Source organism: Trichosurus vulpecula, chromosome 5 (assembly GCF_011100635.1).
Source record: "Trichosurus vulpecula isolate mTriVul1 chromosome 5, mTriVul1.pri, whole genome shotgun sequence".
NCBI classification, from domain to species: domain Eukaryota; kingdom Metazoa; phylum Chordata; class Mammalia; order Diprotodontia; family Phalangeridae; genus Trichosurus; species Trichosurus vulpecula.
The window spans coordinates 2,022,989-2,144,884 of NC_050577.1; the positions used below are offsets into that span (position 1 = coordinate 2,022,989).

The following is a 121,896-nucleotide window of genomic DNA, read 5'->3' on the forward strand; positions in this document are numbered from 1 at the left end:
GCAGGAACAAGCTGACCTCTGCAGAATTTTCCTTGCATAAACAGGACCATCTTGTACCATCAGAACTATCACATACCAATTACTGATTCCCACAGTTACCGTATGCAATCCAGATGTCAAGCCATAGATATCAACTCCCAAGGTTATCTTGTTACGACATAGGCTTACAGACCCCTTAGAAGCCACCTCCCACCAAGCCAGCAGTGAATGACACCTGTGCCCAAGGTACAGAAACTGTTTGTTCCTTCCCACCTAACCCATCTAATTAGCATACTGCCACACAATTCACAGTGTCTTTTATATATAAGCTTTAGCATCTCTGCCACCTTTATTAGCATTATAATAAACTTTTGCCACCTGATTGGAAGACTGCTTGAGTCTGTGAATTCTTTCTAGACAACTCTGCCCTGTATCCCAGTATTTTTGGTCCCTACACCCCTAAACCACATCAGCACCCAGGGGTTTTGAAAGGAAGAGAAGTGGAGAAGAGTAAGATCCTGGAGAACAGCCCTTCTTCTCACTTCGGAAGAGGTGGAGGGGAGGGCCTCTGCTGTGGGGGGCGGGGTGACGCTCGAGGCTCTTCTGAAGCCTTGTCTGCACACCCAATTCTCACAGTCCCTTCCTTTGAATGAACAAATGAAAACAAGAATTTATCATGCATTTATTGTATGCAAAGCACCAGGGTACAAGCAGAAAAGTCAGAGGCTCCTTGCTTTCAAGGAGCTCCCTTCTAATGGAGAGGCCATGCGGATAGAAGGTTTCAGCTGGGAGTCAGACCGAGGGTCAGCCAATGAAGTCTTCTCGGTGTCTGACACTGAGCCATCTGACAACTCGGTCAAGGACTCCAGTGGCTGGAACTTCCCCTCCTGGGTCTTTGGTAGCGGTGGCTGCAGCCCCTGCAGGAGCCATGAGCCCCAGGCTCCATCCCCACGGTGGCAGCTTCCCAGGAGGATTCTGAGGACCCTGGGCTGGAAGCCTGGCCCTTCCCAAGGCTCAGGTCTCTATTAGGCTCCCAGAGCAGATGGGAGTCATGGTGCGGCTGGGGGGCTAACCTGCCTGGCACATGCTGCCTCTGGCCTCTCCCTCAGGGCCCCCTGCTGCTCCGGGTAGGCTGGCTCACCTGCCCAGTGAGCATCTTATAGAAAGAGTCTCTCAGGGAGCATGAGGTAATGGTTCCAAGAGGTGTCTCTTTTTAACTCCACATTGATTTGTAGGGTTATTGGTCAATTCTGTCCTGTTCAACTCTTCCTGACCTTGTGGACCTTAGCAGTCAGGCCCTGTCTGAGGGGTTACTTCTGGGGAATTCCATCCCATTTACTGCACCCCCAAACACACAGGGTGTGTGTGTGTGTGTGTGTGTGTGTGTGCGCGCACCTCCCCCTTACAGCAGTCCCTCCACTGGATTTTGGACTTGGGAGGGGATGCTCCTGCTTCTTCCTCCTCAGTCTTCCCCTCCTCTTTTCCTCCCTGTCAATAACATTGGGGATCCTTGAAGAACATCCCCACAATCAAGGGGAGGAAGAGCCGGAGGGCAGAGCTGCCTTCTTGTGGAAGTAAGCCACTTGTTCTTACTGCTTACATGTTATTTTACAAGGACCAGGGCCTGAGGCTGGGATTTCAGGGGTTCACTAGGGAAGTCCTCCATGCAGAAGCTCCCTCCAGCCTGCCACTTAGCCCTTCTCTGTAACTCGGTCTTTGAGGAAAGCCAGTGGCTAAGCAACCTCGCTAAGGTCACGGGATCAAAATGGATCCGAGGTGGGACCTGAGCCTCATCTCTCGGTCTTGGAAGTAGCCTCCAGCCATGATGTGTGATACCTGAGTAGCCAGCTATTGCTAGAAAAACCCTGCCCCCAGCCACTAACTGCAAACCCCAGTCTGCATAAGAGTGTCCTGGGCCCCTAAGACATTTCCAAGGAATGTAAGCTAATTACCAGGATGGAAGCCTTGGCCCTAGACATTATCTTGAATTATATGACTTTTGCCTTATCTTGAGCCTTCCTAGCTTCAAGAGTTATGGCAAAAGTTGGAGACAGAGATCCTGGGTTGTAATTCCAATTGACACTTTGTCAACTATCTGATATGTTGTATTTACAATCTATTCAGGAGGTTCCTCTAATGTATCATGGTCATAAAAAGTGAAATAACACAGGCTTGCTGAGTCTGCAAAGTAACATATGTAAACTTTAAGAGATAATTAAGCACTGAATCCTGTATGGTCTATATAAACTACCCTCTCGGTTTAAACGTGGTCATTTGCTTTGGGAATTTTCCCCGGATGACCGCCGGCTAATAAACTTCTCCATTCAAAACTTATACTCTGTGGCGTGTCTCACTCGCTTCTGGTATAACAGATGCAACTCTGCCTCTTGGATTTTAGAAAGCAGAATTTAAAATCTCCCTTGTCTCTGAGCTGATGGTTCAGGAGATAATCACATTGAAGTATACAATCTAACTATCCCAGCTCTGAGCCCCTCTTGGGACAGTCAGAACAAGAAGTCCTGCCCCTGTTCACGCCGATTCCCCATCCTTTGGCAGAAGTCAGCTGCTTTGCCCTCACTTAGTGAACCCCAATTCCCCAATCTCCCTCTAGTCCTTCAGAGAAGGGATCTAGGTTCTATTTTGCCTTCTGAAAGGACAGAGAGCTTTCTTCCCTTTGCCCATTCGGATCAGTTGCAGGATTGTAAAACCCTTCCTTGTCCCTGTCCTCCCAAAGAAAACCTGCAGAAGTGGACAGCATGAAGCACTTTCACTTTCTAGGATAGCAAGACACTTCTTTATTCACTACCAACCAGGCCTCTCATGGATCCAGAAATCAGTCCCCACCTGGCCTCTGAAAATGAAGCAGAAGTCTTTTTCCCCTTCCGGGAATGTTTTCTGCTTTTGCCAGGTCATTAGGGAAAACAACTGGACCAGAGAGAAAAACTGTAATTCTCCTTCTGGCCTTAAGTGAGTGGCAGGTCCCCAGTGATGAGGGCAAGCTCATGGAGGGAAAACCAACCTTCTGATGCTAAGGCTTCTTCACTACCCTGCTAGGCATCAGCCTCAACCCCAGCCCCAGCCCCTGCCCTGAGTCCCAGTGAGTAATTAGGGTTTGGGGGATAAGGGCTGCCCAGTCTCTGTCCTCCTGGACCCCTCCTCCGCTGACTCATCCGCCCACTTTCCAAACAGCCTGAAAGTCTTGCCAAACTCTGCCCACCAGAAGCCTTCCTAATTGTTTGGTTTGTTTCTCAAAGATCATTTCCCCAGCTCACCTTGGGCAAGGGCACTTCCTTCTGATGGGTGTCCTCAATGGGAGACCAGGAATAATCACCAGGGAAAGCATTTCCTACAATCCCACTGCATTTTGGAAGTGAGAACCAGGAAAGATGGCTCAATACCTTCTAGGGTCTTTTCCCTTTCCCCTCCTCATTCACCTCCATCCCCAGGCATGACTGTGTAACCAGAGCGAGGGAAAGGAGGAGCCCTGAAGCCCCATAATAAAGCAGACATTTCATCTCCAGTGTTAACAGGTGTAGCACTCTTTCCAGGCACACTCCTCCCTCTCTCTGTTTCTGACCTTTATTTGGGAACTGCTCATGAATCAGTTTATAGGAAGCACCTGGCAAAGATGCTAAGGGGCTGGAAGATGGCACCAAACCCACCAGGAGGGAGAAGGAAAGGCATCAGAATGTAGCAGGTAGAGAGATGGTGAGAGAGCCCCTGATCTTAGGAGTCCTAGCTCAGTAAACTCCATCTAATGGTTGAAAGAGTGGGCAGGTGGGTCAGGGGTGACCGTGGAAGGTGGGAGAGGAGCCACAGGCCCCAAGAAGGGCAAATGGTTCCTTGGTTTTCCAAAATGGAGAAGCTGGGGGCATATGAACTCAAGGAACAGGAGCCAGGCTGGGATTGCTTGCCAATTTCCAGAGCTGACCATTAAAGGGATGAGTAGTGACCAAAACCTAGAAAGGGAAGGCTAATGACAAGCCAGCCTGGCCCCCTCAGGTCCAGCTGCTGGCAGAGGAAGGTACAACCAGGCCAGTTTGCATCCATTTCAGCTAGGCATCTACCAATGTCTCGTGCTCTCCCTGTGGCACAGGGAACTAGCAGCCTTGAGGCCTCATGAGGCCTTCTAGGTCCTCGGGTGTGGCTTTTTGACTGAGTCCAAGTTTTGCAGAACAAATCCTTTTAGGAAGGGGATTTGTTCTGTGAAGTTTAGATTGAGTCCAAGGGCCACATGTAACCTTGAGGCCTCAGGTTCCCCACCCTTGGGGCTGTCCTATGGTTGGGAGAGCTCAGAATCGTCCAAATGGTCAAACTGGAGAGTGGTCCATCACACTTACAGGCCAAGAGCCCCAGAGATCTGGGTTTAGCCCCAAACTATTAAACATTTTTACTACAGCTTAGATGAAGGCAGACTTGGACCTGATCACCTTGCACATGACCCAGAGCAAATGCCTAGTGGGCAAAGGCAGGATTCCTGAGCCAAATTCAGTCCCTCCTTACCTATTTTTGTACCACATTTTTAGATACAACAAAACTATGTTTAAAAAATGTAAAGACCACTATTAGTTAGCCAGTCTTACCAAAACAGGTTGTGGGCTGCCAGGTCATGATTTTCTGAAGCCTGGCCTAGACTGTTGGTCCAGACTAGATAAGGTGAAACTTAATGGGACAAATGTAAACTATGGCTCAAAATATTAACCTCACAAATACAACACGGAAGTGGTGCCGTGAAAGGGACTACTGGTAAACAAAACAAAACACCTGGTCCCCCAAGACTGATGGTATCCTCCATTTGGGACCGCTAGGTGGCACAGTGGATAGAGTGAGTCCTGGGCCTCAAGTCAGAAAGACCCACCTTCCTGAGTTCAAATCTGGCCTCAGACGCTTACTCACTACCTGTGTGACCTTGGGCAAGTCACTTCTCCCTGTTTGCCTCAGTTTCCTCACCTGTCAAACAAGCTGAGGAAGGAAATGGCCAACTACTCCAGTATCTCTGCCCAAAAAACTCTGAATGGGGTCAGAAAGAACTGACATGACTGAAAATGAACGAAAAAGAAACCTGCGTTTGGCAGAGAGAGAAGCAACAGCAAAACTAGAAAGCAGAGTCCCAAGAGGTGGCTGTCCACGTTCTAGCCAAACTGCCCTAGCAGCTCTTCCCTGGATTTGGGATTCCCTCTCCGGTCTCCTCGCCTTTGCCACCAGGTAGGGAATCCCAACACTTACTAGTGGGCTGGCCCTAGGCAAGTGGCTTCGCCTGTCTGCCTCAGTGTCCTCAACTATGAAATGGGAAGAGGAATAATTATAGCACCTCCTTCCCAGGTTTGTTGTGTTTGGCACACAGTAGGCACTAAACGATTGCTTATTTCCTTCCTTCCTTCCAGGACTGCCTGGGGTGGAAGCCAAGGGTGGGGCAGGGAGGCACCCTGCAGAGACTAGATGGTTGCTGTCCCAGGATGCTGTAGGCAGAGTTCTGGATCAGGGATGTATTGGCCTAGATGCCTCTGGAATTCTGTAAAATCAAGGCTCCTCTGGTTGATAAACACAGGGAATCATCAGAGCTCCAGCCATCCTACATCCCCTAGGGCTCTTCATGGAGCCTGTCTACAGCCCCCGAATCTTGGCCTTATGCTGTCCTGGGGGTGGGCTGCGGGAGAAGACAGCTTCCTTGTCTGTGGCTGTTGAGCGGGCAGGTGTCCCAGGGAGGGGACCAAGGCCTTCATCGGAGCTGGACCACCAAGCTACTCCAGCACAGCCCCATGGCACTGCACGGCACAGCATGGCAGGCCTCTGGGACTGGGGCAGGCGGAGTTTCAGCCCCCAAGTTGGGGAACCGCACCATGAACAGTGACTCTCCTGCCGGAGTGGGTGTTTGGCTCTAGTTTGAGCAATTCCTGTCGGACCAAAAGCACGGGATGAATTTGGGTTTCTCACTGTAATTGCTAGAGCCACAGCGACCAATTAATTCAGGAAATTAAAATGGAACACATTGTAACTACGTAGCCTAGGAGATGGCAGATGCGAACACCTCCTGGTCCACCCCGCTTGCCCCGTAGGGCCGCTCTAATGCATGGGCAAAGCTTCACGGAAGTCAGAAAAATCGGGTGTCGCGTGACCCCAAAGGACACATCCTAGCCCTATGGCCGGCGGTCACGGGATTCGCATCTGAAGCCCAGATATTTCAGCCAGGTGGCGCACTGGATAGTGCTGGGACGAAGTCGGGAGGACTCCTCTTCTTGGGTTCAAATCCAGCCTCAGAGGATTACTCCAGTCTCGTCTGTACAATGAGGGGATGGCCAAGCCCCCCAGCATCTCTGCCAAGAAAGCCCCAAGGGTGGCGCCGCATCCAGCAGGTCCTGCGCCCTGGGTCAGCTGTCACCTTCTGCCCCTTCGGCTGAGCTCGGGCCACCTCCCTCGGGGTGCCCTCCTCCTCAGCACCCCCGCAAAGGTGAAGGTCAGCACCCTGTCCGCCTCCCCCCCCATGGGAGGTCCCGGGGTCTGGGCTCTGTGTGTGTGCTCGGGGAACAGCGCCCCATTCCGGTGGGTGCTTAACAAGTGCCCATGGAGTTAGCAGGGTGAGACGGCTTCCGCTTGGGCGCCACGCTTCTAGCCCGGGGCACCCCAAGCTTGGAGAGGCAAGCCCCCCACGGCAACGCCGGGGTCTCCAGGGAGGCCCTCTTCGGGGGACGCCAAGAATCTCCTTGCTGCGGCCGAGGCGCTGCTTTCTGCCCCACGGGAGGAGAGTGCCCCCCAAGGGTCGGAGCCGCTCAACTGCTTCCCGGGGACGTAGCCGGGCGGCCCGGGCACATCCGAGGCGGCCCTCAACGCCGCTCCGGCGCAGGCGCACACGCGGCCCCGGCCGGGCAGGAGCCCGGGAGCCCCTCCCCCTCCCGCCGCGGACCACCTCCCCCCATCCCCCCATCCCATCCCCCCCCCCCCCCCCGCCTCCGGCCGCGGAGCCCAGCCGCAGCCTCTCCCCGAACACGTGACGTTTGCCCCCAGCCCCAACCTGCAGGGGCGGGGCGAGCGCGGCTAGCGGCCCGCCGGCCCCGCCCCCGAGGCGAAGCAGCCAATCGTGGTGCTCTGCGTCACTCCGGTCCCGCCCCCCCCGCCCGGTCCACGGCGCCCGCGCTAGCCCCGAGAAGCCCGAACACCGGCCGTGGCGGCTGCGCCCTAGGCGGGGGGGGGGGGGTGGAGGGGGAAGGGGAGAGGCGGGGCCCGGGGCCGGCCTGAGCCTCGGCCCGGCGGGCTCGGAGACGTCTGGCAGGCCGCGGGCGGCTCAGGCTAGCGGCGCTGCCTGGCGTCGGGCCGGAGAGCAGCCGTTCCGGAGGAGGGCGACGACGGGAGCCGCTGCCGGAGTCAGGTACGGGGGCTGCCGCCAGGCCGTCCGTCCCGGGCCGCGAGTTGAGAGGCTGCAGGTGCCTCCAGCTACCAGACCCTCAGCCCCCGCCCCGCCCCTGCGCGTGCCTGACAGACTGACGGGGGTATGGGGAGGGGCTGGGACTCGAACTCGGCTCTGGGCACGACTCGGGATCCCGGAGCTCCTGGAGCGCGCGACTTTGAAAGGGGGAGGGGCCCTTCGCTTTACAGAGGGGGAAACTGAGGACCCTGCTCCACGACGCCCTGTTGTGGCTGAGCGGGGCAGGGAGAGGAAGCCCGGGGCCTCGGGCCCCCTACCTGGGGGACCCCCCTCCTCCTCTCCTGTCCGGGCTGGGGCAGGGGCTGGGCTGGCGGGGGGTGGTTGCCTGGAGCCGGGATCCCCCCCTTCTCCCCCGACTGACCAGTGACCCCGACCTGAAGCCCCGCCCTGCCCGGCCCCGCCCCCTGCTGGTGCCCATCAGGAAGCGGGGGCGGAGCCCCTCTCCCCATCTCCCTCCCTCCCCCCTCCGCCCCTCCCCCCCTCAGCCGCCTGATAAGCCTGGCACTTGGGCCGGCCCCGCGGAGGAGGAGGTTGGGGTGGAGGAGGCCGCGCGTCTCTCGGGCCGGCCCCTGCTCCGGGAAGCTCAGCAGAGCGTGGCCACACTGTGAGTAAGCCTGTGGCCTCTGGGAGCGAAGGGCCGGCCCGGGGACGACCTGACTGCCCCCTCCCCCGGTCATTTAGAAAGAAAGGAAAAGTGGCTGGTTTCTCGTTGTTGGGGGGACTCCCCATGAACGAGTCAAGGCTCCTAAGCGGCTCCCTCTAAGGGGGGGGGGGGCTGTAACTGGGGGAAAGGGTGGAGCAGGGTGCGGGGGGGGGGGGCAGATTGGCTGGGGGGGGTCACAAGCCCCTGCGAAGGGGCTGCCTGTGATGGGAGTTCAGGGGGCTCAGCGGGGGAGCCCAGAAGCTTCTGCCAGGCTGGACCTGGGACCGCCATCCTGCCCGGCCTCGGTTTCCCCATCTGTTACAGGAGGGGGCTGGGCTCACTCCCTAGATGCAGAGCTCGGGGCGGCGTCTCCCGGTGCTACGGGCCCTGCCCTGGCCGACCAAGCCCTCGCTGCCCCCCTGGCTCCGATGGAAACGAGGCTCCCCGAGGAGGAGCGCTGGATCTGGCCGAGGCAGGATCCGTACCCACGGCCCAGGGTCCCATGGGGCTCAGCGCTCGGGTAGTCCTCTGGCCCCAGGCAGAGCCCCCTAATCCAGCCCTCCCGGGGCAGTGCGCCTCCCGCCTCCCTTTGCTTTGGGGGCCCCTCTGGTCCTCCTGCTCTGCCCAGGGGACCTTGTCCCCAGCCCTGCTTCCTGTTGGCTCCCCCACGGCCTGTGATCCAACCCCCTTCTCCACCCATTTTACAGATAAGGAGCCTGGGAACAGTGACAGGCGGGGAGGGCTCTTTGCTTGCTGAGCCCAAGGGCCATGCACTTGGCTAGCTCTAGCCCAGGAAGCCCCGGCCTGGAGAGCCCAGCCCCTCGTGGATCCGGACTACCGGCCTTGATGAGATCCCACGGAGGAGTCAGCTTTGTCCAGCGTGGGGGGGGGGGGGCTCTCGCTGCCGGGGGGGGGGGGGGGGGTTCCAGGGTGGGGGAGGGGACTATCCTGGAGAGCTTGTGGATCTTAATGAGAGGGTCTGAGCCTCCACTGGGCCAGCAGGGCCGCCGAGAGCCCCAGGACACGAGCTGCTCGGGAGAGTTCTCCCCACCTTAAAGACATAAAGGATTTTGACTCGAAGCTGACATTTTACCACGTGGGCATCTGTGACAAGTGGGTTGTGTGGGTCTGCGGCCCCTAACGGGGTCATTCATCTTGACCTACAGGCCTCAAAGGTGGGCCGGTCCTTCCTTTGGGCTCTCGGATGGCGAGGTCCTCGGCCTTTGTCCACTCGGGCCATACCGGCCAGGTCACCGGGGCCGGTTGTGAACTTCGGTCTGGGGCCACTCTGGGGCCGTGTTTGCTGCTGCCTCCCACAGGGGCTTGGGCATTTTGGGGGAGTGCCTCCACCACTCTTCTAAAAGATGGGGTGTTGAAAGTATTAGTGTCCTCAATCCCAGCTGATCCTCCCAGCCCCAGGGAAGGGCCCATCCCCCCACCCCACCAAGGACAGAGTGAGACCCCTGTGTTGGTGTGGGGACCCTGGCTCTAGAGGGAAAGGCCCTGGGTTCAGATTCTGCCTGCACCTGGGCGAGTCTCCAAGGCAAGTGTCTTTGAATGCCCTCCAGGTCACACGGGGAATTAGCCTGGACTGAAGCCAAGAGGATTCCTGCCCTTGTGGGATTTAACCAGCTTTGCCAGGAGGGTGGGGAGGAGAGTGAATGATGATGACTTTCATAACCATTGTGAGGTGATGGGAATTTATACGGAAATCGGGTTGGGCCCCAGTGCCTGGTGGGAGACCAGGCTGAAGGAAGTGGGGCAGGCGGGACCCTCGAGGGCAGGGGCAGACCAGCTTGGAGCTTTGAGTACAAAGGAATGAGCATTTATTGAGCTCCTACAGCATGCCTGGCACTGTGCTAATGCAGTACAAATAGTCCTCATGACGGCCCTGTGAGGTGGGTGCTGTTACTGCCCTCATGTTACAGTGGAGGAAACTGAGGCAGAGAGAGATTCAGTGACATGCCCTGAGTTTAAGACCCAGCTGCTGAGTGCCTAGGGCTAGATTTGAACTCACCCCATCCCCACCCCTATCTCTCCCCCTCATCACCCCCACCCCCGCCCTGCGAGAATGGCCACAAGGAGAAGCAGAGAACCAGTTTTGTTCCACACTCTACAGGGCAGGGCGGGGGGGGGGGGGGGGGGTGGGGGTGGGGGGGTGGGCGGGGGGGGGGGGTGGACTGGGGCCCAGAGCTGGTGACGCCTCCTCCCTAGGCTTGTGCCTCTCAGGCTACACAGGCTGGATTTCAGAAGATCATTCCGTCCAGCCCAGCTGGGCCAGGTTCGGGGGTGTTCTGTCCAGTAAACATCCATGTAACATCCTCCTCCTGTGACAGCCGCCGTGGCCTCTGCCATTTAATGTGAACCCAGACCGCAGCCCATGAGAGGGAGGGTCAGTGGGGGGAGGTGGCTGGGGCTGGGGGGAGGGCTGTGCTTGTCCACAATCCGGTGTTGGAAGGTGTGCTCTTGGGCAGCCAGGGGGGCTACCCTAGCCTTGAGCTCTCTGTCATCTGAGGCCGCCATGACCTGTCCAGCCACTGCTTCCCTCATCTCATCCTCATGAAGTTCATTTGGTCTGCCAGCCCATGGTCATCTTGGACGGAATTTTCCTTCCTCAGTTTACCCCACATTATACTTGTTGGTTGGACAGCCAGATGTGGGCAGAGCAGTGGCTTCTGGTTAAGTCCGCTGCCAGATGACTAGCAGAACCTCTGGAGCTGCCCAGGTGAAAGGGAGACTCAGGAGACACTGTCCAGCTGAGCCACTGCTAGGCTTCCAGCCAAGGAAGAGACCACAGTTTCTAAGTAGACCCAGCATGGGCCCAGTGGGCTGCAGATGTCAGAGCAGAACCTGTGCTTTCACTACAGGGGCCAGTGCCTGAAGCGACCCCAGTTTTGTCAGAAAGGCAGCTGGAAAGACAAACATGAACTGATGCAAAGTGAAATAAGCAGAACCAGAAGACCATTGCACACAGTGACAGCCGCATTGTACAGTGAAGTACTAGGATGACTTCGTGCTTCTCAGCAATACAGTAATCCAGGACAGTCCCAAAAGACTCCTGAAGAAGTGTGCCCTCTCCCTTCAGAGGAAGAACTGATACAACATGCTGTTCTCCACCTCCCTCTCTCCCTCCCTTCCTCCTTCCCTCTCTCCATCCCTCCCTCCTTCCTTCTCTCTTTCCCTCCCTTCCTCCCTCCCTCCCTCCCTCCCTTCCTCCTTCCCTTCCTCCTTCCCCCTTCCCTCTCTCCATCCCTCCCTCCCTCCTTCCCTTCCTCCTTCCCTCTCTCCATCCCTCCCTCCCTCCCTCCCTTCCTCCCTTCCTCCCTTCCTCCTTCCCTTCCCTCCTCCCTTCCCTCCCTCTCTCCCTCCCTTCCTTCCTCCCTCCTTCCCTCTCTCCCTTCCTCCTTCTCTCTCTCCATCTCTCCCTCCTTCCCTCCCCCCTCCCTTCCTCTCTCCCTCCCTTCCTTCCTTCCTCCCTCCCTCCCTCTCTCCCTTCCTCCTTCTCTCTCTCCATCTCTCCCTCCTTCCCTCTCTCTCCCTCCCTCTCTTCCTCCTTCCCTCCCTCCCTCCCTTCCTCTCTTCCTCTTTCCCTCTCTCCCTCCCTCTCTTCCTCCCTCCCTCTCTTCCTTCCTCCTTCCCTCCCTCTCTCCCTCCCTCCCTCTCACCTTGACAATGAGTGTCTTTGACTCGGCCTCTTTCCTCTTGAATCCTGCCAGTGTCTACGTCACCACTGACCAGCTTTGGGAGTGGGGGCGGGGGGGCAGCGTACAGTCAGCAGCTTTGTTGAGATAATCTCCAGTGTGTCTTCACCTGTAAACCTCAAGTAGAGAAGTGAACAGAGGAAAGGCCAGAGAAATTCCAGAAAACTATTTCTGGGGACTGTTTTTCCTCTACATTTTTTGGGGGGCGGGGGGTTGTTTGGCATGGGAGGAGGCACACATTTTTCCTAAGTTGGTAAATATCTGCAAAATGACCTCATCGTTTTCCAAAAAACCCAACCAAACCCAAACCTGTCCCTGGACTTTGGGCAACCCCTCAGCGTTGGGGGAGGGGCCTCTAGCCCCTAGTAGGGGGGGCACCCAAACCCCTCCCTGTTGTACTCTTCTAGAGACTTCTTCCCTGGAAGTCCGGGCCTCTGCCCACCAGTGGCTCCGTCACAGACACGGGAAGAATGAGCGTTCGTCAGATCGGTCCTGAAAATCCAAGTGGTCCCGATGACCAGCATTCACTCCTCTGTTGCATGGGGCTTAGTGACATCGTCCAGAAAGGCAATGGCCCTCCCTTCTGACCAGTCACCAGTGTGCGAATCAATGCCAGGCCCTGAGTTTGCCCGGAGTCGACCCCAGCCGGCCAGTGCAGGGTTTGCTTCCCTCCTGGGACAGTTGTATGGTGCATGGCTCGCCCTTCCGGAGGCCCCTTCCCCCATCTTTGATGCAGCTCAGACGTTGGCTGCCGTGTTTCTCCTCTCCGGCCAATCCTTGTCAGGTTCTCCAGGATTGCACCCATCTTTGCCTCTGTTCAGTTCCTTTGGAAGCGGCTGTACCCATTCAGAAGCCCACCTTGGGCTCGGTCTGTTCCTGCCAAGGCTTGCCACCCTGCATGAGACTCTCCAGCTCACCGGGCTCATTGTTCATACTTTGTGAATGTGAGACTGGCTTTTCTACCTTGTCCTCGTCTGCGCGCCTGGGTCATCCCCCATGAGAAGGATCCGTTCTGCCTTTGTATCTCAATGGCTACTGCCCTTCTGGGCACCCAGGAGGTGCTTAATAAATGCACATCAGCAGTTTGCTTCTGGCTAGCTCATGCCAGACACTCTCTTCTCTGAGTTAGTGACCTAGCAGTGCGGCTGCTCTCTGCAGGACCTGGCTCCAGGGGTGGTTGGATGGCCAGCAATGGTGGCAGGCCTCAGGCTCCCTGCTGGGTGTCATTTAGCAGACAGGCTAGGAAAGGTTGTGGGCATCTGGTCCTGCTCATGCAGATTCCCCGGTGCATGACTAAGATGGGGAACCCACGTGCACCCTCCTCCTCAGCCCTGGGGGTCCAGGGAGCCACATGCACCATCTTCCTCAGCCCCGGGGGCCCAGGGAGCCACGTGCACCCTCCTCCTTGGCCCCAGGAGCCCAGTCTGATGCCCTGTTGGACTGGCCATGGCCGCCTCCTCCCTGGGCAGCGGCAGGGGTGGGCACAACACACTGATATTTGGATGTTTGAGCACCTCTCTCTGTCCTCCATGCAGGTGATGAGCCCACTGTCCCTGCAGAAGGGAGCCCCCAGGAGATGGCCACCAAATCGCTGCCCAGCCTGCTCACTTTCCTGTGTGGCTCCGCGGTGGGCTTCTTCCTGTGCTATCAGCTCCTGCACATCCTCCTGGAGAAGCCGGCCGAAATCCAGCCTCACATTCTCCATAATGATCCGCATGCCAGGCACTCAGAGGACGTTGGCCATGGGCACCTCGAAGGCCAGATGGACTTCGGTGCAGACATCAGCCAGCACAGAGGTGAGGGGGCAGACATCGGGGGCATGGCTAGACGTGTTTCCGGCCCCTCCTTTGCCTGTCTTCGTGTCCTGGGGAAGAGATGGCCAGGCTCAGAGGCCAGAGGGGCGTCAGCTTTGTAGAGCAGGGCCAGAGGGGATGGGGTGGCATGGCCTGGCCCCTTCCCAAGGCCTCTCAGTGGCAGTGGGGTCCACTTGTTAACCAGGTAATTAATTGCCTTTGGGGACCTTGGGTCTCCTGACCCTCTGAGACACACAGAGGCCTGGGAGCAGCTTTGTGCCTTAGCCAGTCTTTTCATCATCTTCTTGGGCCCCAGTTCCTGCTCCTGATGCCTCTGCCCCCATCATGCCCACTCAGGGCCCTTTGTTCTCTGGGCATCACCCAGGGCTCTGGGGTGTCTATTGAGGCTTGGCCCTGGGAGGGCCTGCAGCTTCCCTAGGGGCCTGACCCTGCTCCCTTCCCCGAGCTTCAGGGATGTGATGGTCCCCTCCTCAGCTGTCTGGTGCCCATATGCACCTGATATCACACGTGGCAACGTGGGAAGGCTGCTCAGGTGATAGTGGGCACGTCTCACCCAGGGAGCTGGGCCCTCTGTGGGCCGTGGTCAGGTGGTTCAGGCCAGGGTGGAGGCAGCGGCTTCGTTCCGTGACCGCATGCCCTGACCTCCACCATCTCTGCTCCCCAGATGAGGATAAGCGCATGGCCGAGGAGCTCTACCGCAAGGTCAGGGTTCTCTGCTGGGTCATGACGGGGCCTCAGAACCTCGAGAAGAAGGCTAGGCACGTCAAGGCCACGTGGGGCCAGCGCTGTAACAAGATCCTGTTCATGAGCTCAGAAGAGAACAAGGACTTCCCCACCGTGGGGCTGGACACGCGCGAGGGCCGCGACCAGCTCTACTGGAAGACCATCAAGGCCTTCCAGTATGTGTACGAACACTACCCAGATGACGCCGACTGGTTCATGAAGGCCGATGACGACACCTACGTCGTCCTGGACAACCTGCGCTGGCTGCTGTCCCGGCACGACCCTGCCAAGCCCATCTACTTTGGGCGACGCTTCAAGCCCTACGTGAAGCAGGGCTACATGAGCGGGGGCGCTGGTTACGTGCTCAGCAAGGAGGCCCTCAGGAGGTTTGTGGAGGCCTTCAGGACCAACAGGTGCTCACATAGCTCCTCCGTGGAGGACCTGGCACTCGGCAAGTGCATGGAGACCATTGGCGTGGAGGCCGGAGACTCGCGGGACCCCAGTGGCAAGGAGACCTTCCACCCCTTTGTCCCCGAGCACCACCTCATCAGGGGCTACCTGCCCAAGACCTTCTGGTACTGGAACTATAACTACTACCCTCCTGTCGAGGTAAGGAGCTGGCTGGGAAGCTGAGCGAGGGGACTGGTGCGGGCCAACTCCGTGGCCAGCCTTTGGGGCATCGCACGAGTCTGTCAAGGTCACCCTGGTGCGCGGATTTGGGGGGTCTTGGGTCTGAGCCTCAGAGGGGCCTCGTCTCACAGCAGAGGCAAAAAGAGGGCCCAAGGTTACCCAGGGAATCACTTCTCAGAGTCAGTGGCTCCAGAGCTACTACCCTTTCCTTTCTACTTTATCTGTTTGAAATGTTTGTGATAAATGTGGGTCCCTTCCTAGAAGTGGGTCAGTCTCATTAGGCCTTTTCTGGGCTTCCCCCAGGGCCACACACTCACACACTCCCGTATGTACACAGATGTACACACACACGATCACATGTGCACACGCGTGACTCCTAGACACACACCCACATACTCATGTATACAGACACACCTGTTCATGCACACTCGTGCACATACACACCTGATTGCCTCACACACGCTCATCCATGTGTACATACTCACATCTACACTTATGCACGCGCACACATATGCTCACATGTGCACACGCATGACTCCTAGACACACTTACACCCACATACTCATGTATACAGACACACCTGTTCACGCACACTCGTGCACATACACACCTGATTGCCTCACACACGCTCATCCATGTGTACATACTCACGTCTACACTTATGCACGCGCACACATATGCTCACATGTGCACACGCATGACTCCTAGACACACACCCACATACTCATGTATACAGACACACCTATTCACACACACTCGTGCACATACACACCTGATTGCCTCCTCCATTCATCCCCTTCCCCGTTCTTACACGCATGCGCACATGCACACACACACACACTCCCATATGTACACAGATGTACACACACACTCTCACATGTGCACATGCACGACTCCTAGACACACACCCACATACTCATGTATACAGACACACCTGTTCATGCACACTCGTGCACATACACACCTGATTGCCTCCTCCGTTCATCCCCTTCCCCACTCTTACACGCACACACACACACTCACACACATACTCACACACTCCCGTATGTACACAGATGTATACACACACGCTCATCCATGTGTACATACTCACATCTACACAGACACGTGTACATGCGCACACATACGCTCACATGTGCACACGCATGACTCCTAGACACACTTACACCCACATATTCATGTATACAGACACACCTGTTCATGCACACTCGTGCACATACACACCTGATTGCCTCCTCTGTTCATCCCCTTCCGCACACGCACACACACCACACACACACACATACACACATACACACACATACACTCTCATACATTTCTCCTGGCTCTCCCTCCCCCTCCCACCTGAGGGGTCACAGTTTGGACACCCTTCCCCAGATGCGGGCACTCTTGGTTCTTCCCAAAGGCAAGCAGATCCCTGGGTTCTAATCCTGACTCTGCTCCTTCCTCCCCGACCCTCACTCTCCTCCTTGGTAAAGTGAAGGGATTGGACTCAGTCTCCCAGGCCCTTCCCCTGGACTGTGGAGGGTCCAGGCACCCCCTGAGGGGACCCTGGTTTGCTGGAGCCTGGATAAACCTGGCAGTCACGGGGCTTGGCAAGACTGCCATCGGCTCTTCGTGGCCCTGAGAGAGGCGGGCAGTGCCTGCCGAAGACTGTTTGTCTAATACCTTGTGTAAATGTCAGCTGGTGTTTGGTTTGGCCTCCCTGGGACCTGCCCCACAGGCAGCTGCTCCCAAGTCTCCAGGGCAGGGACCCTCATTCAGGGCTGCCACAGACCCCAGTGGGGACTAGGCCAGCCCCAGGCCTAAGACAGAGGCTCATTTCTAACAAAAGGTGCCATGTGCCCACACCAGGGCCCATGCCACTGGTGCCAGCTGCTTCAGTGCCCCTCAGGTCAGGACCCTGGGCAGTCATGGGGTCACCCCTGGTGTTAGAGGGATCCCCTCTGTTGTAGAGGTGGCAGCCTTGTGCCCTGGAGTTGTATGCCAGGAGGTGCTTAGGCAGGGCCTGGAGGCAGCCCCAGAATCTGGGTTTGAATCCTGGCCTTCTACATACTCACTGGTGGACATTGGGCAGGTGCTGCTTCCCCACTCAGGCTCCAGGTTCTTTGTCAGACAAAACCTAGGCCTTGATGTTCTAATGCCATTCACCTCAGAAAACTGCCCGTGCCTCCTCTAAGGCCTCGAACTGGACCCGGGGATACAAAGCCGGAACCTGGGTGGCTGCTGCCCTTGGTGGGGAATTCCCCAGAGAAGTGGAGGGGAAAAGGTTCTTGAGGAGTCCTGAAGGTCAGGGTGCTGAGAGGGCGTATACCACGCAAGGGGGCTGGAGATGACGGTAGAGTTTGGGAAACAAGCTGGTGGTCCAGGGAAAGCTCCCTCCCTACTCTAAAGCCTGGGATACAGAACTAGTAGGTCTGTGGAAACAGAGTGGAGGAATCCCCAGTGAGAAACCCAAATGCCTGGGATTGTAAGGAGAAGGTTCGACATGCCCAGTGACTCCCCAAGGGAGATGGGGAGCTGAGAGGGCCTCTGGGTGGAGGGTCCAGGTCTTTGGGAAGGGGTACTGCCTCCTAACACTGCGTGGAGCTGAAGGCCCAGCAGAGGCTGGGGATTGGCATCAGCTCTGAGCCTGGCAGGCTGGGGCAAGGAGGGCCAAGAGGAGTGCTTTCAGACAGCAAGGTTTACCTGGGGGTCTCCCAGGAAATCTGGGGGCCAAGAGGGGAAGCAGAGGGTGCGCTCGCTGTAGCTACTGGCAGGCATCCTGCAGTGGCAGGAGAGACTTTATTTTGGGTGGGGCAAGGGCCTCAATAATTTGTCTAATTTAATATATTTTATTTTCCCCCCAGTTACATGTTAAAACAATTTTTAAACTTTTTTTTTTAAGTTTTGAATTTCAAATTCTCTCCCTCCCTGAGACGGAAAACCTTGGTAAATCTTGTACATCTGGATCGTACACATGCAGTAGCATGAAATGTCTCCCTGTTGGCGATTTTGTACAAGAAGGTCGGGAGAGACTTTAGACATCTCTCATTTACCCCAGAGAAAACAGGCCAGAGACGTTAGATGGAGCAGAGTCAGGACTGACACCCAGGTCCCCAGACTGCGTGCCCAGAGCTCTAGGAGGAAGCTGTGGGCACGTTAGTGACAAGCTGTCATGCCCCAAACGTGGGACTCTGGGAGTCTGCTGTGCCCTGGGAGAGGACCCTTTGGGGCACGGCCTTTGGGATTGTGGTGCTTGGTTAGTGAATATTGCCTGGGACCTGGGCCTTTGTCAGGATGTGCAGGTGACTTGGCTTAGCACCTCCCTCCCCAGCTTGTGCTCAGGCTCAAAGGTGGGAACCTCAGGCCTTTGAAGAACATGCATGGGTTATGGAAGCGTCAGGGGTTGCAGAAATCCTTTTTGTATGAACCAAGATGCTTGACAGTCCAAACTGTTTGGCATTTGCAGGATCCTTGATATTTTGGGTCCAGGGTCCATCATTAGGACACCCAAGGAGGCCCCCAAACTCCACAGGGGAGCTGCCATTCTTGGGCCCTCTCGGTCATCTCTTTTTTTTGTAATTTGAATCTGACTTTATTTTTGTTAAAAGTATTTTTAGCATATGTTTTATTTTCCCCCAATTACATGTTATTTTTAAGCTTTGAATTCCAAATCCCATCCTTCCCTCCCCTCCTCACTCCCTGGGATGGTAAGCAATCAGCTGTGGGTTATACAAGCATGCTGGTGTAAAACATACAAGAAGTGAGGCAGAGCTCTGCCCCCTCTCTTGTCGGCTCTGTGGGACCTGGGTGGAGGTGGAAGCAGACCCAGCTGCTGAGTGGGGCTGACAGATCCGTAGGGTGGCAGCAGTTCCTCTTTGGCTTCCAGCACCTTCTACCCCAAGGATAGAGACTGGAGCTGGCGTCCCTGCTGCTAGAGAGCCAGGGCAGCAGGGGGGTCAGCAGGCCGCTTGTTGGTTGCATCTGTGAGCTGGTCTCTGCAGTCTCTGGCTGCGGTCAGTGGGGCCCAGCCGCTCCTGGATAACCTGGAGCCTCATATGGAGTCAGCCAGCAAGCGTGTCCCTAAAGGGCTGGACAGGCTGGAAAAGAAGCTGCCGATTCTTCCACAGCCAAGGGAGACTGAGGAACTCATCTTCCAAAGTGCCTGGGGCCAAGGCTGTTATGACCCCACAGTGACCAGGGCTGTGGAGAGGAGCCAAGGAGCCGGCCAGTGCAGGAAACGTGACCAGCAGTGTCTGCACAGCTACGGGCTCCAAAGTAGAACAGACGGTCCTCAGTGGCATGGATGCAGTGTTAGGAAAATCTGAAGAATGGGCTGACATCTATCTGCCCGTGACCAATGAAGAGCTAGCTAAGACTGCCATTTCCCTAGAAGGACTTGACACAGCCTCTGTCCAGCAGCAGAAGGAGCAACAGGAGCCTGGGCTCCCTGTCCTCCACACTCCTGCTGCAGGTCTGCCAGCACTCCTTGGGTAAACTGAGGCAGACCAAGCAGACTACCCAAGAGGTCCTCCTACAGCTCTCAGGCCATCAGCTTGATTGAAAAAAAGGAAAGCTGCATGGTGTTCAGAAGGTACTTGATGGCCAAGATCAGCTTCGCCAAATGTGGCTAAGCTGGACCCAGAAAGAACTTCAGGACTCTGGCGATGCTGCCAGTGCTGCTGCTACACCTGAGCAGGCTGAGTCTCATACCCTTGCCACATCCCAGGACATCCCCCAGCAGCCTCCCCACAGGGGGAAGAGCTTCGGGCCACCTTTCAGGAGCCCTGTCCTGCCAGGACCTCCAGTAGCCTCCTGACCCAGAGTAAAGAGCGGGTCAGCAGGGCCCAAGAGTCCCTGGATGAGATGATTGAATGCGTCATTCACAGCACACCCCTCACGTGGCTTGTGGGACCCTTTTTCCCATCTGACCAGACCTCTAGTGAGTCAGAGAAAACTCCAGAGAAGATGGACCCCAGCCATGGTCCAGGCAGGGGTTGATAGGATCTTAGCCCCGTTCCTGAGATTCTTTATCAGAAAGCTAGACTTGTCTCTAGAACCTAGCTCTGGGCAAGTGGGGTCATAAGACTTCCTGATCATTCTCTCAGCTTAAAGAAGCTAGCTGGCCAGAGTACCTGCAGCTCCCCCCAGTCTTGGTTCTAGTTAATAGGTATTAGGGGAAATGGCCCTTCCCCTCACATCCCCAGGGGCAGGATTTAAATAGGAAGTAGGAACGTCATCTCTAGACATGATCCAGGAGTAACCAGGGTGTGTGTGAACTCAAATCATAATCTGTGCTTGTCTTTCCACAAACACTTGCCTACTCATTGGAGAAATTATACTTTGCTGGTTGAACCAGGAGACGTAGGGGCTGGTAGACTAGCAATAACCCTTCCATAGTAGTAGGGGGCGAGTTCCCTGGGTTTTGGTGGGGAGGAAATGGAGGACATAACATTCTTCTTTCTCTGCCAGCCTTTCCAACCAACGCTGTAGAGAAACTGGTTTGTACTGACCTCTGTTGCATCAAATAAATTTTACCTGCATTAAAAAGCAAAAGAAAGTGGAAAAGCAGCCTGCTTCAGTCTGTATTCAGACAGCATCAGTTCTTTGTGTGGAGGAGGACATCGTGCTTCATTGTGAGGCCTTTGGGATTGTCTTGGATCCTTGCATTGCTGAGAAGAGCTCAGTCTGTCAGAGCTGGCCATCGCCCACCGTGGCTGATGCCGTGCACAACGTTCTAGTTCTGCTCACTTCACTCAGCGTCAGTTCATACAAGTCTTTCCAGGTTTTTCTGAACTCGTGCTGCTCGTCATTTCTTATGGCACAATAGTACGCTGTTGCCGTCATATACCACAGCTCATTCAGACGTTCCCCAATGGATGGGCATCCCCTCGATTTCCAGTTCTTGGCCACCATAAAAAGAGCTGCTATAAATATTTTTGTGCATGTGGGTCCTTTTCCCTTTTCTATGATCTGTTTGGGATACAGCCCTAGCAGTGGTATTGCTGGGTATGCAGTCTTATAGCCCTTTGGGCATAGTTCCAAATTGCTCTCCAGAATGGTTTGATCAGTTCACAACTCCACCAACAATGCATTAGGGTGCCAGTTTCCAGTCTCCTTTTTGATAGCCCTTCATGCAGGTGTGTGAAACAACTCCTTTCTCCTGAACGTTCCACCTCGTTTCTTTTCTCCTGCTCCAGGGCCCAGGTTGCTGTTCAGACCTTGCTGTTTCCTTCCACTATGTCGACTCTACCACTATGTATCAGCTGGAGTACCTCGTGCATCACCTGCGTCCCTACGGTTATTCCTACAGATATCAGCCAGTCTTTCCTGAGGCGCCAGCCAAGCAAACAAGCGAGGCCAACAAAAAACAAGACCCACAAGAGAAATTAGGAAACCGGTAGAGAGGGAACCCTCCTGAGTCGAAGGAGGCAAGATAGGGCCCACGCCCCAGCAGCAGCGCAGGCAGGAGAGCTCTTTGGACACTGGGAGCCTGCCAAGGAATCCATTTTAAATGGATGTGCCACCTTCTGTAGGAAGCAGGGACAGCAGCTGTGGAATGTGCCAGACTGCTGGTACAGGGATGGATGTATGGATGAATGGATGGATAGGTGGGTGGATGGATGGATGGGTGGATGGATGGATGGATGGGTGGATGGGTGGATGGATAGATGGGTGGGTGGGTGGATAGGTGGATGGATGGATGGATGAATGGATGAGTGGCTGCTCAGATGGAGATGTAAAGGATTTGTATTTCCCAAACTAAACACCCCCATTTGTTGGCAGCTGGGAGACAGCCTGAGTAAAAGAGTTTGCTTTTGCCTCAGACCCCTCCATCCTCCGTATGTCTGTCATGGAGGGAGGTTGGCACCCAGGCTCCCTGTGTGCTCCTGGAAGCAGCGGGTCTGGGGTGGGGAGGGGGCTTCTTCTATTCCAATCCAACCTGCCTTAAAGAGGAGAGCCCTTCTGAGGACGCAGGAGCTTGCTGCTGCTGCTTCTCTGGCCCCATCAGGCTTTGAGCTTGTCTCTGCTCCATGAATGAGAAAAGTGCGGGACCCTGCAGACCGTGGCAGCTCTTCCTAGCACAGACCTCACCATGGCTGGCTCCGGAGGAAGGTGACCCGGATGCCTTGTCCAGGATCCAACCGAAGACACCTCCCTTCCACCAGCCTGGTGTGGTGCAGGTGCTCCATCCATACCACTCTTGTCCACTGTCCATCCCCAGCCTGGCCTGTCTGAAAGCCTCACAGACCTGGCTTTGCCCTGATTCTGCCTGCCTTCTCCCACACGCCCTTGGTCTTCTGTGAATGCCCCTTTTCCCAGTGTTTCCAGAAGAGGACCTTGAGTAAAACATCGCACCAGGCGATTGTCAGTCAGATGGGCTGCTCTCCTCATGTCCTGAGGGGACCCTCCCAGTGGTCTGTCAAGAGCATGGCCAGCCACCATCTAGGGAGGGACCCCAGGATCTCCCAAGTCCCATCTGGCTTCCAGAATCATCTTTTCACTGGCAGGGGTTGGAGGAAGAGGGGCTCAATAAAGGAGGGGCCACCTGACTCTGGGCCCTGTGCCTCCCTGGAGTGGGCTTTTGGGCCAAGGTTTTTAAGTGACTCCGACCACTAAGACTCCGGGGCAGGGCCAGCCCTGATGCTTCTTCCCCTGGAGAGCCAGGAGGCACCTGGGCCTAGCTTCCCTGCCCCCATGGTGTGTTTAGGTTCTTTTATGGGGGGTGGGGGCTCTGCCCAGACTGGGAGTGCCCTGTGGCCCCCACCTTCTAGGTGACTGGTCCCCTGAGCAGAGCCAAGCACTTTTAGGGCTCCTCTCTACAGAACCGCTCAGCACTTGGGAATGATTGTCAGTGGAAATGGATGGAGAGAGATTGGGGAGGAGGGGGTAGAAGGCTGACACCTCCCATCCCAGGGAGGCAGGGTGCAGAGGCCTCCTCCTGTGGCCAGTGACATCCAGAGAGCAGAGTATCATGGGAGGCCAGCTCCCCAAAGGCAAACCCAGGCAGTGTTTTTGTTCCTCTGTCCAGTATGGATCGCTAGGATGAAGGTCACCCTTGCTCAAACCCTCAGCCAAGTCTCCCATGAAAGGTTCCTGTGATCTGTGCAGACACATTCCGGGTTAAAGCAACAGGCTGTAACCTGAGATACTTAAATGAGCATGAGAATCCTTCCCCCAGCCTCCTGCCAGCTTGTGGGGGCATTCCACAACTTTGTAAAGCCCCTACTGGGTGCAAGGCATTGCCCTCCGTGCTAGGGGAGGCTTCTTGAGATCCCATCAGCCTCCAGCCCAGCTGAGGGCTACATTCATGACCTGCCGGGACATTTCCCAGCTCTGACTTTAGGGCCAGCAGATGGTGGAATTAGTGACTTCCTCTGAAGGAGGAGGGCAGGCAGTGCCCAGGAAATGGCAGGGGGCTAGCAGAGTCCAGGAGTTTCCTCACAGGCCCGCAGAAGCAGGTGTTTCTCTTTCCACCACTGGGTCCCCAGGATCCCTATTCTGCCTCATTCTCCTGAGGGTGCCTTTGGGCTCGGAGCGATGTCCTAGCCCTTCCTGGCCCATGCCTGAAAGTCCAGATGCTCACTAATGTCTGCTCCCTATGTCTGGCTTTGGGCAGCTGTTGATTGGGGGTAGTCACTGTGTCTGCCTCCGGAATAGCATCCAAGGGTTTCAGGGGCTCCCAGAGCAACCATCCAGGGACAGGAGGGGCTGGAGCACAAGGGCTTCCTGTGGCCTAAAGACTGGACTCTGGAGGCTGTGTTACTTGGGCTGGGGGGCAGGTAACAGCCTTATTCCTCCCTCCCTGGAGCAGTCAGAGAAAGCCTTCCTGTCTGCCCTCTGTCTCGTCTCCAGGCTTCGTCAGGAAGGGGTTTGGAGACCCGACACCACGGTATCCAGCGTGCCAGGGGCTTAGCTTCTGGAATGAGAGGGGAGGATATCCCAAGCAGGGGAGGAAGCTGCCCTTCGTACTTTCCCTCCTGGCCTGGCCTGGAATGGATGGAGAGGGGCAATGCTCTTTGTAAACCCGTGTTCCTGAAGTGCCTTTTGGATGGTTGTGGTTCTTTTAAATCCATGAATTTAAACCAAGAATTGCACAAAAATAAACATGAATGGCCATCTCCTAACTGTCGTTTTCCCTGATTGAGGTGTGTGTGTGCGCATGTGTGTCTGTGTGTGTGGTGGGTGATGTTGAGTGTCCATCAGCCAGTAAGAGGAGAAATGGGGCCCAGTGAAGCTGCATCCCTCTGTACAGAGAGGAACAGCAGGTAAGTGACTTTGCCTATGGTCATACAGGTAGGAAACTACCCAGATGCAAACTCAGGTCCCCAGTGATGCCCCTCTTCCACCTGGGGCGACCCTGCTGGAGGTCTTGTACATGGACATCCTGGGTGGTGGAACTCAAGCTCCCGTCCCTTGGGTGTGGCCGCCCCACTTTACCAGCACCCTAACTATACACCACTTGGAGGACTGAACCCAAGTTGGGATTCTGTCTCAGGGGCACCGTCCACACAGGCTGTTCTGTGGTTCAGCAGCAGCAGATTTAGTAATGTCCTCACTGTCCTGGGCACCACCTTTGGGTCAGGGCTCAGACTGCTTGGACTCCCTCCCTTCAAGCATCCCAGTGGCTCTACTCTCCAGATGTGATTTCTACAGGCGGATCCTAGGAATCAAAGGCAGATAGTGGGCACGAAGCCTGTCACTACCCCATGCTACCTGAGGGTCAGGCTCTCTGGACCTCAGTTTCTTCATCTATAAAGCCATGAGAGGGTCCCTATGTGAGTAGCCAGTGGGCACCACAGTACACAGAACACAGCCAGAGAGTTCAAATCCAGCCTCAAACACTTCACTGTGACCCTTGGCAAGTCTTTCAACCACTGCTTGCCTCAGTTTCCTCATTTGTAAAAATGGGAATCATAACGGCATCTACTCCAGCAGGGTCATGAGGCTCCAATGAGATCTTAGCGAACTTTAACATGCTGTACCGTCCCTTCCAGCTCTTGGGCTGTGGTGGACATTTCATTATAGTGTGGTCCACACCTTACAACAAGCCCCTAAACCACCCTCCTTATGTTGATGACGCTGTGGCTTCTGGCCCTGCCCCTGCAGCACGGGCTTACAGATTGTTCTCCTCCTAGTGGATGGCTTGGTCTTCACCCAGACTACAGGATGTTCTTCAGAACAATGGCTTTCTCTTCCCTGCCCTTGCGAAGTTGAGGATTGAGGCATTTAGCCAGATGGGATTTTGTCTTCCATTTGGCCTTGGGCTCCAGGTTGTTGAGATCCAGGTTGTTTCCTGCCTTGTGAATTTGTGCACCATCTCTCCAGACTCATCAGCAAAGAGCAATCTGAAGATCTGGAGACCTTCAGAGACTAGACATCATTAACTTCTCATGATCAGTTCAAATCTGTAAAATGTGTCTGACGTAGGTAAGCAGCCTGACGGATCAGGAAGGGCAGGGCAGAAAACTGATTATTTCTAAGGGCAGACAAATGTTGCACCCTGCCATCCCTACTTGTGAGCAAGCACAGATGTCCTCTGTCTGCCATCAGGAGGACGAGTCTAGTTGGTTTCAGGCCATAGACCCAGGGATGTGCTGAAGGAGCAAGATATGCCCCCAGGCCTGTCTTCCCTGATGCTCTCAGGCATATGGGTGGTTCTCTGAACTCTGAGTGTGTCCTGAGGGATGTTGCTCTTCCCCTGCCAAGCCACGAGCCAAGAGCTCATGGCCTCCTAGGTGAGCCTGCACCCAGGACAGGCCAGAGGCAGTCACCAGCCCCAGTGCAAGACATTCTATCTTTACCCGATTCCAAATCAACTCAGGGACCTTGACTGTCAGGTGGGAAGACACCAGCTGAGTCTGGTTCTCCCCAGGCTCCAGTGCCGGCTACCCTCACCTAAGGAGCATGGAGCAGACTGTGGATGTGACCAGAAGGGACCAGCAGCTTCAGGTTCTGCAGCAGACCAAGACAAGGCCGGTGCTGCTTCCCAGCTCACTGACCCCAGATCTCCCCTTTTGAAGAGGATTTCATCCATTTGTGAAATATTCCAAAGAAGAACGCTGGTTCAGGAACTAGGGGACCTGGGTTCAAATCCTGCCACTGTCACTACCCATGCCTGGGCCTCAGTTTCTTCATCTGTAATACAAGAGAATGGTTCTGATTTTAGTTGACTTCTTCAGTCATGTCTGACTCTTTGTGACTCTATTTGGGATTTCTTTGGCAAAGACAGTGGAATGGTTTGCCATTTCCTTCTCCAGCTCATTTTACAAATGAGGAAACTGAAGCAGACGGGGTTAAGTGACTTGCCTAGGGTCACGTAGCTAGTAAGTGTCTGAGGCCAGATTTGAACTCAGGAAGAGGAGTCTTCTGACTCCAGACCCAGCGCTGTGTGCACTACGGTGCCCCCTAGCTGCCCCATTCATACCCTGCTGTACCAGTAAAAGCCTACTGACCATTCCTGAGTCGGGGACCACTCCATCCAGGAAGCTGTCCCAGTAGGAAAAGACATCTTTTCAGGAGTATTTGGACAGTCAAAAGGCATGAACCTGGGCTGGGTTGCTTTGGGAGATGGATAGAGATGACACTCTCTCTGGGAGGTGGCTGACCACTGATGGAAGAGTGTGTTCTCTACTGACCTAACAATCCCTAGGGCACAGCTCAGGAAAGTGGGCCTCCAGTCATATGTCAGGAGCCTCTGATGCTCTAAAAATGGAGTCAAGTGACAGTGGCCTTCTGGTGGCCTCATGGTTCCTTGTGTGTACAGTGGGGAGTTGGCAGGAGAGCAGAGAGGTGACCTAAGAAGCTCTGGTGCTTCTGGCCCCCAGAAGGAGTGTGTTTCTAAGAAAACAGGTATTCCTGACCTTTGGGCCCTGTCCTCCCAGAGTGTCATTGATGGATGGGACCTCATCAGGGCAAGGTAGCCTGGAAGGCTGCCACCCTTTTCAAAAACCTAGACCCGCCCTAGTCTCTGAGCTTTCTATTTTAAATCTTGACCATGCATGATTGCATGTGTATACACACAAAGACACACACGCAAATCCAGAGCACACACCCAAGGCCCAAGACAGCTACCTTCTTGTAATTCTCCCTTGCTGGCTTCTGGTTGCCAGTCAATTTGAGATACCAAGGGAATGTTTCATGTAAAAATGGGCATGATAAAGGTAAAAAATGGTAGGGACTTAAAAGAAGCAGAAGAGATTAAGAAAAGGTGGCAAGAACACACAAAAGAACCATACAAGAAAGATCACAGATACATCACCAATAACCATGATGATGCAGCTGTTGATCTAGAGCCAGACATCCTGGAGAGTGGAGTCAAGTGAACCTTAGGAAGCATCATTAACCACAAGGCTGGTGGAACTGATGGAATTCCAGCTGAGCTCCTTAAAACCCAAGAGATGATGCTGCTGAAATGCTGACCTCAATAGGCTGGCATATTTGGCAAACTCAACAGTAGCCACTGGATTGGAAAAGATCCATTTATGTCCCAGTCCTAAAGAAGGGCAGTGCCAAGGAATGGTCAGATTACTGAACAGTCTCGTTCATCTCATGCCAGCAAGGTTCTGCATACGATTCTGCAAGCTAGCCTCCAGCAGTGTGTGAACTGAGAATCACCAGAGGAGCAGGCTGGTTTTCAGAGGGGCAGAGGAACTAGAGACCAAATTGCTAGCATTTGTTGGAGTGTAGAGAAAGCAAGGTAGTTTCAGAAAAGAATGTCTACTTCTGTTTCATGGACTACACTTAAAGTCTTTGACTGTGTGGATCACAACAAAAATGTGGCAAGTCCTCAAAGACATGGGAGTACCAGATGATTTTATTTGTCTTCTGAAGAACCTGTGTTTAGGTCAAGAAGCAACAGTTAGAACCAAACATGGAGCAACTGATTGGTTTAAGATCAGAAAAAGAGTATGACAAGGCACCTTATTCATTTAACATCACATGAAATGCCAAGCTGGAGGAATCCAAGGTCAGAAGTAGGGTTGCTGTGAGAAGTATCAGCCGTCTCAGATATGTAGATGATACCACTTTGATGGCAGGAATGAAGAAGCCTCTTGAGGATGAAAGAGGAGAGTGTAAAAGCTGGCTTGAAGCTTTACATCAAAAGAAAAAAACAACAAAAAAAAAAAACTAAGATCTTGGCATCTGGCCCCATCACTTCCTGGCAAATAGAGGGAGAAGAAATGGAAGCAGTGTCAGATTTTATATTCTGGGGCCCAAAGATCACTGCAGCTGGTGGCTGCAGCCATGAAATTACAAAATGCTTGTTCCTTGGAAGGAAAGCTGTAGCAAACCTGGACAGCAGACTAAAGAGCAGAGACATCACCTTGCAGACCAAGGTCTGCACAGTCAAATCTATCATTTTTCCACTATCGGTGTATGGCTGTGAGAGTTAGACTATAAGGAAAGCTGAACACCTCAGAATCCATGCTTTTGAATGGTGCTGGTGATTTTTGAGAGTCTCTTGGACAGCAGAGAGATCAAATTAGTCAATACTTAAATTAATTCAGACCATTCACTGGAAAATCAAATACTGGAGCCAAAGTTTAAATACTTTGTGCACACAAAGAGAAGATGGGACTCATTGAAAAGACTCTGATGTTGGGAAAGATTGAAGGCAAAAGGAGAAGGGGAGGGCAGAGGATGAGATGGAGAGATAATGTCTCAGAAGCAATGAACAACAACATTTCAATCAGAGCAGTATCCATGGGAGGAATTCCTGGTTACCACCTCCCTCTGAGCTGCTCCCTGGTTCTTCCTATTCAACCAGGTGGAGTCCTGCCCCACCCATCACCCCTTCCTCACATTTTGGAGTCAGACTTCAGAAATATCTTTGGAGACCAGTCTGGGAATGAGGAAGCCCAACTGTAATTGTGAGAGGGAAATCTTGAATCATGTAAATATGGAATCCCCAGTGTTTTCACAAGTTTACTGGAAGGACAGTGAGGAACTTCTGGGTCAAGGGGTAGCTGAAGCATGTCCCCTAAAAAGAGAAGACTTGTTGCTGCCTTGACCTCCCTCTCTATCCATCCTCCTGTCCTTTCTTGAACTTTGTGCCAGATGAGACAAGGGAGAGTGGAAGGGAGGATGAGAAGCTGGGAAGAGAAGGTGAAGGAAGGAGGGAAGAGGAAGAGGGGAGCAAAGGGACCTTTGAAATCACAGGAATAGTCACTAGTTCAGGTGACTGTCCATCAAGTTAGACTGGGCCTAAGTCCTAACTCTGGACCATTAGCAGGGGTCCTGGGGTCCACTAGGACCAGTCATTCACCTGATGCTGTAAAGTAAGTAACCAGGTCCCTGCTTCCAACCTCTATTCTAAGGACTCACATTCCTTTTTTTATTATTATTAAATCTTTTTAAAATTATTAATTAATTTTTAGTTTTCAACATTAACTTCCACAAAATTTTGAGTTCCAGATTTTCTCCCCATCTTTCCCCTCTCCCCACCCCAAGACAGTGTAGATTCTGATTACCCTTTCCCCCAATCTGCCCTCCCTTCTATCGCCTCCCCCCCTTCTCTTATCCCTTTCCCGCCTATTTTCCTGTAAGGCAAGATAGATTTCTATACCCCATTGCCTGTATATCCTATTTGTCAATTGGATATAAAAACATTTTTAACATTTGTTTCTAAAACTTTTGAGTTCCACATTCTCTCCCTCTCCACCCACCCTCATTGAGAAGGGAAGCAATTCAATTTAGGTTATACATGTGTAGTTATGCAAAACACTTCCATAACAGTCATGTTGGAAAAGACTATATTTCCCTCCATCCTATCCCACCACCACCCCCCATTTATTCTCTTCTCTCCTTTGACCCTGTCCCTCCTTAAAAGCATTTGCTTCTTATTCCCTTCTCCCATCCGCCCTCCCTTCTATCATCCCCCCCTCTTATCCCCATCCCCCCTACTTTCCTGTAGGGTTAGATTGATTTTCATACCCAATTGAGTATGTATGTTATTCCCTCTTTAAGCCAAATCCAATGAGAGTAAGGTTTACTCATTCCCTCTCACCTTCCCCCTCTTCCCCTCCATTGTAAAAGCTTTTTATTGCCTCTTTTATGTGAGATAATTTATGGGGACTCACATTTCTACAACATTTCACATGCATGGCCACAGTAGATCCTCATAATAACACCTAGCAAGGTTGGTGCAGTGGATAGAGCCCTGGGCCTGGAGTCAGGAAGACCTGAGTTCAAATCTCAGATCAGTTACTTAATAACTCTGTGACCATGGGTGAGTCACTTCACTTGTTTTCCTCAGTTTCCTCATCTTATCATTGTTTTATAACAACCCTGTGAGGTAGGGAGTACAAAGGAGACCAATTTTATTGAAATACAGTTATCAAAATATGAAGAAGAAAAAAGCCAAGTTCATGGGCCCCAGGTTAAGAGCCTCTGCTCCAGGCAAATTCATGCCTTCAGAGTATAATGCCCAACTCTTGCCCTCCAGCTCTGGCTTTGCTACAAACCCACCCCACTCCCTTCCCCTCCCCCTCCCCCAGATCTTTCCAACTCTTCCCTCAAGTAAGTGTATCTGCCTCTGCAGTTTAAGCTGTGGGTGAAAGTCTTGGCAGGCGGGTGGGGCATCAGGTTTAAGTGATCACAAGACTAAAAAGCTCAGGCGTAGAGGAAGTGGGGGTCTCGACATGTCGGTGGCAGCACTAGGAGCCCCCCACGAGGCTGGGGTTACAGTCCCTAGGGTGGGCATGGGGAGGGGAGACAGTCAAAACTGGATCGAGAAAGGCTGGGCACCGATACAGGGTCATGGGAAGGAGGCCCTGGTGCCGCCTGAGATGAGTCGCTCTGGAGAGTTGCCTTGATGAAGGGCTTCTGTGTGCTCTTGATGGCTTTTTCTCCCCCCCCCCCCCTGCATTCCCTATGGAGTTTCTTCCAGGGAGCCACATCTTGGACTTCTCTCCAGTCTGACTCAACATCGCTGGAACTAGCTCTCCTTAGAATCCCTGGGCTCTCTTCTCTGCTGCCAAGGGTCATGCTCCTTAGAAACACTTCTTTACCGCCTCTCTCGGCCTGACTGCAGATGTATCTCTGCTCTCCACTGGATATACAAAATTCCCTAGCTTTGGGGACCCGGCAGGTGAAAATCCCCTGGCCTGGGTGGCTGGAGAGAGGGGGAAAAGAAGAACTGAGAGACAGTGTGGTAGCCAGAAGACCCGGGTTCGAGTCTGTGGCTCTTCCCGGCTGTGTTACTCTGGGCAAATCCTTTAATCACTGAGGTCTCTGGGCAGTTGGCCGACAGTAAAATCCCAGCCCCAGTCGGCTCCTCTCTCAACTTTCTTTGATTAACGAGGGAAGGGGAGAGGGGGAGGTAAGGGGACCAACTTATCCAACACCGGCCTCGCGCCCCAACCCCCAGCCGACAAACAAAGGAATCGATTTGAAGGAGGACTTGGGGATGCAGCTCCCTGGGCTCCAGTCTCTACGGCGCTCTTTTTTTTAAGGGTCTTTCAACTTGGCTTTGATTTTCCTTTATGAGCCAGGCTCCGATGCCCCGAGCTCTAGACCCAGGCCTGCTCCCGGCTAGCAGTGTGATCCCGAGTAAGACCCCAGTGTGAGCCTCCTCTAGCCTCCGCCCTTCTCCCCGGGCCAGGCTGCAGCGAGAGCAAGACCAGACAGCGACGATCCGCAGGCCTGGACACTATATAAACAACGTAATTGCTGAGGTGGCTGTGAATCAGTGCGCGGGGCCTCGGAAGGGAGTTCTGCGTCGGGTCTTTTTGTTTACGGATTCTTCTTAAGCCCCGGACGCTCTCCTCTCCCTCCTTTGCCGCAGGGCGATTGGCAGCCAGGTGCTTTAAAAGGCCCGGTTCCTCCCAGTAAGTGGGTAAAGGAAGCTTCCCACACTCTGGGTGGTATCCTCTAGTACCCGGCACACACCTATCTATTAGCACAGCCCTAGTACCCCAGGCATCTATCAGGGGATTTACGTGGAGTGACAGCCTGCTGAGCTGGGGCCGGGCGGCTATCTGCCTTGGGAATGTAACAGCTGTAATCAGTGTTGCCGAGTCCTGTTTGTGACCCCATCGGGGCTTTCCTTGACAGATGCTGCAGTGCTTTGCCATTCGCTTGTCCCGCTCATGTGACAGATGAGGAAACTGAGGCAGACAGAGTTAAGCGACTTGCCCAGGTCACACAGCTAGTGTCTTAGTCTAGATTTGAACTCAGGAACATCAGTCTTCCTGACTCCAGGCCTGGCGCTGTGCCACCTAGCTGCCTTTATAATCAGTGACTTGGGTGTGAACAGAAAGGGAGGGAGGGAAGGCCAGGCTTCCTGCTCCTGCTTCACCCCAGGAAAGGTCTCAGCTGACAGCCACTGGCTTCATTAGTTACCTCAGAGCCCTTGGAGGGAGCCCAGCAGGGACATTATAAGAGCCCCTGCCCCTGAGGAGAGAGTCTGGCTTGGTCTGCCACCCCCTCCACCATCCCCCAGGTGTCTGCTCTTCTCTGTCCTTTCTGGCATCCTGGGACAAGCTGGAGTCGCCTGGAGAATGTGCTTGTTTGTCCAGCCTCCCAGACTGACTTTGTGCATTGCTTACCTCTAGGTGTGTCTGCCATAGGCTTGGGATGCTCAGGAGCTGAGAAGGGGAAATTCAACCTATGGAGGAGGGTTCCTATCATTGCCCAAGTCCCCAGGATAACAAAGGAGAGCCTGTGATTACAATTCCCTGAGTGTGACCTACAGGGGGGTCAGGAGGGGGCTGGAGCCCAAGGATCTGAGGTCTGAGGGCTGGGAGTGGGGCTGACCAGGCTCAGAGGCCATTTTAGGGGTGAGTGCTCTAGAACAACCAACGGTTAATCCCCTTCTCTGTCCAGCCCTGTGCCAAGGCCTGGAGTCAAAAGCAAATCTGTGCCTGCCATCAGGAAGCTTCCATTCTATGTCAGAGACAACAATGGATATACATGTGTATGTATGTACACATGCAGGTACCAAACACATCCCAAATGCACACCTGTACAGGCTGCCTGTGTGACCCTGGACAAGCTGGACCAGCTTCCGCCCACCCCCAGTCCTTTCCAGAGCAGATCCATGATCTCTGTCTCTCTGGTCTCACTGGACCTGCCTCTACAGCTAGAACCACCAGAGCCCCACCTTCCTTAAGCTTCCTCATGGTAAGAACCTCCCCAAGTGGAATGGATGGGTGGCCTCTTCAGGGTGAGCTCTCCCTCCCTGGAGGGCTTCAAGGAGAGGCTGGATGACCCCTTTGGGGAGGTTGGAGGAGGCCCTCCCAGATCTCAAATTCTGTGACTCAGTGTGAGTAGAGAAGGCTTAGGCCTGATTTCAAATATTTAAAAGTCTGTCATGAGGAAGAAAGGGTAGATTTGTTCTGCATGGCCCGAATGGCCATCAGCGAGCAATGAGAGAAGGAAGATAGATATCAGCAGAACTTAGGTCTGATATGAGCCAATGAGCTGTTGGGAAGCCCAAGCCCAAGGGCTTCAGGCAGAGGCCAGAGGATGACCCCTGGGAGGAGAAGGGATCCTTGTGCAGGGTTGGCCTAGACAGTCAATGGTCAATAAACATTAATGAAGTACCTACTATGTGCCAGGAGCAGGGAGGGTGAGGCAGCTGGGGATACAAATAAGAAAAAAGTAAGACAGTTCTTGCCCTCAAGGAGCTTACCAGCTAGTGAGGGAAGACAGTGCACAAAAGGAGGGTGAAAAGGGGGAGGGGGAGGGGAGGGCCGGCATGTTTGTGGCCTGTAAACCAGGGTGCATGCTCTGTTTCAAGCCCAGTTAAAAGAAGGCTTTGGCCCCGGGGCAGGCAGTGACCAAGCTCCCTTCCTTGTTAAAAAAACTGGGGCCTGGGATTGTGGGGCTCCCCTGGGGTTCCATCCCAGACACTCCCCAGTGTGGGGAGCCTTCTCAATTATCCTGTGCCTGTATTCATTGAACAAACTTCCACCACCAGGGACTCCCACTGCCAACAGAATTCAGGCCACCCAGGTGACAGGTGTGTTCACAAACTCCCAGGGACCATTGGAATTTTAATACAATGTGTGTGTGAGAGCTAAGCTTGCTTCCCTCCAGCTCTGGCCACTTCTTTCCTATTTGGAAATTTAAACTGGAAAAGACCTTGGCAGTGGTCTTGACCTCCCAGTACCCCTCAGTTAACAACTTTCTTTTGTGGGGTGGGAGGCAATCGGGGTCAAGTGACTTTCCCAAGGCCACACAACACAGCTAGTAAGTGTCTGAGGCTGGATTTGAACTCAGATCCTCTTGACTCCAGGGCTGGTGCTCTACCTGGGACTGTCCAGCCCCCTGGGGTCCACAGAGAGGAAGGACCTTGCCCAGGGTCCCAGGGGCAGAATTGGGCTCCAACTCAGATCTGGTCTCCAAGTTCAGGGCTCCGTCCATGCCCTACTGCAGTGGATTCAAAATCCATCCTTGAAACAAGCTTCGTTCTCAACTTTGTCATCTGAAGGGAAAGCCAGGCTTCAAGCCATGATGACAGCGCTCCTCCTGCCCCCTTTCTAGATCTGAGGGGAGCCTGGATGGAGGTGCCCTCGGGAGCCCAGTGAGGCTCCCAGAGCCAGGGAGGAGGGCAGGCCAGGAGCGCCTCTAGCACCAAGGCCCTCTGGGCCAGTTGTCCCTGACACACCATTCCCAGAGTCCATGAGCATCCTCAGTGTAGAGCGTCCTGCTCACCAGCCCCAGGGCTTCTCTGAACGGCTGCTAACAGATCCTCAGGGTGACTGGCCATGCACAGCTGCCCTCCCCCATACTTGTGGGCCTGCTGTCCTGCAGGCAGCCAATCACTTCATTCCGTCTTCTCAGCTAGGGCTCCTCTAATGCCTGCCCTCAGTCCTGGCTCCCGCTCTCCGTGAAGATGAAGGGATTTTTCTGCCTAGGGCCACAAACCCAGCCCCCCCACGGCCCTGCTCCCCATTAATTTTATAAGCAAATTCTAATGACATTTATAGAGGGAGGGCCGTGGCCTCAGGGGCCTGCTGCAGGGCTCTAATTATTCCTCCCAATTATCCTGGTTAGATATTAACTTGGCCCATTCCCACTTTCCAGTGACTCAGTTTCCTGACACGTAAAAAGGTTCCCCGGGTAAGGTCAGTCACATGAGTCTGACAGCCACTCCCTGCAGGTATCTGGCTTCGTGAGGAGGTAGCTGGGAGTCAATGGTCTCTCTCCTGGAATAATGGGTCTGGGGGAGGGGAGGGGCAGAATTAGGGCTGAACCAGGCAGCTCTTAGCTGGGTCCTGATCTGTGTATGTGACATGTGCCCTCATCCAAGAGACTTCCCATAAGGAGAGCATACATCTGTATTAGGACCCAGGGACCTCACCACACAAGCCCCTCCCTTCTCACACCGTGGCCCTGAGGGGCTAGGGCTGCTTCCTTGTGCCCTCAGATGCTTTGTAGGTGGCAGAGTTCTGGCAGACCCCCCCACTGCCCCCCAAAGCTGAAGGCAGCACAGATCTGGTGCAGGGTTAAAAGCAGCTACACCTGCTCCAGGATGGGCAGGGCCCTCCAGGTGTGGGCAAGCCATTCCTGCAGAAAAGGATGGCCAAGGCCAAGCAAGTATATGTGGGGGAAGTGGGGGGAGGTGCCCTTTTCATGCTGTGGGAAGCTCCACGTGCGTGTGTATGTGTATATATGTGTGCATACATTATTAATGTGTGTGTGTATGTTGTAGGAATGATGAATGTATGTACGAATTATGTGCATATGGATGTGTGTATGTGCAAGTGTATGTATGAATGAATACACGTGTGTGAATGTGTGTACAGACATGTATGCATTGTGTGTGCACATATGTGTGAATATGTTTATATGAATGTATGTATGACCAAATGCATGTGTGTACATGTGTGAATATATATAGATGACTATGCATGTATGAAAGTATGCATGTATGGATGCATGTGTGTGCAAGTGTGTGTGTATGTGTGTTTGTGTGCACACGCATGCGGTCCTCCTTAGGGGTCACATCTCCGTCATTTCCAGATATTCTCTGGCCACTCCCCCTCACCCCACCCCCAGCCAGGACACTGCAGCAGTGATTCCTAAACAGCTGGGGGTCTGGGGCTTTAGAGGGCCCTTGGTTCCTGGGATCCTGGGCCTCTGTGCTGCTGATCTATCAGGAGGTGCAGCAGACAGTGCTGGCTTTGGCGCCCCAGGTTCTGGGTTTGAATTCTGACTCAGGCGGCTGGGCCGGTCCCTTCCCTGTTCTGGGCCTCAGTTGCCCTGTCTGTAGAATGAGGGGCTGTGTTTTAATGGCCTCCAGCTCTGAACCTCTCTTCAAGGCATCCTAGTCCCCAAATGTGCATCAGCAGAATAGGAGCAGGAGTTTCTCTCCCATCTGGGGAGGGGAAGGAAGTCAGAACTTGCCATGCGTGTCCGTGAGGACAGCTCAGCTTGTCTTTCAGCATGGGCACGCATGAGCAGCGATGCATACAGGGCTGTGTACATCTGGGCATCCACTTCCCAGGCATTGCTAAGGCAGGCCCAGACATCAGGATTTGGGGGGTGAGGACCAAGGTTTGGAGCTCCCATAGAGCCCAGGAAGCATCAAGGCCATCATAGGTGAGTATGGAAGGAAACTCTCCAGGCACCAGCCCCGGAGCTGGACAAAAACAACCAGCTAACAAGCATTTGTTAAACACTTGCTGTGTGCTGGTATCCTGGGATTCTCCACTCCACAATGTGATCCTCAAGGGGTATGGAGCCCGAAAGTCTATGATTGGGATTCTAAGACCTTTCTCTCTTTGGTCACTGTGGTGGGGATGGGGTGGGGAGAAGGGCTGATGTGGGGTGGAGGGTGTGACCTGAACAGCCAGGCCTGAGGAGGGGACTCTCCAGAGGGTCCCAGGAGAGAGAGGCAGCAGGAAGCATTGGCCATCCAAACAGGCAGAAGCAGCCCTGCCCAGGCAGGGGTACAGACCCAGCAGCTGACTTCCCTGTTTGCACAGGGTGGTCCTGCCTACACAGATGAGCAATTGTTAGTGAGATGGTAAAATGTATTTAATGTAGATATACAGTGATCCTCAGTGAGTCATTCTTTGCTGATCTGGAAGGCCCTTCCTCAAGGATCTGATAGGGCCTGAGAGAGGCCTATAGAATCATGGACCAAGAGCTGCAAAGGTCCATGGCAGCCCTCTGGTCCAGCCTCCTCATGTCTGAAATGCTGCCTGACAGCCAGGACCACAATGCCAAATGCTAGCCCGGTCCAGCGCCTCAAAACTCAGTCCTAGGCCCCCAGACTCCCAGGCTATACTCATGTTCATTCACATCCCATCAGCCACAGCCATTCAGGAGGAGCCCTACCGAATGCAGGCTGGATCTGAAGGTCCAGAGGGCTTCCACCATCTCGTCCTGGGGCATGTTCCCAGGGCATGTTGGGGGGTGGTGTGCTCTGGGGGATGGGGCTCTGCCTTAGGTGGAGGGAGAGGGGCCAGTGGAAAGGGCCTGGACCAGGAGGCTGGGACAGGGATTCTGATCCCAGCCACCTGTGCACCGCTGGCTGAATCGCTGCTGCTTTGGGCCTCAGTTTCCTCACATGTAAAGAGGCTGGAGCAGATGATCCCTAAGGTTCCTTCCCCAAATCCCTCTTGGATTTTGAGCTGGAAGGGAAATTCCTGCTCTTATCCTACTGAACTCCTTCCTGAGATTGTCTTGATTTTTTTGCTTTGGGTTCCTGTCATGGTGATGATGAGACCTGGGCACGGGGCCACGAGGAGCTCTTGACTGGTGTCTGCTGCCTTGGGAGAGTGCTTTAGGGTATAGGGTGAGAGAGCTCAAAGCTCAAAGCAAGGCTATCACAGGATCAGGGGCCAGGCTGCTCCAAAGGGGTCTGGCTCAGCCCCTAGGACCCCACTTTCCTGGCTGTTTCACCTCCTAAGCTCAGGTAGCTGGCACGGCTTTCCTACCAGCTTGGCAGACACACACGTGCACACACACACACGTGCACAGGTACACACACATATGCACACGCACACACACATATGCACACGCACGAGCACGCACACGTGCACACACACACGCACACACATGCACACACGTGCACATGCGAGCACACACACACACACACATGCACATACACGCACACACAGTGTCTGGGCCCGGCAGGTATAAGTCTCCTAAAAGTCATCCTGGGAGGCTTTTCTTCAAACCAGAACCTCCCGGCCTCTCACCTGGCCTAGCAGGGGTCTCTCATCTGCCAGTCCCTCACACGACAGCCTCCTGTTGGCTCCTGCCCAGGGCATCTCTGTCCCAAAGGCAGCCCCGATGACCCCACAAGACCCCACTATTTCAACACTCATTTCTGCTCTGTGCCTGAGCATTTCTCTCAGGAAGACAAAAGAGAAATCCATTCATCTCTACTCTAGCTGCACAGCCACGATTAGAATAGTTCATATTGACCCGCCTTAATACAGCCAGCACCAGATTTTTAGTGGGTAGAGAGAGTGTTGTCTTTCTGTTGATGTAGGGCTAATGAATGCTTATAATTAAGGACAATTAACAGAATAATCACTTCAAAGGTGCAGATGGGACAGGGCATGTCATGTAAAGGTTAAGCCAAAGAAGTTCATTGAGTCAACAACTCGGGGGCACTCAGAGGAGAAAGGAGATGGGAGCTGGAGCAGTGGTCCAGGATGGCTTCCCCTTTGGGACAAGGACTCAAAGTGGAGCATTGAGTGTGGGGGTGGGAAGAGAGCTTGGGAATCCCCAGGACTCAGCGCCTGGATAGACGTGGCTGGAGGGAGCTATAAGAGTTAAGGGTGGCACTGAAGTCGTGAACCTGGGTGATGAGGAGGGTGGGAAGTTTGGAGGAGCTAGGGGTGAGGGTGGGAAGGAAGGGTGGTGACAAGAGAGTGTTTGTGACTTTGTGACTTAGGAGTCCCAGGACCTGGGTTCAGTTCTCTCCTCTGACACTACCTGTGAGACACTGGGTAATTACCAACCTCTCTGGGCTTCAGTTTCTCCCCCGTAGGGTCAGAGGACTGCACTAGGTGGCTTCTAGTCAAGCAAAGTCAGCGCACATTTATTTTAGGGCTTAATCTGTGCCAGGCACTGTGGGAATACCTGAGCTGCCTATGAGACATCCGGGGGAGCTGTCCAGCAGTCTGTGGCCAGAGACTGGGGAGAGGTGAGGTCTGGACATCACTCCTGTAGATGTCATCAGACCATGGAGCTCTGGGGCTGGACACCTTCATTCTGCCCCCTGTACCTAGGTCCAACCCAGGAGTTTGAGCAGGGGTGGATGACTGTGGTTCCAACCTATATTCACTGCAGGTGTCTCTAGAAATAGGAAGTAACCAACTACTGATGGCATCACCAGAGCCTCTCCTTTCTCCTGGGAATGGCCTTGGAAGCCAGGGTCCAAGCTGGCACGTACAGGCAATGGGCTTTGAGCGCACGCTTTGTCCTGCTGTGCCCAGGGGAAGAGTGCCTGATGCCTAGAAGAGAAGATAATGAGGAGAAAATGGAGCTGTCTTCAAGGGCTTGAAGGGCTTCCATATGGAGGAGGGACTAGCTTTGTTCTGCCAGGCTCTCTGAGGGCAGAGCCAGGAGGGATGAAGAAAATCTGTAGGGAGATATTTCCACGGGCTCTCAGAGATTCCTAATGATGGTGAGTTTCTCATCACTGGGGTTCTCTGAGCAGAGAGAGGATAGGTCATTGCCAGACTTCCCGGAGCCCCCTCCCAATCTCAGACACTGTGGCATGACCTCATGCCCCAGCCCATCTCCCTTCTCCATGTCCCCCCATAGCTCCTAGCTGGAGATGTGTCCAAGTTGCTAAGGATGGGGAGTGATTACTAGGAGTGACTCACACCTGAGGCTGGTCCAGAAGGAGCAGATGAACTATGCTAAAGACCCACAGGCACATTCTTCTAGAATGATCTTGGGATGGTTGAGGTCAAGCTTGAACTCCAGGCAGTCTTGATAGCTTCCTCCAGGGAGGGGAAGGGCTGCTTTCTGGACACAGACATGCATGGCGCACACCAGCTAAACACTGGGCAACTTTGGGAACCTCACTCAAAACTTTGAGGCCTGTTTCCTCCTTTGTGAGAATGAGGAAGTGGGGTGTGGTCATCCCGAAGGTCCTGGGTGTCTCAGGTAAATCCACCATGTGGGACATGTGGAGGGATGGCAGGGACTGTGCTGATAGTGGCCTCTCAATCATTACCAGAAAAAAAAACACTTTGGCCAGCAGACTCGGGGTGCTAGTGGCAGCTTCAGGGGCAAAGGTCAATAGAAGGAATAGATGGTGGCCAGTTTGGTACCATGGGGAGTGGCTCTCATACTCTGGCAGACCCTGCCTCTGACCCCCCAATAATCCCTGGGCCAGAAGAGGGTGCCTAAACTTCTCCATAGACATTGGCTTTGCTTCCACCAACTGTGGGATAAGCCTGGCCATAGGCTCTGTCCTGGGGAAGTAATTCATTCATGGAGGGCAGAGCTGCTAGAAGGCAGGCCAGGCCAGGCCAATGTGCATCTCCAGGGGCATCAGGTAGGTGAAGATTGGCACCCTGGAGGGACAGAGGGTGCTAGAAGTGCAAATGTCCAGCTCTGGCAGAGCATGCTGACAAACCACCACAGACTCTCTTCAGACTCTGGTGGTTTGGGTGGGAGGGGGCAGGCCTGGTGACCTCTGCCCAGCACAGGAGGAGCCAGGGAGGACCTGCCTGCTGCCCCTGGGCCATGGGCCCCTCCCCCAAGCTGTCATCAAGCCACCTTATGGGAGAAATCACCAGGTGTTTCCAAAGAAGGAAAAAGCCTGCCAGGGCTGAGGGAGCCTTGGTGCCCAGTTCAGCATTACACTCTGGGATTTGGGATTACTGTCCTCCTCATATTGTTAAGGCCTTGAGGGTACACCGGTGGACACTGGAGGATGAACAGACCAGCCCCAGGGAGAGAGGCAGGGGCACTCCCTACTTGACCTTTTCTGGTCTCACCAGGACTTGTCAGATAGCCAATGATGAATAGGGGCTCCTTGGCGGATGGCCAGCTTTTCAGGAGGGGGTCCACTAAACAGATCCCCCCTCCTGGGGTCTTCTCCCATCCTCCCTTATAGGCAGTCCAGAGCCTTCCTCTCACCTGCAGAGGCACCTCAGCCATAGCCACAGCTGAAGGGTGAGCTCTGCCCAGGCCACATCCCAGCTGGGCAGAGGACCGTGCCACCCAATGAGGGCCCAGGACACAAGCAGGAGGCCCATCCACTATCTCCCAAAACAACCTCATTGGATGGTGTTGCTGTCTTATCCCCATCAGGCACACAGGGAACAGGGCCTGAGGAAAGGGCCTTCTGGGGCCTCTGCCTGCTTGGCAAGATTCCAACCTACAGTCCACCACGGTACTCTCCCCTCCTCTTAGGGCCCACCAAAAACATTGCCAACTGTAGGATCTTAGAGAAATCACTTTGACTCACACTTTCCTTCTTTGTCAGAGTTGGAAGAGACCTCACGGTCCATCTAGGACACAAATCCCCCTGCACCCTGTGAGTGGCAATCTGGTCTTGTGGATGGATGAGAGCCTCGAGGAAGGGGGGAGTTCACCCTGTCTGGAGGCAGCCCACTCTACCACTCTACCTGTGCTCGCTGGGAAGCCCTTCCTGCTGTCCAGCCTCAGGGGGCCTCCTCATGCTTCTGGCTCTACCCTCTGGGGCCAAGAAAAACCCACCAGATAGCCCTCTGGACCCTCGAACACAGCTCTCACACCCCTTGTCCTCCCACTCATGCAGCCCAAGCTCTTTCCTCAGAGCCTCGGATGCCAAAGACTCAATTCCCTTCCTCTTGTGATTATCTACTCACCACCCACCTCACCAGAGACAGACAGCACCAAATGTGTGAAGGTGAATGTCCCTCGTCAGGGGATGGAGGCTTGGAGGCCCGAGTGAAGGCCTCAGGCTCTTTTCTGAAGGGCTAAGCTTGTCCTCTGTTACTCTTGCTGCCCTTCCCTGCCCTGCTAGCCCTGGTGGGCTAGGTGCCAGTGGTGACCAGCCATCCATCCATCCTCAGGCAGCACACTTAGCAGTGGGTCCCCCTCAGCCTCCTGTCTCTCGGGTCGCCATCTCCCTGCAGTGAGGGACCCCTGTGGAAATGTCAGGAGTAGGGAAGGGATGTCCAGAATGGGGACCAGAACCTGGATACCCTGATGTGGGGATCAGCTCCCAGGAAGATGACATCTGGATCCCTGCCTCTTGGCTTCATGCCCTTATCCCTTTTCTGAGGCCACAGTAGGGAATGGGAGATACCCTATCTTCCCTTACTGTCAGGGAAGCAGAGGGACAGAAATACTCAGTGCTAAGAGACACCAGTTTTCTGGGATGCCCAGCTACCCCAAAGCCAGCTGCCATGGCCCCCTGTGCAGCCTGGCCCTGTGGAGAGCAGAAGCCAGTGCTGACCCTGAGCTCCCGCCCAGGCTCAGGTGGGACCTTTCCAAGGCTCCTGAGCAAGATCATAGGTTTTCAGCCAGGAAGAAACATCTCATTGTATTGGTGAGCAATGGAGGCCCCTGGGCTTAAGTGACTGCAAGCTGACCACGGTTGAGCAGTTAGTGTGGAAGGCTTCGATCCCAGGCCTTCCTAGCTCCTGATCGGCTTTGTCTCTGTCTACTGTACCATGAGCCAAAGCCCAGCACTTCCTGGGGGTCTGTGAGATTGGCAGCAGCCAGCCAGGAGACCATCCCTGGTAGTTTTATTTATTCCTAGTTCACAGATTGGAAGGTGAGGTGGAGAGAGATGAGGTGAGTCATCCAGAGGCCTCGGCCAGCTTCAGCTGGCCCCCCAGGACCGGATCTCCTGGTACCGTGCCTCTCACAGCCTCCTCAGCTGAAGAGGCCACACACGCACACTCCCTTCCCCTCCAATCCCCTTCCTGCTGGGCCAGTGGGGTGGGGCACATGGGGCAGCTGCACAAGAGGCACCCTCCTGGGCCTTCCCCAAGTGTGGGCATAGGCCAGGGTGGGCCGATTGCTAGGCAAACAGGCAGCCAGCCTTCCTTGGCTGCAGACCAGGAGCCAGCCCCTTGGACTGGGTCTTAGCCAGGCCAGGACCCTCCCTGCCACCCCCCCCCCCACACACACACACACGGTGCTTGCTCAGCCCTTGAGGGATGAGCCCGGCCAGAGACCATAGAACCCCAGGCCCAGAAGCAGCTGGCCAGGCCTCAAGGCCCTTTCTCTCAGCCTCAGTTTCCTCTCCTGGAAAGTGGAGCAAATGACACCTATATCTCTGGAGGCTGCTCTCTAGAGCTGCCCTTCCAGCTGTCTGTGGGCGTGATGAGGCCCTTCTTGGGGCCCTGGCCCTCCCCACCTTGATGCCTCCACTGTCCCCACAAGAACCCTTCGAGGCAGGGATTATGAGGCCCATTTCACAGAGCAGAAACTGAGGCCCAGAGACGGTCGACAATTCGTCCAAGGTCACACAGCTACTAGGTGTCAGAGGCAGAGTTTAAACCAGGCATTCTGATGCCAAGACCTCTTCTGTGCCCATTACACCATACTGCCCCAAATGGTATGATTCCCAATGGGCATGAGAGCCAGAAGGGGCAGGGGAAGGGGTGCCAGGAAGGGAGACCGAGGAGGCCACCTTCTCTCTGGCTCTCTCCTCTTGGGGCCTTGGATACCATGGACAGCACGGGACAGTTGGCAGCTTGACCTGGGACAGGGAAAGTCATCGGACCTGTGTTTGGATGAGCCTGCGTTGGCAGCCACACACCACGGCAGCCATGCAGCCACGTGCCATGGCACCCTCATGGCAGCTGAGCCTGCCCCTTGGGTGAGCCCGGGTTCAGAGAAAAGAGTGGGCAGCACCACTCACTTGGCTACCTTCAGATGGCTCTCTGAGGTTTGTAAAGCACTTTACAAATATGACTTAATGTGGGCCTCCCAATGACCCTAAGGGTTACTACTACTCCGACTTTATAGGTGAGGAAGCTGAGGCTGGAAGGGACCATGGGCAGGTCTTCCTAGCTTTCCTGTTTACCATACCCCTGGGCTGGGACATCAGCCATGAAAGCTTAGCGGGCTGTGCTCAGGAGAGTCCCCTCCTGACTGTCCTAGTGTCACGTGGGTCCTGCAGGGGCATCGAGCAACTGAGCCATCTCCTGTCCTCAGCTTCCCCACTCTCAGGGCGTGGCCTCGTCCCTCACACAAGGGTTGGGCCAGGCCGGCCCAAGGACTCCAGACCCAAAGGCAGTCAGTTCTGGCTTGTGTCCCTGCTCCTACCCTCACCCTCACCCCTGGCCCTTCTCTCCAGCCTCCTTCCAGGTGAGCTCCTCTGACAGCCATCATTCTTGCCTCTCAGCCCCACCCACCTCTTCCTCCCTGGACCTTCATGACTTAGAGTTAGGGTCTGACCAGCCCTAATCTCTGCTGGGGGCTCCTCCCATTTGGTCATCTCTGTGCTGAGACTCCATCCTTAGAGGCCCAAGCTCTTGGATAGAACAGAGGCCCTGAGGGCAGAGGGACCCCAACTCAACTCCCATGGTTGACATTGACTGCTGAACAGCCCCCATCTGGTCACGACCCTCCATGAGCCTCAGTGATCTTATCTGTAAAGTTGGACTACCAGGACCCAAGGGACCAGCCTCACTCCAGAGGCGGCCAACAGGGTCCCTTCCAGTTCTGGGATTTCATGAATCGAGGTCATGTAGCTAAAGCACCATGGACATGATAGGGTGGAAGTCATGGCCCTCCCAGATGTGGGTGGAGCTCCCAAGTGGTGTGTGCCAGCAGCCCCCAGCCCAGGTTCCCTTCTCCCCCCTGCTCCCAGCTGAGCTGCTTGTGGGAACAACTGACCCATGAGAACCAGGCTGGCTCAGTGAGGGCTAGCCCCACCAGGTCTCCCCGTGGGGATCCAAAGGCTGCACATGCTCTGCCTGAGGTCTCAAGGGGCTGCTGATGACAGGGGCTGGTGTGGAGGAGGCTCTTGGTGGCCAAGGCAGAAGCTGCTCCCTTCCTCCTTCTCTCCCTCACCTCTCCCCACCCCCTGTCCTCTTCCCTTGGCCATCTCCCTCACTCTTCTCCCCAGTGGCCAGCTCAGGCCATCCCCCAACCCTGCATCCTCCTTTCTGGTCTCCTCCCACTCCCTAGGCACCTCTCTCTACCCTTGCTCACCCCACTTCCTCCCCCTTCATCTCACTGCATCAAGGCCCAGCCTCATTCTGGGTTGGTGCTAACCCCTACTCCAGCCCACCTGACTGACTCATCTGAGACCTCACCTGGACCTCCTCCCTGCCTTCCTCATACAGCAGCCTGGACACGAGGACTCTCTCTGGGACAATGGCAGAGCCCTAGAGGGGAGAGGTGGCCCCCAGGGGCAAAGCCATACTGGCAGGGCCCCAAACTCTGCCTTTCAACTCCAGCCTCAGAGACCCAGGCTCTGTCTGCTCCTGTCCCAATACTCAGCAGCTCCCTAAGCCTTCTTCTCACCTAGATTTTCCATCTATCAGCTGGGGATTAGGGAATCCCACAAGAAGCCAGATGATTCAGAGCCTGGCCTATTTGCAGTGAGGAATTAACCTTTGCAAGTCCTAATTACCATCCCGTGGCATCTTTCAGCAGAGGGATGTGGGCGCCTGCTCGCCCAGCTTCCCTACCAGGGAGTTCTCGGGAGGCAGCAGGTGCGTGCCCAAAGCTCCCTGAGGTCCTCTGAGCCAGCCACAATAGGCCGCCTGGAGGAGGGTAAGTGCTTCCCATGATTCCCATTAGAGCTGTCTCCAACCCTCAGCTCTGGTCTTTGCCTACAAGCTTGGCCACCGAGTGGATGTGCCAGGTGATTGGTGACTGAAGGGAAGTCCCATGGACAAAGTGCTAGGTGACAAAGGAGAGAGTGGTGGTAGACCTGCTTCAGACAGGATTTGTGTGACCCTGGGCTGGTCACTTAACCTCTGTTGGCCTCGATCCATCTGCCTTCACAGAGAAGGGCTGCAGATATACTGAGCTATCAGGAAGAAGAATCAGGTGTGGGATGACTTCTTACGTGACAGCCAAGGTCACAGGATGCCAGCCACAGTCACTTATATGGGAGGGCCAAGGAAGCCAGGCTGGGAGAATCAGCTTCTGCCCCAACATCCTCAGGTTGGCCAAGCCCAGCTCCTTGGCATGACCTCCTCTCACTAACAGCATCTAATGAACCCCGTGGCTGATGCCAGGCACAGAGGGCATGGCCTGAGTCGTCAGTCAGCAAAGAGCTCAGGCCTGCTTGTGGGGCATGATGCAGCCTGCCAGCAGTAGGGAGAGGCTGCAGAGTTTAGCACTGCTGGGAGTCCAGAAGACCCCCCAAGGCCCATCTTCCCTCTGACACCTCCTGGCTGGGGGACTTCACCTGGTTTTGCTCACCTGAGCTCCCGTCCTCCAAGAGCTGTTAGGCCCAAGTCCGCAAGATTGGAGACCAGAGCTGTCCTTCAGAGCCCCCAGAAGTAACCAGGCCGAAGATTCAGCAGCCTCTTCTGCACCTTTGAGGTGTCACCTCACAGAAGAGGAACAAAGTCCTCATCTGAGCATCCCTCTGTACCTCTCTGAAGAGGAAAGGAAAGCCATAGGCCACGTGAGATATCTCAGACTCTCCAGAGATCAGCTTCTAAGCCTCGGATGTGCTTTTGTGCTCGGCCTCTTGAGATGGAGTGAGGCCCCTTCCCAGGGGGCCTTTTGCCCATCCTGCACAGAGTCAGAGGCCAGGCCTCAGACAGGGTCTCTGCCACCCTGCTGGGGCTACATGGTCCCGGGTCACTGATGGCCTTAGAGGTGCCTGGGAGGTTGGGTCGATATGCTGGGTAATGACAGCTCAGGCTGTGTCTGGGAGCCGTGTCAGGGATCAATGGGCAAACAGGCCCATGTGTGGAAAGGGCCCAAAGCAGGGCTTTTGCCACACCAGCTCTGTGGCCCTGCTGGCCAGCACAGCAGGGGGGCAGGGGACATGGCTCAAGGAGGTTTGTCTACCAGTACCTCAGACTCCACTGGAAAAGCCTCAGGAGCAGAACATGATCCCTCTGCATCCTCTGCCGGGAGGGATGTGAGTGCCCTCCTCACCACACCCCCTGGCAGCGATGCAACTAGGGATTAGGCCCAGCTGGTGGGCAGAGAGATGGCGGCCACCATGAGCAGAAGTGAAAAAATACAGGAAAAACAGGTTTAGTAGGAAGACGTAGTGAGTCCGCTTCTGACCGCATGGAGATTAGGGTAACGATGAGCCATTCAGAGGAAAGATCCTGCCAGGTGCTGAGAGTGTGGGCCTGGAGCTCAAGAGAGGAAGACCAGGAGTCACCTGCAGCTGAATGAGGTGGCCGAAGGAGACAGGGACAGAGACAGAAGAGGAGAGGGCTGAGGGTGGAGACACACTGCGGGGTCAGAGAGAGCTCTCACAAGCAGAAGCCCAGGCAGGAGGTTGTGCTTTGTGGAGACTCCACTGTGTGCAGGAGAGGGAGGGAGGGCCAGACCAGGAGAGAGAACACAGGCTGTCCCCTGCGGCCCCAGAACCCTGGCCTCTGGCCCTTTCTGCCCACGGAGGACCCTGCCCGTCTGCCTTGTTCTAGTTAAAGGATGTTTTCCTCAAATTTCAGTGGCTCCAATCAGACCAAAAGTGCTGGCTAAATTAAGTTGATGACTAAGTATTCAGCAGGGTGGAGCACACCCAGCCCCTGGAGTCAAATTAATTCATGAAACTAAAATGAACCCAGTTATAATTATATGTCCTATTGAAATGATAACAGTTCTGCATATAGTCGAAGTCATCAGGGGCTAGGATAAGACACAGTGTGGCACGGCGGCCAGGGAGATGGCATTTTTATCTTCAGAGTTTTCATTTTTGTTATTTATTTTCAATTATTTTTTAGACTTCCAAATTCTCTCCCTCCAGCCTCTCTCCCACTCACTGAGAAGGCAAGCAGTGTAGTATCAATTACACACGTGAAGTCATGCAAAGCATTTCCACATTTGCGATTCCGCAAAAACAAACAAAAAAGCAAGAAAAACACAAGGCAGTGAACAAAGCTGCTTCCGTCTGCACTCAGAGTTCATCTGCTCTCTCTCTGTGGGTAGAGGGCATTTGTGGGGCCCTCAGAATTGTCTGATCATCGTATTCATTAGAGCACCACAATTGATCATCCTTACAGCATTGCTGTTACTATGTACAATGCTCTCCTGGTTCTGCTCACTTCACTTTGCATCAATTCATATAAATCTACCCAGGTTTTTCTGAAATCATCCTGCTCTTCATTTCTTATAGCACAATAGTATTCCATTACATTTATATACAACAGCTTGTTCAGCCATTCCCCCCACTGATGGACATCCCCCCAATTTCCAATTCTTCACCACAACAAAAAGACCTGCTATAAATATTTTTGTACAAATAAGTCATTTTCTCTTTTCTTTGATCTCTTTGGGATACAGACCTAGCAGTGGTGTTGCCAGGTCAAAGGAGTATGTAGTTTCATAGTCTTTTGGGCGTAGTTCCGAATCGTTCCCCAGAATGGTTGGACTTGTTCACAACTCCACCAACAATGCAGTGTCCCTATTTTTCCACATCTCCTCCAGCATTTGTCATTTTTCTTTTCTGTCACATTAAACAATTTCATAGGCACAAGGGGGTACCTCATAGTTGTTTTAATTTGTATTTCTCTAATCAATAATGATTTAGAACATTTTTTATGTAATCTTTGATAGCATCGATTTCTTCTTCTGAAAACTGCTGATTCATACCTTTGACCATTTATCAACTGGGGAATGGCTCTTGTTTTGATATGTTTGACTCAGTTCTCCATATGTTTTAGAAATAAGCTTTTATCAGAGAAAATTGCTATAAAAATTTCCCCCATTTTCCTGCTTTCCTTCTAATTTTGACTGCATTAATTTTGTTTGTGCAAAAACTTTTTAATTGGGGCAGAGCCAAGGTGGTGGTTGGAAAGCAGGGACTAGCATGAGCTCCCCTCCAAGTCCCTCCCAATAGCCAATTTCCCCACAGGAAAGAAGGAGGAAGAAGGTAAAAAAAGGGGGGATGATAGAAGGGAGGGCAGATGGGGGTGGAGGTAATCAAAAACAAACACTTTCGAAAAGGGACAGGGAGAAAAGGGAGAAAATTCAATAAAGGAGGATAGGTTGGGAAGGAGCAAAATATAGTTAGTATTTCACAACATGAATAATGTACAAGGGTTATACATATTGATACACATGTGACCTATGATGACTTGCTTGACTTCTTAGGGAAGGTGTGTGGGAAGGGAAGAGGAGAGAAAATTTGGAACTCAAAGTTTTAAAAAATAGATGTTCAAAAACAAAAACAAAAAAGTTTTTGCATGCAACTAGAAAATAAGATACACAGGCAATGGGGCGTAGAAATTTATCTTGCCCTACAAGAAAGGAAGGGAAGAGGGGATGGGAGGGGAGTGGGGTGACAGAAGGGAGGGCTGACTGGGGAACAGGGCAACCAGAATACATGCCATCTTGGAGTGGGGGGGAGGGTAGAAATGGGGAGAGAATTTGTAATTCAAACTCTTGTGAAAATCAATGCTGAAAACTAAATATATTAAATAAAAAAATGAAAAAAAACTTTTTAATTTCATGTAGTCAAAATTATGTGTATTTCACATAATTCTCTCTATCTCTTGTTTGGTAATAAACTCTTCTTTTATTCATAGATCTAACAGGTAAATTTTTCCATGCTCCTCCAATTTGCTTATGATATCACTTTTCATGTCCAAATTATATATCCATTTTGACCTTATCTTGATATATAGTGTGAGATGTTCTATGCCTGGTTTCTGCCAAACTGCTTTCTAATTGTCAAATGGTGAGTTCTTGCTCTAAAGGGTTGGATCTTGGGGTTTATCAAACACGATAATACTATGATCATTTACTGCTGTGTATTGAGTACCTAATCTATTCTACCACTCTATTTTTCGGCCAGTATCAAGTTGTTTTGATGATTTCTGCTTTGTAACATGGTTTGAAATCTGGTACTACTAGGCTGCCTTCCTTTACATTTTTCCCCACTGATTTCCTTGCCATTCTCGAGCTTTTGTTCCTCCAGATGAATTTTGTTTTATTTTTTCTAGCTCTATAAGGTAATCCTTTGGTAGTGTGATTGGCACGGCACTGAAAAAGTAAACTAATTTAGGTAGAATTGTCATTTTTATTATATTAGTTTAGCTTACCCATATGTGCTCATATAATCCCTGACTTTGTTTGGGCAAATAGACTCTCCAATATCAAACATGGTCTGCAGTTATTTTAAACGGAATTTCTTTTTCTATCACTTCCTGCTGGGTTTTGTTGGTAGTAGGTGAAAATGCTGATGACTTGGGTGGGTTTATTCTAGATCTTGCAACTTTGCTAAGGTTGTTAAGGTTGTTCATTGTTTCAACTGTAATCCCTTTTGGAGCAGTTTTCCAATCCCCTTACCACCTCTGGGCAGAGTGCTTCAGAACTTCCAGCTTCTGTCATCTCTGACACTTCCAAGCCCCATCGAGAGTGTGGCTACTGTGTGTGCTCCAGGCCAGCACCACCTCAGTGTCCTAGACCTTTCCTAAACTGTTTTAGGCTGGAAGGATCAGATGTGAAGGGCTATTTTAAAGTGGTTTGGAGAGAAGTGGGGAGAGCTGAGCTGTAAAGCTTCCTCTATCCTGCCCCACCATCTTGGGCATAGTCAGGAAAGTGTGGCTTCAGTTACCCAGTGGTGCTGGGTAAGTCACACAACTCTCTAAGACTGTAACTAGGGTGGAGTGATCTGGGCTTTGTTCCAGGGCAATTGCCTTTGGAAGGGTTTTCCTCTTTTTCTGGGAACCCACTGCCTCTCCCCAAGTTCTCAATATACCTTGGTTTGGGAAATGTAACTTCCATCTGGCAATCTTCCCCCACTGTGCCCCTCTCTGAAAACCACCCCACTTCCTCCTCTACCCCAGGGTCACGAGATCAAGGAGGCATCGATTATGTTGTCAGACATGGAGCCAGAACCTTTTGCCAGGTATCACTGTGCCTAGTCTCCTGTCCTTTCTATGAAGGCCAGCCACGGGAGGTGGTGGTACTGGAGCAGGGAACCTTGGGCCTTCTCTCCCTGGGGTGCTTTCTCCCCTAGCCCAGCCACATCCTGCCCATGCTTCTTCTCCCAGAGGCATCTTCCTTGTCGTCTGCTTGGAGGGCTCCCCTTACCCCATCTTCCCTCCCCAGCCATCCCTGCTAATCCAAGCCCCTTTGCTAATCCAAGCTAGGCCTCCTCGGCATAAGTGAGCCAGACCCAGAAAAGGCCTAATAGAGTGAAGCCTTGGGCCTGGGATGGGTGAAGTGACCTCCAGGCTCACTCAGATGAGATCTAACTGCTCTGAATGGCTTCAGGTGAAGATTTTGAGGTGGGGTGGGGAAGGCAGGACAGGGAGGACCCAATGGCCAAGGTATATAAAGGTTGGGGCAGCTGGGTGGTGAAGTAGATAGAGCACTGGCCCTGGAGTCAGGAGGACCTGAGTTCCAACATGACCTCGGACGCAACACTTACTAGCTGTGTGACTCTGGACAAGTCACTTAAGGCCCATTGTCTCACAAAAATAACAAAACAAACAAGGTGTATGAAAGGCAGGAGACTTCACCTGGGATAGAGTCATTCTAAATTGTTAGAAATAGACCTGACACTGAAGTTTGGGGATCAAGGGCAATTTATTATTATTGAGGAATCCGAAGGAATCGGTCAATGTTCCTGGCCAGGAGAGGGAGGGGGGAATACAGGAGGGAGAGCAGTTTTATTCTGTTAGACTGACATAGATCGATGCACCACCAGCTCAGTATCTCCCTTCAGAGAACGGATTGGTCCCCTCCCTTCTGGCTTACAGTCTTCCCTATATACCCCCACATGCAGCTCCTTGGCATGTTCCTCCTCCCCCCAACACGCGTCCCATGTTCAAAAATGGCAGAAAACTCTTCCCTGTGGGTGTGTAAGGTAATATTTAATTAGCTAATTAAGCATGCTTGGTAGCCATTTGACCCAGTTTTCTCTTCAACCCTGACCATTATCCGGCGGTTTAGGCCAGTGTTGCCTATATCCAGAGTCTGTGGTTTTCAGAAAGCCACTAGCTATTCTCTCATTGACCGGCTCCATCTACCTTAGCTAATTTTTATTTACTTCTTTGTTCAAGCTGATGCTTCATTAATTATTCTGTGGAAACCCAACTTTCCCTAACTTTTTTGTTTGTTTGTTTTTGGAGGGGGGAAGGCAGGGCAATTGGGGTTAAGTGACCTGACCAAGATCACAGAGCTAGTACATGTGTCAAGTGTCCGAGGCTGGATTTGAACTCAAGTCCTCCTGACTCCAGGGCCCGTGCTCCATTTACTGCACTACCTAGATGACCCTTTCCCTAACTTTTGCTAATCTCTCACACAAAGATCTGCTATGGAATGAGGAGGAGTTTGGGGAGGGGAGAGCCATTGGGAGGGGGAGCTGCATTGGTGAGGGAGGGTCTTAACCCTAACCCTAAATGCCTCTCGACTCCCTTCCCTCCTCCCCTCCCTCACCGTCCTCTCCTCGCCCCCCAGTATCTATTTCCATCTATCTCCTCCTCTCTTTCTCTCATAACGCCTATCTTCCTGCAGCACACTGCTCTCCCATCTACACGAAGACTGCCCCATCACTGCCCTCCACTCATCCCTTTTAGGGTTTGTTCCCAACCTCTTGGAATGACCAGCATTAAGACCTGAGTTCTAATGTGACTTTAGACACTTTCGAGCTATGTAATCTTGGGCACATCACTTAACCTCTATTTGCCTGAGGACAGAGGAGATAAGGTTTCTAAAGCACTTAGTGGGTGCCTGGGCTGACAGGATGGCTGCTCTCTCCACCATCGTTACCGTCACTCCCCTGTCCCTTCCCCGGGTAGTGTAAGCCCACGAGGGCAGGGATTGTTCTGTCTGGGCTTTTCCCGGAACAATTCCTGGGCCCTCAGGTCTACTGCTATGGGCCCAGGCCAGGGCTTTCCAAAGGCTACCTGCCTCCCCGGTGATTTTCCAGTCTCCTAACGCGATCCTCATTAAAGGTGGACTAGTGAGGCTTTTGGTTTTTAAATTAGTAAGTCCTGGATATAATTTCCCATTTTTCTCTCCTGCCAATTGCGAGCCTCCCCAGCAGGTGGGAACGGCCATCGAGTTCCTCAAATGCATTCCTGAAAAGGTGGTCAGATTTTGAGGGAAGCGCACTATTTCTCCATTAAGCTGGTTGATTCTCACTTACTTTTTTTTTTAGAAACTGCCAAGAGATTTACTTTCCCTGAATAATGACTTGTTCTGTGACTGCTAAGGACCGTGATTGTCCAAGCTGCCACTCACCGTCCAGGTCATTGGAGCGTGCAGCCATCTGCTGGACCTTAGTTCACATCCCGAGGAGCGCATGATGTTCTCGGCCCCCAGGCCACGAGAGACTGATTTTTCTCTAGGAAAAGAGAGCTCGGGTCGCATGACAGAGGCCCTTGTTTCAGGCACCATGGTGAGTGTTGGCCAAAAGGGTCTTGGGAATCCCCATCCAAGAACCAGTGGAGCAGACCTCAGCAAGCCCTGGAGGCCAGCTGTCCCTCCCCTGCTCGGCTCAGCTTTTTCTTCCTCCCTAGAGACGTGGACCCTTCTTTGTGGACACAGAAGCACAAAGCCTGGCACCGTGCTGAGATGTGCCAGGCAGCTTGGCTGGAGGCTGCCCAGCCAATCATGGATAGGGGAGATGGCGCAGATCTGGGCTGCCACGCAGGCGGCCTCGGGAAGGGAGTGCGTAGTGACCTGAGCAGCTGCTGCTTCTTACAGGGTCAGCCCAGAAGTGGTGCTGAGCCGCTGCTCATCCGTCTGCTCGGCTGGCTCCAGCCTTTGGGCCCACTACTAGCTACCCAGCTTTAGAAAGACCTGGTAGCCATTTGGGTAGCCTGTCCGGTGATAGTCATGGGGAAGCCAGCTGCAGTTACATTTGCAATCACCAATAACCCTCCCCAGGCCCCATCACTGCCAAGACCAGACTGCAGAGCTGAAGAGAACACAGGGGTCGCAGGTCTCAGAGAATGAGGGTAGTGTAGTGGGAAAAGCACAGGAACAGAGATTTGGAGGCCTTGCTCTGCAGCCAGCTTGGCCACTGGCAGCTGGGGGGCCTTGGCCCAACAGTGGTCCTGGCTAAAAGAATCAATGGCTTAGGCTGGGCCCGACACAAAAGCCTCCTGCTGCCAGGAGGAAGCATGATCTGGCCAGCTTCAGGCTCTGGCCCCACCGCCCCTTTCTGGGTCCCCCTGCTTCTGCCATGACTTTGCTGTGCCATGCTCCCCCCAGACAACCCTCCCCGTGGTAGCATCACCGACGTTATAATGATTAGTCGTCAGCATTCATACAATGTTACTTCATTTGATCCTCACAAAAACCTGGGGAGGTCAGTGATCCTACAGATGTAGAAGTAAAGCTGAGAGATGGGCGGTGACCTGCCCCAAGTCACACAGCCTGGACTGTCTGGGGCAGCACTGGAACTCAGGTCTTCTCAAATCCATGTCCTACATTCTAGGTGCTGTGGCGCCACCTCGATGCCAAGGTAGGGGCAGGGGATGGATGGCCATTAATGACGTCCGGGTCTTCTGCTTCTTTGTTTTCCCTCTGAGTTGTGCACAAGGGGCTGCAATCGCCACCAGTGAAATGAGCATCCCCAGTGAGGACATTCCCAATCCATCAAGGGCTCACGATGTGGATTTGTATTAAATACAAACTGCTGACATTTGAGGGGTGACTGCTTTCTGTGCGTTGCTCCCCTTTCTGGGCCTGGTTTCCTGACCTATAAAATGAGAGTGTCTGGACAAGGGCTGCTCCAAGATCCCTTCCTGAGCTGGCTCCTGTGAGTCTGTGGATTTCTGTCTCTTTCCCCCCAAAAGGCTGTACAGTGGTCTGTGCTGAGCTCCCCTCCCTCCATGGTGACAACTAACCAGACTGCTCCAGAGAAGGAGCTCTGAGCCCCCTGCTCCAAGGTCTGGTAACCAACACCCTGCCTACATGGCTGGATCTGTGAGCTCCCTAGTGTGCGCGGACCCTCTGACACCCAAGGCAGATTGCAGCCCGTCCCTCCAGGCCCTCTCAGCCTGGGAGGCTCTTGTCCAGGCCCCACCGATGATCTTTCATGGAGGAGCCACCCCACAGCCTGGTTACATTCTATGGGCACCCATGCTATGCTTGAGTATTCCAACTGCTCTCCCCTTCGCTGAATTCGGCTCAATTTCCTGAGCACTACTGAATGGTCTGTGCTGTGCTAGACAATGGGGATACTATGACAAAGAGGGAGAAGAGTCCACAGGCACTGGCATTAGTCATGGCCAACAAATACGTATTTAATGTTCACACACCTTCAGGAGCATTGCCGGTGGGAATCCACCACCCTGGTTACTGATCTTGCTCTGATTAAATTGGAACTTGTTGGTCTGAGGACTGCTCCCCCCACCCCGAATATCTGGCCTCATTCTTAGGGCAGGGTGTGTCTGTTCCAGGAGCTGGCAGCACGCAGTGCCCGTCCCTGCTTCCTCTAGAGCCGGGGTCCCCGGTTCAAATACTCAAGTGAAGCCTCCCTTGAATTCAGAGAGACTGAAAATCAGGGTGGGAGAGATGGCGGGAATATTGGGGCGGTGTTCGCTGACAGCGTTCAGCACCAGTCTGGCAGCACAGAACTAGCCTCCCGCCCTCCCTCGCTCCCTCCCCACCCCACCCCACCTCCATCTTAACGCCAAAGAGAGAGAACCAAGTGCGTCTTTTGGCCTCCCTTTGTCAGCCTTCTCAACCCAATGGTCTGATTCAGAGTATGCTGGTCTTTCAGAGTTATGCCTCATTTTATTTCCTATAACTTCCAACAACATCCCCACAGTGGGTCCATGAGTCTCTAAAGGTAGGAAGGTGGGAGAGGGAGGGGAGAAACCAATGTCCCCCACCCTGCATCCCCTTCAGAAAGCTTTGCAGGGACAGAAAGCATCAGTCAGCACCCCCACCCCACCAGGTGCACTCTGGAGGACACGCTCGCACGTGCACACACACGCACACAGACACACACACACACACACACACACACACACACACTTTGGTTTCTTTCCTGCTAAGATAAGACAGCATCTGTCCCAAGAGAGTCTTTTTTTTGACCAAGGGGAACTTTCTCAATACCAAGCCGTTGACCCCATAGTCATCTGTGGCCCCCTGCTCCTCTGCTTGGCCACATTCTGACTATTACCAATCCCTGCTCTCCAATTGGGGAGAGATTCCAGGCTGGAGTGAGAGGTGGGAAGGGGAGGAGGAGGGACCAGACCCAGCTCCTGGGACTCTGGATTTGCGAAGTTAGACAGAAGCTCGAATAGCTTGTAGCCACATGTCAAGAGAGACACACATCGGCTCAGCAGGAGGGTGACATCAGGGGAAGCAAGCAGGCAGACGTGCAGGAAGGAGGAACGTAGCATCCTCTGGTGTGTGGGGATGACCCGTCTCCCATGCATCCTCACCAGGAGCCTCCTCACACTCCTGAGAAGTCTTCTCTGGCCGAGTGCTGGAAAGAAGGAAGGGGACAAATGCTTGCCAAATGCCCACTAGGTGCCAGGCCCCGGGCTAAGCACTCTTAATGTGTCTTATCTCATTTGATCTCACAACAAATCATCCCCATTTTGCATTTGAGGAAACTGAGGAAGGAAGAAGTTAAGTGATGTGCTGAGGGTCTGTGTTGGTAACCAAAAATGGGCTCCTTAGCACTTAGTCAACAAGTGCCCTTGACTAGTTTGGCTTTTTCCCCTGAACTGAATGCTGTTTGTATGTTGGGTTGGAGTAAGCTTGTCGGCCCCTTCACCTTGCTTCCCTTGCTTAAGCTGATGGAAAGAACCTGTGCTTTCCTGGGCAACCCCTTCACCTTGCTTAAGCAGATTGAAAGAACCTGTGCTTTCCCCGGCGTACCTTACACCCCCGCAGAAGCCGGATGGTTAAAAACAGCTTCCGTTGGAGCCAGAGGCTGCTACAGCTACAGCCGCAGCCGAAGCTGAAGCAGGAGCTGCCGGTAGCAGAGCTGACCTACGGGAGGAAGCTGAACAAGGACTTGAGGCCAGTGGGTGATCTTTTTTACCATAGAGGGGGAAGCATGATTTTGCTTTATACCATCATGCTTCTCTGTGGCCTCCTGGTTACTCTTGTGAGGTGTACTTATTGGGCCTGGAAGCTTTTGATCAATATATCAAAATGGGGATGCTGGTTCATGGGTTGGTTACTGTGGAGCCTAAATATATGCTTTGATTCTTCTGCCTCTTATCTTGAGAATTTCTTATATCCAGCGGTTCCGAACCTTTCAGACATATATATGATCCTCTTTGAGATTATAAACTCTGCCCTCCTAATACAGGGTCACACAAGCTACTAAGAGGGTGGGGCCCAATCTGAACAAACCAAACAGAGCTTTGGAGGACTGGGTGCCCAAACGGAGATATCACAGTGGAAGTTCAGCTATCAATGTCTAGGGGAGCAGGAGGAGGGGAGGGCCCACTTCCACGCTCTTCCTTCCTCTTCCAGAATGCCCATGTGGCCCCAGTGGCACTTTGGGCATCCAATTCCAATGTAACATGGGCTTCTTTCTGCCTCACACCCAGAGGGCTCCAGTAATTGGGCACCCTGGGGTGGGGTGGGGTCCAGAGAAAAAAGAGTCAGGGACGGGCAGGGCCCAGAATCCTCTTGACCAAGACAAGACCATCCTAGTTGTGAGTGGGCCAAGAGCTCCAGGCTCCCTGCTGGGGTTGTCTGTTTCTAGGCTGGGGCAGGGTGGCAGAGACCCAGGGACACTCACCGTTCATCCTTGGACGCAGGCTTTGCGACATTCCTGTTCACTGTTGAACCGGTTGCTGGTGCCACCGCAGCCACTGTACCAGAAGCGGGCACATGCATCCACCTCCTTATCATAGTACCACCGGACGACATACTCCCCACAGTCTCCCGGTCTCAGGGCCTCCAGGCACTGGGGATCTAGGGGGCCCCGAAATGCAGCAAGTTAGCTGTGAGTTTCCTCTATAGACCAGGAGACGGAGGTAGGCCATTGTCCATTTTCTCAGGAAGACTACGGGAGGAAGCAGCTTGGCTCTTAGTAGGGGGTTTAAAAGGTTGAATGCAGAGATGGGGTACTTGGTGAGCATAAGCTAAGCCGCAAGTGGGTCACTCAGTCCCTTCATTAGCTCAGCAAGGGTTTTGAGGGCTTCTTGTACACTGAGCACAGAGTGAGTGCGTGGGGTGTGCCCACACAGGAAGGCTTGGAGCGTGACCAAGGTTCCAGTCTGGTCCCAGTGTTTGTTTGCTAGCTGCGTGACCCTGGGTAAGTCACCCCACTTCTCTGTGGCTCAGCTCCCACCTCCATAAATAGTGCTGATTAATTACAATATTGGCAGACTCTGCCTCACAGGGGGTAAATAAGGAACCCCCTTACATCACCATAGAGATGGAGAAAATGCTGATTTGCTCTTCCTAAGGACCAAGGCATTGTCTTGGAATTGGGGTCCCGTGAGTTATTCAGAAACGAAGGGACAAGAAAACAAGCATCTATTAAGTGTGTCAGGCACTGTGCTACGTACTTTACAAAATGACCTCACTGCACCCACAACATCCCTGGGAGGGGGCGTTATCATTGCTCCTGTTTAGAACTGAAATGGAGTCAGACAGAGATTAAGTGACAGGGCCTGGGTCATAAAGTCATTAAGTATCTGAGGCCAGATTGAACTTAGGTCTTCTTAGTTCCAAGCCCAGTGCTCTGTCCTCTGTGTCATCTAGCTGGGGTCAGAGTTAAGAATCTGGTAGGGTTAGGGGTAGAATAGGATCCAACAGAGGCAGCTTTCTGCAATTGAATACAAAGGGTAAGATGTCTGGGAAATCACCTTTGGGCCCATTCCAGTAGAGCCCAGGATGACAGGCCCCTCATCCCGCTCTCGCCTGGCTTTGATTTCTTCTGCTGAATCTCTATACTTGGGAGGCCTTTTCCTTTCACATAAATGGGAGTCAATATTATGAGTCAATATTCTTTAGAGGGAAATCTATCAAACACAGCATTCTTAATGTGTTAGGGTCTGGTGATGCGTTCAAGCAACTGTGGGCCATTAGCAGTTTTGGGGAGGCTGCTATCGTCCCACTACAATTTATTTATGGGTTAGAATTAAGGGTTCACTTTTGTAGTGCAGGGATTTGTCACCCATTAGTTAGTGAGGAAGAGCAAGCTTCTGGTGTCTGAATCTGGCTGTGTCATTATAACTTTCTAGGTATTCAGTAGTCAATAAATATTTGCAACTTGCAGTGACAAGTCGCACAGTTTCTGGGGCTGTTTCCTGCCCATCAGCACCTGGGCTCTCACTTTCTGTCACTTCTGCCTTGTCTCAGATCACCAGGCCCACATGGCTGCAGATGAAGCCATGTGACTCAGACATGATTTTCTCGGACATTTCTTTGCTCATACATTGTAATCTTGGGTCCTGTGGACATCTCCCAGGCAGGGCCTTTTGATTCCACTCCTGGATCTAAGCTGTTTCGTGGGCTCCATGTACTTACAGTGTTACTCCATCTAGTTACAGTGGATGAATGCAGTGATGTCTGTCTCCCCGTGGCCTCTGCTATTTTCCTGTGAAGTGTGTCTATTCCAGGAGTTTTTCTGTAGTTTTTACCTTCTCCATCCTCTGCCCTGACAACATCTACCAACTTTCTTCTTCCTCTTTGACAAATGTATTCATCTTTCCATAGCTGTCCTGGGCCGATGGGACTTTGTAGGCTCTTATTTGGAAATGCCTAATTCCATTCTAATATTCCGAGAGCACATTAGGAAGATTATTATTAACAAGTTTAAGCCATCTGTCTGAGGCTTGGGTTTGGCAACAGGGATAGTGGGATCCAAGTCCAGCTACCCCAGGGATCACTCCAACCTCTGTCTGCAAAGCCAGGAGGCAGAGAAGTCCTCCTCATGCTTCATCAGTCCCTGCTTTGGGAGGAGGAGAATCAGGACAAGAAATGCCCCGTATCGGTAGGGAATGTTTGCTACGGTGGACCAGGGAGAAAGTCTAGGGGGCAACTCCCCGCTGAGGGAGACAGGAATGAACCTGGTTCAGGGATGGATCCTAATAGTGGCTTTGACAATGTGTTGGTGAAGCACCTTCCCAAGTGATGGGGCAGGAGGATCTGCCAGTCCCCCATTCTCTGGGAGCCCATGTTCTGTGTCATCCCACGGATAGGAAGGTAAAGCAGCGTCCCGGGGTCCAAGAGCCAGCCACGAACAGAGCTGGCCCCCATAGCTGTTCCTCTGATGACCCCAGGATCACCTTCTCCATGGTTCTAACTCCCCCCCACTTGGAGGCCAAGGCAATCTTGTTAACAATGAGAGCTGTCCCAAGGGGATGGATGGGCTGCTTGAGGACACATGGGGGGGGTCCTTCCTGGGGTTTTCAAAGAGGGGCTGGATGTCCCTTTGTTGGGGATGATGTTCACATACGGGCTAGACGAGGGGGCCTCAGAGAGATTTTCTGGTGTTCTGGGAACCAGTTCCCAGGTCTCCTAACCTCTTGGCCCCAACCCAAGCTCCAGCCCATGAGATTTAGAAACCAGATGACAGCTGCCTGCTCATCCCACCCAAGAGAGGAGAGATGAATGCTCTACTCCTCCTCCCAATCCCACGCGGGATGAGGGAGTTTAGAAGGTTAGCAGGAATGTTGGCACTATTAATTATTTTATATGTGAGAAAAGGGAGGATCCCGCGATCAGCCGCCCCCCTCACCTCGGCGTGCAGTCTCAACAGTGGGCACGACAAAAATGGGCTGAAGGGTACGAGTGTCCTCATCCTGTGTGCCGCCGCCAGCCATGGGGCCGATGGACTGTCTGTGATCCACAGGCATGTTCCTTGTCGTGGTCGCGGTGGAGACTCCACTCCTGAGGGACGGGAAAGGTCCGGGCCCTTTGTCCTGGGCTCCTGGAGGACTGAGCTATAGGAAAACTGAGTCAGTCCCAGATGCTCCTCACTTCATGGGAGTGAGCTTTCACCATCCTAGAATGCCTCTGTCCTCAGCACCTCCCCCTGACCCCATTGATCAGTGACCACTTACAAGCATCTACTCTGGGCCAGCGCCCCACTATGACAGCTGTCAGGACAAAGATGGCATAAGAGAGACCCCTCTTAAGGAGTCCCACCCAAAGACCCTGAGGTGCCAGCTCTCCAAGCCCCACCTCCCAGGGAGACAGGGTTACAAGGATACAAGATGGAAAGAAAGGAGAGGGTGATTTTTACCCAGGAGTCACCTTTACTCAGCACCCCCTCCCCACACCCCATTCTCAAAGAGTCGTTATGGCTTGTCAATCCTACTCCCACAATAGTCTTCATGTCACTTGACCACCAGCCCCAGTTCCAGATCTGGCCTCCACAGATCTCCTCCAGAGGAGGGGGCCTCCATCCCACTACCGCCAACGTGAATTGCCACCCGGCAGGTAGGCAGGCAGACACAAGAGCCCCAGCAAAAGTGGGGCCCCCTAGACCACCAGCCCTGCTCACAGCCTGGCCCCCCAGTCTCAGTCTAGGGACATGATCCATCCCTACCACTGCTAACACCAACAGGGCAGGTAAGCATCCCAGCTGAGGCAGAGCGCACCCTGAAGAAGAGGCAGGAGAACCTGGCCAACCGGGGCCCAGGATTTTTTGACCTTTGCATTGGGTAGAATGTAAACTTCCTGAGGGCCAGGGCTGTCTCATGCTTTGTCTTCCTTTAGGCAGCACCTAGCATGGGTCCTGGTACATAGTTGGTGCTTAATAAATGCTTGCGATCATTTGACATCTCAAGGTCTGCCAGGATGACCTCAGGAGAGCTAATTTTTCAGGCACAGACAGAGTCAGTCAGGACACTAACTAGCTTTTATGAAGCTCTTGCTGTGTACTCGGCACTATGCTATGCCTTAGGAATACAAAGAAAAGCAAATCCACAGACCCTGCCCTTGAGGAGTGCCCATTTTCCTGGAGGAGACACAGACAGTAGGTAACTTTGGAAGGAAGTGGGGAGGAAGCTGCCAGACTCAGAAGAAGGTGAGATGAGGAAACCACATCACCTGTGATCTCCATAGACCTAGCAGCAGCGCTGCCCACTCATTTCTCCCAGAGGTGGAAACTGAGGCCAGGAAGTTAAGTGACTTGCCCAAGGTCACACAGGGAAGAAACAGCAAAGCTGAGATCTGGCACTCCATTAGACTGAAAGGCTGGTTCCTTACTTTCCACTTGGGAAGGGGCTGACTTACCGACTCAGCGCTCTCCAGCTCCACCTCAGCAGTGGGGGCATCCACAGTCCCCTGTAGCTTAGTCCCAAAACCAGGATGGAGAACCGGTGCGCCAAGAATTTGGTCGAGGTAAGAGTTAAAGTCCTCACAGATTTTTTGGAACAGTTTATTCTCCAGGGCTGCCAAGAGAAACAGGAGGGGACTTGAGACAGGAGGCTGCCATCTTCCTCCTCAGCCTTCCGGGCCACGCGTCTCAGATGAGTGAAGGGGGAGGGAGGCGTGCCTCCCTCTCTGGAAGTCCCCTCAGTGACCCCTCCAGTCAAGAAGTCTCCTTCCCAAGCAGGAGACTCCCTTGGTCCAGAAGGGTTTGAGGGATGCCTGCTCTGGTGGCCGAGGACTCTAGCTGGCCACACCCCATGCCTCCCGCGTCCTGGATGTTGACAACCCCCACGTCCCTGGCCTCTGCTTGGGATGAGATCTTGAGGGTGCTTTTCCTTAGGGACATGAGATATTCTGTTCAGTATATTTCAGTATAGCAGGTTTCCTTTGGAACAAAGTGTAGTTTATTCTATGCATTTTAAAAATGGGATTTTATTTATAGCGGCTCTTTTCTGGGGGCAAAGAGTTAGAAATTGAGGGGATCCCCGTCACTAGGGGAATGGCTGACCAAGTTGTGGTATGATTATGATGATGGATCACATTGATGGATCATATATGGATTATTACGATGGACCACCATAATTACTATTATGATGGAACACTATTGTGCCATAAGAAATGACGGGCAGGATGCTTTCAGAAAAACCCAGGAAGACTTGCATGGGCTGATGCAAAGTGGAATGGATTGTGTATAAAGTCACAGCCGTACTGTGAGATGATCAGTTGTGAATGACTTAGCTATTCTCAGCAATACAATGATCCGAGACAACTCTGAAGGACTTAGCATGAACAATGCTACCCATCCCCAAACAAAGAACTGATGGGGTCTGAAAACACATTGAAGCAGACTTTCTTTTTTACTTTATTTGTTTTCTTGAGGTGGTTTCTTTTGGTCTATGTTTTCTTTCACAACATGACTATTATGGAAATGTTTTGCATGACTACACATGTATAACCTATATTGAATTGCTTGCCTTCTCAATGGGGATGGGGAGGGAGGAAGGCAGAGAATTTGAAACTCAAAGTTTTAAAAATGAATGTTAAAAATGGTTTTTATATGTAACTGGGGAAAAATAAAATACCAAACAGAAAGGGGAAAAAAGGGATTTTGAGAAAGGGTCGTCCATAGGCATCACCAGACTGCCCAAGGGACCCATGACATAGAAAAGATGAGGAACCCCTGCATTGTTTAAGGTGGGACAAACCAATGACCGCTGGGCCCAGGAGGAGATGACCATGAGGGGGTGTTGATGTGTGTGTGGTGGGGGTGAGGGGCTAGAGGGAAAAGGGAAGGTTCAGGCCGCAGACCATTGCTGAGAGAAGACAGCACCAAAGAGCATCACAGTGTGAGCCCCACTAGTGGGACGAGGAATAGGGCTGAAAACAGCCTCACCTGCATGGATTCCTGAATAAAACACATGATGTTACGAGGTGGCCCCCTACCCAGCTGGGGCTCAGTGGATGGAGTGCCAGCCCCAGCGTCAGGAAGGCCTGAATTCAAATCCAGTCTCAGATACTTCCTTGCTGTGTGACCCAGGACAAGTCACTTCACCCTGTTTGCCTCCATTTTCTCAGCTGTAAAATGGAGCTATAACAGTACCAACATCCCAGGGTTGTTGTGAGGACCAGATTCTGAGGTTGGAGAAGGCCTTCAATGCCCAGAGAGGTCACAACCCCAGCTGGGAGGCCCCAGAATTCCAAAGAACTTTCTTTGTGGGCTCCACCCCAGCTCTGGCCTCAAGGAGCATCCATTCTCCCAGGACCTGCCCAGGCCAGTGGCCAAAGTCTATGGCTGTGGGTCCTTCTTGGTTCCCTCCTCTTAGAGTATGGGGGGTGCTGGTGACGTCTGCCTCATAAAGACGAGAGCTGGCCCAAAGGCAGCTCACCTGACCTCACCTGTCCTCACCTTGCAGGCTGACATCCAGGTGAGAGCCTCCGGTCTAATCCTAGGATGAGCAAGTAGCTAGGAAGTGTGGCTTCTGTCTCCCAGAGAAGACAGCTCAGCCCATCATCTGTGGGCGTGGTCGACTCAGGGGGCAGGAGGGCACACTTTGTTTGACATGAATGGCTGGTGGGGGTGGGGGAGCCAGCCTCAGATCTTTGTCCCTGTGGCTTCCTCAGAGATCACTGTGGATTTGTGGTCTTTTGTGTCCTGAGGCTCTTCCTCACTTCCACCCTCACTCCCAGGTGTGCTGTGGTGGAAGTCAGGAGACCTGACTCGAGGGGAACAAGGGGGACGCTGGCTGTGTGACCTTGGCTGAGTCCATGCCCCTCGGTGCTGCCTCGGAAGGGTCCCCCCCAGCTCTGACACTCTGTGACTCTCACTGGGTTTGTTTACTGTCTCTGGAGTGCAGAGCCCAGGACAGTCCTTGCTCTTTGGAAGCACTGCCAACTCCCTGCCGGGCACACATGGTCGGCCTGCTCCAGGAAGGCACTGGCATCATATTTCCCCTACTGGCTCAACAGGCCCCGGGGGTGAGCGAGGAGGGGCCTTGTCAGTGCTCCCCGGGGCTGGCAACGACCCAAGATAAGCTGATTTGAGGCACCTCTGATGTGCCCACACTGATGACAGGTTGGCGCAGGGCTCAGCCCTGAGTACAGGCAGCACCAGGAGCTGCAGAGTTTAATTACACCCCTGAGCTAGATGGCCAAAGATAAGGAAAGGCTTCAGGCCTGGAAGCCTCGGGTGTGGACCTCCCGCAGGAGGTGGGGAGGGCCGGGGTTCTGCTTGGCACCAGGGGCCAGGGCTAGGAGCTCTGGGGGAAGGTATAAGGTCTTTTTAAGGCAAAGTGGAATCGGCTGCCTTTGAAGGTAATGAGTTCTCCATCTCTGGGAGTCTTTAGAAAATGATTACACGGCAAGTACTTATTCAGTGCCTACTGTATACCAGGCTCTGTGCTGGGTACTGGGGATGTAAAGGCAAGAATTAAGCAGTGCCTGCCCCTAAGGAGCTTCCATTCCTCTCCCTCCTGGCTTTCCTAACTCCCTCCCAGGGAGGGAGCCCCTTGGGGATCCGTGGGAATGCCTCCCTGGGACAGTGGAGAGAAGAAGAGTGCAGGCTTACCTGGGAGTGTCAGGAAATCGTCGATCTGGTAAACGTGCTCACTGTCAGGGTCTGTGGCAATTAGGTCCATCTCGAGGCGGAAGACCTCAAAGTTGGGGTCGCTCTCCTTCACCACGCCGATCACAAAGACCTCCACGCCGGAGGCATTGGCCTTCTTCACCACCTGCTCCAGGTTCATCTCGTCACGGGTGTCAGCCTGCCCATCGGTGATGACCAAGGCCACCTTCCTCACAGAAGGCCTGGCGGACTGGAACATGGCGTTGGCCGCGTGCAGCGCAGAGGCCGTGTAGGTGCCTTCCCCCAGGTACTGCATGGCGTCCACCGCGCTCCAGAGGCGGTCCTTGCCCGAGAAGTGTTTGAGGTCGGCCACCACCTCCACCTTGTGGCTGTAGTTGATGAGGCCCATGCGGGCGCTGGTGTGCTCCACCGCCACACGGTCAACGAGTTTCTTGACAAAGTCTCTGATGAGTTGGAAGTTCTCTGGCCCCACGCTCTCGGAGCTGTCAATCACGAACACCAGTTCCAGGGGACTCTCCTTACACTTAGCCCCACAACCTGCAAGACCAGGATACTACAGGTGAGGCTCCTGGGCGACTAGGAGAGAGAGCCCTCAGGATACCCAGCCCTGGGATCCCGGAGCCCCTCTCTGGCTGGCTGAGCCTCCAGCCCTCAACTGGACTGGGCGCTACCCGATGGTGCAGAGCCCTGGAAGCCCAGAGCTCCTCTCTGGGGGGCTGAGTCTCCAACCTTGAACTGTACACTGCCCAATGGCGCAGCCTAGAGTTCCCCCAGCCTGCGGTGCCTCCTGCCCTGAGACTGTGAAAGAAGGCAGTTGAAGAGTGAAGGTGGGGGACCAGAACAAAGGATGTGGAGCAAGCCTGAGGCTGCTCCCCCAATACACAGGGGTGTGGTACCCAGGTGGGTCTGCAGGGGCTCATTCCCACAGCCTCTATCACTGACCTGTGGCGGGAGTCCCAAGTTCTGGGCCCAGCCCTGAGGCAGTCTTCTGCCACACTGAGGTTAATAACAGTAAGGGCCCATTTGTAAGATGCTGCAGCTCTCGCCTCCTCTGGTCCTCACAACAATCTGGGAGGGAGGCCTTGTTATCGTCCCCATTATACAGAGAAGGCAAGCAGACGGGGCTTAAGTGACTGGCTCAAGGTCACACAGCTAGTAACTATCTGAGGCTGGATTTGAACTCGGGTCTTCCTGAATCCAGGCCCGGCATGCTTTTTCACCAACAGCTGCTTATGTGAATATTCCTTCCCCAGTTCAAATCTTACCACATATTTCAATAATCAGTTTGATAATTTCTTCTCTCTGGAAGGGAAAAAAAGAGAAAAACTTCATTTGTTCAAAATGCAGCCACAGCTCTGCCAGGAGCTATTAGTTACCACCAATACAGGCCTGAGTGCCCTGCGCACACGTGTGTGTTGTGGGTCACCCCTGCTGTGCGTGCACATACATCGTGTGCATTCACTCCGCTGTATACGTGTGTAAATGTGTGTTGTGTGTGCATGCCCACTGTGTTTCATGTGCATGTACACTGGTCCCCTGGCAATCGCACCACATCGTGAACGTCATAGCCCTGCCTGCCAGTCCCGAGTGCTGTTCTCATGCCCTTCGTCTGACAGCCCATTGTCTTTGTGGACCTCACCACCCTCCCCAAGCTTCCACGGCTCCCAGGACGCTGTGCTGGGGATGGGGGACCTGGCAAGGGACGCTTGAGCTGTTCTCTGGCCTAGGCTCTGTCTGCCCGAGCTGCCCCCCCCCCCACCCCTGCTTAGTCACACCTGGGAATGTCTTAGCTGTCTATTGACCCCCAGGGGCTCCTGGGAAGGTGGGGAGAACAGTCCCCCACCTTGTTCCAGCCAGAGCACTAGGTCCTAGTCACTCCTGGAACCAGGAGGCTGCTCTGCAGGGATAATAGGGTCACGCCTCCTTAGAAAGGGGGACATGCTGGAGACAAACCATAGCTGCTGCAGTAGAGGGGGCAGCCAGGCAGGGATGGGGCACTGGGGAATTGGGAGTCCACTTTGGTCTTTACCATTTCACCTAATGATAATTGCTAATCAGGAGTTTCTAGGTGGCTAGAGGCCGCCACCTCTCAGCACCCTGTCACCTGCAGTACCTGGAGGCAAAGCCCAGTCTCTCCCTCCTAGTTACAGTTTGAGCTGCCCTCCACGGCACTTTGCAGAGGCTTCTTTCCCACATTTACACCAAACTCCCACGGCCTCCAGAGCATCGTTAGGACCCATAGGCCAGTGCCTTTCAAAGTTCATTTGTGTTAAGGGGGCTCAGGGTGGTGCTGCGTAACAGCGAGCCCACGGGCTTGGTAAAGGCAAGGTAGCCACCCTATTGTGGGAATGACCGCATATACTCACACTGAGTCCAGCATCCCCTTTGGGTCCTGGCAGCCCCTGGAGAGCAGGAAGAGAGTGACCATGAGCACACACTGTCTGCACTTTACTTAGGAAACAGGACCAAGAGGCCGCCCAAACTAGCTTGCCTGTCTTCCAGGGGCTCCGGGCTCGCCGATCTCTCCCTTGTCTCCTTTCTTCCCCACGTCCCCTTGGCTGCCGGGCTCACCCTGATCAACACAGCAGAGACCCAGCATTCAGAGCAGGACAGGGACCTGCTAATGCTGGTCACAGCAACTCTAAAGCTGGAGTCCCAGCCAGCAGCCTCTGGGGCCAAGGTCCTCCTTCATCTCCGCAAGGCAACACCACAGTGGGACAGCTTATTTCCCCTTCTCAGGTGTTCACATCGGCTGTCAGGAAGAATCCTAGACATGGGAACTGGGGCACCCCTGGATTAGATAGTGTCTGAGATGCCCCGGCCCTGTGGGCAGGAGAGCCGATCTCATGGTCTGAGGAAGCTCCTGCCTCCAGCCCAGACAGGGATGTGGGCCTCTGTCTGTCTGTTTGTCTCTCCCCCTCTCTGTATCTGTCTCTGTCTCTCCCTGCCCCCCATCTCTCTCTGTCTCTGTCTCCTTCCCTCCTCCAGCTCCCCTCTTTCCCACGTTCTGACACTGAAGGGCAGACAGGAGTTTAGAAGGAGCTTTGACAGGCAGGCATCTCCAATTCAGGCCTGGGAGTTTTTCTAAAATGTAAAGAAGAAAGATCAAGAAAAGAAATCACGGATCCAGTGACTGACACTCACCTTTTGGCCAGGCAGGCCATGGCCCACGGTGCCCTTCTGTCCCTGAGGGCCTTGGGGGCCCTGCTCCCCCTGCGATGATACAGGAAGAATGAGTTTTCTCACTATTCTCTGAAGAGGTGGGCAGGTCCTCCTGGGCATCTCGGCAGATCCCCATGTGTAATTCAGTAGATCCCCCCATGATCCAGCAGATCCCCTATGTGACCTAACAGATCCCCACTCCATGCCCCAGCAGATCCCCATGGTAGATCCCCCTCTGTGCCTCAGCAGATCCCCTGCGCATCACCACAGACCTCCATGTGTCTAACAGACTCACCTGTGCCCATCCCTCCCTAAGGCTCAGGAGACTCGCTCCTACCCCTCACTGTCTCCCCTAGGGCCCATCCCTCCAAACCTGGGCTCACCAGTGCCTCCTTCTCATCTCATCTCCCCCCAGGAGATAATCCTGCCCCCGCTGTACATTTCCTGCCTTCCCTGCTCCCACTTCCTCAGGCTTCCCCACAGCTGATGGGGGCGGGGGGTAAGATTTTGAGAATGAGGATGATGATGGTGCTTTCCACATGGTCTCTCATTGATTCTTTTTCATAAGAACATGGACAAGTCTCTGGACTTGTGGAGTCTCCCTGACTGAAGCTGTTTGCCACTGTCTGCACCCTCTTTGTTTCCATACCAGGCCCCCCAAGCAACATCCTGGCCTCTTAGCTCAGGGAGGGAAGCCCCTCCCAGGTTGTCCCTAGCTCCTGGACCCCCTGGGCCTCAGTTCCCTCATCTGTAAGATGGGGGGCCTGGGCAGATCCAGAGCTGGAAAGGACCTCGGAGGCCACGGAGGCCAAGCCCTCATTTTTACCAATGAAGAAGCTGAGGCAGCTCACCCAGAGTCACAAAGTGAGCAGGTGTCTAAGGCAGGATCTGGCTCCTGCGTTCCCATCTCCCAGCCTAGTGCACTAACCACTGTACGGCACTGCCTCTGTCTCTAAGAGCCTTCGAGCCCATTACAGTGAGAGGAGGGGAGTCACCAGGCAAGGACCTGCCAACCCCAAGAAATGGCAGGCAGTTATGGCTCAAGGAGCCAGGTCGGAGCAGGTTTCTCTCTTCCAGTGGGAGTGCACCGGGCTCGGGACACACATGGAGGAAGAGCTTTCCATCTACACGGATGGCCAGACATCTAGACAGCCAGAGCTGGGAGCCGAGCCGCCGTTTTGGAAGCCAGTCTGGTGGGATCAAGGGGCTCAAGTGGGAAGACAGGGGAGAAGGGCAGGGGAGGATCCGGCTGAGGGAAAGCCTAGCACCAGCCAAGGAGTCTAGACTTTGCCCTGGGGGCAGTGGGGAGGGTGAGGCGGAGACCAGTGAAGGTTTCTGAGCAGCAGTGACCGAGGGAGCTTCATCTGGCAGAGGTGCCAGAAACGCGGAATGAGGTGGCCAGGAGGCCAGGAAGGAACCCAACCAAGCAGGCCCAGGGAGGGGTGAGAACCAGCGTCGTGGCCGCTCGAAGCTCCTCTAGGAGGTCACTGATCGTGGACAAAGAAGGAGGCTGGGAGGCTGTGGGACCAGAAAGCTAAGCTTGGAAGGAGAACTCTGCACCACACTGCACTGCCAGCCGTGCTCGGCCTTCCGCAGGCTGCCCCCCAGGGAGCTGACCACATGGCTCCAATGACTGAGGCCGGGAGCAGGTGGGACCTGGGGGGACCACAGACAGAGGAGAGCAGAAGATGGACCCTCTGGGGATACCCTCAGCAGAGGGTTGGGAGGTGGAAGAGGCAGAGAAGACAGCAAAGGAGAACACGGATGGTCTGAGCATCATGGGATTTGGGGGGTGGGCCTGTGGATCCAATCCTGAGAGGCAAGGGAGAGGACCGACCCCTGAGAAGGCCCCAGGGGGGAGGGCCGACCTCTGAGAAGGCCCCGGGTGGGAGGCAGGGGGGAGGGCTGACCTCTGAGAAGGCCCCAGGTGGGAGGTGGGGGGAGGGCCGACCTCTGAGAAGGCCCCAGGGGGGAGGGCCGACCTCCGAGAAGGCCCCAGGGGGGAGGGCCGACCTCCAAGAAGGCCCCCGGGGGGGGGGCCGACCTCCGAGAAGGCCCCGGGTGGGAGGCGGGGGGAGGGAGCTAAGGAGCCCATGAAATAGCCATCGGGAGTGCTCAGCACATGCCTGGCACACAGTCAGTGCTGTATAAATGTTAGCAAGGATGAGGGTGTGGAGGGGAGAAGGATGACGTCAGCCCCAGAGGCTGAGGAAGAACCAAGACTGCAGAGTCACGGGGTCCAGGGAAGGGTTGATGAGCGTCAGAGAGAGCTCAACATCAGGACCGCGGGCGGGCTTGTGGAGAAAGTAGGGGGGTCACTGAAGGAGCGACGTCCTAGGGAGGAGAAAGCTAGAACCGTCAATAAGTCAGTCAGTCAACAAGCATTTATAGATCACCACCTGGATACCTCGCACTGTGCCAAGTAAGGTCTGAGAGCAAAGAAAGACCCAAACTCTGAACCAGCGCCTACAGGCAACAGACAAGTCCTGGAGCCGCACATGACCACAGCCGTGTTTCCCACTTGGTCAGAGCATGGTCCTCTGTCTGGCTCTCCACCCCTCTGTCTCTTCTTCTATCTCTGTCTCTCTGTCTCTCCACCTGTCTGTCTGTCTCTGTCTCTCCATTTGTCTGTCTATCTCGCTGTCTCTCTGTCTCTCTGTCTTTCCCTCTGTCTCTCTGTCTGGCTCACACATAGTAGGTAAAGTCTCTCTTTCCCTGGGCTTATCCCTTCCACAGCCAGATAAATTTTAACTCTCCAAGAACCAGGGTGTTTGTGCACCTTTGTCCTGTGAGACCTTCACTGCGTCTTGTTCATGGTGGTTTCTCCATCAAAATTTGCTCAATTGACTTAGACAAGAAGTCAGGTCACTCAGCTTTGGTGGGGTGGGGGTGGGGGGACACATCCCCCCCTCATTTAAATGTTTCCAGGCTAAGTATTTGATCATTAGAACATGAATAACTGTCTTAAGACCCTCCCCATAAAATGGGAGCCACTGTCAAGAGCTGTCACCTCTGCCAGGGTTCTATAGGCCTCAGTAACTGAAAAGGCCCCAGATACTGAGATCAGCCGGCAGGGGCTGGGGTTGGGGTATTCAACTAGGCCATTTGAGGCTCTGATTCCAAGGCAGGCTTCCTTAGCATGAGCTCAGGGGGCCAGGACACATGGGGCTGCAACCTGGAACCTCTCACAACCTTTGGGTTGGGTCCTCCACTAAGCAGCTTGTGTCCCACCTAAAATGGTGTTTCCTTTCCAAGCCAGGATCCCCAGTCCTGCTGAGGGCCCTGCAGCCTCCATCCTCATCTCCTTGGGCCCTGGGAAAGTGCCCAGGCAGGAGGCATGCCCAGCTCACTCACCTTTACGCCTTGTGTGCCATAGCCTGGAGGGCCTGGAGGCCCAGGCAGACCTTTCTGCCCAAGGGCACCCTGTTAAAAAGAAAGGGTAAGAGATCAAGAAACATGTTGGCCTCTGACCCCTATCCCTCCCAACACCATTCTTGGCTCTGATGAGGACAAGCCGAGGAACACTGAGAAGGAGGCAAGACCCCGCCCTCAGCCTCCCTTTGCAGCACTTCTCACCCTGTGAGACTGTGCTGGACATCAGGACCCTCACATTCTCCCCTTCCCCTAAAAGGGGCTGCTCTCAGGAGAGGCTTATTCTCACTAATAAGCGACTGATGAAGCCTAACTGGGCAGGAGAGGGGATTTCTATTTTAACAGGAGATTCACCCTCCCTCCATATCCCGCCCCCCCAAACACTCCCATGCTAGAGAACGATCGGGTGAGGGGGCTGGGGATGTTTAGCCTGGAAAAGGGAAGGCTGAGGCAGAGGCCTGGTGGTTGGCTTCGAGTCCTTGAAGACCTGACACAGGAGGAGCAGGGAGGGGGCTATGGATGGGCAGAGGGACAGGCTTGGCTCGGATATCAGAGAGAATGCAGCAGCATCACAGCATCTCTGAGGGAGAAGGGGCCTTCAAGGCCTCCCCAGGCCCTTGAGGCCTTCCTGCATGGGACAAACATCCAGCATCTCCTGGGATAGGGAGCTCACCCCTACTATCTGAGGCAGCTGTGTCCCTGGGGGCAGCTCTCACTGTGCACCGAGCTCCCCTTTGTCTGGATTTTCTCACCAGAGGGTGTGTTCTTGACATATGCGGCTACTTGGCTATTCACACACACACAGGTGTGCACACAAGCACACACTCACACCCTCACACCTTTCCTTGTTCTGCTTCTTCAGAATAAGAACCCCACTCCCACCCCTCAGCCGTTTGGCTTTGGGGGAGGGGGAGGGAAGGAGAGGAGTCTTTGCAGTTGTCCCCAGCACTGCTGCCACCGGCTCAGGGACAGTTTCTTATGACAAGATGGATATAGCCTGATCCTGTCCAGCATAGGTTTGGTGGATAAAGAGCCGAGGAAAGGGAAGAAAAGAGAGCTCCCCTCCCCCATGTCTCCATTCCCCTTCCTCCCCTGCTTTCTTAACCTCTTCTGTGTCTGTGTTTCTCTCTCTGTCTCTGTCTCTCTGTCTCTCTCTGCTTCTCTTTCTCCCATCTTTCTCTGTGTGTGTGTGTCTCTCTTTCTCTGTCTCTCTTTGTCTCTGTCTCTCTCTGTCTCTCTCATCTCTTTCTCTGTCCCCGTTTCTCTGTGTGTTTGTCTCTCTGTCCCTCTCTCTGTCTCTCTGTCTCTGTCTCTCCCTGTCTCTGTCTCTCTTGGTCTCCGTTTCTTTCTCTATATCTCTGTCTCTCCCCTCGCTCTCCATCTGTCTGTCTGTACCTTCCCCCCATCCTTGTTTGGTGGGGGGGAGGAGGGACTGCAGGACTGACCACCTCTGGGGTCAGTGTGATAGGCTAACTGCACTGGTCTTTGCCAAGAGCCATCTGGGCTGACCATCTCTGGCTGCTCCCCAGTGGAGACCAAAGCAGGGCATCTCTGGCAGCCCAAGAGGCCCCTTCCTCCTCCTGCTTCCTCCAGGGGACCTCAGCAGTTGCCTTAGAAACCAAATCCAGCCAATGAAGGCGTCATTTTGACAGCATCTTCCCCACTACAACAATTTGCTTAAAGGGGCCTGGACTCCCTGAGGTCTCTGTATCAATTTACTAAAGCTCCTAGGGGGAGGGGGCTGTCAGGGGGAGAATCTTCAAGACCACTTTCTCCAAGAATCAACAAACAAAGACCCAAGGCGGGAGTAAAGTGCCCTGGGGCAAGTCCAAACTACTCTTCTTTCCCGCCAGACTGATTTCCAGACAGCGCCCAGATCTCCCAAACACTGACCTTTGGTCCCTGGCTTCCTATGCCCCTAGGTCCGGAGGGTCCAGGAGGGCCTCTCACACCAGGTTCTCCCTGAAAAGACACCGAGTACAGAGAGATTGTTAAATTATATTTGTGTATCTCCTGACAAAGCCACCAAGTTTCTATCACAGCACTTACTTCAGGCATTTTTAAGCCCTCGGGCTGAGGCTTCCTCCAGCTTCGAGGCCTGGCCCAGGCCGGTTGTCTGAGCCCTGACAGTTTGGGTTGTTTGTCCATTACACATGTCTGTCTCCATGCCCAATCCAACCAGCCTGACGCCTGCCCACTTAGCAGTCACCCCCAATACAGTTACAGAGCGTCCTCATCACTTTTACACCATCCAAACAAAGCAGGGCCTGAGCTAGCCCAAGTTAAACAGCTTTGTTCTTCTTGTTGGTACAGGCTCATGCACTTTTGGATCCCATCTTGTACATCCTCTGCATGCGCTTCCTCAGCCTCCTGGATGTGATCCTCCCCGTGCACACAAGGACTCCCCTGCAGTACCAGGTGGACGGCTGCCCTGGGGACCAGAAGCGGGCAGAAAAGAAGGGGAATGCAGACAACCATTGGTTGCTGGACTCGGGGCTCCAAAAGAAGTCTCCTGCCCTTTATCAGGGAATGCTGCAGGCTGGACCATGGGCAAGAGGGAGTAGGAATGACAGGTAGGTGGAGGCCAGCTGCTTCCTCACACACCCGCCCCTCCAATCCTAGCTGGAAATGAGGGCTGGGCTGGAGTGTCAAGTGGACCTTTTTCTTGGGCTCTAACCTTCTCTAAATGCCTCCCCCCTTGACCAGCCCCATCATGTTTGACAGACTCCCGAGCCTGTTCACAAAGCTCCGCGGCATGACAAGGTTATGGAGCCACCATCGTCCAATGGAATACTAGTTCGAGGCAACAATGAAGTCACTGGGACTCCAATCTTGTCCCCAGCACATCAGACAGGTGAGACTGGACATTGGCTAAGCAGGAACCACAAGTGGAGAGCTACAAGGCACCTGGCTCACTTCACAGAGGAGGAACCTGAAACCCAGAGAGGTGGATGGGTTTGTCCAAGATCGTACAGATAGTCAGCAGCAGATGCAAGACTGGAACCCACGGCCTTGGACTCCAAAGGCGGGACTCCTTCTACCGCACCAGAGTCCCAAGCTTGTCCCCTACTAGCTCAGCCAAGGCAACGTGCATTGATCAGGTTCCTCCTGTGTCAAACATTGGGCTACATGTGAGTGCTCAAAGGAAGGCAAAAGCGAGTCCCTGCTCTCAGGAAGCTTCGAGTCTAGCGGGGGAGGCAATGCATCAACAAGCTGCCGGTGAGACAGACCCCCCACCAGAGATCTTCTCAGAGGGAAGGCGCCAGGATTAGGGGACTCAGAGAAGCTGGGAGGGGGACAGGAGGCGGGAGGGCCAGAGAGAACATCCAGCATCAGCAGAGATCAGCAGGCAGGCAGTCATTTCTTCTCAAGCTGTTTTCCCGGTCAGTTGTGTTTTATATGAGATCCCTTCCATTCTCTTCATTTTTTTTCCAATCTTTTGATTTTGATTAGGGCAGCCAGTGTCACAGCAAAGAGAGTGCCATCTCTGGATTCAGGAAGACCTGAGTTCAAATCTGGCCTCAGACACTCACTAGATTTGGGACCCTGGGCAAGTCACCAACTTGTGTTTGCCTTGGTTTCCTCACCGGTAAAGTGGAGATGATAGTTCCTCCTCCTTCCCTGGGTTGTTGTGAGGATCCAAAGTGATAATAATTGTGAAGTGTTTTGGCACTGCGCCTGCCACCGGGCACGTGCTGTGTAAATGTCGTTCTTATTACTATCTTGCTGGTTTCCCTATTTCTTGTGGTCTGATGTAGCCGTTATCTGTTGGGTCTGCTGGTAAGGTTTGGAGCCTCTTCCAAGCTCCCAGTTCTTTGGCCAAGTCTTATCTCCAGAGCTCTCGTTTCTTTTCTGATTCTTTCCTACGTTGTTCTCATTTCATCTGTAACATTATTTTGACTCTTTAAAAATCTGCTACTTCATTTCTTCCAGGAATTTAAATTCATCTTGCCAGTTAACTATGTTTTTCTTTGAGACTTCGCTGGTCAGCATCTTCGAGGTATTCTCTTCTTCGAGGTTTCTGCCTTGGGCATCCCTGACACCATAAAACATCTTCATTTATCAGACTGGGCCTTTTACTAGGGGCAGGTTCTGCACACTTCTGATGGGATTATCACAGCCTTGGCTTATCTTTCAGGAATCATTTCCTATGCTCTTCAGGGGTCTGAAGGCTGGTGTGGGCAAGGTGACTGCAAACTTTCAGCACATCCTCGGTGATCTAACCAAGGACAGTCTGATTATTGCCCTCCTGGACTTTTCAGGCCTCAGGTCCTAATTGGGGTCTAGGCAACAACTATGCAGAATTGTCCCTGGGTTCAGCTTCAGCAGACAGTTCCTGGCCCACCCTGTCTTCAAGCTGGAAGGATCTATAGGTCTAGAGGGTCAGAGCTGCCTGCTCACCCCTGGTCTACATCCAGGAACTGAGTCTAGGGACTGGTCATAGAGTCAGAGAAACAATATCTCCACCACTGGCCTACCCTGGTTCTGAGCAGAGCCTGAATCCTGGAGCCCAGCCCTGGGGCCAGAATGTCAGCATCAGAGCCCTGTTCTGTAGCTGGAGGCTGAATCCTGGATCCTCTCTTGGGGTCACAGTGGCACCACCACGGCCCTGTTCTGAGCCAGCCCCACTAAGAGAATGTAGGTCCCTGAAGGCAGGGACTGTCTCATTTTTGTATTTTTATTTCCAGTGGTGTCTGGTGAGTGGTTTTTTGGCTTGAATTGACTTGAATCAGCAGTAAGATCCAATCACAGGCAATATCCAGAGACTGGAGAGGCCTCCATCCTGCCAGGCAGGCTCCCTTTTGGATTCTTTGGATGGGCTGCACCCTGCCCCAGTGGATGGAGATCCCATCCGCTGCATTTGATGCATCCTAGCCCAGGAAGATCACCTCTCTCTCCTGGATAGACAGATGGGCACAGGACATCACTCTTGTCTACTGACTTTTGAAATCCACATGGAATTCCTACCATATTTCTTGGGTGAATCAGGCCTCTGTTTTCCCACTTCTGCTGGTTTGCGCACATATGTAAGCTATTATAGACAGCCCCAAGAACAGAGGAGTCCATTCATGAGCTGGAGAATGTTCAGAATAATGGTGCTCAAAGTCATGTCCCACTGGCTTGCATTCCAATGGATGACTGTGGGCCACATTGTTAAATAAATAAACCACACATCTCTACCCTGTTCAAATGTTTGAGCCTGCTCGGTTTTCTCTTCATTCTCTTTCCTTTGGAATTTCTTTGGACATCAGGAATTTTTACTTTGGTTTATAATTTTAGCTAAAACTTTAACTTTTTTGAAGTGTAAAAGAGTAAATGGAAAGGGAGAACCCAACCAGAGGTCTGAGGGACCTCCACCAAGCAGGCATGGCGAGAAGGCAATTAGTGGCCCAGTATTTACTCTAATTGTCCATGCCTAGGGTCTAGGCCCACGTCTGTGTCTGTGTCTGTTCCTGTGTCTGTATCTGTGTCTCGTGAGTTATTCCAGCCATATCTTTCGAAACCTCAAATAGAGACATCTGGGTTAACAAAAGCTGATCTTTTTCAAGGCCTTGTTAAAAGAGTGCGTCCTTTTCTTGAAGCCAAGACCGTCCTGAAGAATCTGGGATGCGGGCCTGCTTCCCCCATTAGGTGCTACATCCATCGACTCTGCTAACTTGCTTTTCTTTGTTATGAGAGGGTTCATTCGCTGGAAAAGGGCATATTGGGAATGATTGGTGTTTAAAAGTAAGAGATCGATAAAAGATATTGAAAAGTTCTTTGCTGAAATGAAAGGTTGGCATCTTTCAGGCTCAGTTTCTCCAACTGTAAAGTTGAAGGAATTGAATAGATAATGTCACAGGTCCTTTTCAGGTCCAATCTTTGATGACAAACACTCAAAGACAGTTTGGATCCCTAGGAGTGCTATTCAGCTGTCCTGTGCTCTGAACGAGTTCAATCCTTGGTGTGTTTTGTTTTGTTTTTTTTGAGAGGGTGACATCACAGTATTGTGACATCTGGATTAGCACCCAGAGAATGCAGAGGAGAAGAATCTCCCAGAGGAAAAGAAGCCTCCTTCCAAAGAGTCATCTGGGTCATAGATAATTAGGAGCATGCCAGCAGCTGCTCATCCTCCGAGGTAATGACTTCCCCTATCAGAGCACTTATGGGGACGAGCTGTGCACCATGGCAGCTTAGACAAGTAAATAAAGTGGGAGGGAGGAAGGAACCAGACATGTCACAATTGGGGCCTGAAGTTGCTGCAGGGCAAGCTTGGGAGCTGCGCTGCCAGGAGAGTCTATAGGAGGATGAGGGAGCCGTTCTTTGTGATGGCCATACTTGTCATTGCTTCAGAAGGTCACCTTGGGGAGGCAGAGTGGATCTTTCCAGGGACACAAATAAAATCATAATCAGAAAGATCAATGTAAAAATAGTACTGATGATAGTAGAGAGAGACAGACAGGCAGATGGATAGACAGACACAGAGAAACAGAGACAGATGGACAGAGCACAGATGTCTTCCCCCGTAGCCTGCCTGCCCAGGCCCGTCTCTCTGCTCCAGTTCCTTGAGGGATGAATGTTGGACCAGTTTGCTCCTTGCGATTGGCCCTTGAACCAGTTCAAGAATAACCTGACTAGTCTAGTCCAGGAAAAGAAAGACCAGCAGTTGTTGCCACCTCAGATCACCCCACTGGCATTGCCCTGCTCGGTCGGGGCAATGTTAGGGTAGTGAAAGGCTATGACATGAAGAAGAGGGGTGAATGCTGGCTGTTCCCTCCCTCCTTCCCTCCCCCACTGGCTCTGGAAAGGGAATCTCCCCTCTCTCCCGACAAAGACAAGTCCCACACAGAGAAGCCTTGGCTGGTGGCAAGGCAGGAAGAAACAGAAAGGGGGGGGGGGCGCTTATTTAAGGAAACATTTTCTCAATTTTCTTGTACAAATGTGAGTGAAGGTTAATGCAAGGGATGGGTGAGAGAAGGCTAGGCTTCAGATGTGGAACTAGTCACTCCGTAATCCTAGGGTAGGCAGCCAGGTGGCTCAGTGGCTAGAGCGCTGAGCCTAGAGACAGGAGATCTGAGTTCAAATTCCGCCTCAGACACTTACTAGCTTTTCTACCCTGGGTAACTTCACTTCTGTTTGCCTTCATCCTCTGGAGCAGGAAATGGCGAGCTGTTCCAGTATCTTTGCCAAGAAAACCTCATACAGGGTCCTGAAGAGTCGGACACAGCTGAATGACTGAACACCAAGCTTGTGATGTGACTGCCTCAGGGCTCAGCTTTAAAATACATTCAATCTGCTGCCAAGGGGCCACCAGAGCCTTTGCTGGAAGCAGTGATAGCCTTAATAATCCTCTCCATGAAAACATCGCCTGATCACATCCAGTCCTGACTCTGCAGCTCTCCCCAGCACACACCTCAGCCTCAGACATCCCCTGCCGAGAGCCACAAATGCGGCGAATGGACAGGCAGTCTCCCAGGCAGGTGAGGAAAGGCTAAGTTGAGTGAAGGGAAACAGAAAGGTTGGCATCCCGCGAGGAGGCCATGGGACGGTCACGTAACCAGGGTAAGGCGTAGCGGAGGCAGAGACCATGCACCACACGGGTACCTGAACCATCTAGAACCTGAGGCCCAGCCCATGGTGCAGAGCCTCTGGGGGGGCAACTGGGGAACCGGGACAAGTAGCCCACAGGATTCCAGAGAGGTGCCCTGCGGCCACAAGGGCAGATGTCCATGGACGCCGGGAAGCCCTGGGAATGTTATCCACCTTCCAGCCACAAAGCAAGAGACTTTGTTAGGATCCTCTGCTTGGCTGGGCTGCTGCTTCCCTCACCTTTGCTCCAGTGTCTCCGATGCCCCGTAAGCCCATGGGTCCGGGGGGTCCTGGGAGTCCTCGAGGTCCCTGACCATGAAACGAGGACAAAAAGAGTGAGGTCCCCTCCCAAACTGCACTGCATGAAGCCAGAGGCGGGTTCTCCTGCTGGTGGCTGGGTCAGCAACATCTCCTGGTTCCTGTGTGCAGCCACAGCAGGGAGATCCACCCCACACACCCTTTCCTATGGAGTCCTGCCTCACCTCAATGTACCAAGCATGCATTCAGCACCTGTCATGTGCCTGGCATTGTGCTTAGGACTGGGGACATGGAGGCAGGACCAGACTGTCCTCAGAGCCAGGTGGAGGGATGCACAGAGCCCACCTGGAGAGCCCAGAGGAAGGGCCAGGGGTCCCTAGAAGCCCGAGGAATTCCAAGGCGTGGTCTGTTGCAACCTCTCAGTCAAATACAAGAAATGATGACCCAGCGGACACAAGGTCTGTCCTGGTGGTTCTGGGCAGACCAGAGTAAGGACATCAGCAACACTTGTTGATTCATTGATATGCCCTCAGCGGGTTGATAAGAGGTGGCCTGGAGGGTTTCCACTGAGAGCTACTAGGCCGTGTCTTCTCTTTGGATGCTATAATGTCACCTCAAATGAGGTTAATAAGTTGACAATATTTTCCCTTTTTCCTTAGGAAAATATTTCTTATCATCTTCTCCATTGTAATTTTTTTAGAAAGTTGGCCACAAGCAATAAAGGGCAATCCCCAGATAGATTTAATTTGGAGGATTTACAGAGAGACATGGGCAAGAATCTCATGGCATGAGTTGTAGAGGGGCTAGGATGAAGGCAGAGCTCCCTCCAGCAGGGCTAGGAAGGAGGCAAGGCTCCCCCCAAGGGGGCTAGGATGGAGGCAGAGCTCCCTGCAGGGGCTCAAGGAGTCATCTAAGGATTTAGATCCCTTTGGGCCCAGCCCACTCAGAAAGGCACATCCTCTAGTTACAGTGTCCTGCCCCCTTAGTTCTTCCATGTGCCCACTTTGCCCTTAAGCATAAGACCCTGCAGACCTCAAGCCTCCAAGAATCCACTTCACTTTCCATTAATCCTTCAGCCAGAGGCCCTCCTCACCTCTCAGAATGGAATGAAAAGGAGCATGCACACTTACAGCTGCTCCAGGATAGCCATCGCCTTTGGGGCCTGGAGCCCCCTCGGGGCCTTGAGGACCTTGGGCACCCTGGGGAGAACCGAGAGCAAACACCCAGTTAGTGATACCATAATCAACAGGACTTTGGGACAACCCTGAGCTCCAGATAGTCTTGTCAGATTCTACCCCAGAGAATAATGGGCAGGAAATGCTCCCAAGGCTTAGTTAATGGGCCTCCTGGAGATGACCCCAGGCCACAAATGTGCTCCTTTGGAGTAAATGAGGCAGGAGCCGAAATGGACATGAGCCAGGACAAAAACACCACCCAGAGAGTGGGGGAGAGTAAAGGGAGCTGGCCACCAGGACTCCCAGCTTTTACTGTCCAAGCCTAGCCTGGTCTGGAACGTAGAGATGAGAAATTCTGAGCTGCTGAAGATCTTAGAAATTCTGAAGTCTAGGAACTTCCAAGCAAGAGAAAAGGATGAGGAAAAACCCAGAGCTTCTGAGGCACAGGTGACCAAGGGTCCCTTCCAGAATCGGCCGTGGTCCGTGTAGCCCCTATCTGCAGCACAGACCGACCCTAGCCAGGCTCAAACAGATGGGCTGACACAAAACTGTGATGCACGGTGTGATGCTCGGGCAGAAAAGTCTCTGGCAAAGGGGCCGGAGCCAGTGCTGCAGTCAGGCTTGCCCAGAGCCTGTGGCTCGGAGACAGGGGCCAGCAGGGGCCGGGGATCCTTCCCCCCACGTCTTAGCAGCTGGCCCCTTTGCATTAGACGTGCGCAAAGGCAGAAGACAGGGACCATTGCTGGAACATGGGAGCCGGGGGGAAGGGAAGGCAAAGAGAAGCCCATCTGACCACTTCCTGTTCTCCTTGTATGACCCTGGACCCTTCGCTCGCCCTCTCTCAGCTTCAGTATCCCCACGTATAAAATGAGACCAACCAATAATAGTCCCTACTCATGGAGGGGGCTCAGTGCTAGACCAGTGGGCTTGGAGTCAGGAAGCCCCCTCCTCTCGAGTTCAAAACCAGCCTCAGAAATGCGTCAGCTGTGTGGCCCTGGATAAGTCACTTCACCCTGTGTGCCTCAGTTTCCTTATCTGTAAAATGAGCTGGAGAAGAAAATGGCAAACCCCTACCCCCCCTCCCCGTATCTCTGCCAAGAAAACCCCCAATGGGGTCATGGAGAGGCAGACACGACTGAACAACAACCTCACGGGGCTGTGGAGGACCTAATTAAATAACATTTGCCAAGTGTTTTGCAAACCTGAGAGTGCTATAGGAAAGTTAATTATCATGCTTAAGCTCCGCTAAAGGCGCCAAGGATGAGGAATTCCACTTTCTGTTTCAGCCTGGGGAGCAGCGGCAGCGGTTGCGGCAGTGCCAGGAGTAGTAGGAAGAGCGCGGCTGCAGAGCTTCACAACGATTGTCCCCTTTTGTTCTCACAGCTCGGGGAGGCACGTGCTGTGCTGATGAGGCAGAGGTAAAGGGCCTTATCCGGGGTCACAGAGCGAGCATCTGGGGTAGGTCTTCCTAACTGCTCTCTCCACTGTTCCCCCCAGCACAGCACAGGAGTGAGGATGGATGAGCCCTTGTGTCTAGAACCAGGAGTTGGAGGGAGGAGGAGGCAACGGGGCTGAACGGTACCTTGGGGCCTCGGATGGAAAATCCGGGTTCTCCTTTGAAGCCTGGCCTCCCGATCTCTCCTCTGTCTCCCTGCACACACAAACATACCCCGTTATTCACTACCCAGGTGTCCGGTCATCAGGGAACACAGCAGGGTCACATCCTCTGAGGCCGCGAGCCTGGGCAGGGCTGAGGGGCTGCCATAGCCTAGGAAGGCCAGGTGCAAAGCGAGGGGCATCTATCCATGGGCTTAGGAAAGACTGAATGGGGCTACGGAGCAAGGCCTGAGCCGGGGACCAGGAGGCCTGCGCTCCAGGCCCAGACTTAATGGGCCATATGACCGAAGCAAGCACAAGCCCTTTCTGGGCCTGTTTCTCACTCTAGAGATGGGGCTGCCGATGCTTCCGCTCCTGCCCCCCAGGCCTGATGAACTGCCAGAGGACCGGGACCCCTTCCTCCCACATCTGTCTTTTTGGGCTCATAAAGAGCCGTGGATGGAGCTTACAGCATTACTCCCTGCCCCAGGCATTAGGGAGAAAAATCACCCATCTGCACAGTCTTAGAAATGGCCATAGTGAGTGCCCAATCCCCTGCAGGATCCCCAGTAGGGAGAACCTCAAGACCCAGAGTGAGAGAGAGGCCATGATGCAGGCGCACTCCCCAACGCCTCTGGGTCTCCTCAGGCCAGCTGGAGCCTGCAGCTGGGGCCAGCCCTTGGCCAGCCTCTTCCTCCCAAAGAGCTCAGACCCCCTTTCACCTCAAACAACCAGGAGAACGTCTGTACCTTTGGCCCAGGAGGTCCTTGAATCGATGCCCCAGGCATGCCGAAGGGCCCCATGACACCAGGCTCACCCTGCAAGGGAGAAAACCAAAAGATGACGTTCCTTAACAACGATCTGGAAAAACTGAGGGCCTAGTCCTGGGGAACCTGCAGCCTGGAGGCCACATTCAGTCTTCTAGGTCCTTGGGTGCAGCCTTTTGGCTGAGTCCAAGTTTTACAGAACAAATCCTTTTATGAAGGGGTTTTGTTCTGTGAAGTTTGGATTCAGTCAAAGGGCCACACTTGAGAACCTAGGGGGCCCCACCCCTGGTCTACATCTAGAAAGGACCTTGGAGGCCATCAAGGCTGGCCCTCCTGATTCACTGTGCTGGAAAAAAGGAGGACATAAGACTCAGTCTGTGCCTCGTCATGCTAAAGTGGCTGACTGACCACCAGGGACACCTGGAGAGTTCAGCCGAGGAAACCCACAGGAAGCGAATTGCAGCTGTCAGATGTGGGCTGCTTCTGCTCTTCCAGGGCCAGAGGCCAGGCAGGGCCTGTCTGGTGGAGCCAGGTGACCCTGGATAAGTCATTTCAACATTCCGAGCCTGTTCCTTCTTCTGTAAAAGAGGGTTGGACTAAATCAGCACTAAGGTGCTCTGGCATTCAGCGGCACTCAGATTAGAAAAGGTTGGTCACAGAATACACACTGGCTATATGTGCCCACGGGTGGGGGCATAACACCATTCTGCCTCCAGCTGAGGAGCTTCTTGGCACCATAAGGTCTAATCTCATCTGGAAGACCAGGGACAGATCCCAAACTGGCTCAGCCCAAGGGACCCCTCCCAACAGACCCTAAAGATTCTACTGCAGGTCACTGAGGGGCCAGAGTCAGCCTCGATAAAGCTCTGGCCCACCACAGGCATGTGTTCTTTGGCTTAGGCTGCCTCCCCACCTTCCTGCTGCTGCTCAGTGTTTTCAGAGAATGCCAGCTCAGTCTTGTTCCCCAAGGAGTGACTCCCTGGAGGCCCCTGACTGGTCAAAGCCTGTCCTTCTATGGCCTGGGCCAGCCCTTCTTGACAGGTAACAGCTCTATCTCCCTGACTGTTTAGGCTGCCAGAGAAGGTCTGAAAACAGCTCTGCCCTGAGCATCAATCCCATCTGCCCACCCTGAAGCATGGCCCAGCAGTGGGAAGGAGGCAGGTGCCCAACATCTGGGGGCACCCAAGCCACCTTACAGGTGTGAACTTGGCAAAGGTAACAGATGACTTGCCCACTTAACCATGAGGCAGAGGGCAGCTCCCTTTGTCAGATGAGATAATTCTAGCCGAATTGTCAGGTGGTGAAGTCAGAGACATCTGGGCTGATGCCATAGAGTAAATGGAGCTTCGGAAACTTCAGTTTTTCAAACGTGGTTTGGGCTGGGCCATGGGAGTAGCCGAGCCTATGGTCATTCTCTGTCCTGGCATATCATCGGCTCTGGAGGCTTGGAAAACTCTGAGATATATAGAATGTTGGGGGCTTTGTCTCTGGGCACCGACGTGGTGGGGGCAGGCTGCCCCAAGGGCAAGGGCAACCTGTACCCACTAATCTCTGCGGCTGGCCGGTGGAATCTGCCCCAGGCATCTGCATTAGCTCTGGCTTTGGAACAGGTCATCAGAAAGACTGGTCACTCATGCCCCCACACCCACTTGCGTGATTCTGCTTTTAAAATCCAGATCCTTCTTGGGGCTCATTTGTACAGCTGGAGAGGCAGGTGGGTAGAGGCTGGCGGCTCAAGGATCCCTAAGCTTAGACAGGTCCGCTGGGCCTGATTTTCGGCAGGGTTTGGAGTCTGGCTTCCATGCTTGTCAAACAAATCTGGAGAGATTTCACGCTAGACACTTCAGCCACTCCAGCCAAGGCAGCCGACCATTCCATCTCCCTCCTCTCGGTCTGTTACAGACCATCCTTCCTGATGCTCCCCTCTCCCTGTGATCTCTGCCTCCTGGAATCCCGTCCCTCACCCTCCAGCTCCAGGCTCAGCTCAGGCTCTGCGGCAGCCAGAGACCTCCCCTGCTCCCCCAGTCCAGACAATAGTTTGTATTTAATTCTGTTTTCCCCAGTGAAGGGAGGATGGCCAGCATCTCTGTGGTCTTTGTACCCTTCGGTGCCCAATGAGGAGCCCGCACGCTCTTCCCGAGGGCACCAGTGACGGACTGCAGATAGAGTCTCCTCTTGTGCCCAGTCCATCAGCCGGGTTGGAGACTCGGAGCGCGAGATCGGGAGACGCATCCCGGCCTCGGCCCTTGGAGCGCTGTGTGACGGGGGCGAGCTGCTCCGCCTTCCAGCCTCAGTTTGTTCGTCTGTCCAATGGGGAGAGCCAAGCCGGCGCCATCTCCCTCGCGGGGAGTCAAGAGGTCGGGATGCCTCTTGCGCCCCGGCTCTAAAGGAGCCTGAGCCCCGCCTGAAGCTCCCGACACGTACCTTCGGACCCTCGGGACCCGCCACGCCCTTCTGCCCCGCGTTGCCCTTGCTCCCCTTCTTCCCCTCGTCACCCTGAAAATACAAGGATGAAAAGTGTGAATGGCCACTGACCAGGGACACCCGCGGAGAAGTGGCCTCTGCTCCGAGCCTCTCCCCCTCCAATCACCCTCCAGTAAGTTGTCAAAGCGACCTTGCGACCAGGGCAGCGAGGCGGGGCTATGCACTGAGCGCTGGGCTTAGAGGCAACTTAAGACCCGAGTTCAAATGCAGCCCCAGACACTTACTAGCTAGGTTACCCTGGCTAAGTCACTTCACCCCGTTTGCCTCAGTTTCTCATATATAAAATGAGCTGGAGAAGGAAATGGCAAGCCACTCCAGGATCTTTGCCAAGAAAACCCCAAATGGGTCCACGGAGAGTCGGACAGGACTGAAATGACTCTACAACAACGACCAGGTGACCTCCCTAATCCGTCCATTCCAATGAGTCCTCATCCCCAGAATCACACGCACAGTCCTCTGGCATTCAAAGCCCTTCACCACCTCCCTACCTCCTACTTTTTCAGTCTTTTTACCCCTTATAAGAGAAAGATAGAAAGAGAATAGAGAAAGGTAAAGAGAGATAGAGAGATAAGAAGAGAGATGGTAATATAGATAGATGGATGGATGAATGGATGGATGGATAAATAGATGGATAGATAGGTAGATGAATGGATTCATGGATAGATGGAGGGACAAATATATGGATAGATGGATAGATAGGTGGATGGATGGTTGGATAGATGGATGGATGGATGGAAGGATGGATAGATAGATACATGGATGGATGATATATAGACAATTGATAAAGGTATATAGATTGGTAGACAGTACAGACACAACCAAGATCTGCGGAGATCCTCTGTCCTGACTTATTGGAGATATGTAGATATCTCAGACAGGAGCTGCTGATGGGTAATGAATGGGGCCCAGACCTGAGCAGGGTCAGGAGAGGGAGCTGGATTGCTCTGGGGCCTCAGGCAGTACTTTCAACAATCCCTAGTTGTTCCCTAAGTCCAAGGCCCATATTCTTTACACCGCTACTCTCCAGGGATGCTCAGTGCTGGGCAGCCTCTGAAGGACTGAGGGGCATGTGAGCTCCAGACCAGCTGAAGAGTGATGGCCAGTGGGCATGGAAAGGTGTGGCCTGTTATCTATGGAGACTCACGCATGAAGTGGGGTAAAAGCTGTAAATGGGCAAGATGTCACCAGGAAAGGTCACCCAGCAATGTCATGAGGTTAAGACCATCCTGGAAGACCTCCAGCACTTTGGGAGGATTCCTGAGACGACATGGACAAAGGCCAGGGAAGGCAGGTCCAGGGGTAAGGGCGATCTGCACCATTGAAGGGAAGGGACAAAGAAGGGGTGATTGTGGCTCTTTCTGACTCCTCCCTCCACAGCACTCACTGTAGCCAGCAAGAGGACCACTCAAATTAACCCTGAGCAGCACACATCCCATGGATACCTTTGGGCCAGGCTGTCCTTTGCCAGGGGCTCCTTCTGGGCCTCTTGCCCCTGGAAGTCCAGCTTCCCCCTAGAGGTGAAGACATTGGTGTTAGTGGCTGACTCTGCTGACCAGGGGCCCCATCACCATCACCTGCTGATGGGTGGCCTAGGCCAACCCTTCACCCCAGGACTGAGCAGAATTTGGGAAAATTCACAAATCTGGTCAAAGTGAAGTAACCAATGGCCAAGGACCAGGCAGGGTCAGAAGATCCCAAACAGCAGAGGAAGCTGTGCTGTGACCAAGGAAATGAGGACATTGGGAAATACTTTAAGAAATCCTGAACTTACTCAGTAATGGCTTTCTTTACCAATTTCCAGTGATGGGCTGAGTGCTGGTCAGTTCTTCCTTCTGCCTGTTACCCCTCCTCCTTCCCCTCACTACATTTCTCCTCTTTTCTTTTCTTCTTTCTTTCCTTCCTTCCTCCCTCTCTCCCTACCTTCCTTCCTCCCTCTCCCTCCCTTCCTCCTTTCCTTCCTTCCTCCCTCCCTTCTTTCCTTTCTTTTTTCCTTCTCTCCCTTCCTTCCTCTTTCTCTCCCTACCTTCCTCCTTTCCTTCCTCCCTCCCCTCCTCCCTCCCCTCCTTCCTTCCTCCCTCCCTCCCTTCCTCCCTCTCTCCCTACCTTCCTCCTTTCCTTCCTCCCTCTCTCCCTCCCTCCCCTCCTCCCTCCCCTCCTTCCTTCCTTCCTTCCTTCCTTCCTTCCTTCCTTCCTTCCTTCCTTCCTTCCTTCCTTCCTTCCTTCCTCCTCCTCCCCCCATGCTACTTGGAGTCAGAAGACCTAAATCAGTTCATGTCCCAGCTTTGCCACTTACACATGTGTGACATTAAACAAGATATTTAACCTCTTTGGGGCTCAGCCCCCTCATTTGCCAAGTAAGTAGCTAGATTAAAGCCCTGTGAGGTCCCCACCAACTGTGAATCTCTGGCCTCATGGGACCACCTCCCCCACAGATCATGCAAACTGGACCCTGCAGAAAGTACAAAAGCTCTCGCCCTCCCTGGTGTGAGCCCTCATCTCATGGCCAGAGGTATCCGTGTCCTTCGTTAGATGCTCTTGGCTCTTGGCTCCATCTTGTTTCTGACGTCACAGTGCCCGCTCTTTAGAAAGTTGGGGGTGCACTCCCCCACCCTCACCTTGACCCTCCTGGCTCTCTCAGCGGGGCTCAGGTCTTGGGGCCACAGTGGGCCCCAAGGGCCTTCTTTTTGGGCCAAGGTGTTTGCCTTTGGCCAGCTGATTGAGAATCCCTGCTAGGGTCTGGAGGGCGCCGGGGCTCCAGAGCTGCTTCCCATGAACTGAGGAAAAGAGAATGTTACCTTCTTGCCCCCAGCTCCATCTTCTCCTGGGGATCCTGGCTGCCCTGGCAGCCCCACAGACCCTGGCTCTCCCTAGTGGGCAAGGAAAGAGTTGCACCTTTAGCTCCTGATGGCCAGAGAGGAGACCCACTCAGCCTAGGAGCCCCGGCACAGTGCACCTGGGCTTCCCTCCTCCCTTAAAACCAGCTCCGCCCCCCGCCCCTGCCCAGCCAAGGTCTTCAATCAAAATCTGGCTGCCCGCTTGGAACTTGGGAGAAGGAATTATTTAGGCACAAGGTGGACGAGAAGATCTCTGGGGTCCCTGCCAATTCCCTGGTTCTAGATTTTGTGACCTTTAATAAGTCTCTTGATCCCCTCATCCTCATCTGTAAAATGGGCAGGAGGGGGGAATGGATTGGGGGGGTGACTATGGCCCTTCTGGTTCTCAATGTCTTCCTCATTAATAGGCAATGGAATGAAGCAGGTGGGTGGGGCAGTGGGCAGAGGGCTGGGGTTGGAATCAATTTAAATCCTGCCCTAAACACTTCTTAGCTCTGTGAACCTGGGCATCAAGAGCCTGGGAAAGTCCCTCAATCCCTTCTGGGTTCAGTTTCCTCATTTGTAAAGTGGAGAGAAGTTTAACATCTCCTTCCTAGGACCTTTGGGAAGATCAGATGAACTTCCGTGGAAAGTGCTTTCCAAATCTGAAAGTACTACAGAAATGTACACTGGTATTGTGAGGCCTGTGACTCAAGTCACTAGCCCCAGTGATGTGAGGGTCACTTCTCCTTGGTAGAGTTCAGTGCCCTGTGTCTGGGGGAGGGGAGGGGGTGTCCCCAGACCTTCAGGCTCTAGGGATGCACCAAGAATGGATGGTTTAGTGGGTTCATGGTCTGGCTCTGATGCTTCTTAGCTGTGGGACCGTGGGCACACAGCTCACTTTCTCTAAGATGGGCCCCAGAATCTTTGCCCCGCCTCCCTCATGGGGTGTTGGGAAGGTCAGAGGAGACCAACTGAGCCCACTTTCACTTCTTAATCAGAGGCCCATGATCCCATCTTCCCTTTGGCCTGGGCTCAGTGCCATCCCTTCTACAAAGCTGAATCCAAACCAGGCATCTTGCCATGAGATCGGCCCCTGTTTGCCCATCAGGTACTGCTCCCTCCCTGCCATTAAAAGGGGGCAGGATAGTTTAATGGAGAGAGCACTGGGATTCTGAGGCAGAAGACCCAGGCTCAGATCTCCTCTGCTATCGATGAGCTGTGTGACCTTAGGAAAGTCCCTTTCCCTACTCCAGGCCTCAGTTTGCTTTTCTGCAAAATGGGGGTTCTGGATAAGAAGGTCTCTAAGGTCCTTCCATCCTAAATCCTTTGAAAATGGTAATTTTCTCCTACTGTACTTGGGCCTGAATCTACTTAAGTCTTGTAATGCCTAAGTACAAGTAAGCCTGTCAGTACCAGCCTTTGGGTGACAAATAAGGCCATCTCCAGGGCCCCTGTGCCTAGGATGCCTTTGGACACATTCCAGATCTCAGGAAGGAAGCTGGCAGTGAGGCCATCAAGGAGTAGCAGGGACCTCTGACACTGAAGCTCTGGGGCAGACCCTGGGATATGCAAATGCTGGAGGAGATGCTCAAATGCAAGTACTGGGATAGCCACTCTGACACGGAAGTCCTGGGATAGACCCTTCAAACTTGATGAGGTTAGGTGCTCTGACACTAGCCCCAGAGTCCTGGGAGAGCCCTTTGGACACTGAAGTTCAAGGATAGGCCTTGGATTCTGAAGCCTTGGGATAGACCCCTGGATATGCAAATGCTGGAGTTGATGCTTGAACACAAGTACTGGGATAGGCCCTCTGACATGGAAGTCCTGGGATAGACCCTTCAAACTTGATGAGGTTACGTGCTCTGACACTGGCCCTAAAGTCCTGGGAGAGCCCTTTGGACACTGAAGTTCAAGGATAGGCCTTGGATACTGAAGCCCTGGGGAAAAGGACAAGGCACAAAGGCGGCTTCTTCCCAGAGACATGACCAGAGCTGAGCTAGGGGACAGACCACATCCCCATATCAGATCGTATTTACTTTGAACACATAGGTAAATAGCATGGACTCCACTAGCAACATAACTACACATGGCCCTCAGAAGGGCCATGGCACCCATAGACATGAATCGACCCCACTCCAACCCCACCAAGCATACCAGTGACCACTTTGGAAGCAGGGAAGTCTGCTACACACTCACCTTTGGACCTGGGACTCCAGTTCCTACTGGTCCCCGAAGCCCAGTGGGTCCAGGCTGGCCCACTTCTCCCTGGGAAGGAAAGATCAGATATGTACTGAGTGCTGGGGGGAAAAATCAGGGATCCCTGGGAGCTCCAGTGCTCTTAGCCTTATCTTTGTGCACCTTCCATAAATCTCTGAAGGCCTTCATACCTGTCATACAAATTCCTGGATCTGATCTCCTGAGGAAAGAGAAGGGCACTCACATGTTTTAAACAAAAGGATGGTTGTGATTCCCCAGCACACAGAAGAAGAAAAGCCCTTGTGTTTCTTTGCCAGTAACCCTGGCAACAGATACTGGAGGGCACTCACAGACGCCTTTCTGACCGGCTCCTTGTCAGAGTTACTGACCTCAGCCTGAGCTCTAAGAGGGCTCGGTCAGGAGGATCCCAGAGCAGGAGACAAGGAATCTTCAAGGATCCAATAAAGGCAAAGCTTCTGTGGCCTGGGATCACAAATGCCAGCCTTTGGGGAGACTCCACAAGCATTGTGTGTCTGGTTGGGAGAAGCTGCTGCTTTTAAATGGTTATTTCCTGCCTTCCCAGTTGAGTTCTCATGGGCACTGGCAACTGACCCATGCTACTGACTTTAATTAAAATCTTCTTTTGTTTAGGACCTTACCTTGGGACCAGGGGAGCCCTGGCCTGGGGGTCCTTGGGGACCGGGAGGGCCGCTTGGACCTTGGATTCCCTTTCAAAGAAAAAGGAAAAGTGTTTAGGTTAAGAAGAAATTAATGGGCTGGTTTCCCCTCCTGTGGGATGAGTGAAGGTTCCAGAGTGAACAAATGATCTCACTGACTTGGCTTCATGCTTCTCCTGAGGGGCCTGGGACAGTGCAGCACCTGTGAGCAGTAAAAGTCTGCTGCACTCTAAACAGGATGTGAGGCCAGCCAGACCTTTAAGGATGGTGGAAGTTGGGGGCTTGTGCATCTCTTTTCAGTCTGAAAGATTTTCTGCACAGAATCCAAAAGGGAACAAAAATACCTAGGGCAGAGACAGAAAGATGTCAAGTGGGGCTGGCAATGTGCAGGCTCCTCGAGCCAATTCAATAAACAGGATTGGTGCTCCATGATGGGAGTTGCCTCTGAGGTCATTGGCTGCCATGAACTTAAGGGGTCTGCACCCTCTCCATAGTCTGTCTCCCTGATCTAGCAGACCTCTTTAGCCTTTCCTGGACTCCTCTTCATTCCCCTTATTCTGGAGGCAGCCCAGTGCACTGCAGTGAGGTATTCAGTGCCTAGACACAGCTCCTCCTCCCGGGTGCTCATTGGCAATGATTGCCTTAGGACTGAAGCAGCTGGGAGCGGCAAGGATTTTCCCACAAGCCAGAGGAGAGATCCAGAGGGCAGATTTGCCGGGCAGGAGATGGCAGCAGCCTGGGGAACAGAGATTTCCTGCTGCATCACATGACAGAAGCAGCGATGAACAGGGCACAGCTCGAGATGGGGACTCATGGCCCACATTCCTGAACCCCAGCCCCACGTCTGTGTGAGCCGAAGGAGGGAGGGAGGATATTCGACCATGCAATTCCAGAATCTAGCCTCCAGACGGGTCCTTCAGTGGAAGGGGATTTCTCGAGTGTTCTCTACTGAACTTGAAAGGAAAGATCGCATGTACCTGATCACCCTGAGTCCCGAGTCCAGGGGCACCCCTTGGCCCTTGAGGTCCCACAGGTCCCAAATCCCCCTGTGGGGAAAGGAAGACGATCTGTGTGTCAGAATAAGGTAGCCATGATTGTGCCGGTGCACACTTCTAGAATGTACACTCACCACCCTGAGAGGGAAGTGTTCCCACCCCCCTCCTGACTCCCAACATTACACATGAGGTGACAGATATGAAGGGATTTACCCGAGGATACACAGCTAGAAAAGCCCTGAGCCGCCATTAGAACCCACATCTTCTGACTCGGAGATATCACGACATGGGGGAAGAATGGTGCCCGAGTGTGAGCCCAAAGACCCCGGGTCAGGGCCCAGCTCTTCTCCCTGCTACGGGGGCCAGAGAATAGCAATGCCGGGACTTATTTTTACTTCTACTTATTGATCTCTCGGGTAATGGGCACATCATTAGTCTCCCCAAACCAAAACCACAATAATGCCGGCCCTTCTGGGAAGGAAGAGCCGATGGACAAAATGATACAAATGTGCACACACGAAGATAAGACACCGTATTCCTTTCTCACCATCCCCCGTTCCCCATTTAACAGAGGGCGGCGGCCGTCGTTCGATGACTTGGAGCCTGCCTGTGAATTGTCGGGTGCTAGGATTCGGCAGCTACTTCCGGCGCCGTAAAGTCGGGATGTTGGTTTGGGGTTTGGGGTTGTGTTAGGGTGGGGGTGTTGGGGGAGGAACGATTTGTTTACACCCTACACAGCTCAGGCTGATTTTCTTCTTCACTTTGCATCGCCATTTGGTCCTGAGCTGCCAACGGTTTGTCCGACCGCCCCCAGCTCCTCCCTGGTCCCAATCACCCCTCGAGGGAGATCAGACACCAAGCCAGCTCAGCCAAGAGCAGCTGCCCTGGTGGGGGGAGGGGTTCCTCCCCAGCTAGAGTCCGTGACTCTCTCCTGGCCTCAAAGGGGTGTTCTGGATGGTTCAAGTTATTGGGAGTCTGAGGACCTGGTGAGTGGGGCATCGCTGGAGCCAACGTGGGTGTTCATGACAACTGGAAATCATTCTGGGCACCAACATTTCCAACCCATGACCCCCGCCTACAGCAACTCGACCCATTCCTCACTTGACTGAGTGGCTGGTTTGTGGATTTCCAATAATGTGACACCATCAATTCACTCATTCATTTGTTCACTCATTCATTCATTCACTCATTCATTTGTTCATTCATTCATTCAGAGCAGCTTTGTCTGACCTGCAATCTGAGTAGCCACATACCTTGTCCCCTTTGATTGATAGACCCTGGAGTCCTTGGGGGCCAATGGGCCCATCAGAACCCTTTTCACCCTGGAAATAACACAGTGGTGTATCAGTGAACTCAGGTTAGGATTCAGGAAACAGTTATGCATCATGCCAAGTGAATGAGGGATTGAGGCGTCAGGCTGACCCCTGAGATGAAGCCATCACGCACCTCCCACCCAGCACAGGTCCATCTGTGCTCCCTGAGAAACTGCCATTTGTGAAGGCTGACCTGGGAATTCTCTCATTGTCCCAGAGTGACCAACTGGGAACCAAGCAAGACCTGGACCCAAAGCCCAGGTGCTCTTCCTCTGGTACCTGGGCTGAGCCCTGTATTGAGGCCTTGCATGTGGTTTTGTGTCTGAATGTATGTGTGCGTGTGTGTGTCTATGTGTCTATGTTTATGTCTATGTATGTGTCTATGTGTGTCTGTGTCTATGGATGTGTGTGTCTATGTTTATGTGTATGTATGTGCATGCATATGTGTGTCTATGTGTGTCTGTGTCTATGGATGTGTGTGCATGTCTATGTGTCTATGTTTATGTCTATGTATGTGTCTATGTGTGTCTGTGTCTATGGATGTGTGTATGTACACATATGTGTGTGTGACTACTCCACTCTTTTTGCCAGTGAGGTCTTGTGAGTCTGCAGCCCCATCTGTGACCAGCTCGGGGTTCTGCACCTTGCAGATACCTGAAGACTGATATATATGTCTACTCAAGGTCACAGAGCTCAGCACCCCTGATACTCTGCCCTCCCATCTCCAGTATTTGCAGGGGCTCCAGACATGACAATGTCCTCCCCAAACTGTGACCCCCAGAACTAAGCAGAGGGCATCTGATCAGAGCTGGGACCAGAGAACCCTCCCCTCCCTTGTCCTGGGCTCAGGGCACCCAGGGCAGCCTCTGAACGCCTTAAATAATGTGGCTGCTAAGTTAGCACAGCAAGCTTGTGTCCCCACATCTTCTCCAGCCACATCTCCATCAGCAAAAATGAGCTCCTGAAGGACAAGGACTGTTGGGGGCAGAAAGGGGATGTTGTCCTCTGTAAGTGACCCCTTCTCAGCCAACCTTCTGCCTTCTTCACTCCCTCCAGCTTCTTGTGGGGTCCTCCCAGGGCAGTCACTCTATCATAAGGTTAAGTCCTCTCAGTGGGGTACATGGGGCTATCCACCTGGCCCGTGGTGACTCCAGAGTCCAGCATCTCTGTTGTCCTAGCCAGGGTAGCCTGACTTGTCCCAAAAGCAGACCTCTGTTAGTCAGAGATGTCCCTGGAGCAGAATTGAGCCCATCCCCTTGTTGGCAGGGAGAGGCCCCTTACAGCCACTGCCTTCAGGATGATGAGATACTCCAGAAGTATTTCTGACTTGGAGCAGAGGAAGCCAGGAAGCCTCCCTGAGCCTGGCCTGCATACAAATGGTGCCCAGCTGGGGCCAACTGTTCTGACCACTCAGCTAACATTGGTGAGATGGGCACATACCCACTGTATGTCTGAAATGTTTTCATTTCTTACTCAAGTCTGTCAAACACTCAGTTTGGGTGTTACCTTGGGGCCCGGAAGTCCTTCTCCAGGTATTCCTCTCTCTCCTGGGGCTCCTTCAGGACCCCGGGGACCCTGATTACAGAGGGAGGAGGAGAAGAAGAGAGGGAGGAAGGAGCGAGAGAGAGAGAGAGAGAGAGAGAGAGAGAGAGAGAGAGGGAGAGAGATGAGCACAGCTCTGGTATTCACCAGAGAGGCTTGTGCTCTTTGGGGTCCCCTGCATTTGGGGTCTGGCTGTATACCATCTGTCGAAATAGTAAATGCAGCAACAAAGACAGCCTGCCATTCATCACCCTCTGTGGCCAGACTCCCTGGGATGCCAGTTCTAGTCCTAGGGGCCTCCATGGAGGCGGGTGCTGAGGACCTCAGGATGTCTCCACCAGGAGGCATGGCCAAAAGTGCCTGCAAAAAGGCTGAAGTAACTGGGATTGCTTGGCCTGGAGAGCACTCAGATAACAAGGAGGACCTTGGACCATGGCTTTGGAGATCATCAGACCCTTTAAAGTCCCCTTCCTGCTCAATGTAAAGACCTTTGCTATCATTTGTTTCAGAAATGGGCATCTGGTCACCTAACTTGAACTGCCCAGAGCAGGTGAACCAGAGGTGGGTGAGAAAGCAAGGGTGTCGGAGCCTCCCAAGGAGCTGCAAAGCTGAGAGAGACCCCATGGCTCCTAGGGACCAGATCCCAGCCCCAGTCCCCACCACAAGCAAGCTGCCGAGGAGAGAGACTACGGGAAAGCCAAGGTCATCTGGGCCTTCGGGATACCCTTGTCCATCTGTTTGCTTTCCAGGCACCTTGTTTGGGGTCCTTTCTTTTCTTCTAAGATAACAGCAAGCCAATAGACTCAGCTGTTCATGCTCTGTCCCGGGGCAGGGTGACCATCCCCTTCCACAAGGAGGAGACCAAGAATGCCAGAGTAACTGAGCCACATGTCCAAGGACGCGCAGTGTTGGGGACAGTGAGGTGAGGGCATTAGGTAAGGAGCAGGGTCTTGTCTCAGACACTCCCCATCCTGATGCAGCAGCTGAAGCTCTGAAAGATCGTCTGGCACATGCCAGGAAGAGCCTGGCATCTGTTCGGGCCAGCAGCTCAGCCCCCACCTGTATGCCCGTGATTCCCCCTGCTCTGGCTCCCACCTCCTCACAGCCCCTCTCTCATTGTCCAAGTTCCATTCCTCTCCTGCCTCTGCCAGGGGAACCCTGAGAGGGTTGAGACTCATCCTTTTCCTTCAGTCATTCCCCTAAGTCATGGGCACAGCTTACAGTACTTACAGTTTGTCCTGGCTCACCAATCCCAATGGGTCCTGGAGCCCCAGGCCGGCCCTCTCGCCCTCTTTCTCCCTAACAGAAAGGGAGGACATTGAGTCACTGCTGCCATTCCTGACTGTTAAAAACCCCAAAGTATCTTCAGAGATCACAAAGAAAGGCATCCTGGGGGATGCAGGATGTCAGGACACGGCAGGCGCTGGGCCAGGTGAGCAGAGGGACCATGATGTTAAAGCCATCGATCTGAAACCTTTCAAAACCAGGTCTCCCAGCAGAGGGCCAGCTTCAGCCAATTCTGCTCCAGCCCCGGCTGGGCCCCTCCATGCCCTCTGCATAAGTGGATTAGACCAGGGCTCCAGTCCTTCTGGGTGCCCTCTCTGTCTGATAAAAACATCAAGCTCTGGGTGCGAGGGGCAAAATGGGCATATTGGTATATGGGTGACCAGCTCAGGAGCAAACAGACCCCCCTCCATCTTTTCCCACCCAGCTAATGGGAAGGTTGGGAGCGCCATGTGCCCAGGTCACGGGCACCCATGTCCCTCCCACTGGATTTCTGGAGTAATTGCAACCCAAACCACTGGGAGAGATTGAGAAGGGCTTCAGCTCATCTCACACACTCCCAAATTGTTGGAGCAGGCCTTCCCTGCCCACCCCAGACAGTGCCCCAGGGCTGTGGCCTGGCTGAAGTTCCCACCAGGGCTCCGAGGTGGTAAGAATCCTTACCTTTAGCCCTTGCTGCCCAATGCCAGGGGGACCAGGAGGACCATAAGGACCAGCAGGGCCTGGCTCACCCTAGAAGAAAGTGTTACATTAGGTTCATTACTTTGATTATTATCACATCATGACAGTTTCCCAGGATTCTTCGGCTGAGGGGGCATGTTCATCCGAGGGCTCCATGTTCTCACTACAACCACCGCAAAGATGGACATGGATTGGCAACAGGAGACTCCCCTGGGAGCTGCAGACTCGTGTCCAGTCCTGGGGGGATTGGGTTCTGATAAAAATGTGAAGGTCCTAGGTTGACACACCCCTTCCATCAGTTGTGGGTCATGGGATTGAAATTCAATTTTAAAAATATTTATTTAGTATCTGCTGCGTGCAAGCCATTAAGGTTGGAAACCACTGGCACATTTTCATTTAGTGGTCAACAGCAATGCTTCTGGGGCAGTCCCTATCCAAGATGTGAGCCCCGGCCTTGTCCAGTCCTTTTACACTGACCAACGGAAGAAATATTGGGAGAGACCATGTAATCTGGAAAGAGGAAGGTGTCTGTATATGCTCATCAATACCCCAGACCAACAAAGGGTAGAAGCCGGCCCTCTGCTGGGGTCATGCTGCCCGGTGCTCCCACCTCCTGGGCAGGCCCTGGGACAGAGCTCAGAAGCCCTACCTTGGTCAGCGGTCAATATATTGTTATACTTTATAATAAGTTATAATAATTTAATACTATAAGCTTGGGATTCATTAAACCCCCTTACCCCTTACTAAATTCCATCCTTTCTCCGTCAAACCCCCAAACCAGAGGATATACACTTAGCTGAGCACCACACGGACTCACAGGGACACGATAGGTGTATCTATTATTATAGAGCTGTAGTATAAAGACATTCCAATGCTAAATACTACAATGCCATAAAGTCATGACGTTTACATAACAATATTGTCCCCTTCAGTATTCCAACTTTTTCACATTCTGTACTATCCCAGTATTGTAAAAAGTCATCTTCCACATTCACAAATTAAAGGGCTTTCTACTTCCACAAACAATAAACTACCCTCTATTTCAAGCGACATAATATATAACCCAACGACCCCTATAACCTAGAAAACTCCCCTGTTAATGTAGCTTAACCCAAGGCAGAGCACTGAAAATACTTAGACGGACTTTAACAAGTCCCATAAACACAAAGTTTGGTCCTGGTCTTACGGTTAATTATAATTAAACCTACACATGCAAGTTTCCGCTGCCCAGTGAGAATGCCCTCAAAATTATTCATAAATCAACAGGAGCAGGCATCAGGCACACCACAGGTAGCCCATCATGCCTTGCTGTGGGATACAGCAGCGACTAACATCAAACCACGAACAAAAGTTTGACTGAATTATAATTATCTGGGTTGGTAAATTTCGTGCCAGCCACCGCGGTCATACAATTAACCCAAATTAACAGAAAACCGGCGTAAAGTGTGTTTAAGCACTAACAACCAATAAAGCTAATATTTAACTAAACTGTAATACGCTCTAGTTAACATTAAAATACACAGCTAGAGTGGCTTTATCTACGCTGAAGACACTATAGCTAAGAAACAAACTGGGATTAGAGACCCCACTATGCTTAGCCCTAAACCAAGATAATCCGATAACAATATTATTCGCCAGAGAACTACTAGCCAGCGCTTAAAACTCAAAGGACTTGGCGGTGCCCTAAACCCACCTAGAGGAGCCTGTTCTATAATCGATAAACCCCGATAAACCTCACCCATTCTTGCCAATACAGCCTATATACCGCCATCGTCAGCCTACCCCATAGGGAAAAAAAGTAAGCAAGATCATAAATCATAAAAACGTTAGGTCAAGGTGTAGCATATGAATGGGAAAGAAATGGGCTACATTTTCTAAATTAGAATATAACGAACTACCTTATGAAACCTAAGATACTGAAGGAGGATTTAGTAGTAAATTAAGAATAGAGAGCTTAATTGAAATAGGCAATAGGACGCGCACACACCGCCCGTCACCCTCCTCAATTAAAACCCAAAACATAAATAATAAAACTCAAACAAAAAGAGGAGAAAAGTCGTAACATGGTAAGTGTACTGGAAGGTGCACTTGGAGTATCAAAATGTAGCTTATAATAAAGCATTTAGCTTACACCTAAAAGATTTCAGTTAATACTGACCATTTTGAGCCAATCATAGCCCTAACACCCATCAAAAAAATTATCTCAACAAACAAAAAAAAACATTTAACCTATCACAGTATAGGAGATAGAACAGATAAACAGGCGCAATAACATTAGTACCGTAAGGGAAAAATGAAAGACCAATTAAAAGCACCAAAAAGCAAAGATTTAACCTTTTACCTTTTGCATAATGATTTAGCCAGTCAAACCGGACAAAAAGAGTTACGCCCGCCTCCCCGAAATCAAGTGAGCTACTATAAAACAGTACACCAGAACCAACTCGTCTATGTAGCAAAATAGTGAGAAGATTTTATAGTAGAGGTGAAAAGCCAACCGAACTTGAAGATAGCTGGTTGTCCAAAACATGAATTTTAGTTCAACTTTAAATTTAATCAAAGTTCTAAAAATCATAACAAATTTAAAATCTAGTCAAAAGAGGGACAACTCTTTAGATGATGTAAACAAATTTCCTTAGAGGATAATGCTCATTACAAAAACATTGTGGGCCTAAAAGCAGCCACCAATTAAGAAAAAGTTAAAGCTCAAATGTACTAACATCTTAATACCAATAATTTTACCAAATTCCCTAACTTTACATTAGACGATTTTACAACTTCGTAGAAGACATAATGCTAAAATCAGTAACAAGAAACAATTCTCCTTGCACAAGCCTATATTAGTAACGGAGCAACCACTAACAATTAACAAGCCAGTAAAGATAATCATTAACCAGGGAAATTATTAACCCATTGTTAACCCGACACAGGAGGAGCGCATTAAAGGAAAGATTAAAAAGGATAAAGGAACTCGGCAAACAAAAACCCCACCTGTTTACCAAAAACATCACCTCCAGCAATCTGAGTATTAGAGGCAGTGCCTGCCCGGTGAGTTTAACTTTAACAGCCTTGGTGTCCTGACCAGCTCACTCCGCACAGGCATAGCCGGGGGGCAGGGGGAGGAGCCTCCACCAGGACCCAGGGCACAGTCCCACCCCCACTACCAGGTAGTCTCTCTTCCCAGGTGCCCCCCCTTCCTGATCACTTTGGGCAGACTACAGAAGCTGCCCAAGTCCATGTCCACACTCCTGAGGGCTCTGGGGCAGCTGCAGCTCCCCAGCTGGCCAGAGGCCCCCCTGGCTGTCCCTTCACCTCTCTGCAGAACAGAAATCCATTGCCTGGCCTCCCTCTCCCATGCTGGGTGAGACAGGGGACAGAGAGGCAGCTTCTGGGATGGACACACCTGAGTCTTCCTCCCCTCCCACACCTTCAAGGGGCCAAGGTCCTGGAAGCTGAGGGACATGGCTGAATTCGAGCAGACTCTGCTGAGATCTAAGCCTGGGGCCTGGGGTCCATTGTGAGGCTTGGCTTTGTGCTCCTGGGTGCTGGCTGCCAGGGCAGGCTGGACAGTGTCCCAGTCAGGTCTTAGCCTTTTGATTCTCCCTGGGACCCAGGAAAGGTGAAAGGACCAGTTGGTATGAAGCAGGCCCTTGTGCCACGGTCTCTGATCACACAATGAAATGAAGGCAAGCAGCCCCACTGGTGCCAGACCAGGCAGGGCAAGGCTCTGCAGAGCGATTTGGCCACATGCAGTAGTTTAGCTTGAGTCAGGGCAGCTCTATTCTCCAGAAACAACATCCTGAACCTCCCGAAACTTTCTTAAACTTGAGAGAGAGCACTCCTGGACAGCACCCTGGGACAAGCTAAACTTGCTTCTCTCTGAGAAGAGGGAGCATCCATTCCTTCCTGCCGCTAACAGCTTTATGCCTGCCATGCTTGCACAGACCTCACTGCTTCTGCAAAGAACAGAATGACCATTTGTCCAGCACATTGGAAAGCAGGAGGGCCACTGCCCCATCACTTGCATTTGGTGGGGAGTGTATGGGATGTAACATGTGAATTGAGTGCCCTAAAATGCTGCTTGAATCATTCCATAATCCAAGGACTTAAGGAGTAGAGCCCTCAAGAGGTCCATGAAGTCCTGGGACGTGGAGAGGAGGAGGGGATGCTGATTTCTCATTAGAACCTTACAGAATGGGAATAAGAAACTAGGAACATTTTTTTCTTTTTTGGCCAAATGTCTCTTTCTGAGCAGCCCTGGGAAATCCGTAGGCCTTTAGAGGGGATGGGCAGATGAAGGGAAGGATGCCTAATAAAGGGTCATTATGAAGTACTTGGCATTTTGGGCACCACACGCTCTATGTGCATATGAACGTTACAGTTTGAAAACTAGGCCTGCCCCAAAGAAGTTAAATTTCTGGCCTGGACGCTGTTTAGAAGGAATTTTAATGGTCAAAGAAGGAAATTGTCGCTGCTGGAGGGCTGTGAAGCACAGCCTGCTGACGGTCTACTGGGAGAGTTGGGGCTCAGTCCAGTCATTCTGGAAAACAACCGGGAATGATGGATCCCTGATCTGCTCACCCCAATGATCCCTCCATCGGGTGTGTGCCCCAAGGAGGTCACAGGCAAAAGAAAGGTCCCATGTGTGACCTGTATCTGAAGGAGGACTTTTGGTGGCAGCTTGAAACCTCAAATAAAGTAGACACCCTTTACTTGGGAAATGGCTGAATGCCACAGGAGTATAATGGAATATTATTGTCCTGTTAGAAATTCTGAATATGAGGATCAGAAAAACATACACACAAAAAAACCCCAAAGTGATTCATACAGAGAAGCAGAACCAGGAGAACAATACAGACAGGGACAGAAATCATGAAATCAGGAACAACCCTGACAGAAAGGGTCAGGATTCAGGTGAGATGTGTCCATCAACACCGGCCCCAGAGCACCTACGACCAAACAGTCTTCCCTCCTCTCAGGAAAGAGGTGGGGACCCATGGACGTGGAATGGGGCATACACTGTCAGATGAGAACACGGTGTCCACTGGTTTTGCCTAGCTGATTTTCCATGTTATAAGGGAGTAATCAGTGTGTGTTAGGGGCAGAAACAACTGGAACTTTGAAAATGGCATAAAGGAAATCGGTAGAGAATCTTCATTTCCAGACACAGAAGCACTTCACACACACATCGCCCAGGAACCGTGACTGATCCTCACCCCAGGCCCCACCCTTGTCAGATCTCCTTGGAGACTCAAAGCAGGTGTGGAGAGAAGGATGGCCACATGGGGAGGGGAGGTAGACCCAGGGAGAGGAGGGCCAGGACAGTGGTACAGACCAGCCTGACATAGACCAGCCTGGCACAGAGCAAGTGTCTAATCAGTGCTGGTGCACTGGCTCTTCTTAGCACATGGTCCCTTCCACTTGGCTAAGAACCATGCAAACCCCTGTGTTTCCTCCATGAGAGGCTGCCCTTCACACACATAGTCTCTTTACCCAGGGCATCTCTCCAAAGATTGACTTTTCAGGTTTCCTGACCTGGGGCAACATTTTTAATCGTAGAATAGCTTTGGAATGTTTTCTTTTCTTTCTGATTGTAGCTACTGCCTGGACAGTTCCCCCAGGGCTGGTGGCTCAGGGTAGTGGGGATGATGCTGGCCTCTGACAAGAAGCCCTTGCCTGAATTTGGCTCTGATCTTCAATCCAGACCATGAGCTCTTCTTTGCACCCCATGACTCAGAGTGGGAGCATGAAGCTGCGTGCACACACATGCCCTGGGCATCTGGGATGGACACTCTGTTCCCTGGCCATCCTTTACTGCCCAAAGTGATTCCAGGTGCAGACTGTACTTGGCCAAGGCTTCTCGGGTGTTTTCTTAACTTTCCAGGAGCTGAGTCGAGTTATGGGGCTGAGTCCAAGGTCCTCCGACAGAGGGGGAGGGGAAGACTTAGATCTGGGCTAGGGAGGAGGGGGATGCGCTTAGAATAAAGATGGGAGGGAAACAGAAGAAGCAAAGTAACATGTGGAAGAGCATCTTCAGAAAGGCCCAGCAGCCCACTTGTGCGCCACAGTCATGGTTTGGACATTGCTCTGAGCGTCTTACCTGGGTTGGGGGGCTCTCCTGCACCCACCTGACCCAACTCTTCATGCACACACTCAGGCACAATGGTGGCCCAGCCCCAACTCACACAAAGAGAGCCTTGAGGAAAGCGAGGCGAGCTGAACTTGGAGCAGAAAATGGCATCTGTGGAGTTCTCTTTACAACAAGAAGAGGTGCCAATGTTTCTGAAGAGCTGTGAGGGACAGTAGGGTAGAGTGGATGCCAAGTGTTTGACCAGGAGACAGAAAGACCTGATTCCCAATCCCACCTATGACTTGGACAAGCCATATGGCCCTGGGTAAGTCATTGAACCTCGAGCAGTCTGAGGCAGAGACAGAAGGCTTCCAGAGCTAGTGGAGGGAGGTCCCTCCCTCCCTTAGATCCTCAGGTGGCAGAAGTGGGATGGATGTCACGGAGGAAGGGAGCTTGTATCAAGGACAGCGCATCCACCAGCTCATTTGACCCTCATGACAGGCAGGTGAGGGAGGCGCCTTGGCAGTAGGAGTGTCCACGTTTTATAGGTGAGGATGCTGAGGTTCCAGGAGGGGTCGTGACTTGTCCATGGTCACACAACCAGTAAATGTTGGGGCAAGACTCAGGCTCAGGTGTTTCCTGACTTAGAGCCTCAGGCTCATTCCCAGCAGAGCCACCTGGCTGCCTCCATGACTTATGTGGGGTCCCCAAGAGGTGATTTGGTAAGTTTAAGCTGGAATGGAGGAGGAGGGAGTCCACCTTCTCAATGAACCTTATGTGTGAGATCTGGCCACAAGATATCTCCTAAAGTCATCGGTAACAAAAAGAATCCATCAGCCATGCAGCAGGTGCAAGCTCTGACAGAGGACAGCCTGTGTTCTGGGGGTGTCTACACCAAGCTTCAGGAAGCTTGCAGCAGCGGATACCTCCAGACTGGAGGCCGGCTCCCCCGGCGGAGTGTGACCAACCACCTGGGTTCCCCATGATAATCACAGATCAAGCATATCAACACCAACCCTTGACCCAAGACACAGAAACTCTCCCCTACTCCACTAAGAGTCCTCCTGCTACTAGAACTGGGTCCTCAGGCCACTTATATCTAATCCCAGCTAAGACACCGATAGCCACACCTTGACAGGTACCACCAAAGCTGCATCCGGGACAACCCCGAGGGACAGAAGTCAACCCTCAGTGGTGTGATCATATGAATGTGGAGACAGCTGGTTTCTGGAGGAAGGCACCAGTGCCCTGGGTGGATCCCTTGCAGATTGACAGAGCTAGGGGCCCGTGGGATGGACAGGTACAGGTGGGCTGGGAGCTCTATGCTCTGAGCCAGCCAATCCCAACATCTGTTCTCCAAACTCCAGTGGCCTTCCCTGCCCACATATTCTTCAGGAGCCCCCTAGGATGGAAGAATCCCATTCATCAGGGAAGCTGGGCCCTGTTAGAAGGAACATTCGTGTTTGGTTTCTCAGGCAACCAGACCATTTGGGGCCAAAGAAGAGTCATTCCACATGTGGAAAATATTTCTGATAGAAAAGACTCGGAAATGTGGGCCAGGATCACATTTTCCCAGACTTGACTCATGTTCCTTTTTGGCCATCTTTCATGTAAAACACTGGATGGAGAAAACCCACAGCCCAGAGCATGCAGGAGAGAGGAAGCTGGGCCTCCTGAAAGGAGCCATTCATGGCTCCAAAGAAAGGATGAGGCAGTGTCTCCCCCCACCCTCCCCCCATTGCTCCAAGCCTGATTCAGGCTTTGCAGACCTGGCCAGGTTTGGACCCTGGGGTCCCAGGGTCAGGAAGGCCCCGGGCCCCAGGGTGGTCCACTTCTCTTGATGGTTCTCATGCAAAGCAAGGGAAGACCCTTATTTTCTTAGGTGTTCAGGCAAATGCTGGACCCAGAGCAGAATGTACCTTCTCAGAAAAGGCCCCAAAGCCAGAGGCCAGAGGCCAGCTCTGTTAATGAAAGGCACGGATATGAGGCCATATCCGGAGGATGCTGCAACTTTCCTAAGAATGCTGTGAATTCTCTGTGCACAAAGGAATCTGGGATGGAGGGCAGAATGGCGCAGGCCTCCAATGAAATCACAGGCTTGTCTAGGTTTTTCTTTTGCAAAGAATCCCCTTACTTCTGTCAGGGTAGTGCCATGACTGCGAAGGTCCAAAGGTGGATGCCTTCACTTCATCCCTACCTCTGCCCTTCCGGGTCTGCGGCCTCAGTATCCTCGTGCATCCCCACCCCTGCCCCCAGTAGGCAGGCAAAGCCTCGACAGTTGTGCCTCCACTTTTTACCTCGGTCTCTCTCTCTGTCTCTCCACCTTCAGGCCCTCCTCGCACCGGCATCCTCACTGATGCCTTGGTCCCCCTCCCTGTTCTCACTGGGCCTATAGCTGTCAAAGGCATTTCCTAAATCTCAGCCCACGAGTCCATCTCCCCCCGTGTGCCTAAGCAGGGGCCATCTTAAAGCCGTCCTCAGCCATCAGGCCATCTTCTCTCCTTCCATACGTTATCTGGCGTGGCTGTGTCCGGGTAAGCAGGTTCTAATGCCCTTCTGCCCTTCTTTGCTTGCTCTGAGGGGATGGAAATTTCTTAAGGGCTGTTGATGATCCCATCTGTTCAGAAGATTCTTGGCTCTATTTGTCTGGCCCTAATCTCTCTCCTTTCCCCCTGGCCATCTGCCCGCTGGGCACCTCAGAGTAGATTCCCAAAAAGGACGTCTTGAGCCCAGTAGCTCCCAAATGGAAACATTCCATCCCCCTCCTCCTCCCCAGCCTCCCATCGTCCTAACTTCCCCATTACTACGGAGGGCACTATCAGCCTCTGAGTCACAGCCAAACAGTTCAGAGGAACAGATATCCTCCTGGGAGCCCCATTCCTGCCTGTTGTCCAGTGGGGAGCTGCGTGACCAGGGGCAGAAGGAAGTGAGAGGAACTGGGAAATGAAGCCATATATGAGCGAGCATGTACATACGCAGCCCTGAAGCCTTGTGCCTAGGGCACGTGGGACCACTCCTACCCCATGGGCAGGGTGCTGGCTCACCAGGCATTCACACATTTCTACAGTTCTTCTTTCAGTATTTCAAAATCCCCAACCCATAGTCCACATATCTCAAAGGGTTAACATTACCTTGTTACCTTGAAAGCCTTTTGGCCCTGGTTCACCTGGTGGTCCTCTTACACCCTGCCCAACAGGAAAACCAAGAATGAGTTAGGTCCTACAGGACTTGAAGGTCACATCAGACCATAGCTCAGAGGTGAACTCTGTGTGTGGCTGAGGGCCCTCTCTCAGGGCCTGGAGATGGCCCTGGAGCTGGTAGAGTGGGGGAGCTGCAGATGTGGCCTTTCTGGGTCTTCCTAGGCTCTCACCTGGGAGCTGGGGGCTCCTGGGATGCTGGCCTGAGAGCTGGAAGCTCCCCCCCCACCCCAGGGATGCTGAGCCCAGACACAGCTAGTGAAGGAAATACCACATGGGCACACTCTTCTAAAGGGAATGACCACACTGGGTGAAAGGCTGGGCTGGACAGCTTCCGTCCTCCATTGGATGATTCAGCCAAAGACAGGCAGCTTCCATCTTCCTCCCTGGAAATGACTGCCCAACTGCTTCTCCCAGGGCAGAGTTGGAGGGAGGGCCCAGGGCTTGGCTCTGGCCCAACCTGGGTCTGATTTCAGTCTCTTACCTGTGGTCCCCGGGGGCCGTTGGGTCCATAGAGGCCTGGAGGTCCCTAGAGAATAAGAAGAGACCACAAATTCAGGGGAGGCAGTGCATGAGGCAGTTACAGAGCGAGCGCCAGCATGGGGGCAAAGACCAGCATCTGGGGCATGAGGTCTGAGCTTCTCCCAAAGGGAAGAAGACACATGACCTCGGACTCGGCAATAAGAGGGCATGTAGTCCCCTGACCGAGGAGCCGCCCTCAACATGTGTCACCACCTCTCTGGAGAGGACAGTGGAGGCTCCCACAGGGCCTCCTGTGGCTGGGGTTTGACGGGGAGTCTGTTTTTTTAATCGAATCGAGTTCATCAGCCATGGAGGTAACAGCTACCTGGGGATTTTTTTTCTTCCTTTCCTGCTGTGTTCAGAGCAGCTTGAGGAAAGGAGAGAAGAGAATAAGCATTTATTAAGTACCCACTGTGGCCCAGGCCTTGTACTAAGTAAGGCCTTTACATATACCACCTCATTTCATCCTCTCCACAATCCTGCGAGGTTGGCACTATTATTAACCCCATTTACAGATGGGGAAACTGAGGCAGTCAGGGATTAAATGACTTGCCCAGAATCATGCAGCCAGGAAGTGTCTGAGGCTGTATTTGAACTCAGGTCTTTCTGACTCCAAGCTCAGTGGTCTAGCCACTGCACCACCTAGCTGTCACCTAGCTTGAGCACTCTTCTGTCACCATACCAAGTGGGATGTGCTGTGGTGTGGCTCTTTGGTCATCCATCCCCTGAGCCAAGAGGACTTGAATTGTTTCGTAGGCAGGCCTGTAACATGGAGGAGCCTAGTCACCCCCTGGCACCAAGGTCTGCCTTTCCTCCCAACAGCTCCAGCCTTGCCTACATCTCTCATTGCCACACACTGCGTGGGACCTCCCAGGTGAAGGGTGTGAGTTCTCCTTGGCCACAATCATCCCCATCCCTGTACTTCCCGAGCTCTCCATTTATACCAGCCCCTCCCACCTCACTCCTCCTAGGATCTGAGCATCTGGAGGGCAGTAGCTGTGTCTTGTCCCTCCTTGGCTCCCCCCAGGGTCCAGTCCATGCATGCAAAACACATGTGATGCTTGAGCCATGGTGACTGATGTGAACTGAAAATAGAATTTTCTCCCCAAGAAGGTCAAACTCCCTTGAAGTTGTTTCTATTTGGCTCTGCCAGCCCCCAACTGCCCACCTTCAGGGCACCTCGATCCCAGAGGGGTCCTGGAGGCTTTCGCGCAGCCAGCCTTGGAGGCTCAGGCCAAGAGGCCAGGCTTCTTCTTGTCTCCCCAGTCTCCCACTGGAGAGCTCAATGTGGAAGTCACAGTCCAGAAGTCAACCTCAAGTCTTCTATTAAGTGTTCTTCACCATCAAGTGATCCGCCGAGAAGTGCTTATTAAGCATCCACTGTGTGCTGGGTACCAGTTCAGAATGGTCCTCCTTTCTGTCTCACTCTGGGGGTTTTGTTCCTCCTTCTGGAGAGTTCTCTGGCTGTCCCTCTGACCCAGTAAACACCTTCACTATCGGTGCTTCCCTGACTCTTTGTCTCCACCTCAAGGTCAGGGACGGCCAAGCTCTCCCTGCCAGATAGTTCCTAACCAAGCCTCAGTGCCCACTGGGGACAGTTTTGCAGCTCTGGCCTCTTGCCAATGCCTCCATCACCGAAGCCTGGGCTTGGTCAGGATGGTGATGACAGTCTTGTGTATCGATTTAAGGTTTACAAATCTGACCACATTCAAAGGAGGGAGGCTATTGGCCCCTTGACCACCCACTTTGGAGGTGTCCTCAGGCCCCAGCCCTGCTCACCCCAAAATAGAGCTGGCAGTGGGGGCCCACTGGCAGAGGCCACCCTGTCCTCCTCAGTTCTGCTGGCCTCAGAGCAGGATTTCTGTCCTCTGGCCTCAGGTATAGAGGGTTGCTGCTGAGCTCAGCAAGATGGACTCCCCCACAAATTGCTTCTCATGTGGGAATCCCATGCCCACGTGTCCCCAGCATTGTTAAAGCATTACTTACTTTGTCACCTTTTATTCCTGGGGTGCCACATTCTCCTCGTTCACCCTGAAGGAAAATGAACCGTATAACATGGATCATTGCTTGGTATTGGCATTGTTATTAAGCTGTGCTGCATGAGCCTGCAGGGCTGTGGAGAACTCTTCCTTCCTCCCAGCATGGGGATCCCCACATTTCCCCACCTGGCCCCGAGGGAGAAAAAAGATCGCGTTTACAGTGCAGGTCACCCACAGAGAGCCAAGGGCAAGGAGAGCTAACGTTTTCATCCTGTCCCAGAAGAGAGGACGGGTGAGTGAATTCCAAACTGGCTTAATAACCATCCCCCAAGGCCAAAGGCATTGGAGAAGATGTTCCTAGAGGCTTGCCCTGGGGCTCTGTCCTTGCCTCCTGTGTTCTTGCTAATGGCTTTGTGAAAGCAGAGATAACCTGGCTGTTGAATTTATGGGTGGAATATTAACCTACTGGTGCTGGAAGCCACTCATTTTACTGATCAGAACATTGATGCCCAGAGAGGTCAGTGACTGACTCAGAGGCAAACAGAATGAAAGTGGAAGCCAAAGGTGGGAACCGGAGGTCTTTCCACCCACGACAGTCCAGACACAAAGGATCATCTTGACAGCCTCAGGCCCCATCTACCAAGATGAAAGTGAACAGAGGACAAAGACTTGGAGCTGAAAGGGACTTTTGAGGTGTGCCCTCCAGCAAGTCAGAGACCTTTCACCATGGCCTGCCCAATCAGTACTGGTCAAAGGCTTTGGGAGGCAGCACTGGACTTGGAGTCAGGAAGGCATGGGTTTAAATCCTGCCTCGACACTTCCTGAGGTGTGGCTCTGTCCCCTCACTGATTCTTTCTTTCTTTGTCTATCAGAAGGTGAAAATAAGGTGGAGTAGATGAAGCATGGAAGACCTGGAGTCAGGCAGTCATGGGTTCAGAGCCTGTGTGACCCTGGACAAGTCACTAAGACTTGGGGATAATAATGCCTACCTCCCAGGGTTCTGGTAGGCCCAAATGAGATATTAATCAGTCAATAACCATTTATTAAGTGCCTACTGTGTGCCGAGCACTATGCTAAGGGCTGTAGGATGCTGTCTTGTCGCTGTCACTGCTTTGTGGACAAGGAATCTGAGTCTCAGAGCAATTAAGGGAGCTGCCCCCAGCTTCTCTTCTGTTGGTGGCAGGGAAAGGGACACATGCAAACCCTAGAAAGGAGGGGGCAGGAGCAGGCTGAGTGCACAGAAGAGGCCTGCCTTGTGACCCAGATAGATCAAAGGAAAGTGGAAAGTGCCTATTTGTACACAAATGTTTACAGCGACTCTCTTTGTGATGGCAAAGTGAAAGGATGCCCGTCAGCCAGTGAATGGCTGAACATATGACTATAATGGAATATTATTGTGCTGTAAGAAATGACTAGGGGGATGACGCTCTCAGAAAAACCTGGGAAGACTTATATGAACTGATGCAGAGTGAAGTGAGCAGGACCAGGAGAACATTGTGCACAGTAACAGCAACATTGTAACAATGATCAGCTATGAAAAAGCTCAGCCACTCACTCCGATCAAGACAATGATCCAAGACGATTCCAAAGGACCCATGATGAAAAAGTCTCCCGTTTCTAGAGAGTGAACTGATGAACTCTGAGTGAAGATTGAACCAGATTTTTTCACTTACTTCAGTTTTCCCGCCTCTTGGTTTGTTTTTGCAACATGGCCAATATGGAAATGTGTTGCATGACTTCACATGTGTAATTGATAACACACTGCTTGCCTTCTCAATGAGTGGGGAAGGAGCTGGAGGGAGGGAAAGAATTTGGAGCGCAATTCTTTTTAAAAAAATGAATGTTAAAAATAAATAATACTTTAAAAAGAAAAAGGAGAAGATGGGAGCTGTCCCAAGGGTGAGAATGTGCCAGCTCTGCCCCAGCCAGATGAGGCTGTCTGCACCATTTTCCTCACATTCCCCATCAGGAGAAGAGTTGAGAGAAATTTGAATGCTGGATTCAGATGGAAAATGTCCATCAGAAGAGGGGGCCCCAAAGCAAGCAACGGGATCATGGGGGGGGGCAGGGTGGAAACCAAGTGAGTCAGTCTCCAAAATGGGAAGCACACAAAGATCAGGCCCCCAGGGGCTCCTAAATCGTTGGCCCAGCAGATCCGGAAGCACCAGGGCCCCTGAAGACAGCTTTTGTGTTCAAGGCTAATTTTGTGAAGGCAAAGATTGTCCTCACATCTTTTTTTTTTTTGTCAGAAAAGGGCTCCTCCTCTTTGGGGTGCCATCCATCTTGGCAGAATTCCCCTGGTTAAGGAGGGTCAGTGGAAAGGCAGAGGACCTCGATCTAGTCCCAGATCTGCCACTTGCTGTCTGTGTGACCCCGGGCAAGTCACTTAACTGCTGCATGCCTCAGTGTCTTCCTCTGTCAAATGAAGGCCTCCAGGGTCCCTTCCAACTCTCTACCTGGGATCCTGTAGCTTTCCCTGGGAGGCTCATGGTCACTTTTCTTCCTGCATCCCAAGTTTATTGATCACATTAACATCTTACCTTGTCCCCTTTGTACCCAGGATCTCCCTGAGGAAGAAAGGGAAAAGGAGATTGTGAGTGAAAGCCAACACCAATCTCCTTCCTAGCCCATGTTTATTAAAATGGACCAATAAGTCACCTGGTGGGACAGTGACAGGGCGTCTGGTGGGGGTATACGAGGAGAAAAAGGAGGGACTTTCTGCCACCCCTTCTTGCATTTCTGCTTCATTCCCAGGCCCCATATCCCCAGATCTTCAGCCCTCGGATCATTGGACACAGTGGCCCTTTGGCCTCCAGAGCCTCCCAGCCCCGAGGACAGCACATGACCCTGTGCATGCTGGGACTTACCCCCGGGCCTTTCTCTCCTGGCTCTCCTTTCTGGGCATCACCCTGTCACACAAAAAGCAGCCTGGTTAGAGGCAACGGTTCAGAATGCCTGCCTCCCTCTCAGCCTTCTTGTCCAGCAAGACAAGCTTCAGCCCCAACAGGGACCCAGTCACCCTGCTGCCCACAAAGGGCAGGAGCCATCCACTAAGCACAGCCTTGACCTTTCGAGAAGAGCCGTCGGTATAACCCTGGACAGTCATGGCCCAGGCAAAGCCTTTGGGCCCGGATGACCCGGAGACCCATGTCATTCCTGCACGGTGTCAGGGGCTTCCTGGCCTCTGAGGGCCTGTGCAGATGGCTGCATCTAGGCCTGGTTTCTATGGGTTCCTCCGAGGACCCGGGGAACAGAAGGAGCCAAACCACATCTCTGTGGCACCAAGTTAGTATCAGCATTCATGACCTGGGCCCATGGGCACACACACATACACACGTGTGCATGTACACATGCATACATGAATGAGTGCACATCCTGGTCATGTGCCCAGCCTCCCAAAAGGAGAAAGAAACCGTGAATATTTCAAATGTGCTGCATAAGGCAGGGGCCCACACCAAAAACTCCTGGAAAAACTACGTCCAAGCTCTCTCTCAGCAGGAACGGGGAGAATTTGGAACATCCAGCCTTAGATGGCAGGGGATGGGAGTACAGCATGCCACCTTCTTGGCTCCTGTGAAAGGTCTGCTAAGGACAGGTGGGAGACAGTTGTGAAGACTGTGTCTCCCAATCTGCTGCTCTCCCACAGCCGGGGCGGGGGGCCATCGGTGGAGGCCGGCCCTTCCTCAGGAAGCAGCTCTGTTTCCAATTACTGACCTCAGCAGCGCCAGGCAGCCAATGCCGGTGGCACTCAGGAGAGACCAAGCCAGGCTCCCGGGTGGGCAGCAGGTGCCAGGGCTCTCCCAAAAGTCAGTCAAGTTTTCGTAGCTCCAAGAGAACATGGGTTTTTTTTGTCCTGGGCTTTTGTGTTTTAAATAAAACTGGAAGGGAAGATGGTGGAGAAGGGAAGGACAGAATTTGAAGGAAAGACTCACCGGTTGGCCTCTTGGTCCTCTCTCACCTTTGCTCCCTGGATAGCCATGGCTGCCCTGTGCAGGGAAGAAATTATGAACAGGGGTGCTCCCCTTGCCTGGCCAAGAGCCAGAGTAATTCTCACTCGGAGCCAGAAGGGGTTTGGGGCTTGTTTATCCAATAGCCTGCCTAGAAAAGATGGGGCCCCCCAGAGAGCCAGAGGCCCCCAAGTGAGCAGCAGGATGCCCTCCAGGGGGTTGGAAAGAATCCCTCTTCCCTCTGGACCTGAAGCCGAAAGCACACCTATGTGACCCTAGGGAAAGAGAAGGCATGGCGGGGAGGGAGGGGAGCGAGGGGACCAGAGCGCAGGGTTCTCCCAGTCTTGACTCCCTCCCCTTGGCCACACCTAATGGGGTAGGCAGCTCACAAGGGTATGCCTTCCTTCCCCAGCTCCCCAGTGCCCCTATTCCGCCCCCCCCAGACCAAGTCCTGGGTCCTCTGCTCGTGGAGGGACCCTTAGGAATGACCTTGATTGACCCTGTCATTCTACAGAAGTGAGAACGGGAGCTCACACGGGGGAAGGGACCTGCCCAAGGTCACCCATGAGCAAGGTCAGTGGCAGAGCCAGAATCCGAACCCAGGTCCTCTGACTTCAAATTTGGTGCTCTTTCCACCACTACCCCTGACCCCTCACAGCCTCTCTGGTCAGAGGCCAGGATGTTCCTGCAAAACACCCTCCCCTTTGGCTTGAGTCTAATTAAAGAGGAAGAAAGCTCCAGCAGGGGAAGGTGGGGGTGGGGGGCCGTCTAAGGCGCCGACGACCAACAGATTAAGCTTGGTTTATGATTCCCTTCCGCCGTGGCGAAGCCCTCAGGCCTTGGGAGGTGCGGCACCCCCTTCCCCACCTCTGCTCCGAGTTCAGTTCCATGCAAACGCCTCAAGCTCTTCGGGCAGGCTTGGGATCCTTCCCCAGGGGAGCCTCTCAGCTCCCTCTGCCGCTGAGACCCCGAGCTGGGCGACAACCCTTGAGTTCATCATTCCTGAGCAGCCTCCCTCACCCCGCCCTGGGGTCCCAGGGAGAGATACTCACAGGAGGTCCTGGCTCCCCGGGATCACCCTTCTCACACTCGCAGGCCTTCCGGACGCACTGAAACACGAAGGGCCACGTTGAAATGCCAAGAGTCACCAGCATTTATACAGAATTGTAAAGCTTGCCAAGCTTTTCTAAATGTCCTATTTATATGTGTCTCAAGGCGCTGGACCCGGAGTCAGAAAGACCCGAGTTCAAATCCAGCTTCAGATCCTCATTAGACGTGTGACCCTGGCCGAGTCATTTCTTTTCTGACTGCCTGAGTTTTGTAAAATGCAGAAAATAACAGGCTCTGCTTCCCGATGAGGATCAAACAATCTGAGGTCTGTAAAGTGTTTGGTAAACTCTGAAGTTCTGTACAAATGCATCTTGTCTGATACAACGACCCTGAGATGGGATTGTTATTCTCACTTTACAGTTGAAGAAACTGAGGCAGGTGATGGTTAAGTGACTTGGTCAGGGTCACCCAGCAGTGTGTCTAAGGCAGGATTTGAACCCAGGTCTTCTTTGCTCCAGGTCCAGGACTCTATCCACGGCACCACCTAGTATTCCACATTCTAAGTGATGTGTGACAAAAGACACATTTTCTGTGTGGTGCCTCATAACTGGAGGTCAACCAGCAAATGCCTTCACATCCCCTCCCTCTCTTGGGTTAGTGCAGAATGGTGGGTAATGGGTGGTGTGCAGAGGCTGGAGGAGTCAGGTGACCCGTGATGCCAGGAATGTCCCAGGTGCTTTCCTCTTTCCAGGGCTGCGTTAGCCGGGCAGTGCGGGGCTGCTCGGACAGGCGGGTCGGGGACCTTTGGGAGGAGAGAGGTATGTAGGACAAGTGGATGGGGGTCTGCAGAGCAGCTGCAGCGGTCTGGGATTCCTCACACGTGTGTGAGTGTGCAAGTACATGCGAGTGTGCATGCATGTGTATGTGTGTGTAAGTGCATGCACATGTGTGTGAGTGTGCCCGTGCTTGTGGGCGCATGGTTCCTCTGTTCCCCAACACTCTGGCAGAGGTGGCGAAGAGAACAAGCGAGGTCTGAGTCTTCCTTCCTTGGTTGGTTCTGTGAGTCTGAAAACATGGCTCTCTCTCCCTCTGCTCTTTGGGGCTTCGGAGAAGCTTGGACCTGGTCCAGTCCAGAGAGTGTCTGAGAGCACAGGGGCTTCCTTGGATGCCAGGGGATCCTGGCCCTTCTCTCTGCACTCGCCCTTTGCCCCCTTTCCTTCTCTGCCCTATCAGGGGAGTCCGGGATCTGTCTGTGAAAATGGTGAACAGAAGAAAATTCTTCCAAGTAGGAGGAAGACTCCCCCCCTGGAGGAAGCCCTTTCTGGGAGCTGCCTGATGTTTCCACAGAAAATATGTAATACCAGAAAAATTATTATTTGCTGCCCGAATGCAGGAAAACAGGTTAGAGGGAAAGTCTTGGGAATGTTGATTATCATTTCACTCTAGGGGATGTGGGCGCCTGCTTATTAGCATATCTAAAGGAGAACTTCTCCTTCCTTTGAATACTTTGAATGAAAATCCAGGAGTTGTCTCTTTTGTGTCCACAACCCCTCATCTTGTGTATTGGTACTCTTCTTGTGTTAATGACCTGGGTTCAGCCTCTTATCAATTGAGGAAATTCTTTTAAAAGAATTTGTGACTTGTCAAAGTATAAAGGAAATCAGAATGGGGGTGGGGTGGGGTGGGGAGAGCCCAAATGTGAAATGTAATCAGAGGCGGAGACCCACGTGGATGGATTTCAGGCATCTTGGGATAGACTGTGAAGCCTGGATTCCAGCCAATGGGAACAGGGGAGGGGAATGTGACCGGGGCAAGGCGTACAAAATGGTGTATTTGCCTTAAACAAGGGTGCCTATGCCCGCTCTGGCAAGAAGGAAATCAAATGCTTTCCTGGGTTTATTGGTTAATGCCTTATTTTTCTGCGAGCACGTTTCTCACACAGGGGTCAGTGGCAGTATGCTAAGGGAAGGCAGAGGAAGGCAGGTAGGTCATGCTCACCTTCTTATCAAAAAGGGTTTCCTGAAAAGGAAAAGAAAAAGAAGCGCATTAACCTGGGCAGTGGATCCTCGCTGCCCCTACCCAAGCAGATGGAGGCGGATAGAAGAGGACCCCCACTTTCCAGTTCTTGCTCTGGGCCTGGCAGACAAATCAATAGCACCCCAACAGGCTTGTCCTATCCCAGCTCACCGTCTCTGTGACTCCCCAAAATCCCTCCCTGGTGACCTTTTCCCCCTCCGGGCTGCCTTCTCCTGTTAGATCCTAAGCTCCATGAGGGCAGGGGCTAGCTTTTTTTTTTTTATATTCGAATCCCTGATATTTAGCAGAGCCTGGCACATAGAAAGTGCTTAATAATTTTTCGTTCATTCATATCCTGTGACTGCAAGAACAGTCTTCCCACTGTCCCACACTGCTCCCATTTCCCTCCTCCCATCCTGACCCCTACCAGTGTCTTCTCAAAGGGAAGAGGGGAGGGGGCGATGGCCATGGGGGCACTAGGGTCTTGGAGAGCTCCCCAAGAAAAAGTTTCAAGGCCCCAGTCACTCCCCCTGTGGTCATCACACCAGTCTGCTCTGTCCAGACTCTCTCAGCCTCTTGTCCTGACTGCTCAGGGACCCGGGGGACATCCATCACAGGGGACTCACTCTTACTCTCCAGCCACAAGCAAGGGAAATTCTAGATGAAATCCATGTTCGAGGCCAGCTAGCCACATGCAGACCCCTTTGGTCCACAGAGGCAGGCAGAGATCTGCCCCCTCACACTTGCAGAGACTAAGCTCCTTGCCTCCCTCTGTCAGACGAAGACTCCACAGGGACTGACCGACCTGAGGCTTCTCTGTCTCTCCATCTGCTACAGCCAAGCCCTATGCTGAGAGGTGAGCCTTGGCTGGCCTTTCTCCCCACTGGGGAATCCTGAGCAAGCTTGGTGTTCCCAGTGTACCCATTGCCCGTGGCACAGGGCTGAGCAAACCAAAGGACTCTTAGTTAAAGTTCTCATTCTTTTAAATCAAATATCAGAACCAAAAGAAAACTCTAAATATGTAGCAGGAAGAATTTTAAGGTCTATTTCTAAAATGACTGAATATCCCATTTCATCACTGTGGGTGAACTCAGAAGTCTCACAGTTCCTGTTCCCCCATCCACTGTTTTTTGGAAGCTTCTGCTTTCGTAGGATCCTGAGTCTCACGCTGGAAGGGGCCCTCATCCAACTTCTTCATCTTAGGACTGAGGTAACTGAGACCCAGAGAGGTCAGGTCACAAAGTAACGCCTCCAGCCATCCATCCAGAAATCTATTCCACATACAGCCCCTATAAGAAGGCTGGGAAAGTTCTCCGCTTGGCTTCACAAAGCCAACTTGGCAGGGACAACACGGGCCAGGGAAAGCTTGCCATGGCTCAACTGAAAACTCTCCTGGAAGGGCCAAGGGGCTCAGCCTGAGGCAGAGAAAGCCCCTGGGGGGAGGCATGGGGATGGAAGACCAGAGAATCAGCTTCAAGTCTTTGAAAACCTATTCCGTAGAAAGGCCATCTGTCCCCAGAGGACAGAACCAGGAGCGGTGGGAGGCGACAGTTCAAAACATCTGGAGAAACTCCCTGGGATGGAAAGGAAAGGGTCCAGAAGTCCCATTGGCTGCCTCGTGAGGGTGGGGCCCCTGGGCTCTTGTCCAGGGTATCCTGGAGACGATTCTTGTGTGGGGCTAGGGACCTCCTGGTCCCTGCTAGGTCCAGGGGTCTGACTCTGGGGGTCCTCTGGGTCCCTGCTAGGTCTGGGGGTCTGACTCTTTGGTTCAGAAAGTTTGTGATTTTGCAGTTAAATCATAACAGTGGTGACCATATAGACATGACAATCCTGGGGTCTCCTATAGCTTTGAATTCGCCATCTCCATGACAACGCCATTGGCCGCAAGGAATTGCCAACAAAGCACAAAGTCGGCACTGCTCCAGGGTCCCTGGGCAGTGGGGGTGGAGGGTGGCTATAGGGCCCAGTTGTCCTGTAGTGTGGGCAGGAGCCCAACACTGGTGGAGAAGCCGCTTCCTGCCATAGGTGGGTTTGCAGGAGCTGTTGGCAAAGGGTCAGCGTCTAAGAAAGGAGATCGAGGCTAGCAGCAGACAGAGAGCAGTGAGGAGGAAGGTGGGGAGGAGTCATCCCACAGTGATGACGTTGTGGAGGGGTTCTAGGTTAGGTGGAGGCAGAAGGGAGGGCTCCGAAGGGAGACAGACTGAAAGGGAAAGGGGATAGCCCCAGCTCCTGGCTCATCTCTTCAGGGCTAGAAGGGGTCTATGAGGGCAGTGAGTCCAAACCCTTCGTTTTTACAGAGGGGAAGACTAAGGCCCAGAGAGGTTGAATGGCTTGGTCAAAGACACAGAAGTCTAAGAGGCAAAATCAAGATTTGAACCCAGGTCTTCTGACTCCAGATTCATGCCCTTTCCACTTGAATTAGGCTTAGAGGTGTGCAATAGTGAATTAAATTAAATTACATTATCAATTAAGTGCCTGCTCTAAGCAAAGCCCTGGGTTCGAAGAAGGAAACACAGGGCCCCCAAGGAGTCAGTGATTCAGCAGAGGGTTACAAACCTCATACTCAGAAGCTAAGAGCTAGGGGCCAGCTGGGGTCGGGGAGGCTACGCACACAGACTCCGGGCTCCCAGAGTCTTCAACAGGTGGTCAAGGACAGTGGGGTGGAATAGAAGGAAACAGAAACTCATCTGCTTCCCCTGTCTAAACCTGACCAGAAACCACAGAACCAAGCAAAGTGTATAGAGTGAGCCAGCCTACGATCCTTTTAGGTGAGATGTTCTGAAAAGGTGGCTTCTTCCTGCAGGCCTTCCTACCTCTGTGACCCACGAGAGGGTAAGATCGGGACAGAGAGAGGGAGCTGGAGACCCGAAGGGCAGCCTTACTTCCCCAAGGGTTGGAGGTGGGGGGACAGGAGAAGAGGAGGGGCTGGAGGCAGCTGCCCCAAGCTCAGGAGAGTGGGTTGTTCACATTTCAGTGAGAGTATTTGCAATCAGCAATGCTGCAATCCGGGCTTAAGTTTTTGTTTTGTTCATTGTCTAGAATTAAGGAGTGATGAAGATTATATTTTATAATGTGTCACAGTACATTTTTGGGGTGAAGTTATTAAGCATTCACCAGCACACCCCAGTAGGGGCGACACAAAGGGGTCAGACAGGCACCCTCCTCTGCTCAGGAAACGGAAGCCCAGAGGCGAGTGGGTCATGGCTAATGGTATTCATCTCCACAGTTTCTAGCGTAAGCAACACTTTGGAATGAAGGGTCCAGTGCTGTCCAGCACAGCAGAGGCAGAGAGCAAGTGATAGAATGCCAAGCCCAGACAAACGCTTAGTGAGCACGAAAGGACAGACAGACTGGTGGCTGCAGTTTGCCAGGGACCCCAAATTAGGCAAAGGAATGGATCATGAGGGGGAATTAAAAACTCCAGGGATGCATTAAGGGCAGGCTACAGAGGAATGCTTTGGGATGAAACAAGCCCCCAAATTCCCAAAGATGTGGTCAGGGCAAAGGCTGACGCACCCAGGTAGAGCTGAGAAAGACCTGAAAGCCACAGTGGAACACTAGTTGACTCTGCTATTCCCACCTGAACAAAGGTCAATACAATGCTAGAATGTACTAAAGAGCGTGATGATGTTTATAAGCATCAGTGAGGATGGGCCAAGTTCTGAGGATAAAAAGAGCAACTCAAGACAGTCCCTGCCCTTGTCTAGAGTGGGGACGTGGTCAGAGAAGGGAGCTTTGCTCTGGGAAGTCACAGAGGACACAGGAGGGAAGGAAGTGACCCTTCCACCATCTGATGGCTCTGGTGTTACTCAGCCAGGAAAGCTGCCCGGTAACACGGACTGGGGAGACCCTGGGTCACTGTCGAACACACTGTCACACCTCCAGGAAAGCCTCCTGGTTACATGGACTGGGGAGACCCTGGATCACTATCTAACACACTGTCACACCTCCAGGAAGGCCTCCTGGTTACATGGACTGGGGAGACCCTGGGTCACTGTCTAACACGCTGTCACACCTCCAGGAAAGCCTCCTGCTTACATGGACTGGGGAGACCCTGGATCACTGTCTAACACACTGTCACACCTTCAGGAAAGCTGCCCGGTAACACGGACTGGGGAGACCCTGGATCACTGTCTAACGCACTGTCACACCTCCAGGAAAGCCTCCTGGTTACATGGACCAGGGAGACCCTGGGTCACTGTCTAACGTGCTGTCACACCTCTGAAAGAAGCAGAGACCCTCTTCTTCCCTCTGCAGCTAAGAGAGACCAGGGTCACTCCTGAGCTCACACAGGACTGGCCCCTCCATCTCTGACTCACGGGGCCCAATCCCACACACAAAGAAGAAGCCCAGAGTGTATGAATGAATGGCTAACTTACCAGCTGGTGCTGCACATTCTCAATAACGTTAGGGTCACTCAGTAGTGGGATAGGTTTGCCAGAAGACTCGCCCGAGATCAGCCGAAGTTTGGCTTCATTGGCCACTTGGGAAAGGCCAACGGTGACAAATGAGACACCCAGATTCCGGGCTGCATCTGAAATGCCACGGACATCAGGATTCTTCGGATGGTCGATGCCATCGGTCATGAGCACAGCCACCTTCACACCTCCATCACGGCCCTCTTTCTGAAACAGGTGTGTGGCATTGGAGATGGCGTAGTAGGAGAAGGTGCCTTGTCCAATGAAGTTCATGGAGCGGACCCTCTGCTGGAAGCTCTGCAGGTCTCTCCATGATGCAAAGGGCTGGTCCACTTGGACAGAGCTGCTGAACTGCAGAGCCGCTATCCTGACATCGTATTCCTGCAAGGCGCCCTGAGGAGGGTGGGAAATCTTGTCACTGAGACTAGTCACAAACTCCTTCTGTTTGTCAAAGAGGGTGATCTTAGAGCTCTCGGAACTGTCCACGATGAAGAGCATGTCAATGAGGCAGGTGGAGCCTGAAACAGAAGGAGCGGATGAGGCCAGAGAGCACCTCTAGGAGTGAGGCCGCGGGGCTGTCTGAGATGGGGGGCAGCCCTGCATGCATGGAGGATGCCGAAAGCAAGGCCCAGACAGCGCTGTAAAACCCTGTCTGGGCACCGAGGCTCACCCGTCCTTCCCCTGCCCATCCCCCAAAAGGCAGGACACACCAAACTATGGTCTGCCAACCCTCAGCCCACCGCCAGTCCTGCTAGAGGGGGAAGGTGGCCCAGAAAGGTGGCCGTCTCCCAGAAGGATGCCCAGCAGGACATGCTCCAAAGCCCCAGTGCTGGACTGCTTCTCAGACCACACACTTCTGGGAGGTTCTCTTTTGGAAGTCTCTGAGACAGGGTGAACCCAAGGCGGCCAACTGGGTAGCCCAAGGAACGGATGTGAGCCAAGACAAGTCACACTGATTTGAGATTTCTCAAAACCTCATGGCATCCTTCTAGATAACTAAAGACAGTCGTAAGAAAACTCTCACCCTGCGGGTCACCTCTCCTGGATGATGATGATGGGTTTCCCTTTGGCCCCTTCTTCCGCTGGCCATGCACTTGGAGAGTCACCACAGCCACCCAGAGGAGTAGGCACAGAGCAGGGCGGCTGGTCCACATCATGGTGCCTGACGCAAAAGCATCTGCTCCGCGGCCCCAGGGGATGGAGGCCAGGAGATGGTCCTCCTGGGAATGAGAGAGCAAGGTTTGTCCAGAGCTGGCCTCTGACCAGAGGGAAGATCTTCCCAGAAGAGGCTGCCACCCAGCATTCCTCAGCTGTTGCAAGAAACATAAGTGGCCCTGGGCAGCCCAGGCCAGGGCTGAACCTGTGACCCCTGAACATGAGACTGCACCCCCCTCTCTATTCTCATAGGCACCTTTCCCCTACATACACACATGTCCCCCATATACACCAACATACAAGTACATACATGCATACATACATGCACAAGGACACAC

The 121,896-nt window shown here is 53.0% G+C and overlaps 2 protein-coding genes across 3 annotated transcripts; one reads left to right on the forward strand and one right to left on the reverse strand.

Moving 5' to 3' along the window:
* Nucleotides 1-7,177: 7,177 nt before the first annotated feature.
* C1GALT1 (core 1 synthase, glycoprotein-N-acetylgalactosamine 3-beta-galactosyltransferase 1) lies at nt 7,178-24,020 on the forward strand. Of its 2 annotated transcripts, none has more exons than XM_036760395.1 (4): nt 7,178-7,342; nt 13,279-13,539; nt 14,222-14,889; nt 21,093-24,020. In XM_036760395.1, the coding sequence occupies exons 2-4, from the start codon at nt 13,320-13,322 to the stop codon at nt 21,294-21,296; spliced, it is 1,092 nt and encodes a 363-aa protein (XP_036616290.1). In that variant the 5' UTR covers nt 7,178-7,342; nt 13,279-13,319; the 3' UTR covers nt 21,297-24,020. The 2 variants fall into 2 exon arrangements, with proteins under 2 accessions (XP_036616290.1, XP_036616291.1); XM_036760396.1 differs by lacking the exon at nt 7,178-7,342 and adding an exon at nt 7,913-8,003.
* Nucleotides 24,021-55,664: 31,644 nt separating this feature from the next.
* COL28A1 (collagen type XXVIII alpha 1 chain) lies at nt 55,665-121,557 on the reverse strand. The gene is made up of 35 exons (XM_036759584.1): nt 121,428-121,557; nt 120,365-120,921; nt 115,968-115,988; nt 113,972-114,028; nt 112,905-112,958; nt 111,840-111,881; nt 111,513-111,539; nt 108,980-109,024; nt 106,956-107,000; nt 106,406-106,459; nt 97,190-97,258; nt 96,473-96,541; nt 95,207-95,275; nt 93,641-93,709; nt 92,370-92,438; nt 91,375-91,443; nt 90,716-90,784; nt 88,499-88,570; nt 87,146-87,214; nt 85,644-85,715; nt 83,202-83,270; nt 82,439-82,507; nt 80,812-80,880; nt 79,664-79,732; nt 73,748-73,816; nt 71,837-71,905; nt 68,465-68,533; nt 67,812-67,892; nt 67,687-67,722; nt 66,586-66,622; nt 65,303-65,857; nt 62,101-62,258; nt 60,599-60,803; nt 57,647-57,822; nt 55,665-56,371 (listed from the first exon to the last, which is right to left on the reverse strand). Exons 1-34 carry the CDS (start codon nt 121,555-121,557, stop codon nt 57,650-57,652), a joined length of 3,456 nt encoding a protein of 1,151 aa, XP_036615479.1. The 3' UTR covers nt 55,665-56,371; nt 57,647-57,649.
* Nucleotides 121,558-121,896: the final 339 nt, after the last annotated feature.

Coding starts and splice junctions, on each gene's coding strand:
- C1GALT1 (XM_036760395.1), top strand. CDS start 13,320: ATGGCCACCAAATCGCTGCCCAGCCTGCTCACTTTCCTGTGTGGCTCC. Junction 13,540..14,221: donor AGACATCAGCCAGCACAGAG/GTGAGGGGGCAG, acceptor TCTGCTCCCCAG/ATGAGGATAAGCGCATGGCC. Junction 14,890..21,092: donor ACTACTACCCTCCTGTCGAG/GTAAGGAGCTGG, acceptor CTCCTGCTCCAG/GGCCCAGGTTGCTGTTCAGA.
- COL28A1 (XM_036759584.1), bottom strand. CDS start 121,557: ATGTGGACCAGCCGCCCTGCTCTGTGCCTACTCCTCTGGGTGGCTGTG. Junction 90,785..91,374: donor AGGGCTCCCCTGGTCCCAAG/GTAAGGTCCTAA, acceptor TTTCCTTCCCAG/GGAGAAGTGGGCCAGCCTGG. Junction 68,534..71,836: donor ATGGCACACAAGGCGTAAAG/GTGAGTGAGCTG, acceptor GTATCATCGCAG/GGGGAGCAGGGCCCCCAAGG.